General features: G+C 45.0%; 3 protein-coding genes across 9 annotated transcripts; all 3 read left to right on the forward strand.

Moving 5' to 3' along the window:
• Positions 1-28629: 28629 nt before the first annotated feature.
• LOC121505964 (target of Nesh-SH3-like) lies at positions 28630-71542 on the forward strand. Of its 6 annotated transcripts, XM_041781412.1 has the most exons (24): positions 28630-28837; positions 31134-31313; positions 38310-38378; positions 38463-38595; positions 38760-38941; positions 39134-39186; positions 43723-43762; positions 44173-44244; positions 44512-44568; positions 47631-47831; positions 54231-54308; positions 54695-54877; positions 57372-57440; positions 62808-62894; positions 65405-65473; positions 65573-65707; positions 65854-65943; positions 66183-66392; positions 66514-66619; positions 68627-68706; positions 68960-68989; positions 69068-69226; positions 69513-69635; positions 69738-71542. In XM_041781412.1, the coding sequence occupies exons 1-24, from the start codon at positions 28750-28752 to the stop codon at positions 69851-69853; spliced, it is 2610 nt and encodes an 869-aa protein (XP_041637346.1). In that variant the 5' UTR covers positions 28630-28749; the 3' UTR covers positions 69854-71542. The 6 variants fall into 6 exon arrangements, with proteins under 6 accessions (XP_041637346.1, XP_041637348.1, XP_041637347.1 ...); XM_041781414.1 differs by lacking the exon at positions 62808-62894; XM_041781413.1 differs by lacking the exon at positions 44512-44568.
• A 17902-nt stretch (positions 71543-89444) lies between these two features.
• On the forward strand, positions 89445-98509 carry ftcd (formimidoyltransferase cyclodeaminase). Of its 2 annotated transcripts, none has more exons than XM_041781561.1 (14): positions 89445-89639; positions 90037-90220; positions 90684-90812; positions 90937-91067; positions 91157-91336; positions 92219-92356; positions 92691-92822; positions 92895-92956; positions 93039-93165; positions 96947-97108; positions 97222-97265; positions 97363-97501; positions 97584-97679; positions 98193-98509. In XM_041781561.1, exons 1-14 carry the CDS (start codon positions 89586-89588, stop codon positions 98274-98276), a joined length of 1662 nt encoding a protein of 553 aa, XP_041637495.1. In that variant the 5' UTR covers positions 89445-89585; the 3' UTR covers positions 98277-98509. The 2 variants fall into 2 exon arrangements, with proteins under 2 accessions (XP_041637495.1, XP_041637496.1); XM_041781562.1 differs by having other exon boundaries at positions 89446-89639; positions 90979-91067.
• A 3087-nt stretch (positions 98510-101596) lies between these two features.
• On the forward strand, positions 101597-116976 carry LOC121506512 (NLR family CARD domain-containing protein 3-like). Its single transcript, XM_041782356.1, has 9 exons — positions 101597-101720; positions 102710-102807; positions 103223-103246; positions 103386-103476; positions 110164-111979; positions 112048-112221; positions 112766-112939; positions 113012-113058; positions 113146-116976. The coding sequence occupies exons 1-9, from the start codon at positions 101597-101599 to the stop codon at positions 113739-113741; spliced, it is 3144 nt and encodes a 1047-aa protein (XP_041638290.1). The 3' UTR covers positions 113742-116976.
• The last annotated feature ends 16394 nt before the right edge of the window (positions 116977-133370 follow it).

Raw genomic sequence — 133370 nt, forward strand, 5'->3', positions numbered from 1 at the left:
GTTATGTACTGGAGTAGACCTTGGTTATCTCCTGGACTAGACCAGGTTTTTCTCCTGGACTGGGATATCTCCTGGACTAGATCTGAGTTATCTACTGGACTAGACCTGGGTTATCTCCTGGAATAGACCTGGGTTATCTACTAGACTAGACCAGGGTTATCTCCTGGACTAGACCTGGGTTATCTCCTGGACTAGACCTGGGTTATCTCCTGGACTAGACCAGGGTTATCTCCTGGACTAGACCTGGGTTACGTACTGGACCAGACCAGGGTTATCTCCTGGACTAGACCTGAGTTATCTCCTGGACTAAACCAGGGTTATGTCCTGGACTAGACTAGGGTTATCTCCTGGACTAGACCTAGGTTATGTACTGGAGTAGACCAGGGTTATCTACTGGACTAGACCAGGGTTATGTATTCGACTTTACCTGTGTTTTTTACTGGAGTAGACCAGGGTTATGTCCTTGACCAGACCTGCGTCATCTACTGGACCAGACCTGGGTTATCTCCTGGACCAGACCTGAGTTATCTACTGTACAAGACGTGAGTCATCTACTGGACTAGACCAAGGTTATCTCCTGGACTAGACCAGGGTTATCTCCTCGACTATACCTAGGATATCTACTAGACAAGACCAGGGTTATCTCCTTGACTAGACCAGGTTTTTCTCCTGGACTGGGATATCTCCTGGACTAGATCTGAGTTATCTACTGGACTAGACCTGGGTTATCTACTAGACTAGACCTGGGTTATCTCCTGGACTAGACCAGGGCTATCTCCTGGACTAGACCTGGGTTATCTCCTGGACTAGACCAGGGATATCTACTGGACTAGACCTGGGTTATCTACTGGACTAGACCTAGGTTATCTCCTGGACTAGACCTTGGTTTTGTCCTGGACTAGACCTGGGTTATCTCTTGGACTAGACCTGGGTTATCTCCTAGACTAGACCAGGGTTATCTACTGGACTAGACCTGGAATATCTACTGGACTAGATCAGGGATATCTCCAGGACTACCCTGGGTTATCTCCTGGACTAGACCTGGGTTATCTCCTGAACTAGACCTGGATTATCTCCTGAACTAGACCTGGGTTATCTCCTGGACTCGACCAGGGTTATCTCCTGAACTAGACCTGGGATATCTACTGGACTAGACAAGGGTTATCTACTGGACTAGACCTGGGTTATCTACTTGACTAGACCTGGGTTATCTACTAGACCAGACCAGGGTTATCTACTGGACTAGACCTGGGATAGCTACTGGACTAGACCTGGGTTATCTACTGGACTAGACCAGGGTTATTTACAGGAGTAGACCTGGGATAGCTACTGGACTAGACCTGGGTTATCTCCTGGACTAGACCTGGGATATCTACTGGACTAGACCTGAGTTAGCTACTAGACTAGTCCTGAGTTATGTACTGGACCAGACCTGGGTTATCTACTGGACCAGACCTGGGTTACGTACTGGACCAGACCAGGGTTATCTCCTGGACTAGACCTGAGTTATCTCCTTGACTAAACCAGGGTTATGTCCTGGACTAGACTAGGGTTATCTCCTTGGTTAGACCTGGGTTATCTCCTGGACTAGACCTGGGTTATCTCCTTGATTAGACCTGGGTAATCTACTGGACTAGACCTGGGTTATCTCCTTGATTAGACCTGGGTTATCTACTGGACTAGACCTGGGATATCTACTAGACTAGACCAGGGTTATCTCCTGGACTAGACCTGGGATATCTACTGGACTAGACCAGGGTTATCTACTAGACTAGACCTGGGTTATCTCCTGGACTAGACCAGGGTTATCTACCGGACTAGACCTGGGTTATGTACTGGACTAGACCAGGGTTATCTCCTGGATTAGACCTGAGTTATCTCCTGGACATGACCTGGGTTATGTCCTGGACTAGACCAGGGTTATGTACTGGAGTACACCTGGGTAATCTACTGGACTAGACCAGGGTTATGTACTGGACTTGACCTGAGTTATCTCCTGGACTAGACCTGGGTTATGTCCTTGACTAGATCCGGGTTATCTCCTGGACTAGACCTGGGTTATCTCCTGGACTAGACCAGGGTTATCTCCTGGACTAGATCTGGGCTACATACTGGACCAGACCAGGGTTATCTCCTGGACTAGACCTGAGTTATCTCCTGGACTAGACCAGGGTTATGTCCTGGACTAGACTAGGGTTATCTCCTGGACTAGACCTAGGTTATGTACTGGACTAGACCAGGGTTATCTACTGGACTAGACCAGGGTTATGTACTGGACTTTACCTGTGTTTTTTACTGGAGTAGACCAGGGTTATGTCCTTGACCAGACCTGTGTCATCTACTGGACCAGACCTGGGTTATCTCCTGGACTAGACCAGGGTTATGTACTGGACTTGACCTGAGTTTTCTACTGGAGTAGACCTGGGTTATGTCCTTGACTAGACCTGGGTTATCTCCTGGACTAGACCTGGGATATCTACTAGACTAGACCAGGGTTATCTACTGGACTAGACCTGGGTTATCTCCTTGACTAGACCAGGGATATCTACTGACTTGACCTGGGTTATCTACTGGACTAGACCAGGGTTATCTACTGACTTGACCTGGGTTATCTACTGGACTAGACCAGGGTTATCTCCTGGACTAGACCTGGGTTTTGTCCTGGACTAGACCTGGGTTATCTGCTGGACTCGACCTGGTTTGTGTACTGGAGTAGACCTTGGTTATCTCCTGGACTAGACCAGGTTTTTCTCCTGGACTGGGATATCTCCTGGACTAGATCTGAGTTATCTACTGGACTAGACCTGGGTTATCTACTAGACTAGACCTGGGTTATCTCCTGGACTAGACCAGGGATATCTACTGACTTGACCTGGTTTATCTACTGGACTAGACCAGGGTTATCTCCTGGACTAGACCTGGGTTTTGTCCTGGACTAGACCTGGGTTATCTGCTGGACTAGACCTGGGTTATGTCCTGGACTAGACCAGGGTTATGTCCTGGACTAGACTAGGGTTATCTCCTGGACTGGGATATCTCCTGGACTAGATCTGAGTTATCTACTGGACTAGACCTGGGTTATCTCCTTGACTAGACCAGGGATATCTACTGACTTGACCTGGGTTATCTACTGGACTAGACCAGGGTTATCTACTGACTTGACCTGGGTTATCTACTGGACTAGACCAGGGTTATCTCCTGGACTAGACTTGGGTTTTGTCCTGGACTAGACCTGGGTTATCTGCTGGACTAGACCTGGGTTATGTACTGGAGTAGACCTGGGTTATCTCCTGGACTAGACCAGGTTTTTCTCCTGGACTGGGATATCTCCTGGACTAGATCTGAGTTATCTACTGGACTAGACCTGGGTTATCTACTAGAATAGACCTGGGTTATCTCCTGGACTAGACCAGGGATATCTACTGACTTGACCTGGGTTATCTACTGGACTAGACCAGGGTTATCTCCTGGACTAGACCTGGGTTTTGTCCTGGACTAATCCTGGGTTATCTGCTGGACTAGACCTGGGTTATGTACTGGAGTAGACCTGGGTTATCTCCTGGACTAGACCAGGTTTTTCTCCTGGACTGGGATATCTCCTGGACTAGATCTGGGATATCTACTGGACTAGACCTGGGTTATCTACTAGACTAGACCTGGGTTATCTCCTGGACTAGACCAGGGCTATCTCCTTGACTAGACCTGGGTTATCTCCTGGACTAGACCTGGGTTATCTCCTGGACTAGACCAGGGTTATCTCCTGGACTAGATCTGGGCTACATACTGGACCAGACCAGGGTTATCTCCTGGACTAGACCTGAGTTATCTCCTGGACTAGACCAGGGTTATGTCCTGGACTAGACTAGGGTTATCTCCTGGACTAGACCTAGGTTATGTACTGGACTAGACCAGGGTTATCTACTGGACTAGACCAGGGTTATGTACTGGACTTTACCTGTGTTTCTTACTGGAGTAGACCAGGGTTATGTCCTTGACCAGACCTGCATCATCTATTGGACCAGACCTGGGTTATCTCCTGGACCAGACCTGAGTTATCTACTGGACAAGACGTGAGTCATCTACTGGACTAGACCAAGGTTATCTCCTGGACTAGACCAGGGTTATCTCCTGGACTATACCTAGGATATCTACTAGACAAGACCAGGGTTATCTACTGGACTAGACCTGGGTTATCTCCTTGACTAGACCAGGTTTTTCTCCTGGACTGGGATATCTCCTGGACTAGATCTGAGTTATCTACTGGACTAGACCTGGGTTATCTACTAGACTAGACCTGGGTTATCTCCTGGACTAGACCAGGGCTATCTCCTGGACTAGACCTGGGTTATCTCCTGGACTAGACCAGGGATATCTACTGGACTAGACCTGGGTTATCTACTGGACTAGACCTAGGTTATCTCCTGGACTAGACCTTGGTTTTGTCCTGGACTAGACCTGGGTTATCTCCTGGACTAGACCTGGGTTATCTCCTAGACTAGACCAGGGTTATCTACTGGACTAGACCTGGGATATCTACTGGACTAGATCAGGGATATCTCCAGGACTAGACCTGGGTTATCTCCTGGACTAGAGCTGGGTTATCTCCTGAACTAGACCTGGATTATCTCCTGAACTAGACCTGTGTTATCTCCTGGACTCGACCAGGGTTATCTCCTGAACTAGACCTGGGATATCTACTGGACTTGACAAGGGTTATCTACTAGACCAGACCAGGGTTATCTACTGGACTAGACCTGGGATAGCTACTGGACTAGACCTGGGTTATCTACTGGACTAGACCAGGGTTATTTACTGGAGTAGACCTGGGATATCTCCTGGACTAGACCTGGGTTATCTCCTGGACTAGACCTGGGTTATCTCCTGGACTAGACCAGGGTTATGTACTGGACTTGACCTGAGTTTTCTACTGGAGTAGACCTGGGTTATGTCCTTGACTAGACCTGGGTTATCTCCTGGACTAGACCTGGGATATCTACTAGACTAGACCAGGGTTATCTACTGGACTAGACCTGGGTTATCTCCTTGACTAGACCAGGGATATCTACTGACTTGACCTGGGTTATCTACTGGACTAGACCAGGGTTATCTACTGACTTGACCTGGGTTATCTACTGGACTAGACCAGGGTTATCTCCTGGACTAGACCTGGGTTTTGTCCTGGACTAGACCTGGGTTATCTGCTGGACTCGACCTGGGTTGTGTACTGGAGTAGACCTTGGTTATCTCCTGGACTAGACCAGGTTTTTCTCCTGGACTGGGATATCTCCTGGACTAGATCTGAGTTATCTACTGGACTAGACCTGGGTTATCTACTAGACTAGACCAGGGTTATCTCCTGGACTAGACCAGGGATATCTACTGACTAGACCTGGTTTATCTACTGGACTAGACCAGGGTTATCTCCTGGACTAGACCTGGGTTTTGTCCTGGACTAGACCTGGGTTATCTGCTGGACTAGACCTGGGTTATGTCCTGGACTAGACCAGGGTTATGTCCTGGACTAGACTAGGGTTATCTCCTGGACTGGGATATCTCCTGGACTAGATCTGAGTTATCTACTGGACTAGACCTGGGTTATCTCCTTGACTAGACCAGGGATATCTACTGACTTGACCTGGGTTATCTACTGGACTAGACCAGGGTTATCTACTGACTTGACCTGGGTTATCTACTGGACTAGACCAGGGTTATCTCCTGGACTAGACCTGGGTTTTGTCCTGGACTAGACCTGGGTTATCTGCTGGACTAGACCTGGGTTATGTACTGGAGTAGACCTGGGTTATCTCCTGGACTAGACCAGGTTTTTCTCCTGGACTGGGATATCTCCTGGACTAGATCTGAGTTATCTACTGGACTAGACCTGGGTTATCTACTACAATAGACCTGGGTTATCTCCTGGACTAGACCTGGGTTTTGTCCTGGACTAATCCTGGGTTATCTGCTGGACTAGACCTGGGTTATGTACTGGAGTAGACCTGGGTTATCTCCTGGACTAGACCAGGTTTTTCTCCTGGACTGGGATATCTCCTGGACTAGATCTGGGATATCTACTGGACTAGACCTGGGTTATCTACTAGACTAGACCTGGGTTATCTCCTGGACTAGACCAGGGCTATCTCCTTGACTAGACCTGGGTTATCTCCTGGACTAGACCTGGGTTATCTCCTGGACTAGACCAGGGTTATCTCCTGGACTAGATCTGGGCTACATACTGGACCAGACCAGGGTTATCTCCTGGACTAGACCTGAGTTATCTCCTGTACTAGACCTAGGTTATGTACTGGACTAGACCAGGGTTATCTCCTTCTCCTTGACTAGACCTGGGTTATCTACTGGACTAGACCAGGGTTATCTCCTGGACTAGACCTGGGTTATCTACTGGACTTTACCTGTGTTTCTTACTGGAGTAGACCAGGGTTATGTCCTTGACCAGACCTGCATCATCTATTGGACTAGACCTGGGTTATCTACTGGACCAGACCAGGGTTATCTCCTTGACTAGACCTGGGTTATCTACTGGACTAGACCAGGGTTATCACCTGGACTAGACCTGGGTTATCTCCTGGACTAGACCTGGGTTAGCTAGTTGACTAGACCTGGGTTATGTCTTGGACTAGACCAGGGTTATGTACTGGACTTGACCTGAGTTTTCTACTGGAGTAGACCTGGGTTATGTCCTTGACTAGACCTGGGTTATCTACTGGACTAGACCTGAGTTAGCCACTAGACTAGACCTGAGTTATGTACTGGACCAGACCTTGGTTATCTACTGGACTAGACTTGGGTTGGTCTAAATGATGGTTCTCAACAGGTCTAGATGAGGCTTCTCAACAGGTCTAGATCAGGGTTCTCGACAGGTCTAGTCTTGAGAATCCATTGAGAGTCCAGTATAGCACTGGTTTTAAAGTGCTACTTCCTGTTTATAAATCACTGAACGGTTTGTCACCCCAGGACATTTCTGACATGCTCACTCACTGTCACCCAGGGTCAGGGGCTAGGGGTTAACCCAGGTCGCTCAGATCAGGTATGGGCCTTCTACATGAGTTAAAGTTAAATGCAAGTCAGGTGAAGGTGCGTCCAGCCACTATGGTGCTGGTCTGTGGAAGAAGCTGCTGACTGACCTGAGGTCAGTAGACACTCTCAGTTCTTTTAAGAGTGGTCTGAAAACACCACTTTGCTCTCATGCCTTTGACTGTCAGATAAAGTATAATATCTAAGGAGTACACATGACCTGCACTGTGTGTGTGTGTGTGTGGGTGTGTGTGTGTGTGTTGGGGGGGGGGGAGGGGGGGGTGCGTGAATTGCTGACTGCTTTTCTGTTTGTTTTGAATCTTCTGTACAGCACACAGAGTTTATGTGCTGTACATATAAGGTTGAATTGAATGGAGCTCTGGATCCCCATATTGTAGGATGTCATGTTGGCCCCGCCCCTCATTACTCTGAGTGCCCCCTGCTGCTGAGGTCCATTTAATGTTTAACGTCATGGTTGGATGTTTAACATAATGGTTGGCTGTTTACCGTCATGGATGGATGTTTAACGTCATGGTTGGCTGTTTACTGTCATGGATGGATGTTTAACGTCATGGTTGGCTGTTTACCATTATGGATGGATGTTAACGTCATGGTTGGCTGTTTACCGTCATGGATGGATGTTTAACGTCATGGTTGGCTGTTTACCATTATGGATGGATGTTTAACGTCATGGTTGGCTGTTTACCGTCATGGTTGGATGTTTAACGTCATGGTTGGCTGTTTACCATTATGGATGGATGTTTAACGTCATGGTTGGCTGTTTACCATCATGGTTGGATGTTTAACGTCATGGTTGGCTGTTTACCATTATGGATGGATGTTTAACGTCATGGTTGGCTGTTTACCATCATGGATGGATGTTTAACGTCATGGTTGGCTGTTTACCATCATGGTTGGATGTTTAACGTCATGGTTGGCTGTTTACCATCATGGATGGATGTTTAATGTCATGGTTGGCTGTTTACCATCATGGATGGATGTTTAACGTCATGGTTGGCTGTTTACCATCATGGATGGATGTTTAATGTCATGGTTGGCTGTTTACCATCATGGATGGATGTTTAACGTCATGGTTGGCTGTTTACCATTATGGATGGATGTTTAACGTCATGGTTGGCTGTTTACCATCATGGATGGATGTTTAATGTCATGGTTGGCTGTTTACCATCACGGTTGGATGTTTTGTTTCTACTGACAGTTTCTTTCTTATTTTCATTTTCGTTAGCTTAACCTCGGAGCTCAACTCTCTGCGGTGTCATCACCGCGTCTGCAGCGTTCGGTTTTTCAGCTCCTCCCTAAGGCAGCGTGGAGCAGCACTGAGGCCATCTTTTGTGTTTTTATCCCTCCTTTTCCCATCTCTTCATCGACACCCCCTCCTTCCTCCTCATCCCGTCACTACCTGGAGGTTCTGGCTGAGTCTGCCAGACTCCACACGTGTTTCTGGGAATGGGTTCAAGAAATAAATACCTTATTACTCCCTGAGCACCCACCTGAGAGAGGGGGCGGAGTCTGATCCTTTAGGATGGTTAGATAATGAAGGAGTCGAGGTGGCGGTGGGCGTGACCTTCTAGAGACAGAGCTAGTGTTTAGTCTCTATAACAGTCTGAATCAGAGAAACAGAACATTAACCTGTCATGACAGAAGATTATTCCACTGTAATCTGACTCTGGTCAAGATACATCAGTGCAGATGTAGCAGCAGAGTCAAGATACATCAGTGCAGATGTAGCAGCAGAGTCAAGATACATCAGTACAGATGTAGCAGCAGAGTCAAGATACATCAGTGCAGATATAGCAGCAGAGTCAAGATACATCAGTGCAGATGTAGCAGCAGAGTCAAGATACATCAGTGCAGATGTAGCAGCAGAGTCAAGATACATCAGTGCAGGTGTAGCAGCGGAGTCAAGATACATCAGTGCAGACATAGCAGCAGAGTCAAGATACATCAGTGCAGACGTAGCAGCAGAGTCAAGATACATCAGTGCAGATGTAGCAGCAGAGTCAAGATACATCAGTGCAGATGTAGCAGCAGAGTCAAGATACATCAGTGCAGGTGTAGCAGCGGAGTCAAGATACATCAGTGCAGATGTAGCAGCAGAGTCAAGATACATCAGTGCAGATGTAGCAGCAGAGTCAAGATACATCAGTGCAGATGTAGCAGCAGAGTCAAGATACATCAGTGCAGATGTAGCAGCAGAGTCAAGATACATCAGTGCAGGTGTAGCAGCTGAGTCAAGATACATCAGTGCAGACATAGCAGCAGAGTCAAGATACATCAGTGCAGACATAGCAGCAGAGTCAAGATACATCAGTGCAGATGTAGCAGCAGAGTCAAGATACATCAGTGCAGATGTAGCACCAGAGTCAAGATACATCAGTGTAGATGTAGCAGCAGAGTCAAGATACATCAGTGCAGATGTAGCACCAGAGTCAAGATACATCAGTGCAGACATAGCAGCAGAGTCAAGATACATCAGTGCAGACATAGCAGCAGAGTCAAGATACATCAGTGCAGATGTAGCAGCAGAGTCAAGATACATCAGTGCAGATGTAGCACCAGAGTCAAGATACATCAGTGCAGATGTAGCACCAGAGTCAAGATACATCAGTGCAGATGTAGCACCAGAGTCAAGATACATCAGTGCAGATGTAGCAGCAGTCAAGATACATCAGTGCAGATGTAGCAGCAGAGTCAAGATACATCAGTGCAGATGTAGCAGCAGAGTCAAGATACATCAGTGCAGATGTAGCAGCAGAGTCAAGATACATCAGTGCAGGTGTAGCAGCGGAGTCAAGATACATCAGTGCAGATGTAGCAGCAGAGTCAAGATACATCAGTGCAGATGTAGCAGCAGAGTCAAGATACATCAGTGCAGATGTAGCACCAGAGTCAAGATACATCAGTGCAGATGTAGCAGCAGAGTCAAGATACATCAGTGCAGGTGTAGCAGCGGAGTCAAGATACATCAGTGCAGACATAGCAGCAGAGTCAAGATACATCAGTGCAGACATAGCAGCAGAGTCAAGATACATCAGTGCAGATGTAGCAGCAGAGTCAAGATACATCAGTGCAGATGTAGCACCAGAGTCAAGATACATCAGTGTAGATGTAGCAGCAGAGTCAAGATACATCAGTGCAGATGTAGCACCAGAGTCAAGATACATCAGTGCAGACATAGCAGCAGAGTCAAGATACATCAGTGCAGACATAGCAGCAGAGTCAAGATACATCAGTGCAGATGTAGCAGCAGAGTCAAGATACATCAGTGCAGATGTAGCACCAGAGTCAAGATACATCAGTGCAGATGTAGCACCAGAGTCAAGATACATCAGTGCAGATGTAGCACCAGAGTCAAGATACATCAGTGCAGATGTAGCAGCAGTCAAGATACATCAGTGCAGATGTAGCAGCAGAGTCAAGATACATCAGTGCAGATGTAGCAGCAGAGTCAAGATACATCAGTGCAGATGTAGCAGCAGAGTCAAGATACATCAGTACAGATGTAGCAGCAGAGTCAAGATACATCAGTGCAGATATAGCAGCAGAGTCAAGATACATCAGTGCAGATGTAGCAGCAGAGTCAAGATACATCAGTGCAGATGTAGCAGCAGAGTCAAGATACATCAGTGCAGGTGTAGCAGCGGAGTCAAGATACATCAGTGCAGACATAGCAGCAGAGTCAAGATACATCAGTGCAGACGTAGCAGCAGAGTCAAGATACATCAGTGCAGATGTAGCAGCAGAGTCAAGATACATCAGTGCAGATGTAGCAGCAGAGTCAAGATACATCAGTGCAGGTGTAGCAGCGGAGTCAAGATACATCAGTGCAGATGTAGCAGCAGAGTCAAGATACATCAGTGCAGATGTAGCAGCAGAGTCAAGATACATCAGTGCAGATGTAGCAGCAGAGTCAAGATACATCAGTGCAGATGTAGCAGCAGAGTCAAGATACATCAGTGCAGGTGTAGCAGCGGAGTCAAGATACATCAGTGCAGACATAGCAGCAGAGTCAAGATACATCAGTGCAGACATAGCAGCAGAGTCAAGATACATCAGTGCAGATGTAGCAGCAGAGTCAAGATACATCAGTGCAGATGTAGCACCAGAGTCAAGATACATCAGTGTAGATGTAGCAGCAGAGTCAAGATACATCAGTGCAGATGTAGCACCAGAGTCAAGATACATCAGTGCAGACATAGCAGCAGAGTCAAGATACATCAGTGCAGACATAGCAGCAGAGTCAAGATACATCAGTGCAGATGTAGCAGCAGAGTCAAGATACATCAGTGCAGATGTAGCACCAGAGTCAAGATACATCAGTGCAGATGTAGCACCAGAGTCAAGATACATCAGTGCAGATGTAGCACCAGAGTCAAGATACATCAGTGCAGATGTAGCAGCAGTCAAGATACATCAGTGCAGATGTAGCAGCAGAGTCAAGATACATCAGTGCAGATGTAGCAGCAGAGTCAAGATACATCAGTGCAGATGTAGCAGCAGAGTCAAGATACATCAGTGCAGGTGTAGCAGCGGAGTCAAGATACATCAGTGCAGATGTAGCAGCAGAGTCAAGATACATCAGTGCAGATGTAGCAGCAGAGTCAAGATACATCAGTGCAGATGTAGCACCAGAGTCAAGATACATCAGTGCAGATGTAGCAGCAGAGTCAAGATACATCAGTGCAGGTGTAGCAGCGGAGTCAAGATACATCAGTGCAGACATAGCAGCAGAGTCAAGATACATCAGTGCAGACATAGCAGCAGAGTCAAGATACATCAGTGCAGATGTAGCAGCAGAGTCAAGATACATCAGTGCAGATGTAGCACCAGAGTCAAGATACATCAGTGTAGATGTAGCAGCAGAGTCAAGATACATCAGTGCAGATGTAGCACCAGAGTCAAGATACATCAGTGCAGACATAGCAGCAGAGTCAAGATACATCAGTGCAGACATAGCAGCAGAGTCAAGATACATCAGTGCAGATGTAGCAGCAGAGTCAAGATACATCAGTGCAGATGTAGCACCAGAGTCAAGATACATCAGTGCAGATGTAGCACCAGAGTCAAGATACATCAGTGCAGATGTAGCACCAGAGTCAAGATACATCAGTGCAGATGTAGCAGCAGTCAAGATACATCAGTGCAGATGTAGCAGCAGAGTCAAGATACATCAGTGCAGATGTAGCAGCAGAGTCAAGATACATCAGTGCAGATGTAGCAGCAGAGTCAAGATACATCAGTACAGATGTAGCAGCAGAGTCAAGATACATCAGTGCAGATATAGCAGCAGAGTCAAGATACATCAGTGCAGATGTAGCAGCAGAGTCAAGATACATCAGTGCAGATGTAGCAGCAGAGTCAAGATACATCAGTGCAGGTGTAGCAGCGGAGTCAAGATACATCAGTGCAGACATAGCAGCAGAGTCAAGATACATCAGTGCAGATGTAGCAGCAGAGTCAAGATACATCAGTGCAGATGTAGCAGCAGAGTCAAGATACATCAGTGCAGATGTAGCAGCAGAGTCAAGATACATCAGTGCAGGTGTAGCAGCGGAGTCAAGATACATCAGTGCAGATGTAGCAGCAGAGTCAAGATACATCAGTGCAGATGTAGCAGCAGAGTCAAGATACATCAGTGCAGATGTAGCAGCAGAGTCAAGATACATCAGTGCAGATGTAGCAGCAGAGTCAAGATACATCAGTGCAGATGTAGCAGCGGAGTCAAGATACATCAGTGCAGACATAGCAGCAGAGTCAAGATACATCAGTGCAGACATAGCAGCAGAGTCAAGATACATCAGTGCAGATGTAGCAGCAGAGTCAAGATACATCAGTGCAGATGTAGCACCAGAGTCAAGATACATCAGTGTAGATGTAGCAGCAGAGTCAAGATACATCAGTGCAGATGTAGCACCAGAGTCAAGATACATCAGTGCAGACATAGCAGCAGAGTCAAGATACATCAGTGCAGACATAGCAGCAGAGTCAAGATACATCAGTGCAGATGTAGCAGCAGAGTCAAGATACATCAGTGCAGATGTAGCACCAGAGTCAAGATACATCAGTGCAGATGTAGCACCAGAGTCAAGATACATCAGTGCAGATGTAGCACCAGAGTCAAGATACATCAGTGCAGATGTAGCAGCAGTCAAGATACATCAGTGCAGATGTAGCAGCAGAGTCAAGATACATCAGTGCAGATGTAGCAGCAGAGTCAAGATACATCAGTGCAGATGTAGCAGCAGAGTCAAGATACATCAGTGCAGGTGTAGCAGCGGAGTCAAGATACATCAGTGCAGATGTAGCAGCAGAGTCAAGATACATCAGTGCAGATGTAGCAGCAGAGTCAAGATACATCAGTGCAGATGTAGCACCAGAGTCAAGATACATCAGTGCAGATGTAGCAGCAGAGTCAAGATACATCAGTGCAGGTGTAGCACCCGAGTCAAGATACATCAGTGCAGACATAGCAGCAGAGTCAAGATACATCAGTGCAGACATAGCAGCAGAGTCAAGATACATCAGTGCAGATGTAGCAGCAGTGTCAAGATACATCAGTGCAGATGTAGCACCAGAGTCAAGATACATCAGTGTAGATGTAGCAGCAGAGTCAAGATACATCAGTGCAGATGTAGCACCAGAGTCAAGATACATCAGTGCAGACATAGCAGCAGAGTCAAGATACATCAGTGCAGACATAGCAGCAGAGTCAAGATACATCAGTGCAGATGTAGCAGCAGAGTCAAGATACATCAGTGCAGATGTAGCACCAGAGTCAAGATACATCAGTGCAGATGTAGCACCAGAGTCAAGATACATCAGTGCAGATGTAGCACCAGAGTCAAGATACATCAGTGCAGATGTAGCAGCAGTCAAGATACATCAGTGCAGATGTAGCAGCAGAGTCAAGATACATCAGTGCAGATGTAGCAGCAGAGTCAAGATACATCAGTGCAGATGTAGCAGCAGTGTTTTGGTTTGAAATGATCCTGTGAAATGGTGGACATTTCTTAATCCTGGTTAATCTGAATCACTGTGTCTAAATGCATTTAATAGTTCATTTAAGAGTTCATAATCATGACTTAAATCCCAGATTTCTGACTCTCATCTTGTAGTTTCTAATTTTAATCTGAGAATAGATGAACAGATCTGATACCAGTGTTTGCAGTGGTTCCTCAGTCTCGGTCATCAGATAGGAAAACCCTTAAATGTCATGATCATTCTGTGTAAACAGTCAGTGGTTTTTAAATGCCAGTAAATCCTGCATGGTCACGGCTGCAGAGACCTGAGGACAAATACAATAATTACAGATACTGATGAAGATTAACTGTTATTGATGAAGATTAACTCTGCAGGCCTCTGAGAGTTTCACAGCTTGTCTTCATGATCAGCCTCCAGTGGAGTCCATCTGAATCCCCTCAGTCAGAGATGACTGTGGAAGAATAAAAGTAGTGTGTGAGATATAAATAACTCTGTAAACCACATTAGATCCATCATGGCCGTCTCTTTCATTAGCATCCCCTCTGACATTTATTAGTCCTAATTAAACACGTCTCGTGTTGTTCTCTCTCTTTAAAGTCGTGTTTTCAGCGCTCGCTCCCTCCCCGCCGTCCTCAGGCCTGAGGGCAGACAAAAGCAGCTTTGTGCAGCTCCCATGATTCCCTGCAGAAAAAAGCAGCACTGCAGTTCAACACGGCAGTTATATAAGAGACGCTGGACTTTGTCAAACCCAGGTGGTGTGAAGGTTAGAAAAAATCAATGCCGCCGCGCTGGAAAGAAGAGACGTTTGATTGGTTAAAGAGCTGCAGACCCCGGGAACATCTGGAGCGTCTGAGGAGAGGAGAGGAGAGGTTTGATTTCTACCAAAGGAGGAAGATTGAAACTTTGAGATTAGATATGTTTCAGCTTTCATTATCAGACTACTTCCTGTTTGGCCAGAGAAACTGCCAATCACCAGGCTGATTAGTAGAGCCCAGAGAGTGGATCCTTAGGATGGTTTTAACAGTCTGGTTTGATGTTTATAGATGGGAGAAGAGGACTCTGGGTGTCAGGTTTTAACCTTTCTAAAGCCCGCTGGAGCGTGGCGAGCTGGAAGTTAGTGTGCTGGTACAGCTGGGAGAGACGTAATGTCCCTTTAAGAGTTAAACTTTGACATGAACATGAACCAAACCTGCTCTATGATGACAAGAGACCCTAAACTACCACAGAAAGACAATAAACTACCACAGAAAGACAGTAAACTACCACAGACAGACAGTAAAATACCAGAGAGAGACACTAAACTACAACAGAGACACAGTAAACTACCACAGAAAGACAGTAAACTACCATAGAGAGACACTAAACTACCATAGAGAGACACTAAACTACCACAGAGAGACACCAAACTACCACAGAGAGACAGTAAACTACCACAGAGAGACACTAAACCACCATAGAGAGACACTAAACTACCATAGAGAGAGACACTAAACTACCACATAGAGACAGTAAACTACCACAGAGAGACACTAAAATACCACAAAGAGACACTAAACTACCATAGAGAGAAACTTAACTACCACAGAGACACTAAACTACCACAGAGAGACACTAAACTACCACAGAGAGACAGTAAACTACCACAGAAAGAAAGTAAACTACCATAGAGAGACACTAAGCTACCATAGAGAGACACTAAACTACCACGTAATGTCCCTTTAAGAGTTAAACTTTGACATGAACATGAAGCAAACCTGCTCTGTGATGACAAGAGGCCCTAAACTACCACAGACAGAGAGTAAACTACCACAGACAGTAAACTACCATAGAGAGACAATAAACTACCACAGCGAGACACTAAACTACCACAGAAAGACACTAAAATACCACAGACAGACAGTAAACTACCACAGAGAGACAGTAAAATACCATAGAGAGACACTAAACGACAACAGAGAGACAGTAAACTACCACAGAAAGACAGTAAACTACCATAGAGAGACACTAAACTACCATAGAGAGACATTAAACTACCACAGAGAGACACTAAAATACCACAAAGGGACACTAAACTACCACAGAGAGACAGTAAACTACCACAGAGAGACAGTAAACTACCATAGAGAGAGACTAAACTACCACAGAGAGACAGTAAACTACCACAGAGAGACACTAAACCACCATAGAGAGACACTAAACTACCATAGAGAGAGACACTAAACTACCACATAGAGACAGTAAACTACCGCAGAGAGACACTAAAATACCACAAAGACACTAAACTACCATAGAGAGACACTAAACTACCACAGAGACACTAAACTACCACAGAGAGACACTAAAATACCATAGAGAGACACTAAACTACCACAGAGAGAAAGTAAACTACCACAGAAAGACAGTAAACTACCATAGAGAGACACTAAACAACCATAGAGAGACACTAAACTACCACAGAAAGACACTAAAATACCACAGACAGACAGTAAACTACCACAGAGAGACAGTAAACTACCACAGAGAGACAGTAAACTACCATAGAGAGACACTAAACTTCCACAGAGAGACAGTAAACTACCACAGAGAGACACTAAACCACCATAGAGAGACACTCAACTACCATAGAGAGACACTAAACTACCACATAGAGACAGTAAACTACCACAGAGAGACACTAAAATACCACAGAGACACTAAACTACCACAGAGACACTAAACTACCACAGAGATACACAAAACTACCACAGAGAGACAGAAAACTACCAAAGAGAGACAGTAAACTACCACAGAGAGACACTAAAATACCACGGAGAGACACTAAACTACCATAGAGAGAACCTAAACTACCACAGAGAGACAGTAAACTACCACAGAGAGACGGTTAACTACCACAAAGAGACAGTAAACTACCATAGAGAGACACTAAACTACCACAGAGACACTAAACTACCACAGAGAGACAGTAAACAACCATTGAGAGACAGTAAACTACCAAAAAAAGACAGTAAACTACCACAGAGAGACAGTAAACTACCACAGAGAGACACTAAACTACCACAGCAAGACAGTAAACTACCACAGAAAGACAGTAAACTACCACAAAGACACTAAACTGCCACAGAAAAACACTAAAATACCACAGAGACACACTAAACTACCACAGAGAGACAGTAAACTACCACAGAGAGACACTAAAATACCACAGAGAGCAGTAAACTACCACAGAGAGACATTCAAATACCACAGAGAGACACTAAACTACCAAAGAGGGACACTAAACTACCCATAGAGAGACACTAAACTGCCACAGAAAGACAGTAAACTAACACAGAGAGACAGTAAACGACCACAGACAGACACCAAACTACCACAGACAGACACCAAACTACCACAGAGAAACAGTAAACTACCATAGCCAGTCAGTAAACTACCACAGAAAGACAGTAAACTACCACAGAGAGACAGTAAACTACCACAGAAAGACAGTAAACTACCACAGAGAGACACTTAAATACCACAGAGAGACACTAAAATACGACAGAGAGACAGTAAACTACCACAGAGAGACACTAAAATACCACAGAGACACTAAACTACCACAGAGAGACAGAAAACTACCACACACAGACATTAAACTACAAAACACAAACACTAAACTACCACAGAAAGACAGTAAACTACCATAGAGAGACACTAAACAACCATAGAGAGACACTAAACTACCACAGAAAGACACTAAAATACCACAGAGAGACAGTAAACTACCACAGAGACACAGTAAACTACCACAGAGAGACAGTAAACTACCATAGAGAGACACTAAACTTCCACAGAGAGACAGTAAACTACCACAGAGAGACACTAAACCACCATAGAAAACAGTAAACTACCATAGAGAGAAACTAAACTACCACATAGAGACAGTAAACTACCACAGAGAGACACTAAAATACCACAGAGAGACACTAAACTACCATAGAGAGAACCTAAACTACCACAGAGAGACAGTAAACTACCACAGAGAGACGGTTAACTACCACAAAGAGACAGTAAACTACCATAGAGAGACACTAAACTACCACAGAGACACTAAACTACCACAGAGATACACAAAACTACCACAGAGAGACAGAAAACTACCAAAGAGAGACAGTAAACTACCACAGAGAGACACTAAACTACCATAGAGAGACACTAAACTACCACAGAGAGACAGTAAACTACCACAGAAAGACAGTAAACTACCACATAGAGACACTAAAATACCACAGAGAGACACTAAACTACCACAGACAGACAGTAAACTACCACAGAGAGACAGTAAACTACAACAGACAGAAATTAAACTACCACAGAGAGACAGTAAACTACCACAGAGAGACACTAAACCACCATAGAGACACAAAACTACCACAGAGAGACAGAAAACTACCAAAGAGAGACACTAAACTACTACAGAGAGACAGTAAACTACCACAGAGAGACAGTAAACTACCATAGCAAGACAGGAAACTACCACAGGAAGACAGTTAACTACCACAGAGTGACAGTAAACTACCACAGAAAGACACTAAACTACCAAAGAGAGACACTAAACTACCACAGAGAGACACTAAACTACCACAGACAGACAGTAAACTACCACAGAGTGACAGTCAACTACCACAGAAAGACAGTAAACTACCACAGAGAGACACTAAAATACCACAGAGAGACCCCAAACTATCACAGAGAAGACAGTAAACTACCATGGTGAGACAGTAAACTACCACATAGAGACAGTAAACTACCACAGAGAGATAGTAAACTACCATAGAAAGACAGTAAACTTCCACAGAAAGACAGTAAACTACCATAGAGAGACACTAAACTACAATAGACACACACTAAACTACCACAGAGAGACATTAAACTACAAAAGACAGACACTAAACTACCATGGTGAGACAGTAAACTACCACATAGAGACAGTAAACTACCACAGAGGGATAGTAAACTACCACAGAAAGACAGTAAACTACAACAGACAGACATTAAACTACCACAGAGAGACAGTAAACTACCACACACAGACATTAAACTACCACAGACAGACACTAAACTACCACGGACAGACAGTAAACTACCACATAGAGACAGTAAACTACCAAAGAGAGACACTAAACTACCACAAAGACACTAAACTACCATAGAGAGACACTAAAATACCACAGAGAGACAGTAAACTACCACAGAGAGAAACTAAACTACCACAGACAGACTGTAAACTACCACAGAGAGACACTAAACTACCACAGAGAGACACTGAACTACCATAGAGAGACAGTTAACTACCACAGAGAGACAGTAAACTACCACAAAGACACTAAACTTCCACAGAGAGACAGTAAACTACCACTGAGAGACAGTCAACTACCACAGAGAGACACTAAACTACCACAGACAGACAGTAAACTACCACAGACAGACACTAAACTACCACAGACACAGTTAACTACCACAGTTGGACACTAAACTACCACAGAGAGACACTAAACTACCACAGACGGACACTAAACTACCACCGAGAGACAGTAAACTACCACAAAGACAGTAAACTACCACAGAAAAACAGTCAACTACCACATACACAGTAAACTACCACAGAGAGACACTAAAATACCACAGAGAGACACTAAACTACCACAGAGAGACAGTAAACTACCACAGAGAGACAGAAAACTACCACAGAGAGACAAAAAACTACCACAGAGACACCCTAAACTACCACAGAGAGACACTAAACTACCACAGAGAGACACTAAACTACCATAGAGCCACAAAACTACCACAGGGACACTAAAGTACCACAGACAGACAGTAAATTACCACAAAGACAGTAAACTACCACAGACGGACACTAAACTACCACAGACAGATATTAAACTACAAAAGACAGACACTAAACTACCATGGTGAGACAGTAAACTACCACATAGAGACAGTGAACTACCACAGAGAGATAGTAAACTACCACAGAAAGACAGTAAACTACAACAGACAGACATTAAACTACCACAGAGAGACAGTAAACTACCACACACAGACATTAAACTACAAAAGACAGACACTAAATTACCACAGAGAGACAGTAAACTACCACATAGAGACAGTAAACTACCAAAAAAAGACAGTAAACTACAACAGACAGACATTAAACTACCACAGAGAGAAAGTAAACTACCACACACAGACATTAAACTACAAAAGACAGACACTAAACTACCACAGACAGACAGTAAACTACCACATAGAGACAGTAAACTACCACAGAAAGACAGTAAACTACCACAAAGACACTAAATTGCCACAGAAAGACACTAAAATACCACAGAGAGACAGTAAACTACCACAGAGAGTCCCTAAAATACCACAGAGAGACAGTAAACTACCACTGAGAGACACTAAAATACCACAGAGAGACAGTAAACTACCACAGAGAGACACTAAACTACCCATAGAGAGACACTAAAATACCACAGAGAGACACTAAACGACCACAGACAGACACCAAACTACCACAGAGAGACACTAAAATACCACAGAGAGACACTAAAATACCACAGAGAGACAGTAAACTACCATAGAGAGACACTAAAATACCACAGAGAGACACTAAACGACCACAGACAGACACCAAACTACCACAGAGAGACACTAAAATACCACAGAGAGACACTAAAATACCACAGAGAGACAGTAAACTACCACAGAGAGACACTAAACTACCCATAGAAAGACACTAAAATACCACAGAGAGACACTAAACTACCACAGACAGACAGTAAACTACCAAAAAGAGACAGTAAATTGCCACAAAGACACTAAACTACCACAGAGAGACAGTAAACTACCACAGAGAGACAGTAAACTACCATAGCAAGACACTAAACTAGCACAGAGAGACACTAAACTACCACAGACGGACACTAAACTACCACAGAGAGACAGTCAACTACCACAGACAGACATTAAACTACAAAAGACAGACACTAAACAACCATGGTGAGACAGTAAACTACCACAGAGAGACAGTAAACTACCACAGAGAGACACTAAACTACCACAGAAAGACAGTAAACTACAACAGACAGACATTAAACTACCACAGAGAGACAGTAAACTACCACACACAGACATTAAACTATAAAAGACACACACTAAACTACCACAGAAAGACATTAAACTACAAAAGACAGACACTAAACAACCATGGTGAGAAAGTAAACTACCACATAGAGACAGTAAACTACCACAGAAAGACCATAAACTACAACAGACAGACATTAAACTACCACAGAGAGACAGTAAACTACCACACACAGACATTAAACTACAAAAGACAGACACTAAACTACCACAGACAGACAGTAAACTACCACATAGAGACAGTAAACTACCACATAGAGAGACACTAAAATACCATAGCAAGACACTAAACTATCACAGACAGACAGTAAACTACCACAGAGAGACAGTAAAATACCACAAACAGAAACTAAATTACCCAACGAGACAGTTAACTACCACAGAGAGACACTAAACTACCACAAAGACACTAAACTACCACAGAGAGACACTAAAATACCACAGAGAGACACTAAAATACCACAGAGAGACAGTAAACTACCACAGACAGAAAGTAAACTACCAAAAAGAGACATTAAATTGCCACAAAGACACTAAACTACCACAGAGAGACAGTAAACTACCACAGAGAGACAGTAAATTACCACTGAGAGACAGTCAACTACCACAGAGAGACACTAAACTACCACAGACAGACAGTAAACTACCACAGAAAGACAGTAAACTACAACAGACAGACATTAAACTACCACAGAGAGACAGTTAACTACCACATAGAGACAGTAAACTATAAAAGACACACACTAAACTACCACAGAAAGACATTAAACTACAAAAGACAGACACTAAACTACCATGGTGAGAAAGTAAACTACCACATAGAGACAGTAAACTACCACAGAGAGATAGTAAACTACCACAGAAAGACCATAAACTACAACAGACCGACATTAAACTACCACAGAGAGACAGTAAACTACCACACACAGACATTATACTACAAAAGACAGACACTAAACTACCACAGACAGACAGTAAACTACCACATAGAGACAGTAAACTACCACATAGAGAGACACTAAAATAACATAGCAAGACACTAAACTACCACAGAGAGACACTAAACTACCACAAAGACACTAAACTACCACAGAGAGACACTAAAATACCACAGAGAAACAGTAAACTACCACAGAGAGAAACTAAACTACCACAGACAGACAGTAAACTACCACAGAGAGACACTAAATTACCACAGAGAGACACTGAACTACCATAGAGAGACAGTTAACTACCACAGAGAGACAGTAAACTACCAAAGAGAGACAGTAAACTACCACAAAGACACTAAACTACCACAGAGAAACACTAAACTTCCACAGAGAGACAGTAAATTACCACTGAGAGACAGTCAACTACCACAGAGAGACACTAAACTACCACAGACAGACAGTAAACTACCACAGACAGACACTAAACTACCACAGAGACACAGTAAACTACCACAGATGGACACTAAACTACCACAGAGAGACACTAAACTACCACAGATGGACACTAAACTACCACCGAGAGACAGTGAACTACCACAAAGACACTAAACTACCACGGAGAAACACTAAACTACCACAGAGAGACACTAAACTACCACAGACAGACGGTAAACTACCACAGAAACACAGTCAACTACCACAAAGACAGTAAACTACCACAGAGAGACACTAAACTACCACAGAGAGACACTAAACTACCACAGAGAGACAGAAAACTACCACAGAGAGACCCTAAACTACCACAGAGAGACACTAAACTACCACAGAGAGAAACTAAACTACCATAGAGCCACAAAACTACCACAGATGGACACCAAACTACCACAGAGAGACACTAAACTACCACAGAGAGACACTAAACTACCACAGAGAGACAGTAAACTACAACAAACAGACACTAAACTACCATAGAGAGGCACTAAACTACCACAGAGGGACACTAAAATAGCACAGAGAGACAGTAAACTACCACAGAGAGACAGTAAACTACCACAGAGAGACAGTAAACTACCACAGAGAGACACTAAACTACCACAGAGAGACAGTAAACTACCGCAGAGAGACCCTAAACTACCACAGAGAGACACTAAACTACCAGAGAGAGACTAAACTACCAGAGAGCCACAAAACTACCACAGGGACACTAAAGTACCACAGACAGACAGTAAATTACCTCAAAGACAGTAAACTACCACAGAGACAGTAAACTACCACAGAAACACTAAACTACCACACAAAGACAGTAAACTGCCACAGAGAGACACTAAACTACCACAAAGACACTAAACTACCACAGACAGACACTAACCTTACAGAGAGACCGTTAACTACCACAGACAGACACTAAACTACCACAGACACTAAACTACCACAGACAGACACTAAAGACTAAAGAGAGACTAACTGGACTGTAGGGGTCAGACTAACTGGACTGTTGGGGTCAGACTAACTGGACCGTAGAGGTCAGAGTAACTGGACTGTGGGGGTCAGAGTAACTGGACTGTAGGGGTCAGAGTAACTGGACTGTGGGGGTCGGACCAACTGGACTGGGGGTTCAGACTTACTAGACTGTAGGGGTCAGAGTAACTGGACTGTAGGGGTCAGACTAACTGGACCGTAGAGGTCAGACTAACTGGACTGTAGGGGTCAGAGTAACTGGGCTGTGGGTCGGACCAACTGGACTGTAGGAGTCAGACTAACTGGACTGTAGGGGTCAGACTAACTGGACTGTAGGGGTCAGAGTAACTGGACTGTAGGGGTCAGACTAACTGGACTGTAGGGGTCAGAGTAACTGGACTGTGGGGGTCAGAGTAACTGGACTGTGGGGGTCAGAGTAACTGGACTGTAGGGGTCAGACTAACTGGACTGTGGGGGTCAGAGTAACTGGACTGTGGGGGTCAGAGTAACTGGACTGTGGGGGTCAGAGTAACTGGACTGTAGGGGTCAGAGTAACTGGACTGTAGGGGTCAGAGTAACTGGACTGTGGGGGTCAGAGTAACTGGACTATAGGGGTCTAGACTTAAATTTGTAAACAGACTGATCCTGACGGCGACTCATGTCGATGATCTTCCTCCTCTCCTCCATCCGTCGTCACAGTTTCCTGGCTGTGCGTTCACCTGTCAGGTGTCTTTCATCGCCGCTCTTCTTCTTCTCTCCTTCCTCTTGTGTAACTCTGATCTTTAAATATTTTTCCTCTTTTTTCTTCATCAGCTGCCGTTTGGCAGCGCAGCACCCTCTTCCTGTCGCATGTGACGCCACGTGTTGGATGGTGGCGTCCTCTCAGTCCACTGATGGAGCTATTCTTCCTCCCTCCTCCTCCTCACCGCCATCCCTCTGACACGGAGAAAACATGTCAGCCTCCTGGCTCCCTGCGTGCACGTGTGAGGTGGGTGGCTGGGCTGTGATGAGGGCGGGGTCTGTATGATGTTGTGATGTTTCCCATCACGCCGGGGTCCAGGAGTGGCGGGGGCCACCGAGGACGCTCTGGTTTCACGAGCTGTGAGCAAGCACGTGCAGAAACCTCAGCGACCCTCACAAAGAGCGGAGCGTGGTTAACGGACGGAGCGGCCGGCGGCGTGTTAGTGCTGTAACATCGGTGTGATTTACATTCCTGTCATTCCTCGCTCTGTTCCTGCCTCCAGCTGCTCGCCGCCATCAAACGCACGGTGAGCCGTTAGAGAGAAAAACAAACACAGAGACACATGCTGGTGATTAGAGGCAGGCTGCTGTGGGGGTCTGACAGTGTTTGAGGACGGGGTCTACCACGCACAGGTGCAGGGGCACAGGTAACCATCAGCCCCTCTGTTTGTCTTCAGAGTCAGAGTTTAAGACAACGACCGACAGAATGATGACAGAGACACGAAACAGAGTCACCAAGATGACGACAGGTCACCAGTACCAACACAGCAACGCTTTAAAGCATCAGAAATATCAGAATATGTACGCCAGATAGTCAGAGTCAGCCAGGAGACCACTGAGCAACAGGAAACGACCTTATAAGGATGTGAAATTACTGTAAATAAGCAGAACACGGTCAGAAAGAACACGTTCATAAAGACTGGAAATGTGTGCAAACCAACAACAAGAGTTGAGAAAAGTCGACAGAGACGCACAAACACATCCACAAAATGACCACCAGACACAGAAATGAACACGGAAGACAACAAAGAGACACAAAACAACAACAAAGAGATACAAAACAACAACAAAGAGATACAAAACAACAACAAAGAGACACAAAACAACAACAAAGAGACACAAAACAACAACAAAGAGACACAAAACAACAACAAAGAGACACAAAACAACAACAAAGAGACACAAAACAACAACAAAGAGACACAAAACAACAACAAAGAGACACAAAACAACAACAAAGAGACACAAAACAACAACAAATAGACAAGACAGCAACAAAGAGACACAAAACAACAACTAAGAGACAAGACAGCAACACAGAGACACAAAACAACAACAAAGAGACACAAAACAACAACCAAGAGACAAGACAGCAACAAAGAGACACAAAACAACAACAAAGAGACACAAAAAAGCAACAAAGAGACACAAAAAAAAACAACAAAGAGACACAAAACAACATAGAGACAAGACAGGGAGAAAGAGACACAAAATAATAACAAAGAGACAAGACAGCAACAAAGAGACACAAAACAACAACAAAGAGACACAAAACAGCAACAAAGAGACACAAAACAACAACAAAGAGACACAAAACAACAACAAAGAGACACAAAACAACAACAAAGAGACACAAAACAACAACAAAGAGACACAAAACAACAACAAAGAGACACAAAACAACAACAAAGAGACACAAAAAAGCAACAAAGAGACACAAAAAAACAACAAAGAGACACAAAACAACATAGAGACAAGACAGGGAGAAAGAGACACAAAATAATAACAAAGAGACAAGACAGCAACAAAGAGACACAAAACAACAAAGAGACACAAAACAGCAACAAAGAGACACAAAACAACAACAAAGAGACACAAAACAACAACAAAGAGAGACAAAACAGCAAGAAAGAGACAAGACAGCAAGAAAGAGACACAAAACAACAACAAAGAGACACAAAACAACAACAAAGAGACAAGACAGGGAGAAAGAGACACAAAACAACCACAAAGAGACACAAAACAACAACAAAGAGATGAGACAGCAACAAGGAGAAACAAAATGGCAACAAAGAGACACAAAATAATAACAAAGAGACAAGACAGCAACAAAGAGACACAAAACAGTAACAAAGAGACAAGACAGCAACAAAGAGACACAAAACAGCAACAGAGAGACAAGACAGGGAGAAAGAGACACAAAACAACCACAAAGAGACACAAAACAGCAACAAAGAAACAAGACAGCAACAAAGACACACAAAACAACAACAAAGAGACGAGACAGCAACAAAGAGTCACATAACAACAACAAAGAGACTAGACAGCAACAAAGAGACACAAAACATCAACAAAGAGACAAGAAAGCAAGAAAGAGACACAAAACATCAACAACGAGACAAGACAGCAGGAAAGAGACACAAAACAACAACAAAGAGACGAGACAACACAACAAAGAGACAAGACAGCAACAAAGAGACACAAAACAACAACAAAGAGACGAGACAACAACAAAGAGACACAAAACAACAACAAAGACACAAAACAACAACAAAGAGATGAGACAGCAACAAAGAGAAACAAAACGACAACGAAGAGACAAGACAGCAACAAGGACACACAAAACAACAACACAGAGACGAGACAGCAACAAAGAGTCACAAAACAACAACAAAGAGACAAGACAGCAAGAAAGAGACACAAAACATCAACAAAGAGACAAGACAGCAAGAAAGAGACACAAAACAGCAACAAAAAGACAAGACAGCAAGAAAGAGACACAAAACAACAACAAAGAGACGAGACACACAACAAAGAGACAAGAAAACAACAAAGAGACACAAAACAACAACAAAGAGACGAGACAGCAACAAAGAGACACAAAACAACAACAAAGAGACACAAAACAACAACAAAGAGACAAGACAGCAACAAAGAGACACAAAACAACAACAAAGAGATGAGACAGCAACAAAGAGTCACAAAACAACAACAAAGAGATAAGACAGCAAGAAAGAGACACAAAATAGCAACAAAAAGACAAGACAGCAAGAAAGAGACACAAAACAACAACAAAGAGACACAAAACAAAAACAAAGACACAAGACAGCAAGAAAGAGACACAAAACAACAACAAAGAGACACAAAACAAAAACAAAGACACAAGACAGCAAGAAAGAGACACAAAACAACAACAAAGAGACACAAAACAACAACCAAGAGACAAGACAGCAACAAAGAGACACAAAACAACAACAAAGAGACGAGACAGCAACAAACAGACACAAAACAACAACAAATAGACAAGACAGCATGAAAGAGACACAAAACAACAACAAAGACACAGAAAACACCAACAGTGAGACTTGAACCGGCATCAAGGACCTAATATATCTGCAATGAGACATTAAATAGCCCAGGGATGCAGAACAACAAAAAGACTAAAAATAATGAGAAAGACACAAAAACTCATAAATATTGGATAAAAGGAACCAACAACAAGACACAAACCATTACAGTGAGATGGAAGACAGGAAGACACACAACAAAATAGAACTATTCACCATAGAAAATGTACAAAACAATAGGATGCAAAAAACTACAAGTAAATACAAGATACAGGTCCACAGCAACAAGATGCAACCACAGGGCAGCAAGTGACAGTGAGATGCAAAACCAAATGCAAAAATACAATAAAATGCAAAACTACAAGATTTGAAACTGCAAGATGAAAAGTACAAAAACAAGATGCAAAACTACAATAGGATGCAAAACAACAAGATGAAAGGACAAAAACAAGATGCAAAACTACAAGAAGATGCAAACCAAGTGTAAACAGAGCAGCGTATTTACAGAGGTATTTATGACCCGACTGGGATGTAAACAACAACATGATAAACAACAACAACATGATAAACAAGGACTCCACAGAGGATCATGACATCTCCAGACATTCATAAAAGTTCTGTCTTTGTCTAACCTCTCTGTGTTTGAGCTTTCATGTTCAACACTGACAGAGCTGCTGAACAACAACACATGAGGACGAAGAGGAGGAAGGAGGGGGAGGGGGAGGGGGGAGAAGGCGGGAGGCTAGCATGATGGAGAAAACAGCCAAAGACAAAAAAAGATGAATCTGTTGATGTTTGAGCTCTACAGAGAAGAAAAGGAGGAGGAGGAGGGTACAGTAGGCTGGTGATGTCATCAGGCAACGCCCACCTGCAGAGACTATACATGTGGGCATGGTGGCGGTCCGAGTCTCCACAGCGAGGACGTCCCACAGCTGAACAAGTCCTAAGACCCAGTGACGGGACAGGCTTAGTGAAGTTGTCAGCTCCCGGTCGCTCCTCTTCATCTTCACCTCAGCCTCCATCATCATCGTCAGCGTCTCCTGAAGGTCATGGCGGGCTGCGCTCTCCTCCAGGCCCTCTTCCTGCTCCTGGGATGGACGATGCTGCTCAGCGGCACGCCGGCACAGAGGATCAGAGGTGAGAGCCAGACACTGAAGGGTTAACGGCTGCAGGAAAGGTGGAGGAAAATCAGAGAGATTAGAGGAAAGATTCAGGGATAATGGGGGGGGGGGCAGAGATCAACAGGAGATGAAGTTTCCAGTCCAGATTACTGTGGCAGAGGTGATAGGTGTTTTAAAATGGAGGATTTTAAAGGATGATTGCAAAGATTCTCTATGTTCTCAGTAAATGCATGCTGTGTTGAGATGAAGTCAGTGTAGCTTTTCTTCTGCCCTGAAAGCTTCTGAACTCCTCAGATGTCTCTGCATGTAGCCGTGAGGGTGTCAGTGTCGTGTTTTCATGCTGCTGTCTGCAGAGAGGGGAAGCAGACGTGCAGGTTTGGCTGTTGACTCTGCAGAAAATAACATGCATCTTCTTTTGCACGCCATATTTGACTTCGTGGAGACGAATTTGTAGTTTCTGCCTGAAAAGTTTCAGAATTCCTGACAACATTTCTGCATCTTCTTCTGCAGAGTTTTGGATGTAAAGATGCAGCTGTGTGTAGAGAGGGAGCATGCATGTTCAGGTTCAGGTCATTCAAATCCATGCACTTGTTCCTGCAGTCAGAATCTGGATTCTAGAAAGTTCTCCTGAGAATAAGGACCAGCATGCACCCTGTTTTTATTGGATTAAAAGTGAGGGTTCTTCTGTTTCTGCCTGTAAATCTTCCAAACTCCTGCAGAGTTAAAGCTGAGTGAAAGGTGTGAGTGAATGTGCCGAGTCTGCAGAAATGTGGCAGAAGTATCTCAGCAGGATGCCAAACACGTGAATGGACGATAAACATGCAGCTTCTCTGAGGCGTAGAGGTGCAGGTTTCTGGTCTGTTCCGGTCTGCAGAGGTTTCAGACTCATGCATGTGTGCACAGAGGTAGAGCAGAGGAGAAGAGCTGTGGGTAAATGTGCAGATTTTAGAGTTCAGTCTGCAGACGGCGAGAACAAACATGAGAACAAGGACCAACATGCATCCTCCTCTCCGCTGATCCCTGATCCTCACGCCTCCTCTCCTGATGGCGAGGAGCGTTTCTCTGCAGGTTAAACGTGAGCGTGGGAGGAGATGGGGTGGATGTGGGCGCTGTTCTCCATCCTCTCTGATTAGACGCCTCCACGCCTCGTCTCTTTGGCGTTCAGGTGGATCCGGCTGCAGGTGTGCAGGGAGGGGGGGCAGACTTTAGTCCTGATCAGACCTGTGATGGTTCTGTCTCACTGAGCGTTTAAAGTTATGTAAGAACATCAAATCCTGCAGAGCGCCGCGGTGGTCCGATTACCTCAGAGGGCGAGCGACAGCCAAGAACAACAGAGAGAGAGAGGGCCGGGGGGGGCTTCCTCTCAGAGTCAAACTTTAATTGTTGCAGTAAAACTAAAACCACGAGCTCTCTGAGACCGTTTGGAGGTTTTTCCTGTGAAATCCTGATTTAGTGTTTCAGTCTGCAGCTTTGTCCGTCTGTCGTTGTTTGGTTAATAAAGTTTTAGAGGGCGGGACACGCCTGTGAACAGCTGTTCCTCTCATCACCTCCTCGCATCATAAACACATGAAAACACAGCCGGGCCGTCCTGGAGTGGCTCTGAGGAGGCATCGGTCCACCAGGGGGCGGCAGAAACACCACGTGGCTCTCTCTGTCACATGGTCATCTTCGGTCCTTCGTTAGGGGCGGAGCCTGTGGGAGTCAGAGCTGAGAGCCAGCTATTTCCAAACATTGAACATTCCGTCTTCTTCCGTTGATGATGTCATCCTCTGACTGGCTTTAGAATCTTGGGGGAACGTTCCATCCTTGCCTTTAAATGCAGCCCATTCTGGTTGTCATGGCTACTGCTCCGTAGTACCTGAATCTGATTGGTCTAGAGTGTTCACAGCGTGGATACTCAGGTTTTTACGCTGCGTTGTTATTGGCTAACGGCCAATCAGATGTCAGCTGACTTGTATTATTATGGGATGTTGGCTTCAGTCACTAAAGCTAAACACATTCTTCATCCTGCTAGTCTGTCTACAGCGTTAACCATGGTAGCGCCACCTAGTGCTGACACTAGGAAGGACGTGTTCTCAGTCATATCTCAGTGTTTGCTGTGGGCCACATTTGGCCCCCGGGCCACAGTTTGGACACCCCTGCCCTAAATCTACATTAGCCCTATCCAATTGTAGTGAGAAAAATGAGTCAAATCCTCAACTCTGATTGGTTGGATGTGTTTTTGATTCAGGTCTTTGCTGATCTAAAAGGCCGCCATCTTCCCCCTACATACCTGAACCATCTCTTCTTCTTCTTCTCCTGTTTTTTTCCAGTACGTCGTCAGAACATGAAGGTGCGGATCAACGCCACCGGCGACACCATCGTCATGAAGTTTGTGCGTCCGAGTCCTGACGTGAAGCTGGAAGGTTACGTTCTGGGTTACGGCAGCAGCATGTTCTCCAAACAGTTCATCCCTCTGCCGGAGAACGGAGAACAGTACGAGACGGAGCTGGGTAAGACGTCCATCAGGCCTCTAGGTCATCACAGACGTGGTTCTAGTGTCTGATTTTATGATCTTTAGCTGGGTAAGACGTCCATCAGGCCTCTAGGTCATCACAGGCGTGGTTCTAGTGTCTGATTTTATGATCTTTAGCTGGGTAAGACGTCCATCAGGCCTCTAGGTCATCACAGACGTGGTTCTAGTGTCTGATTTTATGATCTTTATTAAATGTCTATGTTGTACAGCTGGTTTAAAGTTGTTCTGATGTCAGCAGTGTCCTCTCTGGGCTTCTGTAGTTCTCAGTAAACAATGGCTGTCCCAAACCTCCTCCTAGCAGACTGGTTCATTAAAGACGGACTCATCAGAACAACCTGGATCCCAACCAGGCTCTGAGAACACCCACTACTCCATACTAGACCAGATGAACCCAGAAGAAAGACCCCAACATCCCCAGCTTCACCAACATTCCAACCTTTTCCCCTGATGATGTTATCCTTTAAGGTCTTTGATAGATTACAGAGGTGATGTCATCAACTCTCTAAAACATTCCATTCCGCTATAAAATATTCCATTCCTCCTCCTCTACTTTTTTCTTTTGAAGATGATGTCATCAGAGCTTATAAAACATTCCATTCTCTCCTGTGAAGATGATGTCATCAGAGCTTCTAAAACATTCCATTCTTTCCTTTGAAGATGATGTCATCAGAGCTTCTAAAACATTCCATTCTTTCCTGTGAAGATGATGTCATCAGAGCTTCTAAAACATTCCATTCTTTCCTGTGAAGATGATGTCATCAGAGCTTATAAAACATTCCATCCTTCCCCAGTGTTCAGACCTCTGTTGTAGTAATATGAATGTAATCAGAGAAATGTTAAACCTCTCTCAGCGTGCGTGTTTAGAGTCGCTGCAGTGCATTGTGGGATACTCTGATGGAGTCCATCCCTAGCTGAGCTCCTCTGCTCTGATGATTGATGTCTGAGGCTGCAGCAGCTGTTAGTCTGGGTTTCTCTGAGGCTCCTTCCTGCTGCTCCAGGTCCAGTCTTCCTGCTGCTCCAGGTCCAGTCTTCCTGGTGCTCCAGGTCCAGTCTTCCTGCTGCTCCAGGTCCAGTCTTCCTGCTGCTCCAGGTCCAGTCTTCCTGCTGCTCCAGGTCCAGTCTTCCTGCTGCTCCAGGTCCAGTCTTCCTCCCTGGATGTGAAAGCTCCGTGTCTAACTGTCTGATTCGTGTCTAACCGGCTGACTCGTGGGAAAGTGTTCCTCCCCGTCTGTGGGGAAAGGTCTGAACATGAGAACGTGTGAGAGCCCAGTAGGTGGCTCCCATCCTTGTTCTGAAGCCGGGCCAAAAACCTGATCCCAGCAGTCAGCTCCAGGACGTCCCGATTAAAGGAGCGTAGTAGAGCCTGCTGAGAGCCGTCCGTCATCGCTGGGCTGTTCTCTGACTTTAAACTGAATTATTTTACCATGTTTGATCCTGTAACGTCGATAAATCCAGATCAGGTCTGTCCTGGTGCTGGTTCAGTCTCTGTCAGTCAGACGTGGAGGTGGTAAGGCCGCCGTGGTTAAACCAAACCCAGATGCTCCTCTCATTTCTCCAAACCCTGAGGCTGTTGGGGGGGGGGGGTTCTGTGGGTTCTTAGAGCCTTCATGTGGTGTTTACCTTCCTGTTAGAGAAACCATCCATCATCCAGAATCCACCACACTGTTGACTCTCCAGATCCTCCTCTGGGTCTGAGGTTTGGTTTATTCAGCCCCAGGAGAGTCCATGATCCTGTGTGGGACTGACCCGGGTTATTCTATGTTTTATTAGACCACACCCCCTTCTACCTGTCTGATAGCACAGAGACTGGATAGATGGTTCCTGGTTTAGTTTACGGATCAGAAGATCCGTGTCCTTCAGACCAAGTCTGAGCGTGTAATCCAGGAACCTCTGAGGTTTATCCTAAAGCCTGGAGGGGGTTTCCAGGAACGTGGATCTGAAGTCAGACAGAGAAAAAGCTCTCAGGTGTGTTTAACCTGCCGACCTCAGTGACAAACGGAGCTGATGAATGTTCCAGAACCAACAAACAGAGGCGCTAAAAGGCGCTGACTTAAAGACTAAAGCTCGCTCCTACGGGACATCGGGGTGATTGATGAGGTCAGGAGGGGAAGGAGGGGGGCGGGGCAAGTCCTCACCTGTCCCTGTTTGAAGCTTTAAAGAAGAAGAATGAAACTGTAGTGTTTCCATGATTCTCCTAAACATGAACCCTGACAGGACTGCAGGACCAGAACCAGAGTCCTGAGTCTGAGCCAGTGCTCAGAGAGGGACTGCAGGACCAGAACCAGAGTCCTGAGTCTGAGCAAGTGCTCAGAGAGGGACTGCAGGACCAGAACCAGAGTCCTGAGTCTGAGCCAGTGCTCAGAGAGAACCCTGAGCCTGTTAGTGTCACTGAGATTATCAGGAGCAGCTGTGAGTCTGTTTACACTCAGACATCTCTGTTTGGGCCTGCCATGACATCATCATCATGGCCGCCAACCCACAACCAGGTGAAACATTCCTCATGTCCCTGACTCTGCTGTGGCATCTGGTTTACATGGACAGTGTGTTTACATGCTAACGTACACGGTGTGTTTACATGCTGCTATGCTAACGTACACGGTGTGTTTACATGCTGCTATGCTAACGTACACGGTGTGTTTACATGCTGCTATGCTAACGTACACGGTGTGTTTACATGCTAACGTACACGGTGTGTTTACATGCTGCTATGCTAACGTAAACGGTGTGTTTACATGCTAACGTACACGGTGTGTTTACATGCTGCTATGCTAACGTACACGGTGTGTTTACATGCTGCTATGCTAACGTACACGGTGTGTTTACATGCTGCTATGCTAACGTACACGGTGTGTTTACATGCTAACGTACACGGTGTGTTTACATGCTGCTATGCTAACGTACACGGTGTGTTTACATGCTGCTATGCTAACGTACACGGTGTGTTTACATGCTAACGTACACGGTGTGTTTACATGCTGGTATGTTAACGTACACGGTGTGTTTACATGCTGCTATGCTAACGTACACGGTGTGTTTACATGCTAACGTACACGGTGTGTTTACATGCTGGTATGTTAACGTACACGGTGTGTTTACATGCTAACGTACACGGTGTGTTTACATGCTGGTATGTTAACGTACACGGTGTGTTTACATGCTAGTATGTTAACATACACGGTGTGTTTACATGCTGGTATGTTAACGTACACGGTGTGTTTACATGCTAACGTACACGGTGTGTTTACATGCTGGTATGTTAACGTACACGGTGTGTTTACATGCTAACGTACACGGTGTGTTTACATGCTGGTATGTTAACGTACACGGTGTGTTTACATGCTAACGTACACGGTGTGTTTACATGCTGGTATGTTAATGTACACGGTGTGTTTACATGCTAGTATGTTAACATACACGGTGTGTTTACATGCTAGTATGCTAACGTACACGGTGTGTTTACATGCTAACGTACACGGTGTGTTTACATGCTGGTATGTTAACGTACTCGGTGTGTTTACATGCTGGTATGTTAACGTACACGGTGTGTTTACATGCTAACGTACATGGTGTGTTTACATGCTGGTATGTTAATGTACACGGTGTGTTTACATGCTGGTATGTTAACGTACACGGTGTGTTTACATGCTAACGTACACGGTGTGTTTACATGCTGCTATGCTAACGTAAACGGTGTGTTTACATGCTAGTATGTTAACATACACGGTGTGTTTACATGCTGCTATGCTAACGTACCAGGTGTGTTTACATGCTTGTATGTTAACGTATCAGGTGTGTTTACATGCTGGTATGTTAACATACACGGTGTGTTTACATGCTAGTATGCTAACATACACGGTGTGTTTACATGCTAGTATGCTAACGTACACGGTGTGTTTACATGCTAGTATGTTAACATACACAGTGTGTTTACATGCTAGTATGTTAACGTACAGGGTGTGTTTACATGCTAGTATGTTAACATACACGGTGTGTTTACATGCTAGTATGCTAACGTACACGGTGTGTTTACATGCTAGTATGTTAACATACACAGTGTGTTTACATGCTAGTATGTTAACGTACAGGGTGTGTTTACATGCTAGTTTGTTAACATACACGGTGTGTTTACATGCTGGTATGTTAACGTACATGGTGTGTTTACATGCAGGTATGTTAACGTACACGGTGTGTTTACATGCTGGTATGTTAACGTACATGGTGTGTTTACATGCAGGTATGTTAACGTACACGGTGTGTTTACATGCTAGTATGTTAACATACACGGTGTGTTTACATGCTGGTATGTTAACGTACATGGTGTGTTTACATGCAGGTATGTTAACGTACACGGTGTGTTTACATGCTGGTATGTTAACGTACATGGTGTGTTTACATGCTGGTATGTTAACGTACATGGTGTGTTTACATGCCGGTATGTTAACGTACACGGTGTGTTTACATGCTGGTATGTTAACGTACATGGTGTGTTTACATGCTGGTATGTTAACGTACACGGTGTGTTTACATGCTGGTATGTTAACGTACATGCACAGTACATTAAAGTGGTCCTCAGCCTCATGACCATAACATTGATCTGCTGAAAACGTGTTTTTAAATCTTTTTATGTTTTTGTTTAAGTTCCACAGTCAGACAGCGCCATGATAACACCAGCCTAACTGAAACAACTAAATCAACTCTGTGACAAAACCTCTGATAGACCCGGTGTAATATCCATGCCAGACCTGTAGGGGGAGCTGTCTCTGTGTAATTAAACAACACTGGAAACTCGCATCCTCTTCCTCCTACAGAGCGGTGAGGTTTAAACGTCTAAAACGGCTGAAAAGGGTTTAGAGGACGGAATGTTTCTAAACTGTGATTACATCATCTTCATAGACAGAGAACGGATTGTTTTATAATCCTTGATGACATCTTCAAAGAATGGAATGTTTTATAATCCTTGATGACATCTTCAAAGAATGGAATGTTTTATAATCCTTGATGACATCTTCAAAGAACGGAATGTTTTATAATCCTTGATGACATCTTCAAAGAACGGATTGTTTTATAATCCTTGATGACATCTTCAAAGAATGGAATGTTTTATAATCCTTGATGACATCTTCAAAGAACGGAATGTTTTATAATCCTTGATGACATCTTCAAAGAACGGAATGTTTTATAATCCTTGATGACATCTTCAAAGAACGGATTGTTTTATAATCCTTGATGACATCTTCAAAGAATGGAATGTTTTATAATCCTTGATGACATCTTCAAAGAACGGAATGTTTTATAATCCTTGATGACATCTTCAAAGAACGGAATGTTTTATAATCCTTGATGACATCTTCAAAGAACGGAATGTTTTATAATCCTTGATGACATCTTCAAAGAACGGATTGTTTTATAATCCTTGATGACATCTTCAGAGAACGGAATGTTTTATAATCCTTGATGACATCTTCAAAGAACGGAATGTTTTATAATCCTTGATGACATCTTCAAAGAACGGAATGTTTTATAATCCTTGATGACATCTTCAAAGAACGGAATGTTTTATAATCCTTGATGACATCTTCAAAGAACGGAATGTTTTATAATCCTTGATGACATCTTCAAAGAACGGAATGTTTTATAATCCTTGATGACATCTTCAAAGAACGGAATGTTTTATAATCCTTGATGACATCTTCAAAGAACGGATTGTTTTATAATCCTTGATGACATCTTCAAAGAAAGGAATGTTTTATAATCCTTGATGACATCTTCAAAGAAAGGAATGTTTTATAATCCTTGATGACATCTTCAAAGAACGGAATGTTTTATAATCCTTGATGACATCTTCAAAGAATGGAATGTTTTGTAATCCTTGATGACATCTTCAAATAACGGAATGTCTTATAATCTTGGTTATTGTCCAAGACAGAATGGAATGTTTGTGAAGTTATGGATGTTTGGGGCCTTTTTCTTTATATTTCGGTAAAAAGTAGGCCATAGTTCACAATTTTAGTTAAAGTGGGTGGAGCCAGTAAGGAATTTCTATCACTGACGGTCAACCTGAGAGGAGAGATTGTTGGTAAATGGTCGTTACTCTACATGGAGTGACCAATCATCAATCAGTATTGGTAATCAGCTGTTCTTTAAACATCGTATTGATTATTGATTATTGATTATCTCCATCTCATCGTCCAATCATCTGTAACATTGTATTGATTATTGATTATCTCCATCTCATCGTCCAATCATCTGTAACATCGTATTGATTATTGATTATTGATTATCTCCATCTCATCATCCAATCATCTGTAACATTGTATTGATTATTGATTATCTCCATCTCATGGTCCAATCATCTGTAACATCGTATTGATTATTGATTATCTCCATCTCATGGTCCAATCATCTGTAACATCGTATTGATTATTGATTATCTCCATCTCATGGTCCGATCATCTGTAACATCGTATTGATTATTGATTATCTCCATCTCATGGTCTGATCATCTGTAACATCGTATTGATTATTGATTATCTCCATCTCATCGTCCGATCATCTGTAACATCGTATTGATTATTGATTATCTCCATCTCATCGTCCGATCATCTGTAACATCGTATTGATTATTGATTATCTCCATCTCATGGTCCAATCATCTGTAACATCGTATTGATTATTGATTATCTCCATCTCATGGTCCAATCATCTGTAACATCGTATTGATTATTGATTATCTCCATCTCATGGTCCAATCATCTGTAACATCGTATTGATTATTGATTATCTCCATCTCATGGTCCAATCATCTGTAACATCGTATTGATTATTGATTATCTCCATCTCATGGTCCAATCATCTGTAACATCGTATTGATTATTGATTATCTCCATCTCATGGTCCAATCATCTGTAACATCGTATTGATTATTGATTATCTCCATCTCATCGTCTGATCATGGCTCTGTCTGTTGTTCCAGACGCTGAGCCAAAGTACCTGGTAGCGGTCCAGCCAATCCCGGTTAACGATGTGAAGAAACACTGCACAGGTACGCATGCTGATGCTAGGCTAGGTTTGAAAAGCTGCTCACACTGACAGGAGGTCTCACTCTGCTCTGTTTTTCTCTCCCCAGGTAAAGTGAACCTGGAGAAGCCGCTCCACCTGGTGATCGGCTCAGTCAGCCCGACCGCCGTGCTGCTGTCCTGGGGAAACTACCTGAAGACGCCGTACGAGGGGGACATCCTGAACGAGTGTCTGGAGGACGGGTGAGAGCGAGACTTCAGTCTGGATGATCGGAAATTTGAGAAAGATGATGTTTAAAAAAACAGGAGCTACCAAATATTAGCCGCTGGCTCTCCTGGTGCTTTTGCTGCCCCTAGTGGTCACGCATCCTCAGCCCGCACTGAGGATAGTCCCTGTGTTTTCTCAGGTTCTACACCATCCGCTACAGAGAGAGGAACAGGAACTGGATCTACCAGACCTGCCCGACCAGCGACACGGTCGTCGACAACCTCAAACCCAACACGCCGTACGAGTTTGGCGTCCGCTCCAACAAGGACGACCGCAGCGGCATGTGGAGCAAACCGGTCATCCACAACACCAACATGGGCAGTAAGGAAGCGTTTCAGTGTTTCACTTAGTCACATGACTGCTCAGAGCCGTGACATCACCGTAGTTTACCTACTCAGAGGGTTTTAATGCTTTTCTGATCCTCAGGAGGGCGAGGAAGCGTCTAAAGATCAAACCACAGCTTCACCATAACAGCATGTTCACATTTTTAACCTTCATTCTTTCATTTGACAGATAAAAATGCACAGAAGCCCTTCAAGCTGAGAAATCCTCTGGCCAAGCCTCTGGTGAGTCTCCTTCAGCCTGCAGACCTCAGAAACCCACCAATGCTTTAGTTCGCCATGAAACAGGAAGTAGGTTTCAGTCCTGAAACGCTGGTAGAGGAGTGAATCTTGACAGCGTGGATTAACGTTTGTAGATGTTAGCTGCCTTCCTTTTATTTATTTATTTGTATGATCAGAGATTATGGAGCACAGTCAGACCAAAGATCCCAGATTAAACCTGCAGACAGGCTGTAGGCAGGATGAGGCTCTGACCACACCGCTCTAAGGCGGTCCTGTCCCGTTGAGAGTCTTTGATCTGGATCCAGCTCCCCTCTATCCTCCGGCGGCGCTCGCGTCTCTGTTTGACTCCCGTTTTAAAATAAAAGCGTGCTCTGAACATGACTTCATCCGTGTCCGTCATGTTCGGGCTCCCGGGAGCCCTGCAGCACATGTATGTTCAGTCAAACATGCGTGTGGTATGACGTCGCCCTCCCAGCAGAAGCTTGTGTTTGCTCTCCCCTCTGAGGGGTCAAAGGTCGAGTCATGTTCAGGTCTCAGTGAGATCTTAAACACACTTCCTGTCTGCCTTTATCACCTCCAGGCTGGTTTCATGAGCTCACGCTGTTTAGGCTCTGGTCCATGAGAGCTACGGGAGCCCAAAGGGGCCAGTGTTCAAAAACTGAACCCTTTATGAAGCTTCATGATGGTTGGGAAAGGCTGGGATAGAAGTCTGATTGTTAGCTCTCTGATTTTAACATTTAATACAACATTATACAACATTACAACATTATTTTATAGTTCACCATCAGGATCTCAGTCAGATTTTCATATGAAACAATGACAGAGTAGTTTCTAAGCTTCTTTAATGGAGGACATCATCTTCAAGGATGGAATGTTCCCTAGACATTTAAATGACAGCATCAAAGGCAAGGATGGAATGATATCTAGACATTTAAACGATGGCATCAAAGTCAAGAATGGAATGTTCTGTAGACCTTAAAATAAAAGCATCAAAGGCAAGGATGGAATGTTCTGTAGACATTTAAATGACAGCATCAAAGGCAAGGATGGAATTTTCTGTAGACGTTAAATGACAGCATCAAAGGCAAGGATGGAATGTTCCCTAGACATTTAAATGACAGCATGAAAGGCAAGGATGGAATGTTCCCTAGACATTTAAACAATAGCATCATAGGCAAGGATGGAATGTTCTGTTGACGTTAAATGACAGCATCAAAGGCGAGGATGGAATGATATCTAGACATTTAAACGATGGCATCAAAGTCAAGAATGGAATGTTCTGTAGACCTTAAAATAAAAGCATCAAGGGCAAGGATGGAATGTTCTGTAGACATTTTAACCATAGCATCAAAGGCAAGGATGCAATGTTCTCTAGACATCTAAATGACAGCATCAAAGGCGAGGATGGAATGATATCTAGACATTTAAATGATAGCATCAAAGGCAAGAGTGGAATGTTCTGTAGACCTTAAAATAAAAGCATCAAAGGCAAGGATGGAATGTTCTGTAGACCTTAAAATAAAAGCATCAAAGGCAAGGATGGAATGTTCTGTAGACCTTAAAATAAAAGTATCAAAGACAAGGATGGAATGTTCTGTAGACATTTAAATGATAGCATCAAAGGCAAGGATAAAATGATCTTTAGACATTTTAATGATATCATCGAAGGCAAGCATGGAATGTTCTGTGGACATTTAAATAATAGCATCAAGGGGCAAATCATCATCCATAGGCTTTAAAGGACAACATTATTAAAGGCAAGGATGGAATGGTCCATAGGCTTTAAAGGACAACATAATTAAAGGAAAAGATAGAATCATCTATAGGCTTTACAGGACAACATTATTAAATGCAAGGATGGAATGGTCCATAGACTTTAAAGGACACCATTATTCAAGGCAAGGATGAATGATCCATAGGCTTTAAAGGACAACATAATTAAAGGCAAGAATGGAATGATCCATAGGCTTTAAAGGACAACATTATCAACGGCAAGGATGGAATGATCCATAGGCTTTCCAGGACAACATTATTAAAGGCAAGAATGGAATGATCCATAGGCTTTACAGGACAACATTATTTAAGGCAAGGATGGAATGATCCATAGGCTTTAAAAGACAACATTATCAAAGGCAAGGATGGAATAATCCATAGGCTTTAAAGGACAACATAATTAAATGCAAGGATGAATGATCCATAGTTTTTAAAGAATAACATAATTAAATGCAAGGATGGAATGATCCATAGGCTTTAAAGTACAACATTTTAAAAGGCAACCATAGAAGGATCCATAGGTTTTACAGTACAGCATTTAAAAGGCAAGGATGGAATAGTCCATAGGCTTTAAATGACAACATAATTAAATGCAAGGATGAATGATCCATAGGCTTTAAATGACAATATTATTAAAGGCAAGGATGGAATGATCCATAGGCTTTAAAGGACAACATCATTAAATGCAAGGATGGATTGATCCATAGGTTTTAAAGGACAACATTATTAAAGGCAAGGATGGAATGGTCCATAGGTTTTAAAGGAAAAAAAAATTAAAGGCAAGGATGGAATGGTCCATAGGCTTTAAAGGACAATATAATTAAATGCAAGGATGGAATGATCCATAGGCTTTAAAGGACAACATTATTAACATTATCAACATTATCCTTGCCATTGATAAAGCTGTCCTTTACAGCCTTTGGATGATGATTGGCCCCTTGATGCTATTATTTAAATGTCCACAGAACATTCCATCCTTGCCTTTGATGCTATCATTTCAATGTCTGCAGAACATTCCATCCTTGCCTTTGATGCTATCTTTTAAATGTCTACAGAACATTCCATCCTTGCCTTTGATGCTTTTGTTTTAAGGTCTACAGAACATTCCATTCTTGGCTTTGATGCTATCTTTTAAATGTCTAGATATCATTCCATCCTTGCCATTGATGCTGTCATTTAGATGTCTAGAGAACATTGCACCCTTGCCTTTGATGCTATGGTTTAAATGTCTACAGAACATTCCATCCTTGCCTTTGATGCTATCATGTAAATGTCTACAGAACATTCCATCCTTTCCTTTGATGCTGTCATTTAAGGTCTAGCGAACATTCCATCCGTATCTTTGATGCTGTCAATTAAAGGTCTACAGAACATTCCATCCTTGACTTTGGTGCTATGGTTTAAATGTCTAGAGAACATTCCATCCTTGCCTTTGATGCTGTCATTTAAGGTCTAGCGAACATTCCATCCGTATCTTTGATGCTGTCAATTAAAGGTCTACAGAACATTCCATCCTTGACTTTGGTGCTATGGTTTAAATGTCTAGAGAACATCCCATTCTTGCCTTTGATGCTATAGTTTAAATGTCTAGGGAACATTTCATCCTTGCCTTTCATGCTGTCATTTAAATGTCTAGGGAACATTCCATCCTTGCCTTTGATGCTGTCATTTAACGTCTACAGAACATTCCATCCTTGCCTTTGATGCTATAGTTTAAATGTCTAGGGAACATTCCATCCTTGCCTTTGATGCTGTCATTTAACGTCTACAGAACATTCCATCCTTGCCTTTGATGCTGTCATTTAAATGTCTACAGAACATTCCACCCTTGCCTTTGATGCTTTTATTTTAAGGTCTACAGAACATTCCATTCTTGACTTGGATGCTATTGTTTAAATGTCTAGATATCATTCCATCCTTGCCTTTGATGCTGTCATTCAAATGTCTACAGAACATTCCATCCTTGAAGATGGATGGAATGATCCATAGGCTTTAAAGGACAACATAATTAAAGGCAAGAATGAATGATCCATAGGTTTTAAAGGAAAACATTATTAAAGGCAAGGATGGAATGGTCCATAGGCTTTAAAGGACAACATCATTAAAGGCAAGGATGGAATGATCCATAGGCTTCAAAGGACAACATAATTAAATGCAAGGATGGAATGATCAATAGGCTTTAAAGGACAACATATGAAATGCAAGGATGGAATGGTCCGTAGGCTTTAAAGGACAACATTATTAAAGGCAAGAATGAATGATCCATAGGTTTTAAAGGACAACATTATTAAAGGCAAGGATGGAATGATCCATAGGCTTTAAAGGACAACATCATTAAAGGCAAGAATGGAATGATCCATAGGCTTCAAAGGACAACATTATTAAAGGCAAGGATGGAATGATCCATAGGCTTTAAAGGACAACATTATTAAAGGCAGGGCTGTAATGTTTTATAGACTGTAAAGGCTGATATATGATATCAGAGGATGGCGTGTTTGTGAAGCAGGGATGTTGGGGCTTTTTTCCTTTAACCAAACATCAGGCCATATTTGGGACTCTCAATCAAAACGAGAACAAAAGATGGCATTTAAAGACATGCTGCTAAGCTCCGCCCCTCTCTGCTCCTATTTTAGCTCCTGAAGCTAAAAACCATGAACTGAATGGAAATGTTAAGCCATAATGTTAGGTCTGATTGGATGTTTGTCTCTGCAGCAGTGCATTCTGGGAGCTGTAGTCCTAACCCGTGTGGTGTTGTTTGTCTTTCAGAAACCTCTGGGCCCTCACGCTCTGTTCCCTCCTCGTATCGGTGAGTTTTAACCTCCTCTCTGAGCGTCTCTGAGCGTGTTCAGACAGCGCCACGCTGACAGGAATCTGGCTAACGCTCAGGTGTAATCCTCCTCCACCTGTTTTCATCACAATAAAGACAGAATAAAGGCGGCAGCACAAGTTCAGACCGGTCTGAGCCGGGAAGCTCCTAGAAACATCAGAGACACCGAGGTCAGGACAGGAGAAAGCATTAGAGAAGAGAAGAGCCTTTAGAGGCGTTCAATCATCAATAGATTTCCTTATTGATCTAGAAAACAGCTGATCATACGTCCAGATATTCAGGTTAACACATACCCTCTATCAGTGTGCCCCTCTATTAGAAGGATTACAGCAAATCTACTTCCTGTTTAGTGGCGACTCATCCTCCATGTTTGTGTTTTATCTCCGCAGCTCTGCACAACCGGACCCGCCTCCCTCTGCTTAAGAACCCCGCCTTCCCTGGAGCTCCTCGCACCTCTTTCGGTGATTATCACTTCCTCTTTACTCCACAAAAACACTGTCACTTCCTGTGCATACTCTCAGACGCTGCACAAGGTCACAACCACGTCTGAGCACTGCTGGGACGGTCCCGTGGAAGCGGGCCTATCAGTTAGAGTACATGGGTGTGGCTCCATCTCTGAGATTAACCACAGTTCTGGTTCTGGTCCTGCCTCTTCACTGGGACCATCCAGTCCGTGTTCCTCTTTCCCCTCTTGGTTTCCTCTAAATAACCCCTGTTATCCCCCACAGCGCCCCCTGGAGGCCACCAGGACACTGCCGAGCCTAGCGCCCCCCGTGTTTCTCTCGGTAAACTCCAACTTCCTGTCGTTAAACAGCAGCTTCATTCGCAGCCTGTTTACCTGCTTCAGCTGAGCACCTGGGAGGGGGCGGGGTCTGAGACGTGCAGCTGTTGTGATTGGCTGCATGTTAGCATGTTTTGAGCCTCATAAGACGGTCAGGTGATACGAGTAAGTTCAGTCTGCCCCGCCCACTGAGTGCAGCCACCGCTGTTTTTTTTTTTTTTTTTTTTTTTTTTATCACACTGCTGAAGGTCATGTGACTCCACGGACGCTGCGCTCATGCATCTGAAGCGTTGACTTTTCCTCCTCTTCCTCCTCTTCCTCCTCCCTCTGATTCTTCCTCTGTCTGCTTTCTGATGTCGCTGCGATGTCCAGCAGTCTGCATGATGAGGTCAGCATGGCGGTCCGTTCAGACGCAGACGTTGTCAGATTTCCCGCCAGGGAGAGACGACACAAGTCGATCTGCAGAACAAATCTCCTCCTCCTCTCCTCCTCTCCTCCTCCTCTACCTCCTCATCCTCCTCTCCTCCTCCTCCTCTTCCTCTTCCTCCTCCTCTTCTCCTCCTCTCCACCTCCTACTCTTCTCCTCCTCGACTCCTCCTCCCCTTCTCCTCCTCTCCTCCTCCTCTACCTCCTCATCCTCCTCTCCTCCTCCTCCTCTTCCTCTTCCTCCTCCTCTTCTCCTCCTCTCCTCCTCCTCCTCTTCTCCTCCTCTTCTCCTCCTCCCCTTCTCCTCCTCTCCTCCTCCTCCCCTTCTCCTCTCCTTCTCCTCCTCTCCTCCTCCTCGACCTCCTCATCCTCCTCTCCTCCTCCTCCTCTTCCTCTTCCTCCTCCTCTTCTCCTCCTCTCCTCCTCTCCTCCTCCTCCTCTTCTCCTCCTCTCCTCCTCCTCCTCTTCTCCTCCTCTTCTCCTCCCCCCCTTCTCCTCCTCTCCTCCTCCTCCCCTCCTCCTCCTCCTCCTCTCCATCTCCTCCTCCTCCCCTTCTCCTCTCCTTCTCCTCCTCTCCTCCTCCTCTACCTCCTCATCCTCCTCTCCTCCCCCTCTTCTCCTCCTCTCCTCCTCCTCCTCTTCTCCTCCTCTTCTCCTCCTCCCCTTCTCCTCCCCTCCTCCTCCTCCTCCTCCTCTCCATCTCCTCCTCCTCCCCTCTCCTCCTCCTCTCCTCCTCTCCTCCTCCTCTACCTCCTCATCCTCCTCTCCTCCCCCTCTCCTCCTCTCCTCCTCCTCTCCTCCTCATCCTCCTCTCCTCCTCTTCTCCTCCTCCTCGCCTCCTCCTCCTCTTCTCCTCCTCTCCTCCTCCTCCCCGTCTCCTCCTCTCCTCCTCCTCCTCTCCTCCTCCTCTACCTCCTCATCCTCCTCTCCTCCCCCTCTCCTCCTCCTCCTCTTCTCCTCCTCTCTTCCCCCTCCTCTCCTCTTCCTCCTCCTCTTCTCCTCTTCCTCCCCCCCACCTCTCCCCTCCTCTCCTCCTCCTCCTCCTCCTCCTCCTGTCCTCTTCCTCCGCCTCTCTTCCCCCTCCTCTCCTCTTCCTCCTCCTCTTCTCCTCTTCCTCCCCTCCACCTCTCCTCCTCTCCTCCTCCTCTTCTCCTCCTCTCCTCCTCCTCCTCCTCCTCCTCCTCCTCTCCTCTCCTCCTCCTCCCCTTCTCCTCCTCCTTCTCCTCCTCTCCTCCTCCTCTACCTCCTCATCCTCCTCTCCTCCCCTCTCCTCCTCCCTCTCCTCCTCCTCCTCCTCCTGTCCTCTTCCTCTGCCTCTCCCTCCTCTCCTCTTCCTCCTCCTCTTCTCCTCTTCCTCTTCCTCCCCTCCACCTCTCCCCTCCTCTCCCTCCTCTTCTCCTCCTCCTCCTCCTCTCCTCTTCCTCCCCCACAACCACACCCCACCCCTACTCCGCCGCACCACATCCACCTCTTCACCTCTCCACCTCCTCCTCCTCTCTTCTCTTCCCTCCTCCTCCTCCCTTCTCCTCTCCTCCTCCCCCTCCTCCTCCTCCTCCTCTCTCTTCCCCCTCCTCCTCCTCCTCCTCCTCCTCTCCTCTTCCTCCCCTCCACCTCTCCCCTCCTCTTCCTCCTCCTCCTTCTCATCCTCTCTCCTCATCCTCCTCTTCACCTCTCCTCCTCCTCCTCCTCTTCTCCTCTTCCTCCTCTCCTACTCCCCTTCTCCTCTCCTCTTCCCCCCCTCCTCCTCCTCTCCTCTTCTCCTCTTCCTCCCCCTCCACCTCTCCCTCCTCTCCTCCTCCTCCTCCTCTTCTCCTCCTCCTCCTCCTCTCCTCTTCCTCCCCTCCACCTCTCCTCCTCTCCTCCTCCTCCTCCTCCTCTTCCTCCCTCTCCTCATCTTCCTCCTCTCTCTCCTCCTCTTCCTCCTCCTCCTTCTCCTCCTCGTCTGGTCTTCCTCCTGGTGACCTCTCCTCCTCCTCCTCCTCTTCTCCTCTTCCTCCTCTCCTCCTCCCCTTCTCTTCTCCTCTTCCCCCCTCCTCCTCCTCCCCTCCTCGTCCTCCTCCTCCTCTCCTCCCCCTCTCCTACTCCTCCTCTCCTCCTCCTCCTCCTCCTCCTCTCCTCTTCCTCCCCTCCACCTCTCCCCTCCTCCTTCTCATCCTCCTCTCCTCATCCTCCTCTTCACCTCTCCTCCTCCTCCTCCTCTTCTCCTCTTCCTCCTCTCCTCCTCCCCTTCTCTTCTCCTCTTCCCCCTCCTCCTCCTCCTCTCCTCCCCTCCTCCTCCTCCTCCTCTTCCTCCCCCTCCTCCTCCTGCTTCACCAGGATGAAGTCTTCAGACTTCAGACTGCGTGGATGATGGAGCAGAACTGATCACTGGACGTCTGTTTGATGGTTAAAAAAAAAGGCGGGGTCATGTCACATGGTTATGTCAGGAATCTCCATGGAAACTGAAGGTTTAAAGTCATTGATGGTTTCAGTCATTGAAATAACTTCTTTGACCCCTGCGCCTCCATAAATGTTTTTTAGATGAATCAAAGATGGACGTCTGGTGAGTCAAACCCAGTAATCCTGGACCATGAACCTTCACTCAGACCCAGTGATCAGTTTTCCCATGATCCCCGTCCCTCTCTCTCCTCTCTCGCCCAGACGGAGAAAGCTCTTTTAGAAACGACTCGGTGAAAGCGTCGGATCCTCGTCCTGCCCTCCCCTCTCTCCTGGCCACCACGGTCCCTCCTGCAGACACCACAGTCTCCCCCCTCCTAACACTGACCTCCATGGTCCACCCTTGGCAGAGACAGACTACTAAGGCACCTACTAATGTACCTGAGAAGACCTTTAACCCTGCTGGTAATTCAACCTTCAGACTTCTTTTTACACCAACGGACATTAACATGTTCCTCCTCACAGGGAGACCCATTCATCACAGCACTTTATAGGGCTGTAAACCTTCCTACAGACAGGAAGGTTTATGCCAAAGAACAGGAAGGTTTATGCCAAAGAACAGAAAGGTTTATGCCAAAGTACAGGAAGGTTTATGCCAAAGAACAGGAAGGTTTATGCCAAAGAACAGGAAGGTTTATGCCAAAGAACAGGAAGGTTTATGCCAAAGAACAGGAAGGTTTATGCCAAAGATCAGGAGGGTTTATGCCAAAGAACAGGAAGGTTTATGCCAAAGAACAGGAAGGTTTATGCTAAAGAACAGGAAGGTTTATGCCAAAGAACAGGAGGGTTTATGTCAAAGAACAGGAAGGTTTATGCTAAAAAACAGGAGGGTTTATGCCAAGGAACAGGAAGGTTTATGCCAAAAAACAGGAAGGTTTATGCCAAAGAACAGGAGGGTTTATACCAAGGAACAGGAAGGTTTATGCCAAAGAACAGGAAGGTTTATGCCAAAGAACAGGAGGGTTTATGCCAAAGAACAGGAAGGTTTATGCCAAAGAACAGGAGGGTTTATACCAAGGAACAGGAAGGTTTATGCCAAAAAACAGGAAGGTTTATGCCAAAGAACAGGAGGGTTTATGCCAAAGAACAGGAATGTTTATGCCAAAGAACAGGAAGTTTCATGCCAAAGAACAGGAAGGTTTATGCCAAAGAACAGGAGGGTTTATGCCAAAGAACAGGAAGGTTTATGCTAAAAATCAGCAGGGTTTATGCCAAAGAACAGGAAGGTTTATGCCAAAAAACAGGAGGGTTTATGTCAAAGAACAGGAAGGTTTATGCCAAAAAACAGGAGGGTTTATGCCAAAGAACAGGAAGGTTTATGCCAAAAAACAGGAGGGTTTATGCCAAAGAACAGGAAGGTTTATGCCAAAGAACAGGAAGGTTTATGCGAAGGAACAGGAAGGTTTATGCTAAAGAACAGGAAGGTTTATGCCAAAGAACAGGAGGGTTTATGCCAAAGAACAGGAAGGTTAATGCCAAAGAACAGGAAGGTTTATGCCAAAGAACAGGAGGGTTTATGCCAAAGAACAGGAAGGTTTATGCTAAAAATCAGCAGGGTTTATGCCAAAGAACAGGAAGGTTTATGCCAAAGAACAGGAGGGTTTATGCTAAAAAACAGGAGGGTTTATGCCAAAGAACAGGAAGTTTTATGCCAAAGAACAGGAGGGTTTATGCCAAAGAACAGGAAGGTTTATGCCAAAGAACAGGAAGGTTTATGCCGAAGAACAGGAGGGTTTATGTCAAAAGACAGGAAGGTTTATTCCAAAGAACAGGGAGGTTAATGCCAAAGAACAGGAGGGTTTATGCCAAAGAACAGGAAGGTTTATGCCAAAGAACAGGAGGGTTTATGTCAAAGAACAGGAAGGTTTATGCCAAAGAACAGGAAGGTTTATGCCAAAGAACAGGAGGGTTTATGCTAAAAATCAGGAAGGTTTATGCCAAAGAACAGGAAGGTTTATGCCAAAGAACAGGAGTGTTTATGTCAAAGAACAGGAAGGTTTATGCTAAAAAACAGGAGGGTTTATGCCAAAGAGCAGGAAGGTTTATGCCAAAGAACAGGAAGGTTTATGCCAAAGAACAGGAGGGTTTATACCAAAGAACAGGAAGGTTTATGCCAAAGAACAGAAAGGTTTATGCCAAAGAACAGGAGGGTTTATGCCAAAGAACAGGAAGGTTTATGCCAAAGAACAGGAGGGTTTATGCCAAGGAACAGGAAGGTTTATGCCAAAAAACAGGAAGGTTTATGCTAAAGAACAGGAGGGTTTATGCCAAAGAACAGGAATGTTTATGCCAAAGAACAAGAAGGTTTATGCCAAAGAACAGGAAGGTTTATGCCAAAGAACAGGAGGGTTTATGCCAAAGAACAGGAAGGTTTATGCCAAAGAACAGGAGGGTTTATGTCAAAGAACAGGAAGGTTTATGCCAAAAAACAGGAAGGTTTATGCCAAAGAACAGGAGGGTTTATACCAAGGAACAGGAAGGTTTATGCCAAAGAACAGGAAGGTTTATGCCAAAGAACAGGAGGGTTTATGCCAAAGAACAGGAATGTTTATGCCAAAGAACAGGAAGTTTCATGCCAAAGAACAGGAAGGTTTATGCCAAAGAACAGGAGGGTTTATGCCAAAGAACAGGAAGGTTTATGCTAAAAATCAGCAGGGTTTATGCCAAAGAACAGGAAGGTTTATGCCAAAAAACAGGAGGGTTTATGTCAAAGAACAGGAAGGTTTATGCCAAAAAACAGGAGGGTTTATGCCAAAGAACAGGAAGGTTTATGCCAAAAAACAGGAGGGTTTATGCCAAAGAACAGGAAGGTTTATGCCAAAGAACAGGAAGGTTTATGCCAAAGAACAGGAAGGTTTATGCTAAAGAACAGGAAGGTTTATGCCAAAGAACAGGAGGGTTTATGCCAAAGAACAGGAAGGTTTATGCCAAAGAACAGGAAGGTTTATGCCAAAGAACAGGAGGGTTTATGCCAAAGAACAGGAAGGTTTATGCTAAAAATCAGCAGGGTTTATGCCAAAGAACAGGAAGGTTTATGCCAAAGAACAGGAGGGTTTATGCTAAAAAACAGGAGGGTTTATGCCAAAGAACAGGAAGTTTTATGCCAAAGAACAGGAGGGTTTATGCCAAAGAACAGGAAGGTTTATGCCAAAGAACAGGAGGGTTTATGCAAAAGAACAGGAAGGTTTATGCCAAAGAACAGGAAGATTTATGCCGAAGAACAGGAGGGTTTATGTCAAAAGACAGGAGGGTTTATTCCAAAGAACAGGGAGGTTAATGCCAAAGAACAGGAGGGTTTATGCCAAAGAACAGGAAGGTTTATGCCAAAGAACAGGAGGGTTTATGTCAAAGAACAGGAAGGTTTATGCCAAAGAACAGGAAGGTTTATGCTAAAAATCAGCAGGGTTTATGCCAAAGAACAGGAAGGTTTATGCCAAAGAACAGGAAGGTTTATGCCGAAGAACAGGAGGGTTTATGTCAAAAGACAGGAGGGTTTATTCCAAAGAACAGGGAGGTTAATGCCAAAGAACAGGAGGGTTTATGCCAAAGAACAGGAAGGTTTATGCCAAAGAACAGGAGGGTTTATGTCAAAGAACAGGAAGGTTTATGCCAAAGAACAGGAAGGTTTATGCCAAAGAACAGGAGGGTTTATGCTAAAAATCAGGAAGGTTTATGCCAAAGAACAGGAAGGTTTATGCCAAAGAACAGGAGTGTTTATGTCAAAGAACAGGAAGGTTTATGCTAAAAAACAGGAGGGTTTATGCCAAAGAGCAGGAAGGTTTATGCCAAAGAACAGGAAGGTTTATGCCAAAGAACAGGAGGGTTTATACCAAAGAACAGGAAGGTTTATGCCAAAGAACAGAAAGGTTTATGCCAAAGAACAGGAGGGTTTATGCCAAAGAACAGAAAGGTTTATGCCAAAGAACAGGAGGGTTTATGCCAAGGAACAGGAAGGTTTATGCCAAAAAACAGGAAGGTTTATGCCAAAGAACAGGAGGGTTTATGCCAAAGAACAGGAATGTTTATGCCAAAGAACAAGAAGGTTTATGCCAAAGAACAGGAAGGTTTATGCCAAAGAACAGGAAGGTTTATGCGAAGGAACAGGAAGGTTTATGCTAAAGAACAGGAAGGTTTATGCCAAAGAACAGGAGGGTTTATGCCAAAGAACAGGAAGGTTTATGCCAAAGAACAGGAAGGTTTATGCCAAAGAACAGGAGGGTTTATGCCAAAGAACAGGAAGGTTTATGCTAAAAATCAGCAGGGTTTATGCCAAAGAACAGGAAGGTTTATGCCAAAGAACAGGAGGGTTTATGCTAAAAAACAGGAGGGTTTATGCCAAAGAACAGGAAGTTTTATGCCAAAGAACAGGAGGGTTTATGCCAAAGAACAGGAAGGTTTATGCCAAAGAACAGGAGGGTTTATGCAAAAGAACAGGAAGGTTTATGCCAAAGAACAGGAAGGTTTATGCCGAAGAACAGGAGGGTTTATGTCAAAAGACAGGAGGGTTTATTCCAAAGAACAGGGAGGTTAATGCCAAAGAACAGGAGGGTTTATGCCAAAGAACAGGAAGGTTTATGCCAAAGAACAGGAGGGTTTATGTCAAAGAACAGGAAGGTTTATGCCAAAGAACAGGAAGGTTTATGCCAAAGAACAGGAGGGTTTATGCTAAAAATCAGGAAGGTTTATGCCAAAGAACAGGAAGGTTTATGCCAAAGAACAGGAGTGTTTATGTCAAAGAACAGGAAGGTTTATGCTAAAAAACAGGAGGGTTTATGCCAAAGAGCAGGAAGGTTTATGCCAAAGAACAGGAAGGTTTATGCCAAAGAACAGGAGGGTTTATACCAAAGAACAGGAAGGTTTATGCCAAAGAACAGTAAGGTTTATGCCAAAGAACAGGAGGGTTTATGCCAAAGAACAGAAAGGTTTATGCCAAAGAACAGGAGGGTTTATGCCAAGGAACAGGAAGGTTTATGCCAAAAAACAGGAAGGTTTATGCCAAAGAACAGGAGGGTTTATGCCAAAGAACAGGAATGTTTATGCCAAAGAACAAGAAGGTTTATGCCAAAGAACAGGAAGGTTTATGCCAAAGAACAGGAGGGTTTATGCCAAAGAACAGGAAGGTTTATGCCAAAGAACAGGAGGGTTTATGTCAAAGAACAGGAAGGTTTATGCCAAAAAACAGGAGGGTTTATGCCAAAGAACAGGAATGTTTATGCCAAAAAACAGGAGGGTTTATGCCAAAGAACAGGAAGGTTTATGCCAAAGAACAGGAAGGTTTATGCCAAAGAACAGGAGGGTTTATGCCAAAAAACAGGAGGGTTTATGCCAAAGAACAGGAATGTTTATGCCAAAAAACAGGAGGGTTTATGCCAAAGAACAGGAATGTTTATGCCAAAGAACAGGAAGGTTTATGCCAAAGAACAGGAGGGTTTATGTCAAAAAACAGGAAGGTTTATTCCAAAGAACAGGGAGGTTAATGCCAAAGAACAGGAAGGTTTATGCCAAAGAACAGGAAGGTTAATGACCACATTCAGGAATGTTTACGCCCACAAACGTGAAGGGTCATGCCCACAACAACAATTGACACCCTCAAGCAGGAAGATTTACACCCACCAACAAGAGGGTTTATGCCAATAAACATGAAGGTTTACACCCACAAACAAAAGGTTTATTCCCGCAAACAGGAAGGTTCACACCCAAAAAACATAAAATGTTTATTCCCACAAACAGGAAGGTTTATGCCCACAAACAGGAAGGTTAATGACCACATTCAGGAATGTTTATGGCCATAAACATGAAGGTTTATTCCTACAAACAGGAAGGTTTACGCCAACAAACAGGAAGGTTAATGGCCACATTCAGGAAGGTTTATGGCCACAAACATGAGGGTTTATTCCCACAAACAGGAAGGTTTATTCCCACAAACAGGAAGGTTTATTACCACAAACAGGAAGGTTTATTCCCACAAACATGAAAACTTTATTCTCACGAATAGGAAGGTTTATTCCCACAAACATGAAGGTTTATGCCCACAAACAGGAAGGTTAATGAGCACATTCAGGAAGGTTTATGGCCATAAACATGAAGGTTTATTCCTACAAACAGGAAGGTTTACGCCAACAAACAGGAAGGTTAATGGCCACATTCAGGAAGGTTTATGGCCACAAACATGAAGGTTTATTCCCACAAACAGGAAGGTTTATTACCACAAACATGAAGGTTTATTCCCACAAACAGGAAGGTTTATTACCACAAACAGGAAGGTTTATTCCCACAAACATGAAAACTTTATTCTCACGAATAGGAAGGTTTATTCCCACAAACATGAAGGTTTATTCCCACAAACATGAAGGTCTACGCCCACAAACATGAAGGTCTACGCCCACACACAGGATTGTTAACATTTCCTTTCTTGAAGATAAATGAATCACACTCCTCTATTGTTAATAATCTCCTGACGTCTGTCTGTTAAGCTCTCACTGGTTGAGCCGCATAAAGCAGACCATCATCTGCAAACAGCTTAAACTAACATTGAACCATCTGGTTTTGAAAAGGCCAGACTTTCCTCTGTAGAGTTCTTTATTCTTGTCATGTTTGTGGATGAAATACTGATCAGAAAGACTCTTTTATTGTGGTTTCAGTGATTGAATGGACTCTCTACAGAGCATGGTGTTAGATTTTCACCTCTCTCCATTTCTGACTTTTCCAAAGTTTGTCACTTTTCCTGATGAACTTCTTTGGTTTATCTTTACAGATTGAAGGTCTTTCTCTCACAGGCTTAACCCCTTTTTTTCCTCCACGCAGCTTTCGACCAATCACAGGATGAGTCCTCCCTGCTGAGATCCATTCTGGCCAATGAGAGAGCCAGATCTAACCTCTGGGGTAAAATAACCTCATGATTGGCTTCTTTTGTCTTGCATCCAAAGCCAGTCTGTGCTTTCTGTGTGTTTGCCGTCCATGTGCCGCCATCTTGTCCCCTCCAGCTTCAGATAAATGTGCGATGGCGTTTTTGTCCACAGGATTGGCTGCTCGCTGCAGGAGTTTCATTTCATCCAGTGTGGCGTCTGCATGCAGCTCACAATCTGGCAGTCATGGTTCTCATCAGGTTAATGACTGTGGTTGATGGAGATTGTGAGCTCGTTGTTTCTCATTGATCCATCAGAGACCAGTCCTCCATCACTAACATCACTGCTCAGGGCTGCTGCTTCACCTTTGAACTTCATCAGACCTACCTCACCTTATAACGGGTGCTGTTTTTGGTCTTTTAGGTGCAGACAACAAAAGAAACTTGTCTCCATCGTTGGCCTTTCAGCCCTACGACCCTGCAGCTCCCCCGCTGGTCAGATCCATGAGACCTGGGTCCAGAAACCCCCCGTACCCCCTCTCTAACGGCCTCAGACAACCCAACCTTAGAGCCAGTAGCGTCGTCCCCTCCTCTGGGATACTGGGGGGTAATCCTCCTTGTTCCTGTCTCTGAGCACCTCTGTGGGGGTTTCTGTCCTGTCAGACCCCTAGATGCTAACATTTTAGCACTGAACATGCTACACTTTAAAACCACATTAGACCCTAAACTTTGATTTCAGGACACTTTTTTAAAATGAGACAGTTTGACATCAGATTTTTGGATATCTTTAAATGGGCTGCCACTGGTCAGGAATTTAAGGTCCAAAACCAGGAAAGACTCGCCTTCAAAAAAGAAGGTTTGCACCCAGAAACCAGAAGGTTTATGCCTACAAACAGGAAGGTAAACAACCAGAAACAGGAAGGTTTACGCCCACAAACATGAAGGTTTACAACCAGAAATAGGAAGGTTTATGCCCACAAACAGGAAGGTTTACAACCAGAAATAGGAAGGTTTATGCCAAAAAACAGGAAGGTTTACAGCTACAAACAGGAAGGTTTACACCCACAAACAGGAAGGTTCATGCTCAGAAAAAGGAAGGTTTACGCCCACAAACATGAAGGTTTACAACCAGAAATAGGAAGGTTTATGCCAAAAAACAGGAAGGTTTACAACTACAAACAGGAAGGTTTACACCCACAAACAGGAAGGTTCATGCTCAGAAAAAGGAAGGTTTACACCCACAAACATGAAGGTTTACAACCAGAAATAGGAAGGTTTATGCCAAAAAACAGGAAGGTTTACAACTACAAACAGGAAGGTTTACGCCCACAAACATGAAGGTTTACAACCAGAAATGGGAAGCTTTATGCCAACAAACAGGAAGGTTTACAACTACAAACAGGAAGGTTTACAACCACAAACAGGAAGGTTTAAGCCCAGACAAAGGAAGGTTGATGCCCAGAAAAAGGAAGGTTTACGCCCACAAACAGGAAGGTTTATGCCCACAAACAGAAAGATTTACAACCACAAACAGGAAGGTTTAAGCCCAGACAAAGGACGGTTGATGCCCAGAAAAAGGAAGGTTTACAACCATAGACATGATGGTTTACAACCAGAAATAGGAAGGTTTACGCCCAGAAACAGGAAGGTTTACCCCCAAAAACAGGAAGGTTCATGCCCAGTAAAAGGAAGGTTTACGCCCACAAACATGAAGGCTTACAACCAGAAATGGGAAGGTTTACAACTACAAACAAGAAGGTTTACAACCACAAACAGGAAGGTTTATGCCCAGACAAAGGATGGTTGATGCCCAGAAAAAGGAAGGTTCACGCCCACAAACAGGAAGGTTTATGCCCAGACAAAGGATGGTTGATGCCCAGAAAAAGGAAGGTTCACGCCCACAAACAGGAAGGTTTATGCCCAGACAAAGGATGGTTGATGCCCAGAAAAAGGAAGGTTTACGCCCACAAACAGGAAGGTTTATGCCCACAAGCAGAAAGCTTAATGTCCTCAAATGGGAAGGTTTATCCAACAAAACAGGAAGGTTTATGCCCAGAAAAAGGTACGTTAACGCCCACAAACAGGAAGGTTTACACACCAAAGCAGAAAGTTTTAAGCCCACAAACAGGAAAGTTTAAGCCCCACCAACAGGAAGGTTTACGCCCTCCAAAAGGACAGTTTTAGGCTCACTGATAGGAATTTTTTTTTCCCACAAACAAATAATAATAATAATAAAATAAATACTACTGTGCTTTAGTGTTTAAAACCATAATTATTTTGGCAGCAGATTTAGAGACAGTGTCATCTGCATACAGTAGGTGTTTTTTAAGATAGCCTGACTTCTTTCTGGAAGATTGTGAATGTTCATTTCAAATTTCAACTCTTGAACACTTATGAAACTACTGTGTCTAGGTTTAAAATACTCTAACTGGTCTTTTTTCATGTTTGGACATCTCCTTAAACAAGAGTGTCGTCTGCAAAACATCAAACCAAACCCGACATAAACTGACTAAAAACATCAGTTGGTGGTGAAGCAGTGGTGATTTCAACCTTTTGAGCTTTAGCTCTTTCTTACCTGGACAGGTAACCTGATCCTGGTTTATTTGATTATTTCCTTTAACTATATTTTAATTCCCAAGGACAGATGACCCCAGAGGTTGATTTTCTCTGCGGGTCTCTTCACGGTTTCATGTTTTTAGCCTTTTTTTTCTCATCTCTGTGCCTCTGATGAACCCGTCAGATCAACAACCAATCACAGCCTTTTAACCTCCGGGTTGGAATAAAGTCAAACTGTCAGCCAGGTTCATGTCACCACATGTCATCCACCATCCCTCCTTCTCCGACTAGGAGTGAGGAACAAAGGAGATGAGAAGGACCCAGTTGAGTCTTTCTGGACCATTTCCATATTGGATTGGAAGCACACATCAAAAACATCTCTGAACTGGTAAAAAGAGATTTTCTCCTGATAACTGCCCACACCAGACTTCCTGTCTCCTTCAGAATAAAGCGGTACATCAGGATGTGATTGGTTGTTGTCCTGTCGGGTTCAATCTCGATAAGCTCCTCCTTTCCCGCCGTAACGCTGGCTTTTCTCCCCACAGTTAACGGACAGCCTCAGCGGGGGGGCCTCGCCCCACCTCGACCAGCCTTATGGTCCAGACCTCGACTCGGTAAAAGACTCGTCTGTCTCTACGTGTCTCACCATCGTCTCCATTAACCTGTCAGTCGCTTTGCAGCCTCTTCACCTACAGCACCGCCGTGTTTCTGTCTCTATCTGTGGGGTTTAATGTTCATGTTCATTCCTCTGTCTTCATCCATCCATCCTCCATCCATCCTCCATCTATCCTCCATCCATCCTCCATCCATCCTCCATCTATCCTCCATCCATCCTCCATCTATCCTCCATTCATCCTTCATCCAATCCTCCATCTATCCTCCATCCATCCTTCATCCATCCTCCATCCATCCTCATCCATCCTCCATCCATCCTCCATCCATCCTCCATCTATCCTCCATCTATCCTCCATCCATCCTCCATCTATCCTCCATCTATCCTCCATCCATCCTTCATCCATCCTCCATCCATCCTCCATCCATCCTCCATCTATCCTCCATCCATCCTTCATCCATCCTTCATCCGTCCCTCATCCATCCTCCATCCATCCACAGCTCTGTCTCCTGTCCTGGCTCAGACTCAGTAGTTGTATGAGTCCAGAAACAGCCGCGGTGATGTCACTGCGCTTTGTGTGGTGGTGGCAGGGGTGTGGTGGGACGGGGGGTGGAGTGGGGGGCAGTGGGCGGGGCTGAGTGTCTGTCTTTGTGATTGTGGTGGGGGTTCCAGTTGTTCTTCCGGGGAGCGTCTGTTTCCTGTTTCACTGATTGTTTCAGCAGGTTTGTTTTTCTTACGTAACGTCCAGAGGAAAACCAGATTTATCAAATCGCCTACAGGATCCTGACTGAGCCTGAGACCGTAGACCCCAGGACTATGGAAACCAGGACTGTAGACCCCAGGACTGTAAAAACAGGACTGTAGAAACCAGGACTGTAGAACCACGACTGTTAAACCAGGACTGTAGAAACCAGGACTGTAGAAACAGGACTGTAGAAACCAGGACTGTAGAACCACGACTGTAGAACCAGGACTGTAGAAACCAGGACTGTAGAACCACGACTGTAAAACCAGGACTGTAGAAACCAGGACTGTAGAACCACGACTGTAGAACCAGGACTGTAGAAACCAGGACTGTAGAAACCAGGACTGTAAAACCACGACTGTAGAACCACGACTGTAAAACCAGGACTGTAGAAACCAGGACTGTAGAACCACGACTGTAGAACCAGGACTGTAGAAACCAGGACTGTAGAAACCAGGACTGTAGAACCACGACTGTAGAACCACGACTGTAAAACCAGGACTGTAGAAACCAGGACTGTAGAACCACGACTGTAGAACCAGGACTGTAGACCCCAGGACTGTAGAAACAGGACTGTAGAAACCAGGACTGTAGAACCACGACTGTAAAACCAGGACTGTAGAAACCAGGACTGTAGAACCACGACTGTAGAACCAGGACTGTAGAAACCAGGACTGTAGAACCACGACTGTAAAACCAGGACTGTAGAAACCAGGACTGTAGAACCACGACTGTAGAACCAGGACTGTAGAAACCAGGACTGTAGAACCAGGACTGTAGAAACCAGGACTGTAGAAACCAGGACTGTAGAACCAGGACTGTAGAAACCACGACTGTAGAACCAGGACTGTAGAAACCAGGACTGTAGAACCACGACTGTAGAACCAGGACTGTAGAAACCAGGACTGTAGAACCACGACTGTAGAACCAGGACTGTAGAAACCAGGACTGTAGAACCAGGACTGTAAAACCACGACTGTAGAAACCAGGACTGTAGAAACCAGGACTGTAGAACCACGACTGTAAAACCAGGACTGTAGAAACCAGGACTGTAGAACCAGGACTGTAGAACCAGGACTGTAGAAACCAGGACTGTAGAACCACGACTGTAGAAACCAGGACTGTAGAACCACGACTGTAGAACCACGACTGTAGAAACCAGGACTGTAGAACCACGACTGTAGAACCACGACTGTAGAAACCAGGACTGTAGAACCACGACTGTAGAACCACGACTGTAAAACCAGGACTGTAGAACCGTGTCTGTAGAACCAGGACTGTAAAACCAGGACTGTAGAACCAGGACTGTAGAACCAGGACTGTAGAAACCAGGACTGTAGAACCAGGACTGTAGAACCAGGACTGTAGAAACCAGGACTGTAGAACCACGACTGTAGAACCAGGACTGTAGAACCAGGACTGTAGAACCAGGACTGTAAAACCAGGACTGTAGAAACCAGGACTGTAGAACCAGGACTGTAGAACCAGGACTGTAGAACCAGGACTGTAGAAACCAGGACTTTAGAACCACGACTGTAAAACCAGGATTGTAGAAACCAGGACTGTAGAACCACGACTGTAGAACCACGACTGTAAAACCAGGACTGTAGAACCATGACTGTAAAACCAGGACTGTAGAAACCAGGACTGTAGAACCAGGACTGTAGAAACCAGGACTGTAGAACCACGAATGTAGAACCACGACTGTAGAAACCAGGACTGTAGAACCACGACTGTAGAACCACGACTGTAAAACCAGGACTGTAGAACCGCGACTGTAGAACCAGGACTGTAAAACCAGGACTGTAGAACCAGGACTGTAGAACCAGGACTGTAGAAACCAGGACTGTAGAACCAGGACTGTAGAACCAGGACTGTAGAAACCAGGACTGTAGAACCACGACTGTAGAACCAGGACTGTAGAACCAGGACTGTAGAACCAGGACTGTAAAACCAGGACTGTAGAAACCAGGACTGTAGAACCACGACTGTAGAACCAGGACTGTAGAACCAGGACTGTAGAACCAGGACTGTAGAAACCAGGACTTTAGAACCACGACTGTAAAACCAGGACTGTAGAAACCAGGACTGTAGAACCACGACTGTAGAACCAGGACTGTAGAAACCAGGACTTTAGAACCACGACTGTAAAACCAGGACTGTAGAAACCAGGACTGTAGAAACCAGGACTGTAGAACCAGGACTGTAGAACCAAGACTGTAGAAACAGGACTGTAGAACCAGGACTGTAGAAACCAGGACTGTAGAACCACGACTGTAGAACCAGGACTGTAGAAACCAGGACTGTAGAACCACGACTGTAGAACCACGACTGTAAAACCAGGACTGTAGAAACCAGGACAGTAGAACCACGACTGTAGAACCAGGACTGTAGACCCCAGGACTGTAGAAACAGGACTGTAGAAACCAGGACTGTAGAACCACGACTGTAAAACCAGGACTGTAGAAACCAGGACTGTAGAACCACGACTGTAGAACCAGGACTGTAGAAACCAGGACTGTAGAACCACGACTGTAAAACCAGGACTGTAGAAACCAGGACTGTAGAACCACGACTGTAGAACCAGGACTGTAGAAACCAGGACTGTAGAACCAGGACTGTAGAAACCAGGACTGTAGAAACCAGGACTGTAGAACCAGGACTGTAGAACCACGACTGTAGAACCAGGACTGTAGAAACCAGGAGTGAAGAACCACGACTGTAGAACCAGGACTGTTGAAACCAGGACTGTAGAACCAGGACTGTAGAACCAGGACTGTAGAACCAGGACTGTAGAACCAGGACTGTAGAACCACGACTGTAGAAACCAGCACTGTAGAAACCAGTAATGTAGAACCACGACTTAACAAACCAGGAATTTATAACCACGACTGTAGAACCACGACTTTAGAAACCAGGACTGTAGAACCACGACTGTAGAACCACGACTGTAAAACCAGGACTGTAGAACCGCGTCTGTAGAACCAGGACTGTAAAACCAGGACTGTAGAACCAGGACTGTAGAAACCAGGACTGTAGAACCAGGACTGTAGAACCAGGACTGTAGAAACCAGGACTGTAGAACCACGACTGTAGAACCAGGACTGTAGAACCAGGACTGTAGAACCAGGACTGTAAAACCAGGACTGTAGAAACCAGGACTGTAGAACCAGGACTGTAGAACCAGGACTGTAGAACCAGGACTGTAGAAACCAGGACTTTAGAACCACGACTGTAAAACCAGGATTGTAGAAACCAGGACTGTAGAACCACGACTGTAGAACCAGGACTGTAGAAACCAGGACTGTAGAACCATGACTGTAAAACCAGGACTGTAGAAACCAGGACTGTAGAACCAGGACTGTAGAAACCAGGACTGTAGAACCACGAATGTAGAACCACGACTGTAGAAACCAGGACTGTAGAACCACGACTGTAGAACCACGACTGTAAAACCAGGACTGTAGAACCGCGACTGTAGAACCAGGACTGTAAAACCAGGACTGTAGAACCAGGACTGTAGAACCAGGACTGTAGAAACCAGGACTGTAGAACCAGGACTGTAGAAAACTGATTTTATGACAAGAATCAAGAAACTAACTTTTTTTTTAGTTTTTCATTTTTAGGTACGGGGTCTGGACTTTAGCTAGAGGAGGGTCCAGGGGTCTGGACTTTAGCTAGAGGAGGGTCCAGGGGTCTGGACTTTAGCTAGAGGAGGGTCCTGGGGTTTTTAAATATTGACCAGTATAGATTATTGATCAGTGTTTGTTTATTGATCAGTTAAAGTATTGATCAGTGTTTGTTTATTGATCAGTTAAAGTATTGATCAGTGTTTGTTTATTGATCAGTGTTTGTTTATTGATCAGTGTTTGTTTATTGATCAGTTAAAGTATTGATCAGTGTTTGTTTATTGATCAGTTATAGTATTGCTCAGTGTTTGTTTATTGATCAGTGTTTGTTTATTGATCAGTGTTTGTTTATTGATCAGTGTTTGTTTATTGATCAGTTAAAGTATTGATCAGTGTTTGTTTATTGATCAGTGTTTGTTAATTGATCAGTTAAAGTATTGATCAGTGTTTGTTTATTGATCAGTGTTTGTTTATTGATCAGTTAAAGTATTGATCAGTGTTTGTTTATTGATCAGTGTTTGTTTATTGATCAGTGTTTGTTTATTGATCAGTTAAAGTATTGATCAGTTAAAGTGTTGATCAGTGTTTGTTTATTGATCAGTGTTTGTTTATTGATCAGTTAAAGTATTGATCAGTGTTTGTTTATTGATCAGTTAAAGTATTGATCAGTGTTTGTTTATTGATCAGTGTTTGTTTATTGATCAGTTAAAGTATTGATCAGTGTTTGTTTATTGATCAGTTAAAGTATTGATCAGTGTTTGTTTATTGATCAGTTAAAGTATTGATCAGTGTTTGTTTATTGATCAGTGTTTGTTTATTGATCAGTTAAAGTATTGATCAGCGTTTGTTTATTGATCAGTTAAAGTATTGATCAGTGTTTGTTTATTGATCAGTGTTTGTTTATTGATCAGTGTTTGTTTATTGATCAGTGTTTGTTAATTGATCAGTTAAAGTATTGATCAGTGAAGCCTGTGTGCTCCCTCCTCTCCTGCAGTTAATAACTCGTTATCGGAGGAGAAGAAGTCCGACTCTCCTGACGTTTTCGGGCGTTCGAGTCCCGTGTTAAAGGAGCGTTTTCACGGTTGGTACAGCTTTGACCTCAGCTTGCTGATGCTGCGTGCTGATTGGCTCTGCTGCCTGCATGGTTGGTCCATGTGAAGCGTCTGCTAGCTGCTAGCTGAGAAGCTTCAGCGCTCTGCTTCCTGCTGCTGACCCCGACAGAAGAAACCCGGCCTGATGAGGTTTCTGGAACCTTCTGGATCCTTCAAATGCTGCAGCGGCGCCGCGTTCATGTGCCTGTGCTTCCTGCTTGACTGCGAGCGTTGTGGGCGTGATAAGCGTCAGACATGTGTCTGTGTTTCAGCGCTCTGTTGCTCTTCTATGTCCTGGAGTCAGCTCGGCTGTGATTGGGTACAATCTTGGCTCCTCTTTGGGTCTGGGTCTGGGTCTGGGGGGCCTAACTGGCTGCAGGTTCTGGATCCAGTAAAACCGGACTGTTCATGTTTTCAGGTTCATTTAGAATTTGGACACGGGTATCAGGTTCTCTGTGGGGAGAGAGAGACGGATTTTCAGGAGATTAGAGAGCAGAGAGCCGGAAAACACGAGTTTCAGTCTGTCAAAGACTACATTAGGATCAGTGTGTTCTGTTTAAACCGTTCCAGTCTTTCTGGGTTTAGTCTGTGAGGTCATAAATCTGCTGTCTGTTCTCTAAGAGTGTTCTATATAAACCATTCCAGTCTTTCTGGGTTTATTCAGTGACGTCATGAATCTGCTGTCTGTTCTCTAAGAGTGTTCTACATAAATTGTTCCAGTCTTTCTGGGTTTATTCAGTGACGTCATGAATCTGCTGTCTGTTCTCTAAGAGTGTTCTATATAAACCATTCCAGTCTTTCTGGGTTTATTCAGTGACGTCATGAATCTGATGTCTGTTCTCTAAGAGTGTTCTATATAAACCATTCCAGTCTTTCTGGGTTTATTCAGTGACGTCATGAATCCGTTGTCTTTTCTCTAAGAGTGTTCTACATAAATTGTTCCAGTCTTTCTGGGTTTAGCCAGTAACATCACTGATCTGCTGTCTGTTCTCTAAGCATGTTCTATATCAAACATTCCAGTCTTTCTGGGTTTAGTCAGTGATGTCACACATCTGTTGTCTGTTTTTTAAAATTGTTCTATATTAACCGTTCCAGTGTTTCTAGGTTTAGCCAGTGACATCATTGATCTGCTGTTTGTTCACTAAGCATGTTCTATACAAAACGTTCCAGTCTTTCTGGGTTTAGCCATTGATGTCATAAATCTGTTGTCTGTTCTCTAACAGTGTTCTATATAAACCATTCCAGTCTTTCTGGGTTTAGTCTGTGACGTCATAAATCTGTTGTCTGTTCTCTAAGAGTGTTCTATATAAACCGTTCCAGTCTTTCTGGGTTAAGCCAGTGACATCATTGGTCTTCTGTCTGTTCTCTAAGCATGTTCTATACAAAACGTTCCAGTCTTTCTGGGTTAAGTCAGTGACGTCACACATATGTTGTCTGTTTTTTAAAAGTGTTCTATATAAAATTTTCCAGTCTTTCTGGGTTTAGTCAGTGATGTCAAAATAATGTTGTCTGTTCTCTAAGAGTGTTCTATATAGACCGTTCCAGTCTTTCTGGGTTTAGTCAATGACGTCATGAATCTGTTGTCTTTTCTCTAAGAGTGTTCTATATAAACCGTTCCAGTCTTTCTGGGTTTAGCCAGTGACATCTTGATCTGCTGTTTGTTCACTAAGCATGTTTTATACAAAACGTTCCAGTATTTCTGGGTTTAGTCAGTGACGTCACACATCTGTCTTCTGTTTTTTAAAAGTGTTCTAAAGTGTATATCAAACGTTCCAGTCTTTCCGGGTTTTAGTCAGTGATGTCATAAATCTGTTGTCTGTTCTCTAAGAGTGTTCTATATCAAACGTTCCAGTCTTTCTGGGTTTAGTCAGTGACGTCATAAATCTGCTGTCTATTCTCTAAGAGTGTTCTATATCAAACGTTCCAGTCTTTCTGGGTTTAGTCTGTGACGTAATGAATCTTTAGTCTGTTCTCCAAGAGTGTTCTATATAAACCGTTCCAGTCTTTCTGGGTTTAGTCTGCGATGTCATAAATCTGTTGTCTGTTCTCTAAGAGTGTTCTATATAAACTGTTCCAGTCTTTCTGGGTTTAGTCTGTGACGTAATGAGTCTTTAGTCTGTTCTCTAAGCATGTTCTATACAAAACGTTCCAGTCTTTCTGGGTTAAGTCAGTGACGTCACACATATGTTGTCTGTTCTCTAAGAGTGTTCTATATAAACTGTTCCAGTCTTTCTGGGTTTAGTCAGTGACATCATAAATCTGTTGTCTGTTCTCTAAGAGTGTTCTATATAAACTGTTCCAGTCTTTCTGGGTTTAGTCAGTGACATCATAAATCTGTCGTCTGTTCTCTAAGAGTGTTCTATATCAAATGTTCCAGTCTTTCAGGGTTTAGTCAGTGACGTCATAAATCTGTCGTCTGTTCTCTAAGAGTGTTCTATATCAAACGTTCCAGTCTTTCAGGGTTTAGTCAGTGACTTCATAAATCTGTTGTCTGTTGCAGGATCGCCCCCTCGTCTTTCCATCCCTCTCAACAAAAGACCCAACCTCGTGGGGAAACCTGGAGACACTGGTGAGGTCTAAAGCTGGTCTGTCCTCTGAGGTTGATCAATACCTGGCCTCTATCAGAACTGATTGATCGATCTCTGGTTGCTGATGTTTGTCCCATCAGATAAAGTCAACAATCTGAAGCAGACGGACAAGCTGCCCATCCTGAAACCCAAACTACCTCCAGCAACCGCCAAACCCACCAAACAGGAACGCAAGCAGACGACGACTACGACTGCTGTTCCCCTGACCACCGCAGGTAGACCATCTATGGTACAGAGATCAATACATTCATGCTTCACTGGACCTAGTAGGTCCCTATCAGTCCTGATCAGCCCTGATTATTGATCAGTCCTGACTCTCTGGTTCCCTGAGAAGCTGAATGATGTGTGTTTCTGTCTCCAGTCAGCCGTCAGGAGAGCTGGGAGGATTCTGAACTCTTCAAATCCCAGCCCACGTCTGATGTCGACGCTCTGGGGAAGAAACGCTACGTTGGTGAGCGACCACGGCGTCCATGACGCCATGAGTGAAGACAGACAGTGTCTTATCTTTACAAGTACAACCGCATCATCTAGGTTTCAGTCAGATTCAACAGAAGACTTCAGTAAAGACAGACTGGACCTTTAAGACAAGTTAGACTGAAGTGTTTCATCAGATGTAGACCAGGATGAGCCTTAAAAACCCTTTCCTGTTAACTTTAACCATGACTAACCCCCTCGTCTCTCCTGGTCCAGCTCCTCATGTGGTCTACCAAACAGGAAAGAAACCCGACGAGCCTTGCTCCATCACTTCCTCTCTGAACTACTTCCCCGAAGACGAACGCAGCGAGGCAAACGTGACAGCGCCGCCCAAGACTCCGCCCTCTAACTTGACCGTGGTAACGGTGGAGGGATGTCCATCCTTCATCATCCTGGACTGGGAGAAGAGTGACAACGACACCACAGGTACGAACGCCAGAGACACCACCGAGTTTGAGATGAACATTCATTCATTCATTCATTCATTCATTTATTCATTCATGTATATCTGATCTGGTCTTGTCTGGTCTGGTCTGGTCTGGTCTAGAGTATGAAGTCATCTCTACAGCTAAAGGACCGGACGGCGAGCAGGTCTCCATCCTGACCACCAACCAGACCCACACGGCAGTAGAAAACCTCAAACCAGAGAGCAGGTAGGAATGTGGTTAGTCTCATGGATGGAATGTTTTACAAGATTTAAGATGACATCATCAAAGGCAGAGGATGGAATGTTTCATAGACAGGATGACATCATCAAAGGTAGAGGATGGAATGTTTCATAGACATAAAAGGATGACATCATCAAAGGTAGAGGATAGAATGTTTCATAGACATGAAAGGATGACATCATCAAAGGTAGAGGATGGAATGTTTCATAGACATGAAAGGATGACATCATCAAAGGTAGAGGATGGAATGTTTCATAGACATGAAAGGATCACATCATCAAAGGTAGAGGATGGAATGTTTCATAGACATGAAAGGATCACATCATCAAAGGTAGAGGATGGAATGTTTCATAGACATGAAAAGATCACATCATCAAAGGTAGAGGATGGAATGTTTCATAGACATGAAAGGATGACATCAAAGGTAGAGGATGGAATGTTTCATAGACATGAAAGGATGACATCATCAAAGGTAGAGAGTGGAATGTTTCATAGACATGAAAGGATCACATCATCAAAGGTAGAGGATGGAATGTTTCATAGACATGAAAGGATCACATCATCAAAGGTAGAGGATGGAATGTTTCATAGACATGAAAGGATGACATCAAAGGTAGAGGATGGAATGTTTCATAGACATGAAAGGATGACATCATCAAAGGTAGAGAGTGGAATGTTTCATAGACATGAAAGGATGACATCATCACAGGTAGAGGATGGAATGTTTCATAGACATGAAAGGATGACATCATCACAGGTAGAGGATGGAATGTTGGTGAAGCTGGGGATATTCCTGGCTTTTCCTGTCTGTTTCTGCCAACTAACAGAGTGAAACCCTCACTCCTCTCTAGTTTTCAGCAAAGGTTGGGCAACCTAAGGGTCTACAGTACCAGTCAGGCATCATGACATCACCATCAGATCACCTGCACACACACCGTCTGCTAAAATATTGCTGACAGTGCGCCATCTGTTTCTCGCTCTGATGGCGCTCTGCTTGGCGCTCCAGTCGAGCTGCTCTCAGCTTTCCAAACACGTCAAGTCAGCCAAGTGGCTCGAGTTGATTTAAAGCGAGGCGGTCCGCCGTTTGGAGGGTAAAATAATCAGAGCCTGCTGGTCACGCTCTCTGAGGTTTTCATGAGGCTGCAGACCAGGAGACGATGTGGCGAGAAGGACGGCGAGTAAATCTGCTCACTGAGACGCTTCTCTGCACGCCTTAAGCTTTAATAAATACTAGCGGTCTTTAGAGTCACCTACAGGGAGTTGGAACTGAATGAAAGGAGCAAAAACTAGAGTCAGCATGGAGGAAGGCTGATCAATGATCAATACTTCACTTATCATTTAGAATCAGATGACCTCTGCTGGTTTAAGGTTATTCTGAAGTATTTAAGATTTAACAAATCCATTCAATCAGAGTGGAGGAATGGGGAATGAATGGACATAAGTTGGCAACATTAGGGAAGAGGTTCAGTCAGATGTTTACCTAGAAAGCTGCTGCAAGAACCAGAGGAAGCACAGCCTGTAGAACATTCCGTCCTCTCCCTTTGATGACGTCATCCCTTAAAGCCTGTAGAACATTCCGTCCTCTCCCTTTGATGACGTCATCCCTTAAAGCCTGTAGAACATTCCGTCCTCTGCCTTTGATGACATCATCCTATGAAGGCTTTAGAAGATGATGTCGTCTGCCTTTGATGACGTCATCCTATGAAGGCTTTAGAAGATGATGTCGTCTGCCTTTGATGACATCATCCTATGAAGGCTTTAGAAGATGACGTCGTCTGCCTTTGATGACGTCATCCTTTAAAGCCTGTAGAACATTCCGTCCTCAGCCTTTGATGATGTCATCCTTTAAAGCCTGTAGAACATTCCGTCCTCAGCCTTTGATGATGTCATCCTTTAAAGCATGTAGAACATTCCGTCCTCTTCCATTGATGATGTAATAATCTTCCTGGGTGATGACCCTGACTAAAGCCTGATTGTGTCTTGTTTCTTTAGTTATGAGTTCAAGGTGAAGCCGAAGAACGAGCTGGGTGAAGGTCCTCCCAGTGACCCCGTCTCTTTCAACACAGAGTCAGGTGATTTTATCCTTTATTTACTCTGATCAACATTTAACAAACAAACAAACAGAAATGCAGACTTTAAAGTTTTAAACAGGTCTGTCTAGTTTAAGTGGTCCTGGCTCTCTTTGACCTGCTCCATCACCATGGTAACTGAGTCCAGCCCCACCTTCTGGTCTGGTCCAGGTTATCCTGGACTTTCTCTGAGCTTAAACCTTCTGTAACAGAAACCTGCCCTACTGAATGTGTTTTCTCGTTCTCTTTGACAAAGCCGACCCTCGTGTGAGCGAGAACGTCTCTGGTAAGTCTCACAGAAACACCGCCGTATCATCAGCGTACAGACTAACATTTAAACTGACAAGTTCCTGTTTATAAACAGGTAAGGACGCCATCTGGACGCAGTTTCCCTTTAAGACTGACGCCCACTCCGACTGCCATGGGAAGCAGTACGTGAAGAGGACGTGGTACAGGAAGTTTGTGGGCGTCCAGCTCTGTAACTCGCTCAGATATAAGATCTACCTGAGCGACTCGCTCAATGGTGAGTGACATCACACGCCCGGACCGGTTTACCCCTCAGCCCTTTAGAACCTCTCCATGACATCAGCTGACTCTGCTGGCGTTTCAACTACAGTTCCCATCAGCCCCTGTTATTACTGGTTGATCAAGCGACAGTCAGTGTTCGCTAGTTATCGTTCTTTAAATTCACAGCAGCACTTGGTTGGTTGGTTGGTACAGGCTCCGCCTACCCTAACCAGATCAGTGAATTAAACCTTAAAAATGTTTGGAGTTTTATTTTGAAAGTCTGTGCTTCCTTCCTTCTTCAGGTAAATTCTATAACATCGGGGATCAGTCGGGCTTTGGCGAGGATCACTGTCAGTTCGTGGACTCGTTCCTGGACGGGCGGACGGGTCGTCAGCTAAGAGCCGACCAGCTGCCTTCTCGCCCTGGTGAGAAAGTTATTTGCAGACTCAGCAGGTTTAAATCTGTCCAATCAGAGGACCTTCTCTTGAACCTCTCAGGTGTTAACTGTTATCCGTTTCCTGTCCCAGGTTTCTACCGCGCCGTCCGTCAGGAGCCCGTCCACTATGGTCAGATCGGAGGCCACTCCCACATCAACTACGTGTCATGGTACGAGTGCGGGACGCCGATCCCTGGGAAGTGGTGAGAGGACTGACGGTGGAGGGGGCGGGGCACCTGCAGGTGTGCTGTATAAACATGTAGAGGACAGATGGGTCAGGGAATCAAGGACACGCCTCCTCGGCATCACCATCACACAACGCCAAAGAGGAGGACGGGGAGGCGTGTTCTTCTGTGGGGGGGTGGGGCTAACTCACATTACAGGTATTTTATTTTGTCAAAGGGAAGCTGGCTCCCTGTACTTCCTGTTTTCATACAGAGATGTTTTATTTATCAGATTACAGTTCTGCTCTCAGAGTATTATGGGATGTTCTTCTGCTGTCTCTCTGCTCACCTGGTTACTACGCTATCACCTGAACAACCATCTGACCAATCAGATCAGTCAGATCAGTCAGACATCAACGGTTAAAATCGCTGATAAACTTCAGGAGGTCCCAGGATTTAAATTTATCATGAATGAACCTGCTGTTATCCTCCATCCTGGGCCAGAACAGAGACCGGGTCTAAAGGGTCTGAGGGGTCGGGAGGTCACATGTCCACAGCTGCTGGCTCCGCCCCATCTCTTCTCACCAGTGTTCACTCTAGCAGTGTGGACTCCGCCCATCCTCTCTGAGGTCATTTTCAGTCTCTTTCTGTTCTCCATGTTCTCCCTCTGTCCATCAGCCTGTCCCGCCCACCATTGTTGTTGATAGAGCTGTTGTTAGAAGTCCCGCCTCCTCTTAGTTGTGATTGGTCAGTGAAGGACACAGTTGAACACAGCGACCTCACCGAACCCTGTTGGTTTTATTTTGAAAATCCTCCCGGTGACACTAAGAGCAGCTGTGGACCCAGACCCAGACCCAGACCCTGACCCTGACCCTGACCCTGACCCTGACCTGGCGTGGGCGTTGGTTATAGATACTGGCGTGAAGGCGCCTCCTGGTGGTCATTCACAGGTAACTGTGCTGATTAGAGCTGGTGGTGATCATTTAAACCATCGTTAACATATCAGAGACACAGTAACCATCAAAGTCTTCCTCTTCCTCTTCCTCTTCCTCTTCTTCCTCTTCCTCCTCTTCCTCTTCCTCTTCCTCTTCCTCCTCTTCCTCTTCCTCTTCCTCTTCCTCCTCTTCCTCTCCCTCCTCTTCTTCCTCTTCCCCTTCCTCTTCCTCTTCCTCCTCTTCCTCTTCCTCTTCCTCTTCCTCCTCTTCCTCCTCTTCCTCTTCCTCTTCCTCCTCTTCCTCAGATTATCGCCTCGTTTCTAGTCAAACACTCGACGTGTTCAGACGAGTCGTCTTCATTGCAGTTTGCACAGAAAAGTTTTATTTGTATATGGAGAGAGAAAGTATTTTTGTAATACGTTTGCAGATTCATTTCCATAAAAGCTGGGACGTTTTTACGTGTCTTTAACCATCCATCCATCCTCTTCCTTCTTCTTGTCCTCGTCATCGTTGGATCGTCTCGTTAGCGTCATTGTTTCATCTTTAACTATCACCCTAAAATGTCCTGATAACTGATCAGAGTATTGATCAGTGATATTGGATCTAAAGAAGAGTCTGTCTTAGATAACGGTTCTACCGTCCTGACTTAAACATGGAGAACGTCTCTGACTTTATTGATCCGCTGACATCACTGAAGCAGATTTAAACAGCGGCCATGTTTCCGTCCTCCTTCATTAAACAGTGAACTGTCCCTTTAATGTGTTCAGACTCATCATTCTGTATATAAACTGTTGATGTTTCACATGTTTGATTCTCTATTCATTTTCAATAAAGAAGAGTTTTGTAATAAAAATGTGGTCTTTAATGAATAAATGAACTGAAAGACTGAATCATGGTGGAGGAGGGTGGTCACAGCAGAACACTGTAAAAAATGAAACTGTTAAAATTACAGTAAGAACACTAAAATATACTGTTTAAATTACAGTAAGAACACTGTAAAATATACTGTTAAAATTATAGTGAGAACACTGTAAAATATACTGTTAAAATTATAGTAAGAACACTGTAAAATATACTGTTAAAATTATAGTAAGAACACTGTAAAATTTACCACTAAAATTATAGTAAGAACACTGTAAAATATACTGTTAAAATTATAGTAAGAACACTGTAAAATATACTGTTAAAATTATAGTAAGAACACTGTAAAATATACCACTAAAATTATAGTAAGAACACTGTAAAATATACTGTTAAAATTATAGTAAGAACACTGTAAAATATACTGTTGAAATTATAGTAAGTACACTGTAAAATATACCGTTAAAATTATAATAAGAACACAGTAAAAGGTGGTACTGTTAACATTTTACACTGTAAAAATGATACAGTTTAAAATTATAGTGAGAACACTGTAAAAATGATACCGTTAAATTTATAGTAAGAACACTGTAAAAATGATACTGTTAAAATTATAGGAAGAACACTGTTAAAATGATACCGTTAAATTTATAGTAAGAACACTGTTAAATTGATATGTTAAATTTATAGTAAGAACACTCTAAAAATGATACCATTAAAATTATAGTAAGAACACTGTAAAACTGAAACTTAGAACACTGTAAAAAAGATACTAAAAACACTGTAAAAGTGATTCTGTTCAAATGATACTAAAAACACTGTAAAAATGATTCTGTTCAAACGATACTAAAAACACTGTAAAAATGATACAGTTTAAAATTATAGTAAGAACAATGTTAAACTGATACCGTTAAAATTATAGTAAGAACACTGTTAAACTGATACCGTTAAAATTATAGTAAGAACACTGTAAAACTGAAACTTAGAACACTTTAAAAGATACTAAAAGCACTGTAAAAACGATACTGTTAAAATGATACTAAAAACACTGTAAAAATGAAACCGTTAAAATGATACTAAAAACACTGTAGAAAGGAAACTAATAACATTGTAAAAAATTAAACTAAGAACACAGTAAAATAATATCATTAAAATGTTACTAAGAATACTGTAAAAAATGAAACCAAGAACACTGGAAAAATGCTACTGTTAAAATGATACTAGAACACTGAAAAGAATAAAACAAAGAAAACAGAATGACACTAAGTCAGAGTAGAGGAGGAGCTGGAGTGGAGGAGGGCTACTACAGCAGAGAGCAGACATGACAGCAGAATGACACTAAGTCAGAGTAAAGGAGGAGCTGGGGTGGAGGAGGGCTACTACAGCAGAGAGCAGACATGACAGCAGAATGACACTAAGTCAGAGTAGAGGAGGAGCTGGGGTGGAGGAGGGCTACTACAGCAGAGAGCAGACATGACAGCAGAATGACACTAAGTCAGAGTAGAGGAGGAGCTGGGGTGGAGGAGGGCTGTTACAGCAGAGAGCAGACATGACAGCAGAATGACACTAAGTCAGAGTAGAGGAGGAGCTGGGGTGGAGGAGGGCTACTACAGCAGAGAGCAGACATGACAGCAGAATGACACTAAGTCAGAGTAAAGGAGGAGCTGGGGTGGAGGAGGGCTACTACAGCAGAGAGCAGACATGACAGCAGAATGACACTAAGTCAGAGTAAAGGAGGAGCTGGGATGGAGGAGGGCTACTACAGCAGAGAGCAGACATGACAGCAGAATGACACTAAGTCAGAGTAGAGGAGGAGCTGGGATGGAGGAGGGCTGTTACAGCAGAGAGCAGACATGACAGCAGAATGACACTAAGTCAGAGTAGAGGAGGAGCTGGGATGGAGGAGGGCTGTTACAGCAGAGAGCAGACATGACAGCAGAATGACACTAAGTCAGAGTAAAGGAGGAGCTGGGATGGAGGAGGGCTACTACAGCAGAGAGCAGACATTGACAGCAGAATGACACTAAGTCAGAGTAAAGGAGGAGCTGGGATGGAGGACATTCTTAACCTACAGCAGAGAGCAGACATGACAGCAGAATGACACTAAGTCAGGTGGTCCAGGACCTCTGCTCTGGGGTGGAGGAGTCTGGGGCTGTTATCACCATCAGATGAGCAGACATGACAGCATGAATGACACTAAGTCAGAGTGACTGCTGGAGTGTTGGTCTGTGGGGTGGAGGAGGGCTACTACAGTTGAGAGCAGACATGACAGCAGAAAGACACTAAGTCAGACTAAAGGAAAATCTGTGACAGATTCTTGACTCTGAGAGGTGGAGGATGGGGGCTACTGCCAGCTCTGCTGTAACAGCAGACATGACAGCAGACACTAAGTCAGAGACTAAGGAGCACAATCAGTATTGATCTCTCTAGACAGGAAACACTCTGTTCTTCTTTATCTAGAAAATAAAAGTCCAAACCCCTGATACTGGGCCGTCAGATCTGGTCTAGACTACATGTAGAGGCTCACGGAATAAAATAATGTTACATCATCAGTGTTCTGTCCGTTGATCTTGCTTTAGGATTGGAACAAATAAACAACAAAATACTGTTGATTATTTATTTTATTTTTTAAACAGGAACAGAAAATAAAAGCAGTTTTACTGTTTATTGATTCCCGTTTGAATGATGGCGAGGGCGGTGGTTTTCAGGTTTTGTTCCAGTTGTTTTAAACAGTGGTCGTTGATGTCAGATTTCAGAATAAAAGTCCTTCCTGGCCTTTAAACAGCAGTTGTTGACATCAGATTTCAGAATAAAAGTCTGTTCTGGCCTTTAAACAGCAGTTGTTGACATCAGATTTCAGAATAAAAGTCCTTTCTGGCCTTTCAATAGGGATTGTTGATGTCAGATTTCAGAATAAAAGTCTAGGGCGGTGGTTTTCAGGTTTTGTTCCAGTTGTTTTGAACAGTGGTCGTTGATATCAGATTTCAGAATAAAAGTCCTTTCTGGCCTTTAAACAGCGGTTGTTGATGTCAGATTTCAGAATAAAAGTCCTTTCTGGCCTTTAAACAGCGGTTGTTGATGTCAGATTTCAGAATAAAAGTCCTTTCTGGCCTTTAAATAGGGGTTGTTGATGTCAGATTTCAGAATAAAAGTCCTTTCTGGCCTTTCAACAGGGGTTGTTGATGTCAGATTTCAGAATAAAAGTCCTTTCTGGCCTTTAAATAGGGGTTGTTGATGTCAGATTTCAGAATAAAAGTCCTTTCTGGCCTTTCAACAGGGGTTGTTGATGTAAGAGTCCAGAATAAAAGTCCTTTCTGGCCTTTAAACAGCAGTTGTTGATGTCAGATTTCAGAATAAAAGTCCTTTCTGGCCTTTCAACAGCAGTTGTTGATGTCAGATTCCAGAATAAAAGTCCTTTCTGGCCTTTCAACAGGGGTTGTTGATGTCAGATTTCAGAATAGAAGTCCTTTCTGGCCTTTAAACAGCAGTTGTTGATGTCAGATTCAAGAATAAAAGTCCTTTCTGGCCTTTAAACAGCGGTTGTTGATGTCAGATTTCAGAATAAAAGTCCTTTCTGGCCTTTAAATAGGGGTTGTTGATGTCAGATTTCAGAATAGAAGTCCTTTCTGGCCTTTCAACAGGGGTTGTTGATGTCAGATTTCAGAATAAAAGTCTGTTCTGGCCTTTCAACAGGGGTTGTTGATGTCAGATTTCAGAATAAAAGTCCTTTCTGGCCTTTCAACAGGGGTTGTTGATGTCAGATTTCAGAATAAAAGTCCTTTCTGGCCTTTAAATAGGGGTTGTTCATGTCAGATTTCAGAATAAAAGTCCTTTCTGGCCTTTAAATAGGGGTTGTTGATGTCAGATTTCAGAATAAAAGTCCTTTCTGGCCTTTCAACAGGGGTTGTTGACATCAGATTTCAGAATAAAAGTCCTTTCTGGCCTTTCAACAGGGGTTCTTGATGTCAGATTCCAGAATAAAAGTCCTTTCTGGCCTTTCAACGGGGGTTGTTGATGTCAGATTTCAGAATAAACGTCCTTTCTGGCCTTTAAATAGAGGTTGTTCATGTCAGAGTTCAGAATAAAAGTCCTTTCTGGCCTTTAAATAGAGGTTGTTCATGTCAGATTTCAGAATAAAAGTCCTTTCTGGCCTTTAAATAGGGGTTGTTGATGTCAGATTTCAGAATAAAAGTCCTTTCTGGCCTTTCAACAGGGGTTGTTGACATCAGATTCCAGAATAAAAGTCCTTTCTGGCCTTTCAACGGGGGTTGTTGATGTCAGATTTCAGAATAAACGTCCTTTCTGGCCTTTAAATAGAGGTTGTTCATGTCAGAGTTCAGAATAAAAGTCCTTTCTGGCCTTTAAATAGAGGTTGTTCATGTCAGATTTCAGAATAAAAGTCCTTTCTGGCCTTTAAATAGGGGTTCTTGATGTCAGATTTCAGAATAAAAGTCCTTTCTGGCCTTCAGACATGTGGTATAAATAATATCAGGACAAATAAAACCTCCTCTGTGGCAGAAGCTTAACCATGTTTCCACTTCCTCTAATGACCTTTGACGTCTTAAATGTGGCCCCCAGCGGGGTCCTGCCCCCCAGATTGAGACCCTCTGTGGTGCATTATGGGACTGATGCCCTCTGGGATCAGGCCTGTTGGTTGGTCTCATGTTTCTGTGCAGGTCCAGAACAACGCATTCCCTTCTTGGAGCATTTTTATTTGACAGAAATCAGAAAGAACGGCGAGGAGAGCTGAACCCAGAGTCAATAAAACCTCCTGGATATTTACTGAGCAAACACGGGCCCCCTTAATGAACAAAACAGCCGTAAAGAATCTAACAGGAAATGATGTCACTCATGTAAACGGCGTGTATGTGCAGCTCTTTGATTTGTGGAGTTAGAGATCTATAAACCACGCCATGGCTCAGGAAACTGGATCCTGCTGAGAGGACCACTTATGTAATCGTTCAGTCGCAGCGAGGGCCCGATGGTTCTGTTTAACCTCTTCAACTCAATTATCCCGCAGAAGAAGAAGAAAAGACGGCGAGCTCTGCAGCGGGAGAGGAAGATGGAGGAAAGCCCCCAACACTCCAGGAACAGCCAGGGCCAACGTCTGGATCGGAAAAAGTCTCGGAGAGGGGAAGAACGGGAACATGTGCAGGAAAACAGGCTCTGATCATCAGAGACGCCTCTATGGCAACCAAGGAGAGGGCAACAGAGCAACCAAGGAAAGGGCAACACGGCAACCAAGGAGAGGGCAACACGGCAACCAAGGAGAGGGCAACACAGCAACACAGCAACCAAAGAGAGGGCAACACAGCAACACGGCAACCAAGGAGAGGGCAACACGGCAACCAAGGAGAGGGCAACACAGCAACACAGCAACCAAAGAGAGGGCAACACAGCAACAGGGCAACCAAGGAGAGGGCAACACGGCAACACGGCAACCAAGGAGAGGGCAACACGGCAACCAGATAGAGGGCAACAGAGTGACCAAGGAGAGGGCAACACGGCAACCATGGAGAGGGCAACACGGCAACCAAGGAGAGGGCAACATGGCAACCAAGGAGAGGGCAACACGGCAACCAAGGAGAGGGCAACAGGGCAACCAAGGTGAGGGCAACACGGCAACCAAGGAGAGGGCAACACAGCAACCAAGGAGAGGGCAACACAGCAACACGGCAACCAAGGAGAGGGCAACACGGCAACCAAGGAGAGGGCAACACAGCAACACAGCAACCAAAGAGAGGGCAACACAGCAACAGGGCAACCAAGGAGAGGGCAACACGGCAACACGGCAACCAAGGAGAGGGCAACACGGCAACCAAGTAGAGGGCAACAGAGTGACCAAGGAGAGGGCAACACGGCAACCATGGAGAGGGCAACACGGCAACCAAGGAGAGGGCAACATGGCAACCAAGGAGAGGGCAACACGGCAACCAAGGAGAGGGCAACACGGCAACCAAGGAGAGGGCAATAGAGCAACCAAGGAGAGGGCAACAGGGCAACCAAGGTGAGGGCAACATGGCAACCAAGGAGAGGGCAAAAGAGCAACCAAGGAGAGGGCAAAACGGCAACCAAGGAGAGGGCAACAGAGCGACCAAGGAGAGGGCAACACGGCAACCAAGGAGAGGGCAACACGGCAACAGAGCAACCAAGGAGAGGGCAACAGAGCAACAGGGCAACCAAGGAGAGGGCAACACGGCAACACGGCAACCAAGGAGAGGGCAACACGGCAACACGGCAACCAAGGAGAGGGCAACACGGCAACCAAGTAGAGGGCAACAGAGTGACCAAGGAGAGGGCAACACGGCAACCATGGAGAGGGCAACACGGCAACCAAGGAGAGGGCAACATGGCAACCAAGGAGAGGGCAACACGGCAACCAAGGAGAGGGCAACACGGCAACCAAGGAGAGGGCAATAGAGCAACCAAGGAAAGGGCAACAGGGCAACCAAGGTGAGGGCAACACGGCAACCAAGGAGAGGGCAACACAGCAACCAAGGAGAGGGCAACACAGCAACACGGCAACCAAGGAGAGGGCAACACGGCAACCAAGGAGAGGGCAACACAGCAACACAGCAACCAAAGAGAGGGCAACACAGCAACAGGGCAACCAAGGAGAGGGCAACACGGCAACACGGCAACCAAGGAGAGGGCAACACGGCAACCAAGTAGAGGGCAACAGAGTGACCAAGGAGAGGGCAACACGGCAACCATGGAGAGGGCAACACGGCAACCAAGGAGAGGGCAACACGGCAACACGGCAACCAAGAACAGGGCAACAACGAAACCAAGAAGAGCGCAAAAGAGTCACCACGGAGATGGCAACACGGCAACCATGGAGAGGGCAACACGGCAACCAAGGAGAGGGCAACAGGGCAACCAAGGAGAGGGCAACACGGCAACCAAGGAGAGGGCAACACGGCAACCAAGGAGAGGGCAACACGGCAACCAAGTAGAGGGCAACAGAGTGACCAAGGAGAGGGCAACACGGCAACCATGGAGAGGGCAACACGGCAACCAAGGAGAGGGCAACATGGCAACCAAGGAGAGGGCAACACGGCAACCAAGGAGAGGGCAACACGGCAACCAAGGAGAGGGCAATAGAGCAACCAAGGAGAGGGCAACAGGGCAACCAAGGTGAGGGCAACATGGCAACCAAGGAGAGGGCAAAAGAGCAACCAAGGAGAGGGCAAAACGGCAACCAAGGAGAGGGCAACAGAGCGACCAAGGAGAGGGCAACACGGCAACAGAGCAACCAAGGAGAGGGCAACAGAGCGACCAAGGAGAGGGCAACACAGCAACATGGCAACCAAAGAGAGGGCAACACGGGAACACAGCAACCAAGGAGAGGGCAACACGGCAACAGAGCAACCAAGGAGAGGGTAACCTGGCAACCAAGGAGAGGGCAACACGGCAACACAGCAACAGAGCAACCAAAGAGAGGGCAACACAGCAACAGAGCAACCAAGGAGAGGGCAACACGGCAACACGGCAACCAAGGAGAGGGCAACACTGCAACCAAGGATAGGGCAACACGGCAACAGAGCAACCAAGGAGAGGGCAACACGGCAACCAAGGAGAGGGCAACGCAGCAACATCGCAACCAAGGAGAGGGCAACACAGCAACACAGCAACCAAAGAGAGGGCAACACAGCAACAGAGCAACCAAGGAGAGGGCAACACGGCAACACGGCAACCAAGGAGAGGGGAACACGGCAACCAAGGAGAGGGCAACATGGCAACATGGCAACCAAGGACAGAGCAACACGGCAACCAAGGAGAGGGCAACACGGCAACCAAGGAGAGGGCAACACGGCAACAGAGCAACCAAGGAGAGGGCAAGATGGCAACCAAGGAGAGGGCAACATGGCAACCAAGGAGCGGGCAACACGGCAACGGAGCAACCAAGCAGAGGGTAACATGGCAACCAAGGAGAGGGCAACACAGCAACAGAGCAACAGAGCAACCAAAGAGAGGGCAACACAGCAACAGAGCAACCAAGGAGAGGGCAACACGGCAACCAAGGAGAGGGCAACATGGCAACCAAGGAGCGGGCAACACGGCAATGGAGCAACCAAGTAGAGGGTAACATGGCAACCAAGGAGAGGGCAACACAGCAACAGAGCAACAGAGCAACCAAAGAGAGGGCAACACAGCAACAGAGCAACCAAGGAGAGGGCAACACGGCAACCAAGGAGAGGGCAACATGGCAACATGGCAACCAAGGAGAGGGCAACACAGCAACCAAAGAGAGGGCAACCCGGCATTCAAGGAGAGGGCAACACGGCAACATGGCAACCAAGGAGAGGGCAACACGGCAACCAAGGAGAGGGCAATAGAGCAACCAAGGAAAGGGCAACAGGGCAACCAAGGTGAGGGCAACACGGCAACCAAGGAGAGGGCAACACAGCAACCAAGGAGAGGGCAAAACAGCAACACGGCAACCAAGGAGAGAGCAACACAGCAACCAAGGAGAGGGCAACACGGCAACACGGCAACCAAGGAGAGGGCAACACGGCAACCAAGTAGAGGGCAACAGAGTGACCAAGGAGAGGGCAACACGGCAACCATGGAGAGGGCAACACGGCAACCAAGGAGAGGGCAACACGGCAACCAAGGAGAGGGCAATAGAGCAACCAAGGAGAGGGCAACAGGGCAACCAAGGAGAGGGCAACACGGCAACCAAGGAGAGGGCAACAGAGCAACCAAGGAGAGGGCAAAATGGCAACCAAGGAGAGGGCAACAGAGCGACCAAGGAGAGGGCAACACGGCAACCAAGGAGAGGGCAACACGGCAACAGAGCAACCAAGGAGAGGGCAACAGAGCGACCAAGGAGAGGGCAACACAGCAACATGGCAACCAAAGAGAGGGCAACACGGGAACACGGCAACCAAGGAGAGGGCAACACGGCAACAGAGCAACCAAGGAGAGGGTAACCTGGCAACCAAGGAGAGGGCAACACGGCAACACAGCAACAGAGCAACCAAAGAGAGGGCAACACAGCAACACGGCAACCAAGGAGAGGGCAACACTGCAACCAAGGACAGGGCAACACAGCAACAGAGCAACCAAGGAGAGGGCAACACGGCAACCAAGGAGAGGGCAACGCGGCAACATCGCAACCAAGGAGAGGGCAACACAGCAACACAGCAACCAAAGAGAGGGCAACACAGCAACAGAGCAACCAAGGAGAGTTCAATGGCAACACGGCAACCAAGGAGAGGGGAACACGGCAACCAAGGAGAGGGCAACATGGCAACATGGCAACCAAGGACAGAGCAACACGGCAACCAAGGAGAGGGCAACACGGCAACCAAGGAGAGGGCAACACGGCAACAGAGCAACCAAGGAGAGGGCAACACGGCAACCAAGGAGAGGGCAACATGGCAACCAAGGAGCGGGCAACACGGCAATGGAGCAACCAAGCAGAGGGTAACATGGCAACCAAGGAGAGGGCAACACAGCAAAAGAGCAACAGAGCAACCAAGGAGAGGGCAACATTGCAACATGGCAACCAAGGAGAGGGCAACACAGCAACCAAGAAGAGGGCAACCCGGCATTCAAGGAGAGGGCAACACGGCAACATGGCAACCAAGGAGAGGGCAACACGGCAACCAAGGAGAGGGCAACGCGGCAACATCGCAACCAAGGAGAGGGCAACACAGCAACACAGCAACCAAAGAGAGGGCAACACAGCAACAGAGCAACCAAGGAGAGTTCAATGGCAACACGGCAACCAAGGAGAGGGGAACACGGCAACCAAGGAGAGGGCAACATGGCAACATGGCAACCAAGGACAGAGCAACACGGCAACCAAGGAGAGGGCAACACGGCAACAGAGCAACCAAGGAGAGGGCAACACGGCAACCAAGGAGAGGGCAACATGGCAACCAAGGAGCGGGCAACACGGCAATGGAGCAACCAAGCAGAGGGTAACATGGCAACCAAGGAGAGGGCAACACAGCAACAGAGCAACAGAGCAACCAAAGAGAGGGCAACACAGCAACAGAGCAACCAAGGAGAGGGCAACACGGCAACCAAGGAGAGGGCAACATTGCAACATGGCAACCAAGGAGAGGGCAACACAGCAACCAAGGAGAGGGCAACCCGGCATTCAAGGAGAGGGCAACACGGCAACATGGCAACCAAGGAGAGGGCAACACGGCAACCAAGGAGAGGGCAATAGAGCAACCAAGGAAAGGGCAACAGGGCAACCAAGGAGAGGGCAACACGGCAACCAAGGAGAGGGCAACACAGCAACCAAGGAGAGGGCAACACAGCAACACGGCAACCAAGGAGAGGGCAACACGGCAACCAAGGAGAGGGCAACACAGCAACACAGCAACCAAAGAGAGGGCAACACAGCAACAGGGCAACACGGCAACACGGCAACCAAGGAGAGGGCAACACGGCAACCAAGTAGAGGGCAACAGAGTGACCAAGGAGAGGGCAACACGGCAACCATGGAGAGGGCAACACGGCAACCAAGGAAAGGGCAACACGGCAACCAAGGAGAGGGCAATAGAGCAACCAAGGAGAGGGCAACAGGGCAACCAAGGTGAGGGCAAAAGAGCGACCAAGGAGAGGGCAACACGGCAACCAAGGAGAGGGCAACACGGCAACCATGGAGAGGGCAACACGGCAACCAAGGAGAGGGCAACACGGCAACAGAGCAACCAAGGAGAGGGCAACAGAGCGACCAGGGTGAGGGCAACACAGCAACATGGCAACCAAAGAGAGGGCAACACGGGAACACGGCAACCAAGGAGAGGGCAACACGGCAACAGAGCAACCAAGGAGAGGGTAACCTGGCAACCAAGGAGAGGGCAACACGGCAACACAGCAACAGAGCAACCAAAGAGAGGGCAACACAGCAACAGGGCAACCAAGGAGAGGGCAACACGGCAACATGGCAACCAAGGAGAGGGCAACACTGCAACCAAGGAGAGGGCAACACGGCAACAGAGCAACCAAGGAGAGGGCAACACGGCAACCAAGGAGCGGGCAACACAGCAACACAGCAACCAAAGAGAGGGCAACACAGCAACAGAGCAACCAAGGAGAGCAATGGCAACACTGCAACCATCTAGAGGGGAACACGGCAACCAAGGAGAGGGCAACATGGCAACATGGCAACCAAGGACAGAGCAACACGGCAACCAAGGAGAGGGCAACACGGCAACCAAGGAGAGGGCAACACGGCAACAGAGCAACCAAGGAGAGGGCAACACGGCAACCAAGGAGAGGGCAACATGGCAACCAAGGAGAGGGCAACACGGCAACGGAGCAACCAAGCAGAGGATAACATGGCAACCAAGGAGAGGGCAACACAGCAACACAGCAACAGAGCAACCAAAGAGAGGGCAACACAGCAACACAACAACCAAGGAGAGGGCATCTAAGAAGAGGGCAACAGAGCAACCAAGAAGAGGGCAACACAGCAACACGGCAACAGAGCAACCAAGGAAAGGGCAACATGGCATTCAAGGAGAGGGCAACACAGCAACAGAGCATTCAAGGAGAGGGCAACACGGCAACCAAGGAGAGGGCAACACGGCAACATGGCAACCAAGGAGAGGGCAAAACGGCAACCAAGGAGAGGGCAACACGGCAACACGGCAACAGAGCATTCAAGGAGAGGGCAACATGGCAACACGGCAACCAAGGTGAGGGCAACATGGCAACATGGCAACCAAGCAGAGGGCAACACGGCAACACAGCACCCAAGGTGAGGGCAACTAAGAAGAGGGCAACAGAGCAACCAAGGAGAGGGCAACACAGCAACACGGCAACAGAGCAACCAAGGAGAGGGCAACATGGCAACATGACAACAGGGCCACCAAGGAGAGGGCAACACAGCAACAGGGCCACCAAGGAGAGGGCAACATGGGAACACAGCAACAGAGCGACCAAGGAGAGGGCAACAGGGCAACACAACAACCAAGCAGAGGGCAACAGGGCAACCTGGCAACACACAACATAGTAACACGGCAACAGGGAAACAGGGCAACACAGCAACATGCACTCTGAAAAAGTTGTTCCGTCTTAAAGTTGCATTGTTTTAAGGTTTCAATGTTTAAAAGTTGCATCGCTGTAAAATTGCATTATTGTAAAGTTGCATAGTTGTAAAGTTGTAATTTTGTAAATTTCTTTTGTTGTAAAGATCTGTTGTTGTAAAGTTGCCTTGTTGTAGAGTCGCATCGTTGTAAAGTTGCAATGATGTAAAGTCACAGTTTTGTGTTTTGCAAAACTGGAGGTGTCATATTACAGCTTTTTAGAGGCAAGGATGGAATGTTTTATAGATATTAAAGGATACCTTTGTAAAAGGCAAGGATGGAATAATTAACAGATATAAAATGATACCTTAAAAGCAAGAGTAGAATGTTTTATAGACATTAAAGATGAAATCTTTAGAAGGCAAGGACGGAATGTTTTAACATTAAAAGATGAAATCTTTGAAGGCAAGGATGAAATGTTTTCTAGACATTAAAGGATAATATCAGAAAAGGCAAGGATGGAATGTTTAACAAACATGAAAGGATGACATCTTTAAAGGCAAGGATGGAATGTTGGTGAAGCTGGGGATGATGATGGCTTTTTTCCTACTTTTGCCAGATAGAAGGCGGTAGTTGCCAATGTTTGTAAAAGTAGCTGCCAACCAATGACAGTCAACATAAGGCCGAGATAGCTCCGCCTCTTTGTCTCCAGGTTTGTGCCTCTGTAGTTTTGTCTGATGCAGCAGTGACCTCAGTCGGCCAATCAGGCATCTCTGTTCTCCCTCTCTCTCTGGCAGCTTATCAAGGTGATTAACCCACCTGTGTCCAATTACCAATCAGGGCTGAGAGCAGCAGAAAAGAGAGGCATGCTGGGAAATGCTTATTCCATGTGTTCCTCCAGCAGCTGTAACCAGGTCCTGCCTCACCTGTCCTGGGGCAAAGAGGCTACAAAGACGAGGTCAGAAGCACCGCGGTGTCTCTGAGGTGTCTGTTTACTGCTCTCTGATTGGATGTTCAGGAGGACAGATGAGTCTCTGTCAGCTCTGAGGTGTGGTCAGCTGTCATTGTAGGTCAGAGAGTCTCTAATGGTGTTAAAATGCTTCATTAGACCATGCTGATCTGGATTTCAGACCCTGACCCCTCCTCGCCGTGCGTCCTCCATCTGGTCATCATCATCATATCTGTGTTTGATCCAAACGCCGGCTCATCGCCACTACACAGGAAGTTAGGGCTCCTCTGAGGTTAACTCGTTAATAGTTTTCACAGCCACTCATTGACTCGCTGTCGGACCTGAACCAAGTTTGAAGGAAAAATGTTCATCGTCCTGGCCTGATAAACTCTCTGTGTCTCTGTGCCAAGTCTTCATCAGGTCATCGAGTCATGGTTTTATAAACCTGCTGATGAGTCTAGTTAATCTGACTCGTTCTTTCTGGAGGCTTTGACTTTAGACCAGTCTGGCTGTTCTGAAGACTCGTTTCAATGGTGTAACAAAGTTCTATTCCAGATTTTTGATTCCTTTTCAAACAGGGAAGATTCTAGAAGAGTCTCTAAACACTGACATGTTCCGTGAAGGGGCCCACTTTCAGGACCTGATATGTAAACGTTGTCAGGTATTCATGGCATCATGGACATATCTCAGATAAATTCTTTAATACACTTTAATGGATGACATCATCTTCAAAGGCAAGGATGGAATGTTTTAGAACCTTTAATGGATGACATCATCTTCAAAGGCAAGTATGGAATGTTTAAGAACCTTTGATGGATGACATCATCTTCAAAGGCAAGGATGCAATGTTTAAGAACCTTTGATGGATGACATCATCTTCAAAGACAAGGATGGAATGTTTTAGAACCTTGAATGGATGACATCATCTTCAAAGCCAACGATGGAATTTGTAAGAACCTTAAAGGGATGACATCATCTTCAAAGGCAAGTATAAAATGTTTTAGTACCTTAAATGGATGACATCATCTTCAAAGCCAAAGATAGAATGTTTTAGAACCTTTAATGGATGACATCTTCTTCAAAGCCAAGGATGGAATGTTTTTGAACCTTTAATGGATGACATCATCTTCAAAGCCAAAGACAGAATGTTTTAGAACCTTTAATGGATGACATCTTCTTCAAAGCCAAGGATGGAATGTTTTAGAACCTTTAATGGATGACATCATCTTCAAAGCCAAAGACAGAATGTTTAAGAACCTTAAATGGATGACATCTTCAAAGGGGAAGGATGGAAGGTTTAAGAACCTTGAATGGATGACAACATCTTCAAAGGCGGGGATGAAATATTTTAGAACCTTTGATGAATGACATCATCTCCAAAGGCAAGGATAGAGTGTTTCATAACCTTTAGTGGATGACATCATCTTCAAGGCCAAAGATAGAATACTTTAGAACCCTAAATAGATGACATCATACTCAAAGCCAAGGATGGAATGTTTTAGTACCTTAAATGGATGACATCTTCTTCAAAGCCAAAAAAAGAATGTTTTTGGAACCTTAAATGGATGACATCTTCTTCAAAGCCAAAAACAGAATGTTTTTGGAACCTTAAATGGATGACATCTTCTTCAAAGCCAAGGATGGAATGTTTAAGAACCTTAAATGGATGACATCTTCAAAGGGGAAGGATGGAAGGTTTAAGAACCTTGAATGGATGACAACATCTTCAAAGGCGGGGATGAAATATTTTAGAACCTTTGATGAATGACATCATCTCCAAAGGCAAGGATAGAGTGTTTCATAACCTTTAGTGGATGACATCATCTTCAAGGCCATCGATAAAATACTTTAGAATCTTGAATGGAGGACAACTTCAAAGCCAAGGATGGAATGTTTTTGTTTGTTTATGATCCTGAATGGAGGACATCTTCTTTAAAGGCAAGGATGGAATATTTTTGTTTGTTTATGATCATGAATGGAGGACATCTTCTTCAAAGGCAAGGATGGAATGTTTTAGAACCTTTAACAGATGACATCATCAAAGGCAGAGGATGGAATGTTAGTGAAGCTTTAGATTTTGGGAGCTTTTTCCCTCTGTTTTGCCAAGCAGTAGATTGTCGTTGGCAACCATATCCCCCCACCTTTGAAAAGTTGCAAACAAAGGTCCGTCAACCTGAGGTAAGGATTGTTGGTTTCTCTGTGTTCTATTAATGAAAACATACAAACATCTTTGCCAGATGGATCCTCAGACCTGAATCTGGACTATCTGTTGACATTGGAGGTTAACTGCTTGATTTATGGCCCCCAGTCTGACACGGGCCCCGGCCCCCACCGTCTATGGTTACACCTCTGGTTTGTTCCTTCTCTGGCCTCGTTACAGGACTCGGCCTCGAGTCAGATAAATAAAAAGTGGAGTCGTTGACAGTCTTTCAGGTCAGAGGATTTAGACGTTAAATCAGAGCTGAACGATGGCGGTGGGTTCCATGTTTGTCCTCCTCTGAGAGATTCATCAGCATGAGGAAGAAGAGCTGGCTCTGGGATTCCCTCCATTAATGGATGTCAGCCTGGAGGGAGATGACGGGAGACAACGGGAGGAAACGGGGGGACAGGAGGGAGGACAGAGGGGAGGACAGGGGATTTAGGGGGAGGATAAGGCAAGGATAAAGGGTGAAGGATTCTGGCAGGTAGTCTGGGGAAGCCCCGGTGTTTTCTGAGGAGAGGATCTTTGAGATTGATGATCCTCTTGGTGATGAATCCTGAATCTGTTTCTTAGATTGTATCTCTCGTCATCAGGGCCAAATGTTGGGCTGGTTCTTCTTCTGTGGTGGATAGCTGGAGGACTGAATTCTTTGAAGCTGACCTTGGATCACCTCCCTCCTTCCTCCCCCCGTCCTTTGAGGTCCATGTTTGGCTCTGCGCCGTCACACCTGGCTCTGATAAATCCGTTTTCCTGCTGAGGTGAAGAAAAGAGGCCGAGCTCTGGAGCAGATTTCTCAGAAAACATTTTCAGTTTCAGACTGTCGATATCTCCGTTAGAGAACGTTCTTTATGAGGCTCTGAAATCCACATTTACATGGTTTCAGATCCTCTCTGAGACCGCCTGAGCACTTTTATCTTCAACCTTCAAATCAAGAACCACAACTGTGAAAACCACTTCCTGTTAGAAAGGTGACCGTATAAGGGCAACAACAATATGTGAAGGCAAGAATGGAACATTTGTAGATATAAAACAACAACATCACCACTAAAGGCAAGGATTGAATGTTTGTAGATATAAAACAACAACATCACCACTTTAGGCAAGGATGGAATGTTTGTAGACATAAAACAACAACATCACCACTAAAGGCAAGGATGGAATGTTTCACATGCATTAATGGGTGATGTACTCTTCAAAGGCAGACGATGTGTGGACCAATCAGAGAGGATGTTTGGACCAATCAGAGAGGATGTTTGGACCAATCAGAGAGGATGTTTGGACCAATCAGACAGGATGTTTGGACCAATCAGAGAGGATGTGTGGACCAATCAGACAGGATGTGTGGACCAATCAGAGAGGATGTGTGGACCAATCAGAGAGGATGTTTGGACCAATCAGAGAGGATGTTTGGACCAATCAGACAGGATGTTTGGACCAATCAGAGAGGATGTGTGGACCAATCAGAGAGGATGTTTGGACCAATCAGAGAGGATGTGTGGACCAATCAGAGGATTGATGTGTGTCTAATCAGACTCAGAGATGGGGGTGAGTCTGAGAACACATGGAGAGGATGAGAGAGTTAGAGGTAGTTATGTCAGTGACGGCAGCAGAAACAGAGCTTCAGTGAACAGATGGATGTCACATTGGTTTATTCTACACAGAGCTGCTCTCTCTCTTTCTCGCATGGAAAATCAATCATTTGATATAAAGGAGACTTTTAGATCAAATTGGCCGTTCACTTTAAAGCAGAAACTCTGAGTCTAACGTCATTATGTAAATAATAAATGGAGATATCAGACTAATGAGGGAATTTAATCAACAACACCTTTAGAATCCATGAGGAGAAAATTAAATACGATAAAAAATGAGTTAAATAAATATTTTAAAGTAATTTAAACTGCAGTGATTGAACATGTTTGTCTGATTTTTCATTAAAATAAATCTGAATGATGATGGAGGTAAAGGATGAGCTCTGCTGCCACCTGCTGGACAGAACGTCTCACTACAGCTACAACACTGATCTGTTAGTCCAGATCCTCCAGGCTGACCCCAGTGCATGCTGGGAGACGTAGTCATGACTGAATCAGAACTAATAAAGAATCCTCCCACTGACCATAAATGCATTTGTGATGAAGTGAGTCTAAATTGCCCGTAGGTGTGAGTGTCAGGTGTTTCATAGAGTCCAGAATCAGAGGTATTGATTATTGATTATTGATTATTGATCGTCAGATTTGATCATAGAGGGTTTGAATGTGCTGGGCTGAATATCTAATGAGGAGGAGGCGGAGTCATGGTGTCTGCCCTTATCCAATCAGCTGTCAGATCACTGATTAACCCTTCAGTGTCCACTCTTCATCTTCACTGTTTAACTCTGTCAGACAGAGCGGCTCTGCTGCTGTGATTGATCACTGATTGACTGATCAATCACACCCTCTAAAGAGACAGACAGCATTTACCAGAAAAGCTGGGACAGAAAGAGCGGCAGAATGTTTGAAATCAGTAAAGGATCTAAACGTCAGACCTCATTCATAACCTCAGGGGCATTCCTCAGCCTCTAGGACTGATCCTGGACTCTGATTGGTCCAGCTGAGGAGGGTCTCTGACTTTCTCTGTTCAAACAGACAGAGGAGTTTAGACCCTGACCTTTGACCCCTCCAAAAACTGTTTTCTCTGAGGATCAATGCAGACAAACGGAGGCAGTAATGATTGTCACAGCGTCGGTTTAATCATTCACCTCACGCAGCGCTCTTCAGCCCGGCTCAGACCGTGTCTGGGTCTTTGTGTCTCTGGTCTCTGGGTCTCTGAAGGCTCCTGTCGCTGTTCGGACCGCCGTCATGTCTCAGCTGGTCGAGTGCGTCCCAAACTTCTCCGAGGGGAGAAACCAGCAGGTCAGAGGTTTCTCCTGGGTCCAGGTTTTTTCTGGGTCCAGGTTTTTCTGGGTTAGGGTTTAAAGGACTAACAGGCTGCTTTGTTCTAGACTTCTCTGCCCTCCTCTAACTAACTCTCCCGCTGTAGATCAGTGGTTCTCAAGCTGTGGATCTAGACCCATCAGGGTCCTGGGGCTCCTTCATGAGGGCCTAGACTACACCCACATGTTTTTCTGTGTTAATGGCGACGTCTCAGTCTTTATTTACAGGTTTAGACCCGGTCTCTGCTTCTCTGTGGGTACCAGCGCTGCTTTAAGCTAGCTCTCCCAGAATCCACTAAAATGTCTGAGTCCGACGGCGCCCTCCTGTGTTTCCTGTGTTTCCTGTGTTTACCGTTTTCCCCGTTTTTGTGACTCAGGTGATCGATGCGATCTCCACGGCGATCTCTGAGACGCCGGGCTGCAGCCTGCTGGACGTGGACCCCGGGTCCTCCACCAACCGCACCGTCTACACCTTCGTGGGCTCTCCTGACGCCGTGGTGCAGGGGGCGCTGAACGCCGCCCGCCGCGCCTTCAGCCTCATCGACATGAGCAAACACTCAGGTGAGCAGCAGCCTACGCCATGAAACAGGAAGTTAAACAGCAGGGGCAGCAGAGGCTCATCAGTTAGAGATTTACCCACTACTAAACATCTGTAACCATGGCAACTAAGATCAGCTGATTTACCTAAACAAAGAGGAAACCTGACTCCGTCCTTCCTCAACGGCTCCGCCCACTTCTTGCCACTAAAGTTGGCAATGCTTCTGTACAGTTTCCCTGAGACTGAATGTCCACATCTGATCTGATATTGCGAGTCTACGTTGCCAACATTTGCGAGGAGGTGGGACCAGACAGCAACTTTACCAAATGTTGCCAACATTATTGTCCAATGAAACGTTGCGCAGGAGCCAGTCTTTATTGTTGGTAGTGAACTCTATCATTAGCCAATCAGGTACTGTCAAGGACTCCTGTTTGTTACCATGGTAACAGTTTGACTTGGTATCATGACGCCCTGTAACCTGTCCAGGTGAGCATCCTCGGACCGGAGCCCTGGACGTCTGCCCCTTCATCCCGGTCCAGGACGTCTCCATGGACGACTGCGTCCGCTGTGCCAACGAGTTCGGACAGAAGCTCGCCGAGATGCTGCACGTGCCCGGTGAGAGCCACGATACGCCAGAGATAAACACATACGTTAAAAAATGATTAAAATACCAACAATAATAATGACAGTAATTAAAAACAATAATAATAATAGTAAAATAATAAATATTTAAATAAAGTCTCCGTGGTCATCAGTGGTTCTAAGTCTGTGTGGTCCTCAGTCTACCTGTATGGACTAGCGGCTCTCAGAGAGTCCAGGCGGAGTCTACCTGCAGTCAGAGCTGGAGAGTATGAAGCTCTACCTGACAAGGTGAGGCTACAGTACTGTCCCAGAGCATTGTGGGAAATTTAGGACAGCTGGTCTTAGAGATATGTCACAATGGTTTTTTTCTCCTCCAGCTCAGGCAAGCTGATTGGTCCCCTGACTTTGGCCCCGCCCAGTTTGTACCATCATGGGGTGCCACAGTAACGGGGGCTCGTAAGTTCCTGATCGCCTACAACGTGAATCTGATCAGCACCAAGGAGCAGGCACACCGCATCGCTCTGAACATCAGAGAGCAGGGGCGGAGCAAAGACCAGGTAACACACAGACCTGAGGGGGCGGAGCAAAGACCAGGTAACAAACAGACCTGAGGGGTAGGAGCAAAGACCAGTTAACACACAGACCTGAGGGGGCGGAGCGAAGACCAGGTAACACACAGACCTGAGGGGGCGGAGCAAAGACCAGGTAACACACAGACCTGAGGGGGCGGGGCAAAGACCAGGTAACACACAGACCTGAGGGGTAGGAGCAAAGACCAGGTAACACACAGACCTGAGGGGGCGGGGCAAAGACCAGGTAACACACAGACCTGAAGGGGTGGGGCAAAGACCAGGTAACACAAAGACCTGAGGGGGCGGAGCGAAGACCAGGTAACACACAGACTTTAGGGGTGGAGCAAAGACCAGGTAACACACAGACCTGAGGGGGCGGGGCAAAGACCAGGTAACACACAGACCTGAGGGGGCGGGGCAAAGACCAGGTAACACACAGACCTGAAGGGGTGGGGCAAAGACCAGGTAACACAAAGACCTGAGGGGGCGGAGCGAAGACCAGGTAACACACAGACCTTAGGGGTGGAGCAAAGACCAGGTAACACACAGACCTGAGGGGGCGGGGCAAAGACCAGGTAACACACAGACCTTAGGGGTGGGGTAAAGACCAGGTAACACACGGACCTGAGGGGGTGGGGTAAAGACCAGGTAACACAGAGACCAGCAGAGGCAGAGCAAGGATATATAGTGTATTTATGCATATTTTTTGTGTATTTATGTCTATATTTTTGTGTACTTATATTTTTTGTGTATTTATATATATATTTTGTGCATTTATGTATATTTTTGTGTATTTTTGTGGGTTTTGTATTTTGTATTTTGTATCTGTATTTGTATTTATGTCTCTGTTTTCTTTATTGTGTGTAGCCCGGTCGGCTGCAGCAGGTCCAGGCGATGGGTTGGTACCTGGACGAGTCAAACATTGCTCAGGTGTCCACCAACATCCTGGACCACGAACTGACGCCGCTTCACCGAGTCTACCAGGAAGTGTGCCGGGACGCCAAGGTCAGAAACGCTGCGGTGTTACTATGGCAACCTTAATAGAAGCAAAGATGGTCAAAGTAGTGAACAAATACAAGCAACTATTGCACAATGCAGCAGTTGGCAACAATTGGGAAAGTGATTGGAGCTGATGAGCAGCAACCACGTTCATAAATGTTGCCAATGTTTTTGTGCAACTAAAGCACTGCTCCCTCTCTTTTTAACTTTTCACGTTTCTTTACGTCATCAGCTCTTTATGTCAACTATCAAACTCATCTACAACCAAACTGTCTTTCTATGTGTTTTTTTGTGTTTACGTGACGTTTGCGTGACCTTTGCGTGACCTTTGCGTGTTCAGGAGCTGAAGTTGCCCGTGGTTGGCTCTCAGATTGTGGGTCTGATCCCGCTGAAGGCTGTTCTGGATGCTGCAGACGACTTCATCACCACAGAGAAGCTCTTCATCGTGGAGGAGGAGCACAAAGTCCGACTGGTGAGAGCGGGCTTATTAAACACCATCTTTGTTACCATGGCAACGAGCTGAAGTAAACATGTGTGTTTCCAGGTGATCAGTAAGCTGGGTCTGGACTCTCTGGGTCCGTTCAACCCCAAGGAGAGAATCATCGAGTAAGTCTGAGACCGCTGTCAGTCTTTCCTCAGAGACGGGTCCAGACGTCACTAATCACTCGTCTGTCTGTTACCTGTCCAGGTACATGGTGAGCTCAGGGGAGGACGGACGCCTCGTCTCTCTGTCTCTGCAGCAGTTTGTTCGGAGCGTTGGAGCCAGGACGGCGGCCCCTGGTGGAGGATCGGTTTCTGCAGCCGTGGCTGCTCTGGTACGATTCACAAACATTCACATCATTGAAGATGGTTTCCTAAACTCCTCAACAGCTCCACACATGGTCACAGATGTTCTCAACACTGCTGTGCAATTTACAACGCTACCAGCTTCACCAACATTCCATCCTCTACCTGTGATGATGTCATCAGAGATTACTAAACATTCCATCCCCTTGCCTTTGAAGATGATGTCATCAGAGATTACTAAACATTCCATCCCCTTGCCTTTGAAGATGATGTCATCAGAGATTACTAAACATTCCATCCCCTTGCCTTTGAAGATGATGTCATCAGAGATTACTAATCATTCTCTCCTTGCCTTTGAAGACGATGTCATCAGAGATTACTAAACATTCTCTCCTTGCCTTTGAAGATGATGTCATCAGAGATTACTAAACATTCTCTCCTTGCCTTTGAAGATGATGTCATCAGAGATTACTAAACATTCTCTCCTTGCCTTTAAAGATGATGTCATCAGAGATTACTAATCATTCTCTCCTTGCCTTTGAAGATGATGTCATCAGAGATTACTAAACATTCTCTCCTTGCCTTTGAAGATGATGTCATCAGAGATTACTAAACATTCTCTCCTTGCCTTTGAAGATGATGTCATCAGAGAATACTAAACATTCCATCCCCTTGCCTTTGAAGATGATGTCATCAGAGATTACTAAACATTCAATCCTTGCCTTTGAAGATGATGTCATCAGAGATTACTAAACATTCCATCCTTGCCTTTGAAGATGATGTCATCAGAGATTACTAAACAATCAATCCTTGCCTTTGGAGATGATGTCATCAGAGATTACTAAACATTCTCTCCTTGCCTTTGAAGATGATGTCATCAGAGATTATTAAACATTCTCTCCTTGCCTTTGAAGATGTCATCAAAGATGACTAAACATTCCATCCTTGGCTCTGAAGATGATGTCATCAGAGATTACTAAACATTCCATCCTTGCCTTTGAAGATGATGTCATCAGAGATTACTCAACATTCCATCCTTGCCTCTGAAGATGATGTCTTCAGAGATTATTAAACATTCCATCCTTGCCTTTGAAGATGATGTCATTAGAGATTACTAAACAATCAATCCTTGCCTTTGGAGATGATGTCATCAGAGAATACTAAACATTCCATCCCCTTGCCTTTGAAGATGATGTCATCAGAGATTACTAAACATTCAATCCTTGCCTTTGAAGATGATGTCATCAGAGATTACTAAACATTCCATCCTTGCCTTTGAAGATGATGTCATCAGAGAGTACTAAACATTCTCTCCTTGCCTTTGAAGATGATGTCATCAGAGATTATTAAACATTCTCTCCTTGCATTTGAAGATGTCATCAGAGATTACACGAAATTCCATCCTTGCCTTTGAAGATGATGTCATCAGAGTTAACTCAACAATCCATCCTTGCCTCTGAAGATGATGTCTTCAGAGATTATTAAACATTCCATCCTTGCCTTTGAAGATGATGTCATCAGAGATTACTAAACATTCAATCTTTGCCTTTGAAGATGATGTCATCAGAGATTACTAAACATTCCATCCTTGCCTTTGAAGATGATGTCATCAGAGATTACTTAACAATCAATCCTTGCCTTTGGAGATGATGTCATCAGAGATAACTAAACATTCTCTCCTTGCCTTTGAAGATGATGTCATTAGAGATTACTAAACATTCCATCCTTGCCTTTGAAGATGATGTCATCAGAGATTAATTAACAATCAATCCTTGCCTTTGGAGATGATGTCATCAGAGATCATTAAACATTCTCTCCTTGCCTTTGAAGATGTCATCAAAGATTACACAACATTCCATCCTTGGCTCTGAAGATGATGTCATCAGAGATTACTAAACATTCCATCCTTGCCTTTGAAGATGATGTCATCAGAGATTACTAAACATTCTCTCCTTGCCTTTGAAGATGATGTCATCAGAGATTATTAAACATTCTCTCCTTGCCTTTGAAGATGTCATCAGAGATTACACAAAATTCCATCCTTGCCTTTGAAGATGATGTCATCAGAGATTACTCAACATTCCATCCTTGCCTCTGAAGATGATGTCTTCAGAGATTATTAAACATTCCATCCTTGCCTTTGAAGATGATGTCATCAGAGATTATTAAACATTCTCTCCCTGCCTTTGAAGATGATGTCATCAGAGATTACTAAACATTCCATCCCCTGGCCTTTGAAGATGATGTCATCAGAGATTACTAAACATTCTCTCCTTTCCTTTGAAGGTGATGTCATCAGAGATTACTAATCATTCTCTCCTTCCCTTTAAAGATGATGTCATCAGAGATTACTAATCATTTTCTCCTTGCCTTTGAAGATGATGTCATCAGAGATTACTAAACATTCAATCCTTGCCTTTGAAGATGATGTCATCAGAGATTACTAAACATTCTCTTCTTGCTTTTGAAGATGATGTCATCAGAGATTACTAAACATTCTCTCCTTGCCTTTGAAGATGATGTCATCAGAGATTACTAAACATTCCATCCTTGCCTTTGAAGATGATGTCATCAGAGATTACTAAACATTCTCTCCTTGCCTTTGAAGATGATGTCATCAGAGATGACTAAACATTCCATCCTTGCCTTTGAAGATGATGTCATCAGAGATTACTAAACATTCCATCCTTGCCTCTGAAGATGATGTCATCAGAGATAACTAAACATTCTCTCCTTGCCTTTGAAGATGATGTCATTAGAGATTACTAAACATTCCATCCTTGCCTTTAAAGATGGTGTCATCAGAGATTACTAAACATTCCATCCTTGCCTTCGAAGATGATGTCTTCAGAGATTACTAAACATTCTCTCCTTGCCTTTGAGGATTATGCCATAAGAGATTTCTAAACATTCCATCCTTGCCTTTGATGATGATGTCATTAGAGATTACTAAACATTCCACCCTCGCCTTTAAAGATGGTGTCATCAAAGATTACTAAACATTTCATCCTTGCCTTTGAAGATGTCATCAGAGATTATCAAACATTCTCTCCTTGCCTTTGAAGATGATGTCATTGGAGATTACTAAACATTCTCTCCTTGCCTTTGAAGATGATGTCATCAGAGATTATTAAACATTCTCTCCTTGCCTTTGAAGATGATGTCATCAGAGATTACTAAACATTCTCTCCTTGCCTTTGAAGATGATGTCATCAGAGATTACTAAACATTCTCTCCTTGCCTTTGAAGATGATGTCATCAGAGATTATTAAACATTCTCTCTTTGCCTTTGGAGATGATGTCATCAGAGATAATTAAACATTCCATCCCCTTGCCTTTGAAGATGATGTCATCAGAGATTACTAAACATTCTCTCCTTGCCTTTGAAGATGATTTCATCAGAGATGACTAAACATTCTTTCCTTGCCTTTGAAAATGATGTCATCAGAGATTACTAAACATTCCATCCTTGCCTCTGAAGATGATGTCATCAGAGATAACTAAGCTTTCCATCCTTGCCTTTGAAGATGATGTCATCAGAGATCATTAAACATTCTCTCCTTGCCTTTGAAGATGATGTCATCAGAGATTACTAAACATTCTCTCCTTGCCTTTGAAGATGATGTCATCAGAGATTACTAAACATTCAATCCTTGCCTTTGGAGATGATGTCATTAGAGATTACTAAACATTCAATCCTTGCCTTTGGAGATGATGTCATCAGAGATCATTAAACATTCCCTCCTTGCTTTTTTGTTGGTGTGTACCTCTGTGGTCAAACAGTCAGCCTGTGTGTGTTCTATCCTGTAGGGAGCGGCTCTGGGTGCCATGGTGGGTCAGATGACATATGGGAAACGTCAGTTCGAGAACCTGGACAGCGTGATGAGGCGGCTGATTCCTCCGTTTCATGAAGCGATGAACGAGCTGCTGCTGATGGTGGACGCTGACTCGACCGCCTTCAACAGCTACATGGTGAGCAGGATGCTGGGACAGATGTCGCCATGTTTATGGCGTCATATAAGCATGTCGACCTTAGATATTGTCCGGGTGAGTTGTGGTGAATCACAGCTTTTGTTGTGTTTCAGGCGGCGCTGAAGATGCCGAAGAGCACGGCCGAGGACGTCAGGAAGTGAGTGTTTGAGTTAAACAGATGTTCAAAATGATTGGTGCAGATGTGACAGGTATGCCTGCTGTTCCTGACCTCTGACCTTTGATCCATACCTGAGGCGGGAGACAGCCATGCAGGATGGTCTGAAGCGAGCAGTGGGCGTTCCTCTGGCATTGGCTGAGCGTGTCAGCGTCCTGTGGCCGTCTCTGAAGGAAATGGTTGTTCATGGAAACATTGCCTGCAAGTCGGATGCTCAGGTGAAGCAGACGCCATCTTTATTTGTTTTTATCTGAGCTTCTTTTCTTTTTCTATCAGATGACCATGTCTTTCTTCTTTTAGGTGGCTGCTAAAGCTCTGGAGACGGCGGTCTTTGGGGCATACTACAACGTCACCATCAACCTGAAAGACATCACAGATGAAGACTTCAAGATGGCGGTACGCTCCTCCTGATCTTTACACCCTGTCTGTGGTCATTTAAACATACTGCCTCCTGTTTGGTGGCAATTAAATCTGCTAGCTTCTCTGTTATCATTCAAAAATGTAACTTCCTGTCTGTTAGCTTTAATGTGCAACTTCCCTTCTGTTAGTTCAAATTTGTAAGTTCCTGAATGTTGGCAGTGAAATTCTGCTTCTTGTCTTTTGGCATCAAACCTGCTACTTCTTGTCTGTGGTCACTTAAGCCTACTGCTTCTTGTCTGTTGGTGATTAAATGTGCATGTCTTCCTCCCTGTTAGCATTCAAAAGTTCAACTTCCTGTCAGTTTAAATGTCCACCTTCTGTACATCCAGGTTTAAAAGTGTAACTTCCTGTCTGTTAGTTCAAATGTGCTGCTTCCAGTCTGTTGTCGATAAATGTGCACCTTCCTGTTAGTTGGCATTTAAAGTACTGCCTTCTGTCTGTCCTGTGTTTAGTCATGTTACTTCATGTTTTATTTGTTTTTGGCCTCAGATGCTGAAGAGAGCAGCCGCGTTGCTGCAGGAAGCGAAAGAGAGCGCCGCTGCCGTCCTCCTTGCTGCAGATGACAGGAAGTAAAGCTACCCTCACCAAAGACCTTGGAGTGAGCTGCTCTGTGATTGGATAATCCTAAAAGCAGTGCATTCTGGGAGTTGTAGTTGTTTGAATAGAATCAGTATTTTCATCATGAATGATCATCACGAGTATAAACAGACTGGTTTTAATTCAAAGTGATTTAGAGTGACCTGAGTCAGGACATGGTCACCATGGCGACAGAATAAATAAATAAATAAATAGATAAATAAATAGAACTAATTGTTTGTCTGGTTATTCTGTGGGTAATTTATTCACTCAAACTGTTTTAAAGTCTGGACTCCTGAAGAAGAATTTAAATAGATCTATCTCCTGATTGGCTAATGCCTTGGCGAGGTTTCTGATTGGCTGACAGTGACAGTAGGGTAGGGGTTTGAGAAGAAGAGCAACCTTTGACCTCTAAGTCCACAGTGGTATCCCAGATGGCCTGGTTCCCCTCTCATAGTCCTGACCATGTCACCACAGTCGGTCTGGAGCTCTGACCTGATTGGATGATATTTTGAGCATGTGATAAATCCTCTGATGATTATTGGTTCAGTCATAAAATTTAAACATGAACCAGGAGCACGCTGGACTACACAACCCACAATGCATGGCAGCCCTGAGCAGAAGAGGAGAATAATCTTTGAGGATTAACAACCAATTAACAATGACCAGATTAACAAGGTTCAATCAAAGATGGCCGACACGATCAGGTAAGACTGGGGTCGTTAGTCCACATCCAGGCTGAGATTAACACCGGCAGAGTCCTGGACCAGGACCTGACCTTTAACCCCTCCATTTAGAGTTGGCAGAAGAGGAGAATAATCTTTGAGGATTAACAACCAATTAACAATGACCAGATTAACAAGGTCCAATCAAAGATGGCCGACACGATCAGGTAAGACTGGGGTCGTTAGTCCCCATCCAGGCTGAGATTAACACCGGCAGAGTCCTGGACCTGACCTTTAACCCCTCCATTTACAGTTGGCCCCCGTAAACAGAGTCACTGGTGTAGTGGTGAAATCTGCTACCATGAAATATGATGACCCCTCTACTTTTTGATTCATGGTCAGGGGTAGACGGCCTTTATGGAGACAGACGATAACAGCGGACTGCAGAGATGTGAATGATCTACAGGACCAGGATGATGAAACCTGATTCAGTGATTGGATGATTACTGATCAGATCTGTGGAGCAAAGAGCAGAGTCAGACTGGACCAGTACAGATCCTGTTCCTGCTCAGGTCAATCATCCTACGGTAGAAAGTATGACGACCCCTCCCATTCAGTTTCACCTCTGCCTGATTCCCTCCATGCGCTGTTCTCAGCCATGTTTTCCTCTGTCAGGTGTTTGGAGTTGGCATTAGGGGGTGGGGCTGTGAGGAGTCGTCAGGTAATTGCTGCTCACCTGAGCAGGGCCTTCAGTCAGGTAGATCAGCCAGCTGGGCCTGCTGCCGACATCTCATGACAATCACACCATACATTCCCTCATCCATACATTCCAGACATGACTGATAGCTCCCATTTACGTAGCACATTCCTTATTTGATCAGTTTTATCATGTTTTACTGACAAATATACATTTGTTATTCCTTTAAACTATGTGTCTGTTCTCTCTATGAGACTTCCCTGAGCCCGGTTATAACAAAAGGGCCTCCTGAAGATGGATGAGTGGGTCAGCACACCATCTGGAGACCAGGAGCATGGATCTAACCCTGAAAGACCACCGTCAGGTAGAAGCTCACCTGGATGACTGAGACTGAGTGAATGTGGGAATAAAATCACAGAAGAAATTTGATCTCAGGATTCGGACATTGATCTCTAAATTCTGACTTTGATCCTTTAATTCCAGCTTTGATCTCAGAATTCTGACTTTGATCCTTTAATTCCAGCTTTGATCTCAGAATTCCGACTTTGATCCTTTAATTCCAGCTTTGATCTCAGAATTCCGACTTTGATCCTTTAATTCCAGCTTTGATCTCAGAATTCTGACTTTGATCCTTTAATTCCAGCTTTGATCTCAGAATTCTGACTTTGATCCCTTAATTCCAGCTTTGATCTCATAATTCTGACTTTGATCCTTTAATTCCAGCTCTGATCTCAGAATTCTGACTTTTATCTCAGAATTCCGACTTTGATCTCATAATTCTGACTTTGATCCTTTAATTCTGACTTTAATCTCAGAATTCCGACTTTGATCTCATAATTCTGACTTTGATCCTTTAACTCTGACTTTGATCTCAGGATTCTGACTTTGATCTAATAATTCTGACTTTGATCTAATAATTCTGACTTTGATCTAATAATTCTGACTTTGATCTAATAATTCTGACTTTGATCTGAGAATTCTGACTTTGATCTAATAATTCTGACTTTGATCTAATAATTCTGACTTTGATCTAATAATTCTGACTTTGATCTAATAATTCTGACTTTGATCTAATAATTCTGACTTTGATCTGAGAATTCTGACTTTGATCTAATAATTCTGACTTTGATCCTTTAATTCTGACTTTTATCTCAGAATTCTGACTTTTATCTCAGAATTCCGACTTTGATCTAATAATTCTGACTTTGATCCTTTAATTCTGACTTTTATCTCAGAATTCCGACTTTGATCTAATAATTCTGACTTTGATCCTTTAACTCTGACTTTGATCTCTTCATCTGACAGAAGCATAGTTTCTACAGTTTAAGGTAATACAGATGTGCTGCTGATGTTGTTAATCAATAATGATAATCTTGACCTCATGCATCTTAACAATAACAGTGTTCCGTAACTGAGCAGCCTTACTTTATCTGTCTGCAGGTAGTTCACCTGGTTAATGTTTGACGCAGACCCGCCCCCCTGTTGGTCACTTCCTGTTTAAAGTTTACTCTGAGAGCTGTGACACAGTTCGTTCTCCTGTTTAACCTCCAGCTACAGGTAAGAAACCCCTCCACCCACTTTACCATTAACAGTCTTATTTTAGAGCTGCTGTTTCTGGAGGATACCTGACCAGGTGAACTTTGATAATCACTTTGATAATCCGTCATGTTATCAACGGTGATTTTTGGTTTTCTAGTCCAGGTCTTCCCTCGACCTGTGAGCCGAGATAAGGAGCACAGTCACAACGTCCAATAGAATCCAACATCACAGTAAACAAGTGTTCTCTAATGTTCTGATCCCCTCATGTACTGTGTTATTAAAATGGCCAAAATATTAGGAACATTTTAGACACGATACTCAGTTATCTGTTTCAACTGCAGGTGAAAGAACTCACGCCATGAGCAAGAACCAGGACCCAGAGGACGGCCCCACTCCCTCTAAACGTGGGCTAAGACATGGACCTGGACCTGGACCTGGATCTAAACCTGGACCTGGACCGAGCTGTGTGTCCTATAAGAGTGATCAGTCACAGGATTTCCTTATTACATTTAAAAGACACCACCAGTCTGCTGCAGAGAGGTCAGCCTTCAGTCTCTGATCCAGAACAAATGTAAACCCTTTTAGTGTCTGAAACCGCTGAAAAAACTCTGGTTTCTCTGAGTCTTCTCTGATTTCTCAGATTTCTCTGAGTCTTCTCTGATTTCTCAGATTTCTCTGAGTCTTCTCTGATTTCTCTGAGTCTTCTCCGATTTCTCCGATTTCTCTGATTTCTCTGAGTCTTCTCTGATTTCTCTGATTTCTCTGATTTCTCTGATTTTTCTCTGATTTCTCTGATTTCTCTGAGTTTTCTCTGATTTCTCTGATTTCTCTGAGTCTTCTCTGATTTCTCTGATTTCTCTGAGTCTTCTCTGATTTTTCTCTGATTTCTCTCTGATTTTTCTCTGATTTCTCTGAGTTTTCTCTGATTTCTCTGATTTCTCTGATTTCTCTTATTTCTCTGATTTTGCTCTGTGGTCTCTGATTTTTCTCTGTGGTCTCTGATTTTTCTCTGTGGTCTCTGATTTTTCTCTGTGGTCTCTGATTTTTCTCTGTGGTCTCTGATGTTCTTCAGTGTTCTCTGCTGTCTCTGATTTCTTCAGTGTTCTCTGTGCTCTCGTTGTCTTCAGTGTTCCTCTGTGCTGTCTTGTCTTCAGTGTTCTCTGTGCTGTCTCTGTCTTCAGTGTTTTTCAGTGTCTCTGTGTCTGTGGTTTTCTCTGTGGTTCTTCAGTGTTTTGTGCTGTTGTCTCTGATTTTGCTCTGTGCTGTCGATTTTGCTCTGTGTCTCTGATTTTGCTGTCTGTGGTCTCTGATGTTTTCTCTGTGGTCTCTGATTTTCTCTGTGGTCTCTGATTTTTCTCTCAGTGGTCTCTGTGCCTTTTTTTCTGTGGTCTCTGATTTTCGTTGTCTTCAGTGTTCTGTCTCTGTTCTGTCGTTGTCTCTCAGTGTTCTCTGTGGTCTCTGATTTTTCTCTGTGGTCTCTGATTTTTCTCTGGCTGTCTCTGACTGTTCCGCCTGTGCCTCCTCTTCAGCTCCTCAGTGTTCCGCCTGTGCTGTCCTGTCTTCAGTGTTCAGCCTGTGCTGTCCTGTTGCTGTCTCTTCAGTGTTTGAGCCCTCCTGCTGTGAAGAGGTACAGTGATGGTTCCCACAGTTTCCAGTGGTTCTGCTGGTGAAGCTAACTGGTGTCCTGACAGCACACCAGTATCAGGCAGCATCAGTGAAATATTTACCACTCTGATCTGAGGAGTTCCCCTCTAACACTGTGGTATTAAGTGCTTTTATTTTGAAGGAGGGGAAGAGAAGTGCTGTCGCTGTCTTCAGTGTCTGGCCTGTGCTGTTGTTGTCTTCAGTGTAACACTACAGTGCTAACATTACAGTCTCAGACTGGCTCTGTCTTCAGTGTTCCGCTCTGTGCTGTCTGTCTAGTGTTCTTCAGTGTTCCGTCTGTGCTGTGGTTGTCTTCAGTGTTCCGCCTGGTAATGTGGTCCATCCTCAGCTCTGTCTCAGTGATCTCAGTGTTCCGCCTGTGCTGTCGTTGTCTTCAGTGTTCCGCCTGTGCTGTTGTTGAGGTCAGTTCAGTGTTCCGCCTGTGCCTTCGTGTCTTCAGTGTTCCCCTGTGCCCCAGGATTTCAGCCCTGTTGTCTTCAGTGTTCCGCCTGTGCTGTCTACTGTTGTCTTCAGTGTTCCGTCTGTGCTGTCTGTCTTCAGTGTTCCACCTGTTCTGTCGTTGTCTTCAGTGTTCCGCCTGTGCTGTTGTTGTCTTCAGCATGGAAGGAGCTGGCTGACCGTCTGTGGAACAGTAAGATGGTTCAACATGTTTGATATGAGGGACAGATGAGGTTGATGGAAAATATAAGACTGTCACTGAGGAGAGGAAGGAGAATGTTTGTGATGATAACATTCCAGAAATTACACCTAACTGTTACAGCATAACATTATATTCTGTCATCAGTGTGCTGTCCTGATGCTCTGCATTACGTCTCTGTCATGATCCGTCTGTGCTGTCGTTGTCTTCAGCGTTCCGTCTGTGCTGTCGTTGTCGTCAGTGTTCCGTCTGTGCTGTTGTTGTCTTCAGTGTTCCGTCTGTGCTGTTGTTGTCTTCAGTGTTCCGTCTGTGCTGTTGTTGTCTTCAGTGTTCTTCAGTGTTCCGTCTGTGCTGTTGTTGTCTTCAGTGTTCTTCAGTGTTCCGTCTGTGCTGTCGTTGTCTTCAGTGTTCCGTCTGTGCTGTCGTTGTCTTCAGTGTTCTTCAGTGTTCCGTCTGTGCTGTCGTTGTCTTCAGTGTTCTTCAGTGTTCCGTCTGTGCTGTTGTTGTCTTCAGTGTTCCGTCTGTGCTGTTGTTGTCTTCAGTGTTCCGTCTGTGCTGTTGTTGTCTTCAGTGTTCCGTCTGTGCTGTTGTTGTCTTCAGTGTTCAGTCTGTGCTGTCGTTGTCTTCAGTTTTCTTCAGTGTTCCGTCTGTGCTGTCGTTGTCTTCAGTGTTCCGTCTGTGCTGTCGTTGTCTTCAGTGTTCCGTCTGTGCTGTCGTTGTCTTCAGTGTTCTTCAGTGTTCCGTCTGTTCTGTCGTTGTCTTCAGTGTTCTTCAGTGTTCCGTCTGTGCTGTTGTTGTCTTCAGTGTTCCGTCTGTGCTGTCGTTGTCTTCAGTGTTCTTCAGTGTTCCATCTGTGCTGTTGTTGTCTTCAGTGTTCCGTCTGTGCTGTCGTTGTCTTCAGTGTTCTTCAGTGTTCCGTCTGTGCTGTCGTTGTCTTCAGTGTTCTTCAGTGTTCCGTCTGTGCTGTTGTTGTCTTCAGTGTTCCGTCTGTGCTGTTGTTGTCTTCAGTGTTCCGTCTGTGCTGTTGTTGTCTTCAGTGTTCCGTCTGTGCTGTTGTTGTCTTCAGTGTTCCGTCTGTGCTGTCGTTGTCTTCAGTGTTCTTCAGTGTTCCGTCTGTGCTGTTGTTGTCTTCAGTGTTCCGTCTGTTCTGTTGTTGTCTTCAGTGTTCCGTCTGTGCTGTCGTTGTCTTCAGTGTTCTTCAGTGTTCCGTCTGTTCTGTCGTTGTCTTCAGTGTTCTTCAGTGTTCCGTCTGTGCTGTTGTTGTCTTCAGTGTTCCGTCTGTGCTGTCGTTGTCTTCAGTGTTCTTCAGTGTTCCATCTGTGCTGTTGTTGTCTTCAGTGTTCCGTCTGTGCTGTCGTTGTCTTCAGTGTTCTTCAGTGTTCCGTCTGTGCTGTCGTTGTCTTCAGTGTTCTTCAGTGTTCCGTCTGTGCTGTTGTTGTCTTCAGTGTTCCGTCTGTTCTGTTGTTGTCTTCAGTGTTCCGTCTGTGCTGTCGTTGTCTTCAGTGTTCTTCAGTGTTCCGTCTGTTCTGTCGTTGTCTTCAGTGTTCTTCAGTGTTCCGTCTGTGCTGTCGTTGTCTTCAGTGTTCCGTCTGTGCTGTCGTTGTCTTCAGTGTTCTTCAGTGTTCCGTCTGTGCTGTTGTTGTCTTCAGTGTTCCATCTGTGCTGTTGTTGTCTTCAGTGTTCCGTCTGTGCTGTCGTTGTCTTCAGTGTTCTTCAGTGTTCCGTCTGTTCTGTCGTTGTCTTCAGTGTTCCGTCTGTGCTGTTGTTGTCTTCAGTGTTCTTCAGTGTTCCGTCTGTGCTGTTGTTGTCTTCAGTGTTCTTCAGTGTTCCGTCTGTGCTGTTGTTGTCTTCAGTGTTCTTCAGTGTTCCATCTGTGCTGTTGTTGTCTTCAGTGTTCCGTCTGTGCTGTTGTTGTCTTCAGTGTTCCGTCTGTTCTGTTGTTGTCTTCAGTGTTCCGTCTGTGCCTTCGTTGTCTTCAGTGTTCCGTCTGTGCTGTCGTTGTCTTCAGTGTTCAGTCTGTGCTGTCGTTGTCTTCAGTGTTCTTCAGTGTTCCGTCTGTGCTGTTGTTGTCTTCAGTGTTCCGTCTGTGCTGTTGTTGTCTTCAGTGTTCTTCAGTGTTCCGTCTGTGCTGTTGTTGTCTTCAGTGTTCTTCAGTGTTCCATCTGTGCTGTTGTTGTCTTCAGTGTTCCGTCTGTTCTGTTGTTGTCTTCAGTGTTCCGTCTGTGCCTTCGTTGTCTTCAGTGTTCCGTCTGTGCTGTCGTTGTCTTCAGTGTTCCGTCTGTTCTGTTGTTGTCTTCAGTGTTCCGTCTGTGCCTTCGTTGTCTTCAGTGTTCCGTCTGTGCTGTCGTTGTCTTCAGTGTTCAGTCTGTGCTGTCGTTGTCTTCAGTGTTCTTCAGTGTTCCGTCTGTGCTGTGGTTTTCTTTAGTGTTCTTCAGTGTTCCGTCTGTACCTTCGTTGTCTTCAGTGTTCCATCTGTTCTGTCGTTGTCTTCAGTGTTCCGTCTGTTCTGTTGTTGTCTTCAGTGTTCCGTCTGTGCTGTTGTTGTCTTCAGTGTTCCGTCTGTTCTGTTGTTGTCTTCAGTGTTCCGTCTGTGCCGTTGTTGTCTTCAGTGTTCCGTCTGTGCTGTCGTTGTCTTCAGTGTTCAGTCTGTGCTGTCGTTGTCTTCAGTGTTCAGTCTGTGCTGTCGTTGTCTTCAGTGTTCCGTCTGTGCTGTCGTTGTCTTCAGTGTTCCGTCTGTGCTGTCGTTGTCTTCAGTGTTCAGTCTGTGCTGTCGTTGTCTTCAGTGTTCTTCAGTGTTCCGTCTGTGCTGTGGTTTTCTTCAGTGTTCTTCAGTGTTCCGTCTGTGCTGTTGTTGTCTTCAGTGTTCCGTCTGTGCTGTTGTTGTCTTCAGTGTTCTTCAGTGTTCCATCTGTGCTGTTGTTGTCTTCAGTGTTCCGTCTGTGCTGTTGTTGTCTTCAGTGTTCCGTCTGTTCTGTTGTTGTCTTCAGTGTTCCGTCTGTGCCTTCGTTGTCTTCAGTGTTCCGTCTGTGCTGTTGTTGTCTTCAGTGTTCCGTCTGTGCTGTTGTTGTCTTCAGTGTTCTTCAGTGTTCCGTCTGTGCTGTTGTTGTCTTCAGTGTTCCGTCTGTTCTGTTGTTGTCTTCAGTGTTCCGTCTGTGCCTTCGTTGTCTTCAGTGTTCCGTCTGCGCTGTCGTTGTCTTCAGTGTTCAGTCTGTGCTGTCGTTGTCTTCAGTGTTCTTCAGTGTTCCGTCTGTGCTGTGGTTTTCTTTAGTGTTCTTCAGTGTTCCGTCTGTGCTGTCGTTGTCTTCAGTGTTCCATCTGTTCTGTCGTTGTCTTCAGTGTTCCGTCTGTTCTGTTGTTGTCTTCAGTGTTCCGTCTGTGCCGTTGTTGTCTTCAGTGTTCCGTCTGTGCTGTCGTTGTCTTCAGTGTTCAGTCTGTGCTGTCGTTGTCTTCAGTGTTCAGTCTGTGCTGTCGTTGTCTTCAGTGTTCAGTCTGTGCTGTCGTTGTCTTCAGTGTTCTTCAGTGTTCCGTCTGTGCTGTGGTTTTCTTTAGTGTTCTTCAGTGTTCCGTCTGTGCCTTCGTTGTCTTCAGTGTTCCGTCTGTGCTGTCGTTGTCTTCAGTGTTCAGTCTGTGCTGTCGTTGTCTTCAGTGTTCTTCAGTGTTCCGTCTGTGCTGTGGTTTTCTTTAGTGTTCTTCAGTGTTCCGTCTGTACCTTCGTTGTCTTCAGTGTTCCATCTGTTCTGTCGTTGTCTTCAGTGTTCCGTCTGTTCTGTTGTTGTCTTCAGTGTTCCGTCTGTGCTGTTGTTGTCTTCAGTGTTCCGTCTGTTCTGTTGTTGTCTTCAGTGTTCCGTCTGTGCCGTTGTTGTCTTCAGTGTTCCGTCTGTGCTGTCGTTGTCTTCAGTGTTCAGTCTGTGCTGTCGTTGTCTTCAGTGTTCTTCAGTGTTCCGTCTGTGCTGTGGTTTTCTTTAGTGTTCTTCAGTGTTCCGTCTGTGCCGTTGTTGTCTTCAGTGTTCCGTCTGTGCTGTCGTTGTCTTCAGTGTTCCGTCTGTGCTGTCGTTGTCTTCAGTGTTCCGTCTGTTCTGTTGTTGTCTTCAGTGTTCCGTCTGTGCTGTTGTTGTCTTCAGTGTTCTTCAGTGTTCCGTCTGTGCTGTCGTTGTCTTCAGTGTTCCGTCTGTGCTGTTGTTGTCTTCAGTGTTCCGTCTGTGCTGTTGTTGTCTTCAGTGTTCCGTCTGTGCTGTTGTTGTCTTCAGTGTTCTTCAGTGTTCCGTCTGTGCTGTCGTTGTCTTCAGTGTTCTTCAGTGTTCCGTCTGTGCTGTCGTTGTCTTCAGTGTTCCGTCTGTGCTGTCGTTGTCTTCAGTGTTCTTCAGTGTTCCGTCTGTGCTGTCGTTGTCTTCAGTGTTCCGTCTGTGCTGTTGTTGTCTTCAGTGTTCCGTCTGTGCCTTCGTTGTCTTCAGTGTTCCGTCTGTGCTGTCGTTGTCTTCAGTGTTCCGTCTGTGCTGTCGTTGTTTTCAGTGTTCCGTCTGTGCTGTCGTTGTCTTCAGTGTTCCGTCTGTGCTGTCGTTGTCTTCAGTGTTCCGTCTGTGCTGTCGTTGTCTTCAGTGTTCCGTCTGTGCTGTCGTTGTCTTCAGTGTTCCGTCTGTGCTGTTGTTGTCTTCAGTGTTCCGTCTGTTCTGTTGTTTTCTTCAGTGTTCCGTCTGTGCCTTCGTTGTCTTCAGTGTTCCGTCTGTGCTGTCGTTGTCTTTAGTGTTCCGTCTGTTCTGTTGTTGTCTTCAGTGTTCTTCAGTGTTCCGTCTGTGCTGTCGTTGTTTTCAGTGTTCCGTCTGTTCTGTTGTTGTCTTCAGTGTTCCGTCTGTGCTGTTGTTGTCTTCAGTGTTCCGTCTGTGCCTTCGTTGTCTTCAGTGTTCCGTCTGTGCTGTCGTTGTCTTCAGTGTTCCGTCTGTTCTGTTGTTGTCTTCAGTGTTCCGTCTGTGCTGTTGTTGTCTTCAGTGTTCCGTCTGTTCTGTTGTTGTCTTCAGTGTTCCGTCTGTGCTGTCGTTGTCTTCAGTGTTCCGTCTGTTCTGTTGTTGTCTTCAGTGTTCCGTCTGTGCTGTTGTTGTCTTCAGTGTTCCGTCTGTGCTGTTGTTGTCTTCAGTGTTCCGTCTGTGCTGTCGTTGTCTTCAGTGTTCCGTCTGTTCTGTTGTTGTCTTCAGTGTTCCGTCTGTGCTGTTGTTGTCTTCAGTGTTCTTCAGTGTTCCGTCTGTGCTGTTGTTGTCTTCAGTGTTCTTCAGTGTTCCGTCTGTGCTGTTGTTGTCTTCAGTGTTCCGTCTGTGCTGTCGTTGTCTTCAGTGTTCCGTCTGTGCTGTTGTTGTCTTCAGTGTTCCGTCTGTGCTGTCGTTGTCTTCAGTGTTCCGTCTGTTCTGTTGTTGTCTTCAGTGTTCCGTCTGTGCTGTTGTTGTCTTCAGTGTTCCGTCTGTTCTGTTGTTGTCTTCAGTGTTCCGTCTGTTCTGTTGTTGTCTTCAGTGTTCCGTCTGTGCTGTTGTTGTCTTCAGTGTTCTTCAGTGTTCCGTCTGTGCTGTTGTTGTCTTCAGTGTTCCGTCTGTTCTGTTGTTGTCTTCAGTGTTCCGTCTGTTCTGTTGTTGTCTTCAGTGTTCTTCAGTGTTCCGTCTGTTCTGTTGTTGTCTTCAGTGTTCCGTCTGTGCTGTTGTTGTCTTCAGTGTTCTTCAGTGTTCCGTCTGTTCTGTTGTTGTCTTCAGTGTTCCGTCTGTTCTGTTGTTGTCTTCAGTGTTCCGTCTGTGCTGTTGTTGTCTTCAGTGTTCTTCAGTGTTCCGTCTGTGCTGTCGTTGTCTTCAGTGTTCCGTCTGTGCTGTTGTTGTCTTCAGTGTTCTTCAGTGTTCCGTCTGTGCTGTCGTTGTCTTCAGTGTTCCGTCTGTGCTGTTGTTGTCTTCAGTGTTCCGTCTGTGCTGTCGTTGTCTTCAGTGTTCTGTCTGTGCTGTTGTTGTCTTCAGTGTTCCGTCTGTGCTGTTGTTGTCTTCAGTGTTCCGTCTGTGCTGTTGTTGTCTTCAGTGTTCCGTCTGTGCTGTCGTTGTCTTCAGTGTTCTGTCTGTGCTGTTGTTGTCTTCAGTGTTCCGTCTGTGCTGTTGTTGTCTTCAGTGTTCCGTCTGTGCTGTTGTTGTCTTCAGTGTTCCGTCTGTGCTGTCGTTGTCTTCAGTGTTCCGTCTGTGCCGTTGTTGTCTTCAGTGTTCCGTCTGTGCTGTTGTTGTCTTCAGTGTTCCGTCTGTGCTGGTTTTGTCTTCAGTGTTCCGTCTGTGCCGTTGTTGTCTTCAGTGTTCTTCAGTGTTCCGTCTGTGCTGTTGTTGTCTTCAGTGTTCCGTCTGTGCTGTTGTTGTCTTCAGTGTTCTGTCTGTGCTGTCGTTGTCTTCAGTGTTCCGTCTGTGCTGTTGTTGTCTTCAGTGTTCCGTCTGTGCTGGTTTTGTCTTCAGTGTTCCGTCTGTGCCGTTGTTGTCTTCAGTGTTCCGTCTGTGCTGTTGTTGTCTTCAGTGTTCCGTCTGTGCTGTCGTTGTCTTCAGTGTTCCGTCTGTGCTGTTGTTGTCTTCAGTGTTCCGTCTGTTCTGCGTCTGTCTTTAGTCAGGTGTTCTTGTCTCAGTTCCATCACCGTTAACAGTATTTAGGATCTTCTGATGGCGTTCTTCTGGATCTTTTGTGCAGAGAGCTCAGAGGTCTGTCAGCGTCAGGTGAAGTCCACCCTAAAGGAACGGTTCCAGTGTGTGTTTGAGGGATTAAATAAAGCAGGAACCCCTCTGAACCAGATCTACACAGAGCTCTTCATCACTGAGGGAGAGACTGGAGAGGTCAACGAGGAACACGAGGTCAGACGGATCGAGACCACATCCAGGAGACCGCACAGACCAGAGACTACCATCAGGTGTAGAGACATCTTTCAGACTGTTTTTTGGGATGAACGGGAGGTGGGACCGACAATATCAAAACCAGCCTCACCAAGAAGAGACCGACCAATCAGAACAGTGATGACGAAGGGCGTGGCTGGCATCGGGAAAACAGTCTTAACCCAGAAGTTCACTCTGGACTGGGCTGAAGGCAGAGCCAACCAGGACATCCAGTTCACATTTCCATTCACTTTCAGAGAGCTGAATGTGCTGAAAGAGAAAGAGTTCAGCTTGGTGGAGCTCCTTCATCACTTCTTTACTGAAACCAAAGAAGCAGGACTCTGCAGGTTTGAGGACTTCCAGGTGGTCTTCATCTTTGACGGTCTGGATGAGTGTCGACTTCCTCTGGACTTCACCAACAATGAGATCCTGACTGATGTTAGCCAGTCCACCTCAGTGGGTGTGCTGCTGACTAACCTCATCAGGGGGAACCTGCTTCCATCTGCTCGCCTCTGGATAACCACACGACCTGCAGCAGCCAATCAGATCCCTCCTAGGTGTGTTGACATGGTGACGGAGGTCAGAGGGTTCACTGACCCTCAGAAGGAGGAGTACTTCAGGAAGAGGTTCAGAGATGAGGATCAGGCCAGCACAATCATCTCCCACATCAAGACCTCCAGAAGCCTCCACATCATGTGCCACATCCCGGTCTTCTGCTGGATCACTGCTACAGTTCTGGAGGATCTGCTGAAGACCACCAAGAGAGGAGAGCTGCCCAAGACCCTGACTGAGATGTACATCCACTTCCTGGTGGTTCAGACCAAAGTGAAGAGCGTCAAGTACGATGGAGGAGCTGAGACTGGTCCACTCTGGAGTCCAGAGAGCAGAAAGATGATCCGGTCTCTGGGTAAGCTGGCTTTTGAGCAGCTGCAGAAAGGGAACCTGATCTTCTATGAACCAGACCTGATGGACTGTGGCATCGATATCAGAGCAGCCTCAGTGTACTCAGGAGTGTTCACACAGGTCTTCAGAGAGGAGAGAGGACTGTACCAGGACCAGGTCTTCTGCTTCATCCATCTGAGTGTTCAGGAGTTTCTGGCTGCTGTTCATGTCCATCAGACCTTCACCAACTCTGGAGTCAACCTGATGGAGGACGACCCGGCACCACTCGCAACGTTGGCTAAGCTCTACCAGAGCGCCGTAGACCGGGCCCTACTGAGTCCTAACGGACACCTGGACCTGTTCCTCCGCTTCCTCTTTGGTCTCTCACTGCAGACCAATCAGAATCTCCTACGAGATCTGCTGACGCCAACAGGAAGTAGTTCACAGTCCAATCAGGAAACAGTGGAGTACATCAAAAAGAAGGTTGAAGCGGAGATCTCCCCAGAGAGGAGCATCAACCTGTTCCACTGTCTGAATGAACTGAAGGACCGTTCTCTAGTGGAGCAGATCCAACAGGCCCTGAGACCAGGACCTCTCTCCACAGATAGACTGTCTCCTGCTCAGTGGTCAGCTCTGGTCTTCATCTTACTGTCATCAGAAGAAGATCTGAATGTGTTTGACCTGAAGAAGTACTCTGGTTCAGAGGAGGCTCTCCTGCACCTGCTGCCTGTGGTCAAAGCCTCTAGGACGGCCCGGTGAGTAAAACCATACCTGACCACATCCAGGTCAGAAGACCTCTTCTTCATGACTGTTCCCTCTCCAGGTTGGGTGGCTGTAACCTCTCAGAGAGGAGCTGTGAAGCTCTGTCCTCAGTCCTCAGCTCACAGACCTCCAGACTGAGAGACCTGGACCTGAGCAACAACGACCTGAAGGATTCAGGACTGAAGTTTCTGTCTGCTGGGCTGCAGAACCCGGACTGTCATCTGGAGACTCTGAGGTAAGATGAACCCTAACGTGGTCTGGAGTAGAGGCTCCCTCCTTATGGTGGTTTCCACCAAATGGTCTGGTCTGGGTCACTGGTTAAGTATGGTAGTGCTGGTCTGTCTTCCGTTTCCACATCCGTTGCCCCTACTTAGGAGGTGGTGGTCTGAGCCTGCACTGGGTCCAGATCCAGCCTTAAGGGTCAGGTAGGTGGGTCTGACCCTCCTGAAGAAGGGTGCCACAAAAGTAGGATGGTACAGAACGGGTATTTTGGTTCCTGTCCAGACTTCTGCATACAAGACCAGAACAAACTGTAGTAGAAGTTTCTCTTGACCAAGAGCTGGATCCCTGATCCCTGATCCTCCTGGGGTCTGGATTACCTCATTAGTTGGGACATCATGCTGTTTATCTGACTTCAATGATGGTTGATGAGTCCTGTCAACCAGGACAGACCCACAGCATCCAGGACCCATGGCTCCTCCAGTAGTCCTCTTGGCAGGCTCACGTTGGTGCCAGGGTTTTGGACCTTTGTAGACCTGGGTTTTTTTGTGTGTTTTCAGGCTCTCAGGCTGTCTGATCACCCAGGAAGGCTGTTCCTTTCTTGCCTCAGCCCTTAGCGCCAACCCGTCCCACCTGAGAGAGCTGAACCTGACCTACAACCATCCAGGAGGCTCTGGACTGGACCTGCTATCTGCTGGACTGAAGGATCCCCTCTGGAGACTGGACACCCTGAGGTATTATTAGTCACTGGTCCTTAGAGTCCAACTACTCTAGCTGTGAACTCATGACCTCCCGTCCCCCTATAGGATGGATCCTGTCGGGGTCTCGTGGCTGAGACCAGGTCTGAGGAAGTGTAAGTGCCCCTTTATTTAACCTCTGTAGCTCAGCCGGTCTCAAACCCCACCAGACCTCTGACGTCAGACTTTGTTCCCTCCATCAGACTCCAGCGAGCTCACGATCGACGCCGCCACGGTGAACAGGCGGCTCCGACTGTCCGACGACCGCAGGACGGCGACCCTGGTGGAGGAGGATCAGTCGTACCCGGATCACCCAGACCGGTTCGAGCAGAGTCCTCAGCTGCTGTGTAGAGACGCTCTGACCGGTCGCTGTTACTGGGAGGTGGCGTGCAGAGGACTGGTCTACGTGGCGGTGAGTTACAGGCGAATCAGCCGGACAGGAAACTGGGATCACTGCAGCTTTGGGAAGAACGAGCATTCCTGGAGTCTTCACGTGTCCGATGACGTGTTCTACGTCTACCACAACAAGGAGAGGCGAACCCTCGCCATGCCCTTGCCCTCGCCGTCGTCCTCTGTCTCTCACAGAGTAGCGGTCTACGTCGACCATCCTGCTGGCGCCCTGTCCTTCTACACCGTCTCCTCCGGCTCGCTGATCCACCTCCACACCGTGAACACGGCGTTCTCTGAACCCCTCTACCCGGGCTTTGGCTTTAGTTCCTGGTCTGACAGGTCTGGTTCCTCTGTGTCTCTGTGTTCTCTGTCAGAGGAACCTTCTCTTAGAGGAACTGTTCCACCGTAGACCAGGACCAGAGTGCCCTGCAGGACCACATGAACTTCACATTCACAGACCAGTCAAAGGACTTCAAGATCCCGACTTTGACGAAGACTTAAAATGAAGTGGATTATACAGAACTGTATCCACAGAGACCCTTAGACCCCTGATTATGACCCCGTCTGTCTGCTTGGCCCCGCCCCTGTGCTAACTAAGATCTGGTTCCCAGATTCCTTATGGTAGTCTTTGTAGTGCACATCCAGGAAAAGGAAAGTTAGACATGCTTGAGGTCATATATAGCTTAGACCAGTGAAGGGGGCTCCAGGGAAACCAGGTCAGGAACCATCCAGCCCAGACTCCACCCTAAAGCAGATTATTTTCCCACGCCCCTGGAGCAGAGGGGGGGTTGTGTCAGTCCTCCCTCCCACCTGATGGCGCCCTCGGTCAGCTGACTCCGTATCTACGCCTTAGGCCGGCCACACACTGCAGGATTTTAAATCTGATTTTAGCCAAGATTTTCCTCCCCGACGATCATGGGGGCGTGTCCCGACTGGAGCCTCGACGTAAACGATTGTTTGTCTGAGTAGTCTGCATGTGTGTGGCGTCAACACGACTCATTTACTGCTCCAAATCACGCCGTAGCCTCCCAGACCCTGAGTTTGATATTTACGATTCTAGGTCGTAGTGCCGCTGACGGAGTACCCACAACAACCAATGAGAGCGAGCAGACGGGGCAGCGCCACCAGGCGGATCATACGTACTTTCATAAACACCTACCTAACGTCATCCTGAGTCTTCCCCTGTTTTATGACCGTCACTGCAGCTGTAACCACGCCAGGACAGCCTGGTAAACCGGGGTCCCAGACATCCGTGTTTATTTGCTGAGGTTGTGACGGCGTCACCAGAGACATAAATGAACATGAGTCTGAACGTGACGGGAGTGTTTGATGGAGAACATGTTCCCTGTATACCTGAGTGTGTGAGGGTGCTGCTGTCAGTCTGATGGTTAAAATCATAGGGAAATAAAGATGAGGATGTGGCGTGGGCAGGGGCGGAGCTACAGGATAAAAACTGGAATTTCCAAAAAAAATCATTTTTTTAGTTCCACATGAAAGGCAACATAAAGCAGGAGACATTCCCTTTGTCCTTCCTTTACGTTTCTATTTTTACTGTATTATATTTTAATCTGCAGCCATCCATGATCAATAAATGCTCATCTATCAGCAGCTGATCAGTCAGAGGAGGGAGCGCCGTCCCTCCGTTCATTCATGAGAGTGAGAAGTCTCACGCCAAACATTAATATGATTGTTTTACTGATTGTTTCTGCAGATGATGCTGTACCTGCTGCCTGTTTCACACACCAGTAACAGTCCACCTTACAGATCAGCTGCTGTAGCCTAGCCAGTGAATTAGGCCAGAGAGTAGACGAAATCAGGCAGACGTATGTAGTGAGGATCCATCCAGAACAACTAAAGATGAAACCACAATCTAAGGCTGTTGATATCACACCCTCTATGGAGGAAGGATAATGATACAAGGGGGAGAGATCCTGTCTCCTTCCTAAACCTACACCTTCAGAGATCCTTCAGGAATGTCCCTGAAAGGGGGGGGGGTTCTCTTTCCCTCATGGCTGACAACTTATCAAGGAACCACGTTCAAAAAACAAGAGTTTCTCAGGCAGTAGGACTCTTAAACTGCCATTTTGATGAAAGACAGCTCCCAACAGAGATGAACACCTTAAAATCTGAATCTTTTGATTGGTCGACCAAATGGTGAACCTCCTCAGACTAAATCCTGTCTTCCTGAAAGCTGTAAGAAACTTTGCACTACGCCTCCTAAATCTAAGGACTCTGTCTTCCTACAGAGCCGTGGCAGAAAGCAGGCGCATGTCGTAAATTCCCGGTGTTATCTCGACCACATGAAGCTGCAAGGATTGGAAGTATCAAAAAACTGTCTTAAATGTTATGTTTCTAACAGGACATGTTCATATTTGGTTGAGTCTGTTTACAAGGAACAGAATGACGTGTCATACTAATCTCTGACATCTTCCCTTACTGAGTTATGGTTTTATGATCTAATTTAGTGTATTTCTCCAAGTTGACGAACAGAGACTGAAAATCGTCCCTGGATCAACATTGCCACCTTGTGGTCAAGTTTCGTCACACCCAAATGCAGAAACATTTTCTAATGTATAATTGTGCGTCTAAACAATGAACTGTGTTTCTAATGTTTGTGTGATAGTTTATTGATAGTCTTGTAGAGTTTTATAACCATGTTGTGTTATCTCTACATTATCCCATTAACTTGATGATCTGGTGGAGTGGATTTAATCAAACACTGGGAGGGCTTCAAAACCCAAACCCCTCCCTCTGTATAAGAGTAACTTCAGAACTCACAAGAGTTCAGAGTGAGTTGGGTTCAGATCAGAGAGCGGTCAGGTCTGGACAGTCCAAGAAGATGCTCACTGAGGAGAGCTCTGCTGAGTCTCCTTGGGCCTCCTAGGCCCATTCTTGATCCAAGCGTTGTGCCAAGTCTGATAAACAATCAGACTTAGAATTTTCCTTATCCAGTACCAGATTTTTCCTAACCTTTTTATAGCTTCGTGCTAGATTTTTGTAACGCAGAGTTTTTGTTTTTCCTTTTTATCACACAGTCGACTTCACTGTGAGCCAGCAGTCACGTGGTGTCGATGCGTTTGAGTTTATCTGATTTTTAATCGGACGATCAAGAGCTGTTTTTGAACGAGAGCCAATCCTTCCCAGAGTCCGTGGACTAGAGTCTGTACAGCCGTCCCTACAGTCTGAGCGACCCATCGGCGCCGCAGCGGCCCAGCTTGAACCCATCCGGGTCGGACCAGAGTTGGCACGCGGTAGCTTCGGGCGTTCAGAACTTGCCAGGCGCCTTCCTCCGGGCCCCTCCAGACGGGTCCTCTCCTCCTCGCCTCCATCGAACGGCTGGTATGATCCAATTCATCTCTCTGGTGCTGATGTCTCCAAAGCTCCAATAAATTAGTTCAGATCTATTTTTCTTCCAAATTCACGCTCCAAATTTTACACCGTTGCTCAAATGTTTCCGTTAGGATTATTAGAATAATCCACTCTCACCAACTAAGCTAGCATCCTTTCTCTTTACCATATTTAGTCATGTTCTGTTTATTCATTTACATTATCTATTCATATAACCTGTGATTTATGTCTGTTAGTTTGAGATTTTATAATAAATCTTCAAAAGACAGTCGTAGTTCAGGAATTCATTCTATTAAGCAGAGAAATAGAGTCAATGTTATGAGAATTTACTACTTTAGAAATGAGACTGATTTACTGTTAATGTTCTTGTTAATTAATTAAAGGTTTTGATTGATTAATATTTACAGTATTTTATTGGTTATTAAATAACCAATCAGCGTAAGCGGTGGTGCCCTATTCTTATGAGCTTTACTTGATAATATTAGTTTATTATCAACACATTTTCACTCCAGGTAAAAGAAGCTGTTTGAGCCAGAGCAGCAGCGTAGGCTCTGTTTGGACGGTAGAGTCTACATTAATAAACGAGGCAAACAAAAGGAAATTTGAAGATAAACTGAAATGAACTAAAAGAAAAGTACTATAAGGAGGCTGTAGATGTCATACCTTCGTTTGAAGCCTGTTCATTATATTTTTAACAATCAGAAAACGGTGCAGAAAAAGGCACAGACCGTAACAAAACCACCGCCTCAGATTACTGACATGACGGGATCAGCAGCCTGTTACCTGTGGACCTACGTGTGCTGGACTATGGTCGGTGGTTCACCCTCTCATTTCTAATTTACGTACAGATACGGGGGATTATGGGGGATCAGAAACACAGACGTCCTACAGGATCACTACAAAATCCCAGAGCTAATCCCTAACAGGACTCCTGTCTGATCAAACACCCATTAAAGCCACTTCACCTCCCAGTTTGTTCTGGTGAACATCAACAGGAGGAGAACGAGAGGAAGAAAGATTTCAGCTAAAACATTTCAGCACCGCGGACAGCGCCGTGACTGACAGGTGCTGAACAGGTGAACAGGCCAGGTGTGCTGTCCATCAGCACCACAGCTACCTGACACGAATCATAGGAAGACGCCACAGACACGGCGGTGTGTCCCAAACATTCAGGTCTAAAACAGCAGGAACAGGCTAACATGTTTGAAACATGTAATAACACTGACATGCTACCAGCGTCTTCAAATCCAGACAGACAGATGAGAAACAGAGGTAATAAAGGGAGACTATGGTTCACTCAGGGTCGTAGTCCCTGCTGTGTTTACTGTAGTCCACGTGTGTCCACCATCCTCCACTGACAATCCAAGCTAGTTCACAGACTCTGACCTTGTACATGTCCCGGTTCATCCTCCTCTCCATCATGATGGCAGAGCTGCTAACCTCAGTCCCTGTCTCTACGTCCCTCTCTAGACCCAACACAGCGAGGCGTGACGTCTGGCCTCTTCCAACAGCTCTAATTAGCCTCAGAGGAGGGAAACTCGGTTCAGCTGACAGGGCGGTTGGGGGCCAGGTTTCCTCCACCATCACCTGTCATGGACGGTAGAAGTCCTCCTCCCTGGTGTTCCTTCCTCGGCTTCATAGCCGCTAAACTCGCCGTTAGCCACGGTCAGTGCTAGCAGTAATTCAGACCGGTCTCCGTCGTCTTGGTCCGTTTTTATCTCTGCTGTCGTTGGAGGAGGAGCTAGACGAGCAGTAGGATGTATGAGGAGCACATGGAGCTTTTCAACCTCACTGACTCTCTGGCTTCTTAGGTTTTAAAGCCCAGTGTCTATTTATCTTCATTTTAGCGCTAACAGGAAGCTTACCACGGCACACAGCGACCGCTCATCAATCCCATGATGCATGGCGCTACACTTAAAAGAATTTCCTTTACATACAAAAAAAAAAAAAAATTATCCAGGCCTGGCATAATTAATGAAATGAATAAGTCCTTTCATCCTTAGTAGTAGGCAAAAAAAAAAACAAAACATATATATATACACATACATACACATACACATAAAATCTTCTTATCTAGGTACAAAGTGAACAACAGAACAATAACAAACTGTTCTCATCCCAACCCCAACCTCAGCCCACCCCTGGAGTGTCACCTGAACCTATATCTGCAAAGCCAGATGGATTATTCAACTCTGCAAAAAGGAGACCAATGGGTGCCAAATCTTCTCAGATTTATCCAGTTTGTCTTTGAGAATGAATCTAATTCTTTCTAAATGAAGTGTGTCCGTCAATTCAGTCAACCACAATTTGATAGTAGGCACTTCTTTCTTCTTCCAAAATAAAAGAATGAGTTTCTTGGCAGTGATAAGCCCATATGACAGAAGATTCTGTTGAACTACCTGTAAGCCTTTTAGTTCTTCTGCTACTCCCATAATAATCAATAGTGGATCAGGTTTAATCTCCACCCCAAAAATCTTTGAAAAAAATTTAAAGATTCCAATCCAAAAATTCTGCAGCCTTGGGCACAGGGCATAACTGTGTGTCAAAGTCGCTTCCGTTAAGTTGCATCTATCACAGCCTGGTGAAATGTCAGGAAATATTTTGAGTAGCTTCGACTTTGAGTAGTGCAGTCTGTGCAAAATTTTGAATTGTATTAGACAATGACGAGCATTTATAGAGCATGCATGCACGTTTTTCAGGCTTTTGTTCCAGGTATCCTCTGATAGCTGTTTACCCAGTTCTGCCTCCCATACTGCCTTAAGGGTGTCTGTGGTTTTGGGGGCTATATCCTGAAATGTACAATACAGGCCGGATATTATATTCTCAGACCCAGCCAGACCTTTTAAACAGTTATCCAATTTGTCTGGCCCTGCATTTTCGAAGCCCGGTAAATATGCTCTCACGTAGCTCCTAACCTGCAGATATTTAAAAAAGTCTTGGTGCAGTAGGACATATCTGTGCTTTAACTGTTGAAATGATGCAAAGACCCCCTCCACGTACAAATCTCCAACCTTACATATTCCCAAGTCTCTCCATCCAAGAAAGGCACCATCCAAGTTGGAAGGACAAAAGAGGGATTAGCTGCTATAGGGAGTAAGAAGGACATGGCCCTCAGCTTGAAATATTTAGTAATTTGTTTCCATATACGTATGGTATCATGAATAACTGGATTGCTATGGTAACTATGTTTACTTATTGATATAGGTGACAGGATAATTGCACTGATGGTGAAAGGTAAACAGTCCTCCCTTTCCATCTCTAACCCACTGGGTAGCACTGCTGTATCATCTAACCAGTATGCAATGGAACGAACATTGGCAGCCCAATAATAATACAAAAAATTGGGCAAAGCCAGCCCTCCCTGAGTCTTAGGTTTACAGAGGTGTGCTTTGCCAATTCTATGCAATTTATATCCCCACACAAAGTCGAGAACAATAGAATCTAAACGTTTGAAGAATGCTTTAGATATAAATACAGGAATATTCTGGAAGAGATACAGCAACTGTGGGAGGAAAATCATCTTAATAGCATTTGTTCTTCCTATAAGAGAGATAGGGAGTGTCCTCCAGAATTGAATATTATTATGAAGCTTTCCTATTAGGGGATTGAAGTTGGCCTTAAATAATGAATTACAATTTTTTTGTAACAACTATTCCCAAATATGTAATCCTCTCTTCTGTTGTCCTAAAGGGAACCTGTTGGAGCCACTCAGAATCCATAAGATGAATTGGCATGAGCTCGCTCCTAGCCCAATTCACTCTATACCCAGAAAATGATCCAAACTGATTAATCACAGACAAAATTGAAGTAACTGAAATTTTTGGTTGAGAAATGAAAAGGAGGATATCATCAGCATACAAACATATTTTATTAACTGTGTATTTTGTGTTATATCCATGGATTTCAGGATGTAATCGGATTCTTTCAGCAAGAGGTTCTATTGCTAGCGCAAAGAGTAGAGGGCTTAAAGCACAGCCTTGTCTTGTCCCTCTAAACAATTTAAAATTAGGAGAACAAGTCTGGTTGGTCAGTATTTTAGCCAAGGGATTTTTATATAATAATCTTATCCATGAAATGAAATTATTGCCAAGTTGAAATTTATGGAGGACTGCAAATAAATATGGCCATTCAACCTGGTCAAAGGCCTTTTCAGCATCTAGGTCTTCTTCAGGAAAGAGTGTGGACTACATAACATTAAATAGTCGTCGTAAGTTAAAATATGAATGTCTTTGAGGAATAAATCCTGTCTGGTCTGGATGCACCAGCTTTCCTATCATAGTACTAAGTCTTTTAGCCAAAGTCTTTGTAAGGATCTTTTGATCTGTATTAAGCAAAGATACAGGTCTATAGGACCCGACTTCTTCTAGGTCCTTTCCTTTTTTTGGAATTAGAGTTATAGTTGCCTCACTTAGCGTCTGGGGAAGCTCTCCACCTACAAACGCATGCCCATACATCCTGTTTAAATAAGGTACTAATAATTTGTTAAACTTCTTATAAAATTCATTACTAAAGCCATCCGGCCCTGGGCTCTTGCCATTTTTTAGTGATTTTATTGTTTCTGTTATTTCCCCACAAGTCAATTCAGAGCCTAAGTAGTCACGATCTGTTTGATTTAACGTTGGGAGTTTACATTCCTCTAGAAATTCCTGCATAACCTCTGGTGTTGCCCTCACTTGGGAGGAGTATAATCTCTCATAGAACTGCTGAAATCTTTCATTAATTTTTAAATGGGAGGTTAGCAATTCTCCTGTGTCTGATTTTATTCTATGAATTGTACGTTCATTCTCTAAATTGCGTAACTGTCTTGCTAGCAGTTTATTCGGTTTATCTCCGAATTCAAAATATTTCTGCTTTGCAAAAACAAAGGCTTTACTAATTTTTGCAGAGAGTATCTTATTTAGTTTGTATTTAAGGGTTAAAATCTTATTAAATTTGGCTAAAGAAGGGCACTGTGCATTTTCTGCGTCAAGTCTGTGTATCTGGGCTTCTAAATCCAACTGTTCTGCCTTGGCATGTTTCCGTTTCGATGCTTGGAATGAGATAATACACCCTCTTAAATAAACTTTCAGAGTCTCCCACAATACTGACGGTGTAGTCTCAGGTTTTTCATTCGTTTCATAAAATACATTTATATGCTTTTCAATATAGTCACAGAATCCAGCATCAGTTCAAAGTTGTGGATTAAACCTCCAACTTCTCTGATTAGGGGGTATATCACATAAATTTAAGGAGAATGTAACGGGAGAATGATCAGAGATAGTGATATTATGATATCTGGCATTTCCAGAGTACGGCAACAGTTTTCCATCTGCAAGAAAATAGTCTATTCTGGTATAACTATTATGGACGGGTGAATGAAAAGAATAGTCCCTGCCTGTTGGATTGAGAATCCTCCATAAATCACATAGATTCATATTCCCAACGTACGAGCATTGGAGGGGGTCATTGAATGCACAGATGATTTGTCCAGATGGTAATCTAGAACGCACTTAAAATCGCCCCAATAATCAAATTAGTAGTGGCCACGTCCGGAATTAGCCCAAACACCTTCCTATAGAATTCAGGATCATCCTGATTAGGCCCATAAATATTTAACAGTGTTATGGGTTTAGAATAAAACATATCGGCCCTCCTTATCAGCAACAGTGAGCTGATGTCTAAAGGGAACTCCTTTCTTAATAATGATCGCTACACCTCTAGTTTTAAAAGGGAAAGATGAGTGATAAACTTGGCTAATCCATTTACATCTGAGTCTCAGATGTGAGTCTCTCTTTAAATGGGTTTCCTGCATAAATATAATCCCTGCCTTCAAAGACTTTAGATGTGCCAGCACCTTGCCCCATTTAACAGGTTCATTTACCCCTTTAACATTCCAGGAACAGAATATCCCCTCACCCATATTCCCCTTTGATGTACTTGAATCATCCGGTGTCATATTGGTACATCACACACCTGTCTGTCAGGTAACACTCCTCCCCACCCTCCCCTGCCCCCTTATTCTGAACAACTAACCCAGAAAACCACTGCACTGTGTGTTACTCCTGGAGTACAGCACAATCTCACTCCTGGAGGACTATATAAACCAAAATGTCAAACAGGCTAAAATAATAAGAATAATATCAAATAAAGATCACCTCCTTATTTATCTCCAGACAGTCTAGGTGTCAATTCACAGTTACAAAACACAAAAAGCAGCTCTACAGAATTGAAATGTAATCAACAAAACAGGACACAGGCTGCATTGCCCTCATGGGGTTTTATGAAGTAAAATAATACTAATAATACTGAGAAGTTAAACTTATTGGGGAAAAACTGAAATTAGGAGTCTTGCTAGTAGCACAGTGGCAGCACAGTAACAGAAATGTGCTGCAGTCGTGAACCCACTACCTCAGTAACAACCGGAGTCCATCTTAAACCGTAGTGAGTGTCTTTCACCAAAATGGCTTAGGTGTGGAGTGTGGATGACTATTACATGTAGTGCGTGCATTACCGTCCAGCTCTGATCACCCCGGTCCAAAATGTTTCTCAGCATAAGCCAAGGCCTTCTTTGGATCTGTAAACATAAGCTCCATACCATTGTGGCTCACTCTTAACTTTGCTGGATATGCAATTCCAAACCTGACCCCGGGCTTGACCCGGAGAAGCTTCCTGACTGGAGTGAAAGCCGCACGCGCCCTGGCAACATCATAGGGGAGATCTGTAAACACCTGGATCTGCTGTCCTCGGTACTTTAGCTCCTTCTTGTTAGAAATCTTGCAGAGACTATCATCAAAGATGTGCCCATGGTGAGTCTTTAAATCATGTGCCGCGGTGGCTCGTCATCTCCTTGGCGTTTCCTGATCGCTCTGTGGGTCCGGTCCAGCACTGGTTTTTCCTCTAGTTCCAGCACCTCCTTGAGTAGACCCGCAGCAAAATCCCTGGCGGGTTGTCCATGCTCCATCCCGTCCTTCACACACGTGATTCTCAGATTTGTCTCTTAGAGCGCCCCTCTAGATCCAGACTTTGGTCGACTTTGTTCGTGAGGCGTTTAACTTGCGTTTCCAACTCCGCCATAATGTCCGCTGTGCGTGAGGCTGATTGTTCCGGTCCATTCAGTGTTTCCGCCTGCAACCCGGTTTGGGTTTGTAGCTTAGCAATGTTAGCATCAGCTTCTGTACGTAAAGCGGCAATTTCAGCTCTCAGAGTAACCGAAACGTCCGCAATCCTTTCATCCATCTTGTCACAAATATCAGTTTTTATAGTATGTAGCTCAGCGCGTAAAGAAGCTATAGCCGCTAACAACACGCTCTCGCTGGGGTCACATTCACTTGTCTCGTCCTCCTCCTCCTCAGGCAAGGTCGAGGCTCCACCCGGGCCTTCATCCGCAGAGTCACCCCTGGTCCTGCTCTTTCCCCGCCTTGAGTGCGGCATTTTAAATTTGTAGAGAAGTTGATGCCCCGAGCGTATACAGTTTAACTTTAAGGAGGAATATCAAAAAGCGCCCGTGTTTTGATGAAAATAGAAGATTTAAGTCAAAATTCACGAGAGCTGCCTCAGGTGCGTCTCACCCGTCCATCGCGCCCCCAATTAGAAGAATTTAAACGTGTTATTTTGTTTCCCAAATGCAAAAGTTCCTCATTGAGTTTTGTTGTTTGTGGTGTTTTTGTTGAAAACATTCGGGTTTGTGTGTATTTTGGTTCCATTTATATTCAACCCCATGAGTGAGAGGGCCGTTTCTACAGCTCATACATCTACGACTCTCAGTATACTGCAGGCAGAGGTCGCACGGCGCCGCGGCCGTCTGCGGTTACAGTGAAGTCCAGCGACGCACGCGCTCTGATCTGGAGTCAGATTTAGCTCCGCCTCTGGTCGTGGGGGAAGAGGGGGAGAAGGACAAAGGAGCAGGCGGACCTATAAACTGGGGCCTGAAAATAAAGTAACAAGCCGTACAGGTTATTACCGTGAAAAAGAGGGAGACGTAAGAGCGGGCGCTTCTGTGTGGAAACAGGAAGCGTCGTCCCGGCTGGCCTCTGTGGAGGCGGTGCGTGCGTAGAGGAGCAGAAAAAGGAGCTCTTTCCTTGATCTGAGTGAGATGGTCCTTTTTTGTGGTTTTCTTCCTGGTTTACCAGTGGAGCGATCCATCACATATTTTTGTTTTTTACCCTTTTTTGTGTGTTTACTTCCGGAGGAGACTGCGGGACTATAGACTATGGTTTGCGTGCGTCACGGACTTTAAAAAAGACTGAAGAGACACTTAAAAGTTCTTGGAAGGTTGTGTTTCTGTTAGATTGGGACTTTGAGTGTGTTTTAAATGTCTAGACTGATTTCAAACGTTGGCTTTTTGTTGGTTCTGGTGTTAAAGGTGAAACTCTGAGGCGACGCTCTCTGCACTGATTTACTGCTGATATCTGCTCAGAGTGGTTTATTTCATTCTGATTTATTCTCCACATATAGAGGTTTTCTATTTCCCTTCAAAGTTCCCCGTGTGTGGCTAACGCTACATTGAGAAAGGTGAAGTGTTAGAAGGTGATCACTGAGGTCGTAGGTCGGCAGGTGTGTGGTCTCAGGGATCTGAGTCCTCTAGTGAGGTTCAGAGATTAAAGATGAAGATCTTTGGAAACCGTCCTGAAGTCGTTGGTCTCTCGCCGTTTTAAAATCCTTTCAGATTAAATCCTGGTCTGGCGTGAGGCCGGCCTTGGTGCCGCCTCAGTTCAGTTTGGGCCTTCCTGTGTGATATAACCGGGGCTTGACCTTTACGCCCACCAACTAGCCACAGGTGGGGGGATTCTGCCGTGGCGGGTCGCAGCGTGTCATACTACATCATACTCTTTTACCTAATTTAATATTTAGCTCAGAGTTTCCAACATCTAAGTTGTGGCTAGTGGAAATACAGAATGGCTAGTAAGTTTGCAAAACCACTAGCCACTGTGGCTGGTGAGCAAAAAAGTTAATGTCAAGCCCTGTATATAATGACGAGTACTTCCCTCTTTGACCAGCGGGGGGAGCTATAACAGAGCAGACAGAACCACTGTGTGTGTGGCACATACAGAACCAAAAATACAACCATAGAAAAAAATCTAAACATAAACACAAGTAGGAACGTACAGAAATACACACACACACACACACACACACACACACACACACACACACACACACACACACACACACACAGGTTAAAAGTCCTAGGGTAAAATTCCTCGTCAGACTTTAACAGTAATTATTAAAATCTGTCAGACAGTTAAAAAAGTGAATCCAGCATCAACAGGTGAATCATTTTTATTCTTTATTTCCAAGCAGAAATGCAGTCTGAAGTCCCAACATTGATTTCTTTCACATCCATCATCTCAGTCCACTTTGACAGATTTTTGATCATTCCTCAGACTTTTACTGTGTGTGTGTGTGTAGGGGTGTGTGTGTGTGTGTGTGTGTGTGTGTGTGTGTGTGTGTTAAAGACTGTTGGACATTTTCAGTAACTATCAAACCACAGATTTCTACATTTGGCTGATTGAGGACTAGACACCATTTGACTGAATAAGATCCAAAAAGAGCCCACATACCCGTCCTTGGTGTAGAGAAAACTCTGACAGAATGACCTGGAAGCTCAAATCCACAGACAACAAGACAAGGAGCAAAGAGTCCGATCTTTGTGACACTACCTGAAACACCACAGCATTGGCCCAGTATGCCAGATGGCCAGTCCACCCCTGTCCACCACCCAATCCAAATGGTTAGAAAATGAACATTTTACATTCCCAAAGCCAGAACTACGCCCAGAAGATCAGAGTAGAAGATCAGCAAAACATTTTCATGAGTCGATGCAGAGGAGACATCTTCATCAGCTGGTGAAGGACGAGCAGGGCAGCAGCTCTGGTCTTACATGCCGCTGTAGCGTATGTATTGAACTATTGAGTTGACTGTGTTGTTCAGCGTGCCCCCATGAACGTCTTTCTTGCCAACAGCTATGATGAAGGCTGTGGAGAGAAGGAGTCAGGGTTCAGAGATATCCAACTGTCTTTGATTCAATATTCACAGTCAAGCTGCAGCAGCCACCTGTTCATGGCCCTTCTCTGATTGGTCAGCTGACCCACCAATGTCTGACTGATCTCTGAGCTTTAGTCAGGGTCGCCAACTTTGGGTTCCTGGCTGGAGTGAGATTTTGTTCATTATACATGCGAGCACTCAATGATGGACTCATTTCACCATTAGGGTTTAAGGAGTATTTGTCTTACACAGGCCCTAACACACACACACACACACACACACCCACCCACACACACACACACACACACACACACACACACACACACACACACACACACCCACCCACACACACACACACACACACACACACACACACACATAAGAGCAGTAGTGAACTGGTGGGTTATTGTGTTGTTCAATGGGATGAAACATAAAAATGTCTGTATGGTGTCAGAAGAAAAGATATTTGACTGATAATAAGCATGTTTGTATTTTTATAAGCTCCAGCTGGACTAAAGTCTTTAAAATCTCAGGATGTGCTGACTCAGAGCTGTAAGGAGCTTTCCAAAGAGCTGGTGGATCATGGGAGTCTGTCTGGGTATCTATATTCCATATTGTGACATTTACTGTAGTTCTGAGACTCTGGTAACTTAAAGTTAAGCTTTCTAGTTTTCTCCTCTCATTATTATGGCTTTTAGCTAAAGGGGGAGGGTCCCCATACTGGTCTCTGCCCCGGGCCTCCAAATGGCTAAAGCCGGCCCTGCCTCACACCTGCAGCCCCCCCCACAGATCCTTCTGCCAGTTTGTTGCTTTTATTTCTGTGTTTCTGCCCTTTGACAGGATTCATCATTAGTACTTTAAAGATCAGATAAACCTGGACTAGTTTTACTCAGTTCTACATTGTTTTCAGATGTGATCCGTGTGTTTGGCTCGTTGGTGATGATGTGCATCACAAAGGTCATCATCAAATACGAGTATGGGAGAGTGACTGAAGAAATGTGTTAAACCGAGGCATTAGAGGCTTCAGCTTGAACACAGGACAGCACGGCTCTATGAATGACCTTACAGAAGAGACGCGCCATCAGCGGCCGTCCTGGCGTTTTCATTTGAATGTCTGTATGGTGTCAGAAGAAAAGATATTTGACTGATAATAAGATTTATTGATGTACTTATAAGCTGAGCTCTTTACTGCTGACAGGATGTGCTGACTCAGAGCTGTAGAGGAGCTTTCAGAGCTGGTGGATTTTCATTAAAGGAAGTCTGGGTATCAAATATTCCATATTGGTCATTTACTGTAGTTCTGAGACTCTGGTGGCTCGAGGCTTTCTAGTTTTCTCCTCTCTGATTATTATGGCTTTTAGCTACAATGATTATACTGGTCTCTGCCCTCCAAATGGCTCAAAGCCGGCCCTGCCTCACACCTGCAGCCCCCACAGATCCTTCTGCCAGTTATGTTACCTTTTATAATTGCTGTGTTTCTGCCCTGTTCTGAGGATTCATCATTAGTACTTTAAAGATCAGATAAACCTGCGCTGTGATTGGCTAGTTATTCAGATGTGATCCGTTAGGGCTCGTTGGTGATGATGTCCAATCAACACAAGGTCATCATCAAATCCAATCATGGGAGAGTGATCTGAGAGCGAAATGTGTTAAATTCCAGCGTTAGAATAGCTTGAGCTTGAGCGTGAGACAGAGGCTCTATGAATGACCTTACAGAAGAGACGCGCCATCACACCAGAAGCGTGAGAGTTGGCAACCCTGGCTTTAGTGGTCAAACCTGACTCTTTCATTCTGAATTTGTAAGTTAAAGTCTGTCTTCTCTCTGTGGACTTAGATTTATTGATGTGACTTATAGGAGACTGACGGGACTCTCTCAGTGAGATCAAAGCTAATATCTGCTGGAGAACAGCACCACAGGCAGAGCTAATGTGATTGGTCCATCCTCTACCATCAGACAGTCAGATGTCAGAAGTTTGTTAAGCCCTGGGCTCTGCTGTATAATTAAACCATGACATAAGACGCTGACTCATTATTTACCTTGGTATAATTGCTGCTGTGCTGTTCTGAGGTGGCTCCATGTCAACTCACGCCCCCACTGCGCTGTGATTGGCTAGTTATTCACAGGCTTAGGGCCGTTACCTTGAGCAGCTGTCCAATCAACACGGGGATAAACATTGCCCACCAATCAGAGAGTAATCTGGTTTGATTCTGAACTGACCAATAGGAGACTGACGGGACTCTCTCAGTGAGATCAAAGCTAATATCTGCTGGAGAACAGCACCACAGGCAGAGCTAATGTGATTGGTCCATCCTCTACCAGTCTCCTATTGGTCGGTTCACCAAAGATCAACGCGCAGAGAAAGTTTCGTACGCCACAGATGAATATCAGACAGTCAGATGTCAGAAGTCTGAGCTGAACTAAAGGTCTGGGATCCAGCAGACATTTGGAGCACAGGGAAAATCTGAGCTAGCTTTCTCTTTCCTACAGAGTAATGGTGGCTATGGTCACAGTCCTTTAACCCTCACTGCACTGGAAGTTTACTTTCAAAATAAAAGCAGATTTAAATCACAACAAGAGTAGAGTTCCTGTAGCTTATAACTGAACAAAAATAGGAAGTAAAACCACAAAAATACAGTTTAAAATGTGATGAACCACTGTTGGCTGTAGAAATTCAGCCATTAAAACTGTCTTCATAGAAGGAGAGGACCAGCTGACGGTCCACCTGCCTCAGTGTCTCACCTGTTTTCGTTCTGCCAACACAAACGTTGACGCTTCCACCTTCAGGACCATCTGAACTGGTTCTCAGGTCCAGGGAGTAAAACTCTTCTTTGTCCAACTCGTCTCTGATTATCCTCTTTCCTAAATCAACCATGTACTCTGGGAAAATTCAGCAGATTTAAACAGAGCAGGATGAATCCTGTTTCTGAAAACATGACTCACAGAAGCACTTGGTCAGGAGCTTGTGTATCTCTGTGTGAGTCAGCAATCACATGTCAATGGCTCACAGTGAAACCAGACAAACCAGTCTGATGGGATTCATGGGGAGAGTCTGCCCTGAAACTACAGCAGGTCTTTCTCAAACATGTGGGGTCCACATTAAACCATGCAGAGCAGGACCAGCACAAATTTAGATGGTTGGATGGATTCAGGGGGGTTGGATGGATTCAGGGTGGTTGGATGGATTCAGGGTGGTTGGATGGATTTAGAATGGTTGGATGGATTTAGGATGGTTGGCTGGGTTTAGAGTAATTGGATGGATTCAGGGTGGTTGGATGGATTTAGAATGGTTGGATGGATTTAGGATGGTTGGCTGGGTTTAGAGTAATTGGATGGATTCAGGGTGGTTGGATGGATTTAGAATAGTTGGATGAATTCAGGGTGGTTGGATGGATTCAGGGTGGTTGTATGGATTTAGAATGGATGGATTCAGGGTGGTTGTATGGATTTAGAATGGTTGGATGGATTCAGGGTGGTTGGATGGATTTAGAATGGTTGGATGGATTCAGGGTGGTTGGATGGATTTAGAATGGTTGGATGATTTAGGATGGTTGGATGGATTTAGAATAATTGGATGGATTCAGGGTGGTTGGATGGATTTAGAATAGTTGGATGAATTCAGGGTGGTTGGATGGATTTAGAATAGTTGGATGAATTCAGGGTGGTTGGATGGATTCAGGGTGGTTGTATGGATTTAGAATGGTTGGATGGATTCAGGGTGGTTGGATGGATTTAGAATGGTTGGATGGATTCAGGGGGGTTGGATGGATTCAGGGTGGTTGGATGGATTTAGAATGGTTGGATGGATTTAGGATGGTTGGCTGGGTTTAGAGTAATTGGATGGATTCAGGGTGGTTGGATGGATTCAGGGTGGTTGGATGGATTTAGAATGGTTGGATGGATTTAGGATGGTTGGCTGGGTTTAGAGTAATTGGATGGATTCAGGGTGGTTGGATGGATTTAGAATAGTTGGATGAATTCAGGGTGGTTGGATGGATTTAGGATAGTTGGATGAATTCAGGGTGGTTGGATGGATTCAGGGTGGTTGTATGGATTTAGAATGGTTGGATGGATTTAGAATAATTGGATGGATTCAGGGTGGTTGGATGGATTTAGAATAGTTGGATGGATTCAGGGTGGTTGGATGGATTTAGAATGGTTGGATGGATTCAGGGTGGTTGGATGGATTCAGGGTGGTTGGATGGATTTAGAATGGTTGGATGGATTTAGGATGGTTGGATGGATTTAGAATAATTGGATGGATTCAGGGTGGTTGGATGGATTTAGAATAGTTGGATGAATTCAGGGTGGTTGGATGGATTTAGAATAGTTGGATGAATTCAGGGTGGTTGGATGGATTCAGGGTGGTTGTATGTATTTAGAATGGTTGGATGGATTCAGCGTGGTTGGATGGATTTAGAATGGTTGGATGGATTCAGGGTGGTTGGATGGATTCAGGGTGGTTGGATGGATTTAGAATGGTTGGATGGATTTAGGATGGTTGGCTGGGTTTAGAGTAATTGGATGGATTCAGGGTGGTTGGATGGATTCAGGGTGGTTGGATGGATTTAGAATGGTTGGATGGATTTAGGATGGTTGGATGAACTCAGGGTGGTTAGATGGATTCAGGGTGGTTGTATGGATTTAGAATGGTTGGATGGATTCAGGGTGGTTGGATGGATTTAGAATGGTTGGATGGATTAAGGGTGGTTGGATGGATTTAGAATGGTTGGATGGATTCAGGGTGGTTGGATGGATTTAGGATGGTTGGATGGATTTAGAATAATTGGATGGATTCAGGGTGGTTGGATGGATTTAGAATGGTTGGATGAATTCAGGGTGGTTGGATGGATTTAGAATAGTTTGATGAATTCAGGGTGGTTGGATGGATTTAGAATAGTTGGATGAATTCAGGGTGGTTTGATGGATTCAGGGTGGTTGGATGTATTTAGGATGGTTGGATGGATTCAGCGTGGTTGGATGGATTTATAATGTTTGGATGTATTTATGATGGTTGGATGTATTTAGGATGGTTGGATGTATTTAGGATGGTTGGATGTATTTATGATAGTTGGATGTATTTAGGATGGTTGGATGTATTTATGATGGTTGGATGTATTTAGGATGGTTGGATGTATTCAGGGTCGTTGGATGGATTTAGAATGGTTGGATGGATTCTGGGTGGTTGGATATATTAAGGATGGTTGGATGGGTTTAGGATGGTTGGATGGATTCAGGGTGGTTGGATATATTTAGGATGGTTGGATGGGTTTAGGATGGTTGGATGGATTCAGGGGGGTTGGATGGATTTAGGATGGTTGGATGGATTCAGGATGGTTGGATGGATTCAGGGTGGTTGGATGGATTTAGGATGGTTGGATGGATTCAGGGTGGTTGGATGGATTTAGGATGGCTGGATGGATTCAGGGTGGTTGGATGGATTCAGGATGGATGGATGGATTCAGGGTGGTTGGATGTTTTAAGAATGGCTGGATGGATTTAGGATGGTTGGGTGGATTCAGGGTGGTTGGAGGGATTTAGAATGGTTGGATGTATTGAGGATGGTTGGATGGATTTAGAGTGGTTGGATGGATTTAGAATGGTTGGATGGATTTAGGAAGGCTAGATGGATTTAGGATGGCTGGATGGATTCAGGGTGGTTGGATGGATTAAGGATGGTTGGATGGATTCAGGGTGGTTGGATGGATTTAGAATGGTTGGATGGATTCAGGGTGGTTGGATGGATTTAGAATGGTTGGATGGATTCAGGGGGGTTGGATGGATTCAGGATGGTTGGATGGATTCAGGGTGGTTGGATGGATTTAGGATGGCTGGATGGATTCTGGGTGGTTGGATGGATTCAGGATGATTGGATGGATTCAGGGGGGTTGGATGGATTCAGGATGGTTGGATGGATTCAGGGTGGTTGGATGGATTTAGGATGATTGGATGTTAATAGGAATGGTTGGATGTTTAAAGGAATGGTTGGATGTTAATGGGAATGGTTGGATGTATTTATGATAGTTGGATGTATTTACGATGGTTGGATGTATTTATGATAGTTGGATGTATTTAGGATGGTTGGATGTATTCAGGGTGGTTGGATGGATTTAGAATGGTTGGATGGATTCAGGGTGGTTTGATATATTTAGGATGGTTGGATGGGTTTAGGATGGTTGGATGGATTCAGGGGGGTTGGATATATTAAGGATGGTTGGATGGGTTTAGGATGGTTGGATGGATTCAGGGGGGTTGGATGGATTTAGGATGGTTGGATGGATTCAGGATGGTTGGATGGATTTAGGCTGGTTGGATGGATTTAGGATGGTTGGATGGATTCAGGTTGGTGTGATGGATTTAGGATGGCTGGATGGATTCAGGGTGGTTGGATGGATTTAGAATGGTTGGATGGATTCAGGGGGGTTGGATGGATTCAGGGTGGTTGGATGGATTCAGGGTGGTTGGATGGATTTAGAATGGTTGGATGGATTTAGGATGGTTGGCTGGGTTTAGAGTAATTGGATGGATTCAGGGTGGTTGGATGGATTTAGAATAGTTGGATGAATTCAGGGTGGTTGGATGGATTTAGAATAGTTGGATGAATTCAGGGTGGTTGGATGGATTCAGGGTGGTTGTATGGATTTAGAATGGTTGGATGGATTCAGGGTGGTTGGATGGATTTAGAATGGTTGGATGGATTCAGGGTGGTTGGATGGATTTAGAATGGTT

This window comes from Cheilinus undulatus, linkage group 24, assembly GCF_018320785.1.
Source record: "Cheilinus undulatus linkage group 24, ASM1832078v1, whole genome shotgun sequence".
Classification (NCBI taxonomy): Eukaryota; Metazoa; Chordata; class Actinopteri; order Labriformes; family Labridae; genus Cheilinus; species Cheilinus undulatus.

Excerpts from the sequence above, each read along its gene's own strand:
- ftcd (XM_041781561.1), top strand. The coding sequence starts at position 89,586 with ATGTCTCAGCTGGTCGAGTGCGTCCCAAACTTCTCCGAGGGGAGAAAC. Across the intron at positions 89,640-90,036 it reads CCGAGGGGAGAAACCAGCAG|GTGATCGATGCGATCTCCAC; the intron begins GTCAGAGGTTTC and ends TTTGTGACTCAG. Across the intron at positions 90,813-90,936 it reads CGAGATGCTGCACGTGCCCG|TCTCCGTGGTCATCAGTGGT; the intron begins GTGAGAGCCACG and ends ATTTAAATAAAG.
- LOC121506512 (XM_041782356.1), top strand. The coding sequence starts at position 101,597 with ATGGACCTGGACCTGGACCTGGATCTAAACCTGGACCTGGACCGAGCT. Across the intron at positions 102,808-103,222 it reads AGCCCTCCTGCTGTGAAGAG|TGTTCCGCCTGTGCTGTTGT; the intron begins GTACAGTGATGG and ends CGTTGTCTTCAG. Across the intron at positions 113,059-113,145 it reads GAGACCAGGTCTGAGGAAGT|ACTCCAGCGAGCTCACGATC; the intron begins GTAAGTGCCCCT and ends TCCCTCCATCAG.
- LOC121505964 (XM_041781412.1), top strand. The coding sequence starts at position 28,750 with ATGGCGGGCTGCGCTCTCCTCCAGGCCCTCTTCCTGCTCCTGGGATGG. Across the intron at positions 39,187-43,722 it reads ATCCTCTGGCCAAGCCTCTG|AAACCTCTGGGCCCTCACGC; the intron begins GTGAGTCTCCTT and ends TTTGTCTTTCAG. Across the intron at positions 44,569-47,630 it reads CGCCCCCCGTGTTTCTCTCG|ACGGAGAAAGCTCTTTTAGA; the intron begins GTAAACTCCAAC and ends TCTCTCGCCCAG.